General features: G+C 48.0%; 3 protein-coding genes and 1 pseudogene across 4 annotated transcripts; 2 read left to right on the top strand and 2 right to left on the bottom strand.

The window, feature by feature from the left end:
* Positions 1–42,045: 42,045 nt before the first annotated feature.
* On the bottom strand, positions 42,046–45,225 carry Fam43a (family with sequence similarity 43 member A). Its single transcript, XM_032900068.1, has one exon. It carries the CDS (start codon positions 44,310–44,312, stop codon positions 43,011–43,013), a length of 1,302 nt encoding a protein of 433 aa, XP_032755959.1. The 5' UTR covers positions 44,313–45,225; the 3' UTR covers positions 42,046–43,010.
* A 12,442-nt stretch (positions 45,226–57,667) lies between these two features.
* Positions 57,668–80,666, top strand: Lsg1 (large 60S subunit nuclear export GTPase 1). Its single transcript, XM_032900067.1, has 14 exons — positions 57,668–57,815; positions 59,149–59,275; positions 61,545–61,665; positions 62,051–62,137; positions 63,109–63,195; positions 70,087–70,147; positions 71,290–71,466; positions 73,293–73,697; positions 75,239–75,340; positions 75,421–75,564; positions 76,325–76,448; positions 78,600–78,679; positions 79,158–79,331; positions 80,213–80,666. The coding sequence occupies exons 1-14, from the start codon at positions 57,717–57,719 to the stop codon at positions 80,390–80,392; spliced, it is 1,968 nt and encodes a 655-aa protein (XP_032755958.1). The 5' UTR covers positions 57,668–57,716; the 3' UTR covers positions 80,393–80,666.
* On the bottom strand, positions 67,657–68,199 carry LOC116898748 (annotated as a pseudogene).
* Positions 80,667–91,413: 10,747 nt separating the features above from the next.
* On the top strand, positions 91,414–126,687 carry Tmem44 (transmembrane protein 44). Of its 2 annotated transcripts, XM_032900066.1 has the most exons (11): positions 91,414–91,925; positions 94,419–94,545; positions 96,224–96,317; positions 97,209–97,375; positions 97,547–97,633; positions 100,515–100,685; positions 101,985–102,134; positions 104,485–104,589; positions 111,894–112,052; positions 123,162–123,194; positions 125,835–126,687. In XM_032900066.1, the coding sequence occupies exons 1-11, from the start codon at positions 91,789–91,791 to the stop codon at positions 125,940–125,942; spliced, it is 1,338 nt and encodes a 445-aa protein (XP_032755957.1). In that variant the 5' UTR covers positions 91,414–91,788; the 3' UTR covers positions 125,943–126,687. The 2 variants fall into 2 exon arrangements, with proteins under 2 accessions (XP_032755957.1, XP_032755956.1); XM_032900065.1 differs by lacking the exon at positions 123,162–123,194 and having other exon boundaries at positions 91,415–91,925.
* Positions 126,688–142,808: the final 16,121 nt, after the last annotated feature.

The following is a 142,808-nucleotide window of genomic DNA, read 5'->3' as shown; positions in this document are numbered from 1 at the left end:
GAACATAAGCTCTTCTGTCCGGGGAACTAAGTTCTCACTGGGAACTTGTCTTGGTTAGGGTTTGCACTGCTGTGAAGAAACACTGTGACCAAGGCAACTCTCATAAGGACAACATTTAATTGGGGCTGGCTGACAGGTTCAGAGGTTCAGTCCATTATCATCAAGGAAGGGGCATGGTGGCATCCAGACAGGCATGGTGTAGGAAGAACTGAGAGTTCTGCATCATCTGAAGGCCACGAGGAGATTGGCTCCCATATGATTTGGAGAAGGGTCTCATTGCCCACGCCCACCGTTGATACACTTCCTCCAACAAAGCCACTCCTTCTCCAACAAGGCCACACCTCCTAACAGTGCCACACCCTGAGCCAAACATATTCAAACCACAGAACTTGTGGGTGAAGAGGGTTCGCTCCTGTTGAAACCATTAGGTCTCAAAAGTGGGACTAACTGAGGCGCCTATTCACATATTAAAGCTGACCTGGCCACCAGGTTCTCCCAGCATCCCACAGTCCCTGTCTGTTACAGGGTATGGCTGGCACACCCCTCTCCCTCCCCTGAAATCTCCAGCTGCCCTTTCCCCACCAATCTTCCCTATATAACCCAGACACTTTGGCTACACCTTCTCTTGGCCCCTTGGCCTGGGCCACTTCTTGGTGGGTGGCTATTCTCTTGCTCGCTCGCCCTCCTCATGTCTCCTCTCATGGTCTGGTTTAGTGTGATGGCCAGGCTCAGCCTGTTTGCTTTCTTATATTACAATAAAACCTTCTCCACATTTAGGGTAGTTATGTCCTCCTCCTCCTACTTATTCAGAAACTATCTTAGTTGGTGTTTTATTGCTGTGAATAGATACCATGTGGTGGTATAGCCCCAAAGACTCCTGTGTTTAAATGCTTGCCCCATAGGAAGTGGCACTATCAGGAGGTGTGGCCTTGTGGGAGGAAGTGTGTCATTGTGGGGGCGGGCTTTGAGGTCTCCTATACTTAAGTTCAGCCCAGTATTGATCCAGTCCCCTTCTGCTGCCTGCAGATGGAGATGTAGAACTCTCAGCTCTTTCTCCAGCACCATGTCTGCCTCCATGCTGCCCATGCTCCCACCATAATAATAGACCTCTGAACCTGCAAGCCAGCCCCAATTCAATGTTTTTCTTTATAAGAGTTGCCATGGTCACGGTGTCTCTTCACAGCAATAGAACCCTAACTAAGACAGTACCATGACTGTGCCAACCCCTTTTTCATTGTTGTTTGTTTTGTTTTGTTTGTTTGTTGGTATTTTGAGACAGAGGTTCCCTGTGTAGCTCTGGCTCTCCTAGAGCTTGCTCTGTAGACCAGGCTGGCCTTGAACTCAGGGATCCACCTGCCTCTGCCTCCTGAGTTCTGGGATTAAATGTGTGCTCCACCAATGTCCAGAGACCATGGCAACTCTTAAGGAAAACATTCAATTGGGACTGGTGTGCAGTTCAGAGGTTTAGTCCATTATCATGGTTGGAAGCATGATGGTACACAAGCAGACATGTTGCTCAAGGAGCTGAGATCTATGCCTTAATCCAAAGGCAGAAGGAAGAGACGGGGAACCACTAGGTCTGGCTTGAGCTTCTGATCCTCAAAGCCAGCTCCCAGTGATATGCTTTCTCCAACAAAGTCACACCCTCTGGAGTCAGCCCACACCTCCTAGTAGTGCCACTCCCTGGTGAGCCTACGGGGGCCATTTTCTTTCAAACTACCACCACAGAAACTCCAAAGGCCTGGCACACTTCTAGGGACCCCAGACCCCTAAGATGACAATGTTGGGGACTTCTTAGGGGCTCCAAAGCTGGCATTTGTCTTTGCAGTTGAACAACGCATGAAATACCCTTGCAGGGATTTCCTGCAAGGAATGCAAGGATGAGCGGTGACTCTGTGTCCCCCTAGCCTGGACTGTGAGCCCTTCTGGGCAAGACGAAGTGTGGCATTTGCCTGTACCAATCTGCTACAGAGAACCAGCTACCTAGATGGTCCTCAGGCATGTTAAAGTGAGTTCCAGCTAATTAGGCTCTTAAAAGCTCTTCTGACTTAATTAATCTGCTCTGGGTGACTTGTAGGGAAAGCCTGAATACAAAAGAAAATTAAAACATGCCCCAAGGTGGTAGTTGTCTCTGGTGTACTGTCACAAAAATAGTAGCCATTTTAAATTCAATCAGTGGACTGTCTGTGATTCTTAACATCCCCACTGCACACTGGGAAAACTAATAACAGTTCCGCGCGCGCACACACACACACACACACACACCAAAGGGTACAATTGCTATTGCAACATTTTTCCAGGACCAGGGGGATGGGGGAATGAGGATGAATCTATGCTACTGTAACATTTCCTGACCTTTTGACACACACTGAAGAGTTAAGCTGTCCACCACTGACAGGTGAGTACCTCCTGACAGGATGCAAATATCTTTCCCAGGTCTGGAGACTGCAAGAAGACCTTGCTTAGTGGCTGATGGATTCCAAGCCCTCCTCTTGGTTCCTGCAGTGCTGGGACCGTGGCTCTTAGTAACCGGGATACTTCATTCCCGAGTTGATTGATATCAAGGTCCATGGGTTAAATAAGATTTTCAGAAGGAAAAGAGGGAAATAACAATATATTTAAGGAGGAGGAAGGAGGAGGATGAGGAGGAAGAGAAGAAGAAGAAGAAGAAGAAGAAGAAGAAGAAGAAGAAGAAGAAGAAGAAGAAGAAGAAGAAGAAGAGGAAGAAGAAGAAGAAGAAGAAAGAAGAAGAAGAAGAAGAAGAAGAAGAAGAAGAAGAGGAAGAGGAAGAAGAAGAAGAAGAAGAAGAAGAAGAAGAAGAAGAAGAAGAAGAAGAAGAAGAAGAAGAAGAAGAAGAAGAAGAAGAAGAAGAAGAAGAAGAAGAAGAAGAAGTTGTTGTTGTTGAAGAAGAAGAAGTTGTTAGTTAATTCAAGTGTTTATTCCCAGGCTTGTTCTTGACAAACAAGATTTTGGAAACTGTTCATTTTTGTTCTGGATATTGTTTTTAATTTTTGTATCCTTACATTTTATTTCTAAATATTGAGAAAAATCAGAGTTTAAATTTTTTGAATTGTTTTAACCTTTATTTTTTATTTCACGTGGTGTGTTGTTTTGTGTGTGTGTGTGTGTGTGTGTGTGTGTGTGTGTGTGTGTGTGCAGTACCTCTGCACGCCAGAAGAGGGCAGTGGATGGCCTGGGACTGGGGATGACTGTGAGCTGCGTGTGGGTGCTGGGAATTCTATCAGGTCCTGTGTGCTTTGCTTTGGTTGGTTGTTAGGTAGGTGGTTGTTTTTTCAAGACAGGGTTTCTCTGTGTAGGCCTGGCTGTTTGGGAGCTCACTGTGTAGATCAGGCTGGCCTCAAACTCAAGAGATCCACCTGCCTCTGCCTCTCAAGGACTGGCATTAAAGGTGTGTGTCACCACTGCCTTCCACTAAGCTCTTAACAATCTCTCCAGCCTCCAGAGGGGTTTAAAGTTTTTACTTTAGATTCCCTTTAATTAGTATTGTTGGCATCAGGAACGGCAGGTCACCTCTGAATCCAGCGATGATGGTGACGTCACCCATAGGCAACAGGGACCCTCGCATCTGTTGCCTGGCAATTGCCATACGTTCCTACAGTCCACCTGGCCCACCTTCCACCCTCACCCCTTTTTTCCCCTCTTCATCTTTGCCGCTCCCTTTTGTCCCCCCCCCCCAATAAACCTCTCTCCCGAGTGTTGGGGTAGAAACCTCAGCTCGTGCCAGGGCAAAACACAATGGGCCAACATGGTTCCACATAGAAAGGTTTAATGAGAGAAGAAGAGGAGAGGAAAAAAGGTCAGGCGTGAGCACATGGAGGGAAGGAGGGAGGGGAATGGGAAGAGAAGGGACACAGGGAAGAAGGGAAAAGCGAGAGCAAGAGAGTAAGAGCAAGAAGCAAAAGAGCAAAGAGAAAGAGAAGGGGCAAAGGGTGAATCAGGCATACTTGGTTGTTGCCGGGTAACTATGGGGGTGGAGCTTAGACAGAATACCAACACCGGGAACTGTACTGGCTTAGTGTGGTCTGTCTGGATGCGAGGCGTGATTCAAACACATTATTTTATGCATCTGAGCATTTTGCCTACATGTACATATGAAGCACGTATATGTCCAGTACCCTCAGAAGTCAGAAGAGGACATTGGATCCCCTGGGACTGGGTTTAAAGGTGGTTGTGAACCTCTACGTGGGTGCTGGGAAATGAACCAGTAACAATACCAAGTCCTGTTAACCATCCAGCCATCCTGCCAGCCTCCAGAGGTAAATTTTAAAGGCTGGATGTTCTTGACTTCAGCTCCCTTTTCCCCTCACCTCCTTGCTTCTCTCCCCTCCCCTTGGGTGGTCAGAGGGTTAGGAGGTCGGCATTTCTCAACTGCTTCCTAAGAAGTTAAAAAACACTTGCCTTTGCCACCTCAAACCCTAGCTTTCAGTGCTTGCCCAGCTGAGGCTTTGTTAAAGCCTAGGACAGTGGCACAGTTAACAGTCTGAATTCCACGCAGAGGGAGAAGTCTCCTTCTACACCAACTGAGTTTCAAAACCTACAGCAGGAGAGGGAAACCTGACACCTCACCTCTGTTATGGAAAGGAGGAGAGGGAAGGGCAGGAAGGGAAGAATCGTCTCTAAGCAAATCTCTTTGTGTGCCTACCCTGGGCTTAGCCCTGAGGGCCTGACCACCAACCTGAACCAGCCCTCAGTTGGTTCATCTGCTGTGTGACTTTATACAGGAGGCTTCACCTCTCTCCCCTTCCAGAACTTCATCTGTAAAATGGGACAATAATGCCACCTACCTCAAAATGCTGGTGAGAGAACTATATGATGTAGCTTGGCCCATGCTGAGGCATCTCTGGAGAGGGGAGTTGAGAGGGTAGTAAAGGCAGAGAAAGGGAGAGAGAGAGAGAGAGAGAGAGAGAGAGAGAGAGAGAGAGAGAGAGAGAGAGAGAGAGAACAAGCAGCCCCTTTTATAGTGAGTCAGGCATACCTGGCTATTGCCAGGTAACTTGAGGTGAAGCTTAGATAAAATGCTAACAGTGGAGTCCTTACAGGGTCTCTCTGTCTTGGAACTCAATATGTAGACCTTAGACTCCCAGAGAATGGACGGCTCCCAAGTGCTGGGAGTATAAGCATGAACCACCACGCCCGGCCTAATTTATCATTTTATTAGGCTTTTGGGGGGCTATTATAGAAGCATCGAGGAAAGGACATAACATCAACATGACCACACAGGTATGGTGGTACCCCTCTGACCCCAGCTCTCAGGAGGCTGAAGCAGGACAAATTCCATGAGTTCAAGGCCAGCCTAGTCTATACAGTGAGTTTCAGGACAGCCAAGAGAGACCCTGATTCAAAAAACAAACAACAAAAGCCATTGACATACATGTCTTAGCTCCCCAAATTAGGTGCAATCTGTTCTGAATGGCGAACTGTGCTGTCCCCTCAGAGCCTTCTGGGAAATAGAGAAAGCAAGCGTCACAACAGAAAGAGTTGTTACCACAAAGCACATGTAGTCGCTTTGTACACTGGTCCTCAGTGCTCCCAGGTTGAACAGTCTCTTAATCTCATGGAAAATTGGCTTCTCTGTACCAGGAGAGAAAGAGCCATGGGGCCTGAGAGAAAGGAATGTTTATCTGGTTGGTTCCCTAACAACTGTGTGCTCCTGGGGAGCACACGCCTTCCTTAAGCTGTAAATTGAGTTCAGGTCCCAGCTCCTCCACTTCCTGGGGAAACGGGAAACCTTGACCAAAGTATTCATTCTTCCCTCACAACTCATTTTCCTATTTGAAAAACAGGTTTGGAGTGTTACTATCCTGACTAGCTGTAAAATGTAACGTAACGAGTGCCAGGTGAGATGGCACGCGCCTTTAATCTCAGCATTCAAAAGGCAGGCGGATCTCTTGTGAGGTCAGCCTGGTCTATACACAATTCTCTTAGTTAGGGTTTCTATTGCTGTGGTCAAGGCCGTGACCAAAAGCAACTTGGGGGATGCAGCTTACACTTCCCCCATCAGAACCCATCCTCAAAGAAGGTCGGGGCCCAAACTCAAAGCAGAAACTGATACAGAGACCATGGAGGAGTGCTGCCTCCTGGCTTGTTCAGCCTGCTTGCTTACAGCACCCTGGACCACACAGCCCAGGGGCAGCGCAACTCATATCAATCATCAGCCTAGAAAATGTACCACAGGCTTGCCCATAGAAACTATCTCCATTGAGGTTTCCTCTTCCAAAATGACTCTGATTTGTGTCAAGTTTACATAAAACTAGCCACACAGCGAGTTCTGGGGCAGCCAGGGCTACCCAGCAGGACCCTTGTCTTTAAAAGCGACAACAAAAAGTACGTAGACTTATGACAGCACATGTCCAGCATACGCAGATACTTTGCAAACTTTGTCTGGGCTCTGGGCTGGAATGGTGTCAAAGAGGAATTTCCTTAAATGAATCCTACAAGGTATTGGACCAATATTCTTCTTCATTCATATTGCCCCAGAACTTAGGATTCTTAGAGCAAGTACCGGATCTGCCACTTGTTTGCTCTGTGACTTTGCCAACGTCATTTTCCTACCCTGTGGCTCCAAATCTCATCAAAAATTAAGGAGCTCTACATTGTGGAGCCCAGAGCATCTAGTGATGTTGGTCCCAGTGCCTGGAGTTGTCCTACTGGACTGGCTAAGTTACAATAATGTGGTCTGTATGGCCTGGGGAAGCCATTCTCTGGTACACAGTCAGCAGAAAGCCTGCAGGTTTGCAGCCTTGCTTCCCTCAGAGCTGTCTGTAAAAGCCAGCAATTGGAAGCAACCCAAATGCCCGGGGATGGCAACGAATAAGTAGGTCGTGCTGTCATCGTACAATGGACCACACACAGACATGAGAATGGACAAATCGTGTACCACACGGCAAGGTGGATCGAGCGCAGACTCAGTGCGCAAGTGCGAGAAGCTAGGCAAGGGCACACAGTGCAGGATTCCCCGCACACAAAGTTCAGAATCAGACAGAACTAATGCATGATGTTAGTAGCCATCATGGGTAGCGACTGAAGGGGAGATGAGGAGGATTTCTGGGGTGCTAGCAAGGCACTGCTCATTGATGCCATCACTGTGTTTGCTGCCATACACTTACAATGTGTGTACTTGTGTATAGAAAAGAATCTATCCTTCAATAGGAGGTGTCTTAGAATCCTCTTTGGTCTTCAGGGTACCCTGGAGTCATTTCTTTATCTACGTATTGATCTCTGTCCTAAGGGAGAATGGAAAGAGGACGCTGCCAATAGGTACAACCAAGGAGACAAAGCATCTTTTCTCTAGGAGTCCCCAGTGAAGAGTGTGTAGGTAGGTAGGTGAGCAGAAATAATCAAGTGCTAGTCTACAGGTTTGAACAGATTTTTGTAGGAAACTAGAAGAAAAGAGGGGGTGATATTTGAGCAAGATCTTAAGAAAAAAAGATGAGAGCAAAAAATGCATAGACTGGGGGAAACTTCGCTGTGGGGGCGACTCGCTGTAGGGGGACTCAAAAGGGGCGGGGGACTCGCCCGTGGGGGAGACTTCGCTGTGGAGGGAGACTCGCTGTCTTGGGGGGGGGGGGGGAGGAGACTTCGCTGTGGGGAGACTCTCTGTCTTGGGGGGAGACTCGCTGTGCAGGGGTGGGGGGACTCGCTGTGCAAGGGAGACTTCGCTGTGGGGGGGGAGACTTCGCTGTCTTGGGGAGACTCGCTGTGGGGTACTTTATGTCAACTTGACACAAGCTAGAGTCACCTGAGAGGAGGAGAGCCTCAGTTGAGAAAATGCCTCCATGAAATCGGACTATAGACAAGCCTTGGGGCGTTTTCTTAATTAGTGATTTATTTGGGAGGGTCCATCCCATTGTGGGTGATGCCATCCCTGGGCCTGGGTTCTACAAGAAAGCAGACTGAGCAAGCCATGAGAAGCAAGCCAGTACGCAGCACCCCTCCATGGCCTCTGCATCAGCTCCTGCCTCCAGGTTCCTGCCCTCACTGCTTTTGATGATGAACTGCTGTGATGAACTGTGGGTGAAAGGAGCCCTTTCCTCCCTTAGTTGCTTCTGGTGGTGGCGTTTCAACACAGCAGCAATGGTAACCTAACTAGGACACCACTCTGTGGGGATTAAGAAGGGTCCTGGGCTTGCGAGCAGAAGCTGCAGCTTGAGCACAGGGGTTGAGCCTTTAAATTAGCACATCCCAAGGTAACACCCCGGGAGCTGCTGAAGGAAGTTCAGCTGCAGAGACCTCCCAAACGGGGTCCCAGGGCACCAGCCTATGCTTTTGTCCCCCATCTTAAGGATGTAGTGAACCCTCCTGACAAAGGCCACTCCTCCATTCCTCTGCTCCATCTCCCTTACTCAAGATCACAGCCGTAGCCATGCTCCTTCTAACTCCTGTATCAGCTTCCCCCTTCCGATGGCACAAAGATATGCAATTGTTTCTCTGGTCTTCAGAGAAATGCTCTTTATCTCTCTCTCCTGTCTAGCAACCACGTCGTGTCTCTCTTCATAACAAGACTCCTCAAAACATTGGCAACTCTGGCAGCTTCTGTTCTCCTGATCTTTATTGAATGCACTGAGGCTGAGTTCACACCCAAGCAGTGACCCATGCCTTGCTAACCCCGATGGTCACACCTCTCACTGAAAGGCAGATTTTTGTCCTGGCCAATGACTTTGGTGGAAGGGGCTCTTGAGCGGCTTTCCCCTGCCTTGAACCCTGCCTTTTCTTGTATTTGCAGGTCCCTTCTCATCTCTGTGGATCAGTTCTCTATCTAGGCTTACCTTGGTGACCTTATTCAGTGTCAAAATGCAAGATTTCACCCACAAGCTATAGACTCCTAGGTACCTGCTTCTGCTTCATTTTTATCCCCAGTTCCAGGCATACACATCCAGCTGCCTACCACACATCTCCACTTGGACATCTAAGAAACATCCCAAACCACCATGCCCAAAACCATGCCTAAGGCATCCATAAAACTTGCTTGTACTGGACTGCCCATCTCAAGAAGAGGAACCCATCCTTCCAGCTCATCCGGCTTAAAAACTCAACTTTGATTCTAATCTCCTATCTTTCACCTACTTTGCCAATAGACCTTGCTTCATGCCTTGAGAAATCTGACCACCCTTACTACTTCTGGTGTCCGTTTATCCAATCTGCCATTGTCCCCTACATGGATTCCTATAATAACCTTCAGAGCTTTACCTGCCCAACCTTAGCCCTACTTCCAACACAGCAGCGTTGTAAAACAGTTTCCCTGACGGCTGAAGCATTCCACTGTGAATGGAATCTCCTTAAGCAGGAACTTTATTAATGTCTCAAAAGAAGCTTCAGGAAGTTCCTGAAACTGACCAGATTCACTAAAGCTATCTCCCTGCTCAAGTAAACAATAAAAAGCTGAGAATTCCTCTCAGATGATGAGCTGCAAAGAGGACTCTAAAAGGAGAAATACTGTCAAGAACATAAACCAGAGCAGCTGCCTGGAAGAAGCAGAAACCAGCTGAGCTGCCCGGAAGAGGCTTAGACCAGAGTCTCTTGGAAAGGACACTGTCCAACCAGTTGAACTGCCTGCAGGCTGTGCAGTGTGCTCCAGGTTTCAAGCCCTTCCAGCTGTCACCTATACTGGCTGGACTCTGGCGATGCAGCTGCCTTTGAGTCACTTCTGCTCCTGTAAGTGACCCCTCACCCCCACTCCTCTAAGTGACTCTAGGGTGAGTAGATGTGTGTGTTGTATGTCCCCAGGAAAGTTTTGTCACACAAGTAGCTAGAATGATCTCATTAAGCAATAAATCAGACCAAGTTTCCAATAGACTGCCTCCAATCCAGGTCCTCCACAGGCATCCAACACCCTCTAACCTGGCCCACATGCCCTCTTTCCCCTTGGCTTCTGATTGCCCCCTTTCTCTAGACACACCAATCTCCCAGCTCTTAAGCCGGCCAGGCATTCTCTGGGCTTGAGGCGCTAGCACTTGAGGAAAAATCACCCTCAGGAACCAGGCAAGCTTACTTACTGAATTCCTTAAGGCCTGTAATCTCTTCCCAGAGAAGCTTTCAAGGGCTGTTTGAATGAGAATGACCCCCATGGACTCAAATATTTGTGGGCTTAGACCCCAGTTTGAAAAGTTTAGGAGGAGGTGTATCCCTGGGAATGGGCTTGGATCTCTCTCTCTCTCTCTCTCTCTCTCTCTCTCTCTCTCTCTCTCTCTCTCTCTCTCGTCTCCTGCCTGCATATCAGATGTAGCTTTGGGCTATTTCTCCAGCAGCCATGCCTGCCCGTGTACCTTGTTCCCCACTACAATAATAAGGACCAACCCTATGATACTCAAGCAGGCCCCCAACTAAATGCTTTCTTTTATAAGAGTTGCCTTGGTCATGGTATCTCTTCACCACAATCGAACACTACCTAAGAATATAGCCCCGTCCCCCAGCAGAGGTCCCTACTGCCCTGTCTTGCTTTGTTCTCCCCAAGGTGACACAGTGGTACTTCACCAGCAGTCCATTCACTTATCTGCTTTCTCTATCACCACTGCTCCCAGAGGGCATGGATGGTGGCTGCTTCGATCATCCCTGTAGCTTAGGGTTTTACAAGCTTGGTCCAGAATGAATGGGAAAGGTGTGATCAGCACTGTTCTTTGGAACTGCCATTCTGGGCTACATAGCAGACGTGCTCATTACCGGGAAGATTGGTCAGGTTAGAAGTCTTTCATGGTACAGATGAGATACAGCGAGATTTGAATGAGGGAATGAAGGGAGCACTGAGAGGAAAGATTCAGGATACATTGGACAGCTGCAAGTAGGAGTACTAGTGTCAAGGGAGAGGAAGCAGCTAGCATGATTTTTCGTCTAGCTTGGAGGACTACAGTGGTGACTGGGCCATTAACTTGAATCTGGAAGGGAGATGGAGAAGAGGATTAATGGAAAATGTGGTCAAATTTCTCTGTCATCCAGGACAACACCCAGTCACACACACACACACACACACACACACACACAACACACACACACACACACACACGCCTGTGCACACACTAGTTAAAATGTGACCAGTCCTAGAACAGAGCCTTACCTGCCTACAGCTCCTACAGTGCTACAGTGACAGAGCCATGCCACAGACACCTGACTCCAAAACTCCCTCATGCAAAACCTGCCTGTGTGAACCAGAGCTTCATCACAAAGCCACCGCCACTCTCCAGATGGCCAGATCCTTTAGTTATTTTAGATTATAATATCAACTGAACCAAGCCTGGTTCACCCGGGGTCCCGCAGTCTGCCAGACCTTTGTCTTCTGTATAAACAGAGCCTGGGCTTGTGATATTTCCTCGGACCCTCTGAATTACTCCTTTGTCTTCTCAGCTCAAGCAAATGTTTTTCTTCTGTTTCCACATGGACTTTGTGACACCCGGCCTCTCTGAGTTTGGTTCTATGTCATAGGATAGAAATTTCTCTCCCTCAATGTCAGGATGCCTTGGAATACCTAAATACCAAGTCAGGGGTTTGTTATCTTGGGTGCCTTGGCATTCTAATAACAAAGTTACGTAATTGTGTTGACTTCTAAAGGTCCTATAAAAAGTTATTGTATGATGCTGGGAAGATCAGTAAAGGTCTTGTATGCAAGCAACCTTAGATCTGGCGTTGGGGACAGGGGTGGGAGCCGGATGCATCCGTGTGCACCTGAAACCCCCGCTGGGACAGAGGGGGGTGGAAGCAGAAACAGGCGGATCCTAAAGGCTCTCATCAGCCAGTCTAGCCGGATCAGCAATCTTCAGGTTCAGTGAGAGATCCTTTTTCAAAACGAAAGGCAGAGTGCAATTAAGGAAAACATCTAACATTTTCCACTGGTCTTCACACGCATGCTCACCATGTGCATCTGTGCACACATGAGCATGCACAGGAACATGCGCACACGTGAATGCACACAAACGTTATTGTTAAATTATCTGGGGGTGATGCCCACTGGTCATGGATAGAATTGGATCTCTGACATGAATCCAGGACGGCACTGGTAGCTACTCTAATTGTGCGCTTGTATTAGGTTTCCATCACTACGACAAAACGCCGGAGGCAAACAGACGTTAACGAGGAACAATTCATTATGGTGCATGGTTACTGCTCCTTGGCCCTATTGCCTTGGGATTTAGCAAGACAACCCACCACAGTGGGACCACACCACAGAGTTCTGTCTGCCTTCTGCTGGCTGAGTACCAAACAGAAAAGCAAAGAAGTCCTGTGGTCCTAGACTCTTTCAGTGCTATGTCCCAGTGACCTAACATCCTCCCACTATGGTCCCCCTTCCCACTTCCCACAAGCAGCCTGTGCTAGAGCAGCACATGGGCCTTTGGGAGACACTCAGGGTGCAAGGCCTAGCAGCAGGGTTGTGTTAAGGAATAACTGGGAACCAAGAAATCCAGCCAGGCTCTGCCAAAAGCAGTATGCCTGTGGGACCGTAACCTCCCAGACAGTGCCCTGCTTGTGACATAGGCTCGTGCGGACTGCACAGCCTGCTGCCAAACGGTGGGATATATGAGGGCACAGAACCTATCACTTGAAACTTCCCAAGAGACGGTTGGACATAGATCTGAAGGATGGATATTGGCCAATGTTCTTTCAAACACTGCTTTCTTGCCCGAGGCTCCTACACACGTCTCATACATTATAGTCTTTTCTTATGAATGAGTATAGGTAGGAAGGAGCAGGGAGTGGACAGCCGTAGCTAAGAAGGGTTGTACAGGCTTTCAGTTAATCCCAAACCAAATATGTTCCCGCATCAGAGACTCTCTCAGCTGGGCTTTTAACCAAGGGCCAGCCAGCTTTGCATCAACAGTGTGCAAACAGGTAATATATTTATTCTATCAGTTCTGTTCTTCTAAAGAACCCTGACTCGCACGCTAACCAGGGACTCATCTTCCGAAACCAAGACCTAAGATCTCAGAACATACTTTATACTCTTGCTTCCATTTCCGATGTCGTTGTGACCCAGGATAATGGGGCTCAGGCTCCGTACCCTTTCCCTCAGTGTGGACTTGACCTCAGGACCATTTTCAACCCAGTGAGTCAGGCAGCTGCAACCCTTTGAGCTACTGGGTTTGACACACACCGTTAAATGTAACTGACCACCCTTCTAACTAGCCCCCATCCTTGCTTATATATAATCAAACATGCACACTCGGAAATGGGGGGAAAACCAGTCAATATCAGAAATGCTACAACATGGAAGCGAGGCTCAAAATCTACCTGCTTCTTCAAGAGACTGGATGTGTTACCCAATACTCTCCCCTCCCTTAATCTGTGTCCACATAGCCTCTAACAGTTCCTGTAAGGATGGGCTGCTCCCGCCTTGCTACAAGAGTGCATTGCTGAAAAGCTTTTCATATGCGGATGGTTTTCTTACAGCAACGATGGTATAATTAGAGTTCCTGAGAAAGAACGTGGCACCGAATAAACCACGTGGACAGACAACAGAACCCCGGGCAAGCCAGATCGTCAAGCATAACTTCTAAAATTATCCAGAGCCTAGAACTCTGAAGGCCCCCAAACAGGCCTAAACACATGGATTAGTCAGCGTTAATACAATGCCTACACATCACGTGGGAGCAGCCGGCTCCATTTATTCACTGGTTTGAGCCGCGTAAAATGATTACGAGGATTTCTGCAAAGGGTGATTAGCTAATTAAAAAGAATCGGGTTTGCCATGGGAATTAAGAGGGTTTGGGGGATAATGCCATGGCTGAGATTTATTTGAAGAAGGGAAGACAGTTGCCAAACCTATTGTGAAAAGGGTGGTACTGCCTGGTGTTTCTTGAAGCCTGCTGTGTGTTTGTCCTGTGCTGAGAGCTTCAAGTTCCCTCCACCTATCTCTGAGCTGCAGGGATTAGGACCATCGCTTGCAAAGTTTTGGTTTTTTTGGTTTTGTTTTGGTTGGTTTTTTATGTGCTAGAACATTTCAGGGCAGAGATTACTTGGACCGACTGTCACCTTTTTAGTCACCTTTGCCTTTCATACATATTAATGTTTTCATTAATCCGTGTTTTCACCTATTATATGGTCATTCGAGGGTCTCTTGCCAGAGGCCTGAAGTCCTCGTGTTTGTCCACCCTGCTTAACCTTCCTGCCTGTTAACTAGAGTCACTGGGGCAGCTTTTAAACATCCTGATGCCCAGTGGCATTCCGCAAGTTAAATCGGAATCCCCGCTGCTAGACCATGGCATCAGTAGCTTTTAAGTGTCCCCCCACGTGTGTCCACTGTGCCCCAAATGGATGCCACTGCCAAGCTCTGTTTATGAAGTGGAAGCAGGCAGGAGTCCTGCTGGACAGTCCCCACCTGGAAGTAACTTATTAGTGCAGTATACTTGTATAGAATGTCTAGAATAGGCCACCATTTTCTCCAAATAAAAGTAGACCGATGTCTAGTGACCAGTCAATCCTGGGATGTTGCTTCTTCTTGACTTCCAGGTAGTGCCATGATGAGAATAACGTATAGAGAAGAGAAATCCATCCCTTCTATAGATACTTCCCAGCTTGCCGTACAAAGTACCACACACTCGGTGGCTTTAAACAACAGAAAGACATCTTTTCTTCTATCTAGACCCATAGTTCTCAACCTTCCAAATGCTGCATGCGACCCCTTATGACAGTTCCTCATGTTGTGGTGATCCCAAGCCATAAAATCAGTTTCGTTGCTACTTCATAACTGTAATTTTCCCAGTGTTATGAATCATAAGGCAGATATCTGTGTTTTCTGATGGTCTTAGGCAACCCTTGTGAGAGGGTGGTTCAGCCCCACCCCACAGAGGGGTCACGACCCACAAGTTGAGAACCTCGCTTTAGAAGCTGGAAATTCAAAATGAAGGTGTCAATGGGGACCTCATTCCCTCTGGAAGAACTAAGGGAAGATGCTTGCTTCGCTCTTCCAGCTTCCATCGGTGACCTCCTCAGTTTGTAACTCCACCCTTTGTCTCTATTAAGACATGACTTCTGCCTGTCACTGTGTGTCACACTATATTTGAAGCTACCCAGTCACAACTCAGATTTCCCCCAATTTCAACCAATCTCATCTTAATTTGATTCTGTTTTTTAATTTGCAACAAGACCGTGGTGGTCTGAATGTTCAAAGGCCCAAGTCTGAACGTTTAGAAGCACGGGCTTTTGAATACTCGGTTCCCAGTTTGGGAAGGTTCTAGAATTTTAGGTGGAGCAGCCTGGCTGGAGGAAGAACATCGCTGGGGCAGGCTTTGAGGGTTTGGAGGCTGGCCCCACTCTAAGTCACTCTCCACTTCCTGTATGCAGTGAAGCTGTGATTGCTCAGACTTCCGTCTCCAACCTCTGCAGCTGCCGTGCCTCCTCCAGCATTACAGAGCCTCCCTCTGGAACCATGAACACAAATAAACTCTTCCTTCTATAAGCTGCCTTACTCATGATATGTCATCACAGCACGAGAGAAGGATTTAACAGATACTCTTCTCCCAAATGAGATGACGTTCACAGGTTTCAGGAACAAGCATATGCTATTTATGAGTAATTCATTATCATTCATTCTCTCTCTCTCTCTCTCTCTCTCTCTCTCTCTCTCTCTCTCTCCCCCTCCCTTCTTCCCTCCCTCCCTTCCTCTTGTTTTTGTTTTTGTTTTGGTTGGTTGGTTGGTTGTCTGGTCTGTTGGTTTGGTTTGGTTTTGGTTTTTCGATACAAAGTTTCTCTGTGTAGCTGTAGCTGTCCTGGAACTCACTCGGTCGACCATATCTGCCTTGAGCTCAGAGAGATCCACCTGACTCCGCCTCCCGAGGGCAGGGATGAAAGGTGTGTACCACCACCATCCCAGACAATGAGTAATTCTTTTCTGTGCTGCTGAACTGCAGGATATGGAGACAGGTATCCAAGATAACCTACACATCTAGACTTTAAGATCCTTCTGTGGGAATGGTAGAAAGAAAGCCATCTACCCTTAGCTGAAAGGAAATAATGTAGCTAATTAGATTGGCCTATCAGAAAGGTTTAAGATGGAGTTGTTTGGGCTTTTTGTTTGCTTGTTTTGAAGTCAGACTTTGGGTTTGGGGAAGAATGGGGGAGTCTATGCTTTTATTTCGTGTTTCTGGCCACCAAGCTCTGCTTAGAAATAACAACATTTGTTTAGCATATAATTGTTGTTTTGTTTTGTTTTTACTTCTAATGAGGATTGGCAGGATATGTGGTGCACAGCCTTGACTGAAAAGCCTCTGGTTTTCCCAGTTTAACCATGTACCATTAATGGGGGTGGTGCAGGAAATACAGGAAAGTACTGTGGGGAATGCAGACCAATGGTTAGCAATTCCACTCAGAGAAACATTTCACGCCAGCCACTTCCACTTCTCAGACACCTTTGTACAAAATATCAGGCAGGCTTGACTCAGATCTATTGTTTGTACGCTCTTCAGTCCCAGGTGTATTTGCAGAATTAAACCGTGTTAGGCTTTGAGGAATAAGAAGAGGCATTTATAAAATCCTCTAAGTCCCCTAGGCTCCTGGGCTGATCCCAGGTCTTCGCCTGGGAATTCTCTAGCCCCACTTCCATTTCTTCCTATGGTTTCAGCTGTCACCTTGACGATGTCATAGCCCTTCTGTGCTTCCTTCTGTGAAATGAGGCCCATGCTCATTGGCTGTGGAGTGCCAGGGGATCAGCTAGAGCAGCCAAGGGATGCCAAATTACCCTTGCCCTCAAGCCATGCCAGATCTGGGCTAAGAAAAGCAGAGGGCACTGGAGATGGAAAACAGGACACAGAAAAGATTGAAAGCAGACAGCACTCTGCGTTGGACCACCGGGGTCCAAATCATAGATCTCTCTCTGGAGAGCAAGAGTCTGGACTGCTTGAAGGCTGTCTGTTCGTCTACACAGCATAGACTTGACAGCATCTGCCTCACGTAGAAGTAATGTAATAGCACATATGGTAATAGCAAATACGGGACATATAGTAAGAGCTGAGTAGGTGCCTACTCTCATCATCTTGAGTGACAGTGGGTGGTTGTATGGATCTTCAGAAGGCCTACTCAGGCCCACCAAAAATTGATAGACAGATAGATTAGTGATGCCTGCCTTGGAAGTGGAATGGAAGTCAGATTCTTCTGAAGCTGTAAACAGTGACGGCCTTTCCTGTGAGGACAATGTCAGATTCATTTCTCTTCCCCACACCCCTTCCCAAGATTCTCCACATAGGCGGCCCTCATCAAATAACGCGGTTAATAATTAGCTAGGTAGAATCCTTGTGAGTTGACATTAGGCAGCAGGAAGAAGAATGAGCCAGATACAAAATCTCTCTGACCTCCATGAGCTCCATATCACCCTTTCATAGACTAAGCTGTAGCCAGAATTGAATAATCTTACCAGTGGGTAGATGCTTGCGTTGAAATGGAGTGGGCTGATGCACGGTAGGGAATGTAAAACCGCAATCAAATGTATGGTGCTGGAGAACTAGACACATAGTGCCATAGAGGAAACACACACACACACACACACACACACACACACACACACACACACACATCTTTTAAGCCAGTCCTTAGCGGAATAAATACCTGTGGAGACTTACATGACTACCTCACTTAACCATGTGACTACCTCATTTAACCAGAAGACAGACTTCAATGCTGCACATTGGATCAGCTAATGCAGAGGGAAGGAAGTAACCGCAGACACAGCGTTGGAACCCAAGCCTCTAGAGAAGCGGAAACTGACACCAGCAATTCCAAGCATTACCTTCCGAGCACATTTGTTTCTGGACTGCCCGGGTTCAGATCTTAGACCCTTCCTCGGAGGACACTCAACTGCCCCATACCTGTTGACTCTGTGGGTGTTCTTGGTAAGTTACTTCTACTCCGTCAGCAGGAGCCTGTGTCTGGAGCTGGGAGGACCACAGCCCCCAGATTTGCTAGATCGTGCACTGCTGAGGACTCCACCGAGCCCAGTGAAGACAAAGGAGGAAGAGCATGGACAATGTAGAAGGTTCCAGAAGGAACTACAAGCGCATGATGTTTGCGAAGGTGGGCTGGATACCAGAGCACTGTTTTGTGAGCCACCCTCAAGCATGGATTCTTGGATGTGGATAAACAGGAAACATGCCTTATAGACTCTTCCCAGCTGGTTTTGGTTTTGGCTGCCCACTCCAAACCTATGGGAAATGAACCGAGAGCCTCCTTGACGGGCAAAATTGCAACTGGGTCCTACAATCAGGAAAACAGATCTATCAGAACCCTAGAAGGAAACTCTAATCTGCCGTTCAGGACAGCAAGCGAAGGCAGGACTAAAAAGAATTTGTCAGTTAAGAAATGCTTTCCAAGGAAGAACTGGAGAAATGGAATCAAGCCAAACGTGGCGTCTCTCCTCACGGTGTTGTCGATTTGCTTAGTTGGATGTTTTGCTGTTTGGTTGGTGTGGTTTGAGACAAGGTTTCTCTCTGTAGCCCTGGCTGTCCTGGAACCCCATTTGTAGAGCAGACTGGCCTCACAGAGATCTGCCTGCCTCTGTGTCCCAAGTGCTGGGATGTATGTGCAACCATGTATGTGCATGTATGTGCTACCATGTATGTGCATGTATGTGCTACCATGTATGTGCATGTATGTGCTACCATGTATGTGCATGTATGTGCAACCATGCCTGGCTGCCTCTCCTCCTTAGGGAGATGAAAGCAGCCCATGAGGAAGTTGCGTCATGCCAGGAGATCCCTGAAGTGCAGGTGCATTCTCTGGAGGTGAGGCTGGAGCCTAGAAGACAGAGGGTTCTGCTGTCTGTGTTGCTGAGCTGATGTCTTTTAAGCTCTCTGGGCACTCCGAGGTTCTACAAGACTGAGCATTGATGAAAAAGCCTCATCTTGTCTGGAGGTAGGGACCCAGGTTCTGATGTGGAAATCTGGGAGCTCAGGGTAATCTAGAAGATTCATCCCGGCAAGAATGAGGCGCAGAGGAAGAAAGAGGGGGTGGCCAGGAAGGGAGGAAGAAACTAGACCAAGCCCAAGGCTGGAAGCATTCATCACTAAATTGGACCCTAGGAAAGGGTGAACACACGCATTAGCTTGTGCTAGGTAAACCCTGTCATCTAGCCCCTGCACTCGTAAACGTGATAAATGAGGTGTGTGTTCTGCAACCATGATGTCACACCGACCTGAAGAGCAGAGCTGTGGCAGAGGCGTCTCTGTGCCTCAAGCCATTTCTGAGTGCTGGCTGGGGTTCCGAGGCCACACTCCGTATGCCAATGCCAGGAAGGATACCAGGGAGACGAGTCAGTCTAGATTTTCTCAGAATGTTGGTGCCGGCCAGAACCAAGCACGTTTTCCACAAAGATTGGAAAAGATGAGATAGACGGAGTAGAAAATGGAAAATAAAACCAAGGGGACGGAGGCTTCTGTGAGCCGAGCAGCTGGGTAAGCTTGAGAAAGAGCAAATAAAAACTAGGATTTCTAGGCCAGGCGACTCCCTGTCTTTAAGCAAGTGGTAAGCCTGAACCTGTGCTGTCTGACACAAGCCGTGAAACATAAGGACTACAGCCCCCAGGAAGGTGTACGGGAGTGGGCATGAGTGTTCCTGTCCCTACGCAGTCCTGAGCTGTAGCCTTCTGGTCCAGGATGTAGTCCATCATGATCGGGAGGACCTGGAAGCAGGAGCTGCCCACTGAACCAACTGGTCAGATTGCATCATGGGAAGCAGAGAGAGGTGGAGACTAACAAGTACTTGGCCTGCTTCCCTGGCTTATTCAGTCCAGGTTTCAAGCCCACTGAAGGGTATCACTTTCGTTATCTCCTTTCCCTTCCTCTATCCCCAAAGTTCTCAGAAATTCAAAGCTTCTTCTCATGCATAACTGTTTAGACGTACCACCTCTCTACAGAGCCATAAATGACCAATAGTGGTACAGTGCTTTTAACTTAATGGAGTCATCATGTAAGCCTGATAGAAATCCATATCTTAATAAATAAAAATCAGGTATTTATATAAGGAAAGTATGCCCATAAAAATATTATAATAAGTAATATTAATGAAATTAATAGGGTTTGTTTTTTTTTTTTTTGCCTAAGTCTTTTGATCAGGGACATATCCACTCCAATGACAGTTTGGTGTGCATTCCATTTTGTAAAAACGCCAAGATTTATGTGTACATTCTTCTTTGACACATATGTAATTTTTGCAATGTCTTGTCAGTTGTTCACAGTTGTAAATATGATGTCATAATGAGTATTCAGGTGTGCACTGTGTATTCTGGTTCTGTACCCAGGAGCGGAGTTGCTGTGCTCTGGGCACTGTAGCAACGGGCTTCAGCCCAGTGTTAGTGTCTAGCTTGTTCCCTGCTCTAGCAGGTGTTCCTCAGGTGTGGTCATTTCTGGAGCCCAGGGTGTGGTCAGACTTGAGGCCGATAGGTGCAGGCCCTCGGGGAGAAGGAGGCTCTGTGTGCAGATTATCTGCATGGATCCGCCAGATCTGACCCAGATCTCCTGGAGACACATCAATAAATTAAAACGATGTATTTCGTATACTAAAATCGGATGAGTCAAGCTACAAAACTCAGATCCAGCAAACCCAGTCTAAAACATGCCCTCCCTTTTTTTTTTTTTCCTTTTAGGAATGTGTAAATCAGTCCCCTTTACTGTTAAAGTATTATGTGTTCTTCATATACATTTTAGAAATGTTAGGGGCAAAAATGGAGGCTGGGGGTTGAGATACATCCTGGCCTGGAACTTCTGATCCTTCTGCCTCTACTTCCCATGTGCTGGGATTACAGATGTGAGCCACCATGGCTCCAGAGTGTTCCTGCCCCACAGAGGTCTCTGGTCACACTTTAGCCTATTTCTCTAAGTGATTTCCCCTTACTCATGTGCTGTGTTGTACATGGACTTTGTTTGTTTGTTTGTTTTCTTGCAGGTTTTTGGTTGTTTTGTTTTGTTTTCTTGAGGCAGGGTTTCTCTGTGTAGTCCTCACTGTCCTGGAACTCACTCAGATCCAGGACAGAGTTCAGGACAGAGGACCAGAGTTCGGATCTCCGATGCCCACCCCACTGCCAAATGGTCCCACCTTGAATCTTCTTCAGCCTTAGCAGGCATAGATGGGACCCTTGGAGCAAGCTGGGTGACCAGCTCGGCGTATTGGAGAGCTCTGGGTTTAAGAGACCTAAGGTTAGCATAGAAGACAGATGAAGGAAGACACCTCCACAGGTACACACGTATATCCACCCACATGTGAACACACCACACACACACACACACACACACACACACACAAAATATGAGGAGAAAAAACTCCAGCTCCCTTGGGGATCACATGAAAGGGGCTGGGTGCAGTTCTCAGGCATATGGTGTTGGCAGAAATAAGTGGACATGGTAGGCAGATGAGGAAGTGGGTTCCAAATTATTAAATCTGGGGTTTCCTAGATCTGTTTTCCAGCGACTACATAGACTGAAATATGCCCCCACAAGGTTTGTGGGCCTACGAAACCTGGGAACACAGTAGATTTTTATCACACTCAAAAGGTACCTGAAGGTTCATTAGTGTCTAAAAACCTCTGAGAGTCTTGCAATACAGAAACGTGTTTAGCTGTGTTCAATCCAGGGTTTCCCAAGGTCGGTTGCTCACTAAACTTGTTTGAATGCAATGCCAGTAACCCTCCATGGGGTTTGTGTTATAGCACATTTTGGAAAAACCATCCTAAGTAATAGATACTCTCAAAAAAGACCTGAGTCAGATTCCTGAAGAAAGAAAGCAAAACAAACAAGCACGAACAGAAAACAACCTCAGGAACTCTGTATTTATAGAAACTTCTGGGAAGTTGTGTGCAAAAAAGTTGTTTTAGGGTAATTTTGACATCACCCCAGCCATCATTTTCTAGGCTCAGAGTTTTGGGGGCTCAGAATTATGTTACTTACCGTGGGGTGTATCTATGCAGCCCCAAGCCTTCCCTCTGGAACATCCCTTTCTCCGGTGGTCCTAAGAATTTTCATGTAATGTCTGGTACTCCGGTTCCGTCTGGGTGCGATCTATCTGTTCCATTATGTGGTTGGCTACTACAGTTCCCAAAACCCACTTAGTGGCATGGGGACATCTGTGTGCCTGTGTAATAAAAGGCCCCAGAAAGATGAGCAATGCTTTAACAGCATCTCACATCTGGGGAAGCCGGGGCTGGGCCAACATTAATTAGTGTAATGAAGGTCTTCACTTCTCTAATTGAGGGCTTAGGTGGGATTCTAGCTCACATTAGCCAACTGGATTACAGGTGCAGCTAAAGGGCACAGTGAAGTACCTAGGCACTGAAGAACAGGAGAGCGATCCGGGCTGGCCACCGAGTCTCGAAATACAGGCTAAAATATAATGGATGGTTTATTGATATCACACTATGATGCGTGACAATATGATATCTATGCTTCCAGACTTCGTGGCCACGCTGGAGTAAAAGCTGTTATTTACCTCAGGCAGTCGAGTGTCGGCCATGATCAGTGCTCTGCCTACCTAATTGAATCCATAAAGCCCTAAGAACTGGAGGCTGCCATCGTTTCTGTGGGAACAGGCAGGAAACTGAGGCAGGAAAGGGGGCTCAGTATCCAAGCCAAGATCTCTTCTTGGTAAGTAGTAGAACCGAGCTTCCAGTCTCGACGCCTCAGTCTGGAGCCCAGCATGCTCCAGCTGCCTGTTCAGGAGAACTAGGAGTTATAGGGCTTTGCTGACGAGCAAAAAAAAGCACAAATTTTGTAAAACCGCAGACAATGTAATTAGCGTCTGGACAGTCATCCCTCAGTATCTGAGGGGAAGAGTTCTACTCTGCTTCTTTCCGGATACCAAAATCCACGGATGCTCGTCTTCCGCACATGAAATGCCACCATAGTTGCATATAAGCAGAAATGCACCCTCTTGTGTGTGTTAAGCAGTCTCTAGGAAACCTATATATAATAACCTGCTACAATTCCATATAAATAGCTATTGCGTTGTTTACAGAATAATTCGGGAAATTTATGTACATGTTTAACACTGGTGGATACTGAGAATTTTGGTTTCTTCTAAAAACAGAAACATAGTGGAAATACGTTTTTGTCTTAATTGGAACTGTGGGAACGTAGGGCTGGTTCACAGCAGGTGAGTGTGATTTGCCTCATGCTCTAGCAGAGGCGTGGTTTTTGTCAGCTGCAGATAGTTTCTGCGAGCACGTGGTGTTTAGAATTCTGGAGACTTTTCAGAGGATATAGAAATGCTAGACCCCGCCCCCCCAATAGAGGTGGCTGTTAGGCCTGTTGGTGGTCAGATGCTGTTGGCTGTGCTTTGTCAAGTAGCCATGTACAAAGAGACGAAAGGGGAAATTAGACATCCTGCCAGCGAAGATCAAACTTGCTGCAAGGAACTCCATGCCCCCCAGACCACCAGCAGACAGTAGTTTTTCAATGCGTTTTTCCTTTCCCCAATTTTTATTCAAAGGATATCTCTCTCTCTCTCTCTCTCCTCTCTATTTCTCTCTTCATCTTTGTCCCTCTTTGTGTGTTTCTCTCCCCTCCTCTCCCCCTTTCTCTCTCTCTCTCTCTCTCTCTCTCTCTCTCTCTCTCTCTCTCTCTCCTGCTCTTTCTACATAGTGTTAGGGGTTGGAAGGGAAAAGAGAGGTAGAAAAGAGGAAGAAAAAAGAGCCTACAAAGTAGCCGAAAGTCTGAAATCGTACACTGGCACAATTTCTTTCCGATTTGTTCGTCAACCTGTGAATGGTGGTCTTCCTGGATGGGACTGAAGGTATGGAGTGCTGACTACACTGTACTTTACAGTTGACTCCCTCACCACCCACTACAGACAACCAGGCAAGGGCTACAGCTGTCTCATAGATGAAAAAGCTGAGCCTTTCACAGGATCCCGACCTACCAGACAGCAGAGCCACATCCTCTAACCCCAGGACTCACTTGATCTTAACTCATCGCCTATGTGGGGTTGCGCGAGACTGAATACTGAAGACAGTGCCCGATGATCTCTGTCTTTTGTCCTTTTGTACTACTTCTCCTGCACCAACTACGACTACTGTATAATCGTTTCGACACCATGGAAATGCTGATAAACGCCTTCTAAAGCTAGGCTGTGAAAGGCGAAGCTTCCGTCTGTTTTAATCTCTCCTGGATTGTCACTTGCGGGGAGCCAGCAGCCCGGTCATGAGGACACTCCAGTAGCCCAGTGAAGACTTGCTGTCAGCATCCCTCAGTCAGCACTAATTTGCCAACCGGGCAGCCAAGCTCCACTGGAAACAGACTCAGTCAGATGATCACGGACCCAGCCCGACACTGACCGAAAAAGTCCATGAAGATCCCAAATCGTGTCCACCTGGATACGTCATTTCCAAATTTCTGGTTTACATAAATCATAGATAATTTCTTAGCCACTTGAAAGATTGTTTAGCTGTTTTTGTTGTTTGTTTGTTTTCTTTGTGGGAGAAAATTCATTGTCCAGCTACAAATAACTCTGAAGTTCCAGCTTCAACAAATCACCCAGGTCTCTACCAGGGAATGTGATCGTCAGGAAACCCTCAGCACGTTCTCTCACACTCAGTTTGTCCCCCTGTTGAATAGCAATCTGGGTCTGCTCGAGAGTCAGTCTCAAGGTAACTGATGAACCATTGCAACTGTGTTCAGAGAATTCCCTGAATAAGAATGGACTCCTGGTTCGTGGAGGCTCTTTCATGACGGCGTTGGAGTCACACAATCATCCAAGGAGTGATTAATTCATTTACAGATGCAGCCTATCAGGTCATAAGAACCTAGTTTAGGTCCCTGGGAACAACAGCCTGCAAATGGTTGTTGGGTATCAATTATGTACCTGTTCCACATGAAGATACCCCCCAAGAAGATGTGCTTTTGCACACATTGATTACTTCTCTAGTAATGTCTCTCTCCACTCCACCCCATCCTGTCTTCTTCATTCATCCCTCCCTTGTCCCAGGTCCATCTCATGCCTCTGAAGCATCAACACTGCCCTCTAAGCAACCCACGTTGGGAGCAGCTTCAGGTAGCTGGCAGAGGCGCGTTGTTAAAGGCTTATTAACCAGCTCTCTCTGTAAGAGGGCATCCTCGTCAGGGGTCTCATTGTTACATTGTAGACCATGATAAACTTGGGAAGGAAAGGGTTTATTCCAGCTTACAGTTCTACATCATGGTCCATCGCTGAGGGAAATCAAGGCAAGGACTCAGGAACCTGGAGGCAGGAGCTGCTACAGAGGCCATGGAGGGGTGCTGCTCACTGGCTTGCTCTCCATGGCTTGCTCAGTCTGCTCTCTTATAGCACCCAGGACCACCAGCCCAGGGCTAACACCACCCACATCAATCATCAATCACCCCAGGCTTGCCCACAGACCAATCTGGTGGGAGCATTTTCTCAGTTCAGACTGCCTCTTCCAAAATGGCTCTAGCTGTGTCAAGTTGACATAAAATTACCAACACGGGGGGTTGGGGGGGAAACCTTTATTTCTGTGTTGTTACTACTTTCATCGTCAATGATGTAATTAGCTACCACCCTCACCTCCCTGAATACAGACAAGAGAAAGAAGAGTGGTGTGTCCCACATCTCTCTCTTCCTCTTGTCTGCCTGACTGTTCTATCGTAGCCTTGGAATATCTTACCTACAGCATCCATCCTTCAGCCCCAACCTTCCTCATCTTCGCCTGGACTATTACAAGAGGCTCTTCTCTCCAGATCCTCTTCACCCCCATCTTTCTTCCACACTGCCACAAGCACGTACTCTGCCATCATCTCGTGGTTCAGCACCTTCCATTCTGAGAACCATCGATGTCCATGGCAGCCAGGGGAACTATCAAAGTTATTGGATATGCAAGCTCTTGAAAACCTGACCCTCATCTACACACACACACACACACACACACACACACACACACACACACACCCCTCACACATTTAAATTCAACAACCCTGGTGCTATGAGAAAGCAGACTGGTTAAGCTATGAGGAGCAAGCCAGTAAGCAGCATCCCTCCGTGGCCTCTATAGCAGTTCCTGCCTCCAGGTTCCTGAGTTCTTGCCTTGATTTCCCCCAGCAATGAAGCATGGTGTAGAACTATAAGCTACACTTTCTTCCCAAGTCATCAATTCTCTGACCAGCCGTGCTTATGCTCCTATGACATTCTTTTTTTTTTTTTTTGGTTCTTTTTTTCGGAGCTGGGGACCGAACCCAGGGCCTTGCGCTTCCTAGGCAAGGGCTCTACCACTGAGCTAAATCCCCAACTCCTCCTATGACATTCTTATGGCTGGAAATGGATTATTCCCAGTACAGATCTCTCCTCTCTCTGGGGAGTCACCATTATCCTCTTCCCTGCTAAGTGTCACTTCCTCAGTCCCTCTGTCTCCTTGTTCAATGATATGGTATAGAGGCTCAATTTTATTGATGTCTTGCCACAGGGGATTCTGGCTGGTTCTAGATATATCTGATTTTTCTATCCCTTTCCAAAGCTACTGATTCTTCTGGGCAGGGAGGACTCTTTGGTGGGTCTCCTGCTCTTCCACGCCTAGCACCAAGTCCTGGAGACAGAAGAACCTATTTGTATCTAGAGAAGGCAGAGCTGTGTGAGGGGAGGTCAGTGGGGTGGCATCCTGGGTATGAGGTAGTCAAAGTTCTCTACTGCTTAGAAAGGCAGAGAGAGATGCAATGGCTGAGATGGGCATGTGACACTGGGCACTTAGAACAGGAACCCACCTAGGACCCTCTGCCGTGGCCCACACTCCTAGAACCACCTCCCCTCTATCCAGTTTCTCCATGTTTCTCCCCAGAGTGAAGCGCCTACTCTCAGTAGTTAAAATTCCACCCTCGATGTTCTGTGTGTATTTTATATTGCCTTACACTGAATAATTATGGACTCAAAACAGCCTCTTGCTAAAGACTAGTTCAGACCTTAACCCAGAGGGTGGAGGGTAGTCTGTTCTCTCTCCTCGGTAATATCTAAGCTTAAGTCACTGATTAAATGGATCTCAACTATAAGAAAACGCCCTTGGCATGTTAGTTTCTGGTCCACTTACTAAGGACTGGGCAAGCCTTTTCATTCCGACTAGCTTCTCCATCAGAAGGAGAAAAGAAAGTCTGTTACCAGAAGGTCGCTACTACCTCTGATTCTGTGACTCTAAGTCAATAGGCCTTTCTGACCTTTAATTTCCTAATCTATAAATAACAATAATCATCTCTGCCCAAAGCTAGGTGTGGTGGCTCCTGCCTATATTCCTAGTACTAGGCAGCGGCAGAGGGAGAATGATTGCCAAAAATTCAAGTTTACCCTGGCCTTCACAGCAAGTCCTTGTCTTGAAATAACAATAATAATGCTAAACTTAAAAGTTGGTTCCTACCCATTCAAAAGTCTGTTTACAATCGAATGAAATGTAAACATATAAAGATATATAAAAGATGTAAATGGGATAAAAAATACCATGGTAAGCTATAACTGTGCATTAGTTGTTATAAGTAAAATTTATTATATTAAAACTATTGGTAAGTATTCCCAGGTCCTAGGTGATCTGGGTCAATTTTAACATTATAGTAAGTAAATGTTAACTTAAGAGAGAAGCAAGGGGGTTGGGGATTTGGCTCAGCGGTAGAGCGCTTGCCTAGCAACCGCAAGGCCCTGGGTTCGGTCCCCAGCTCCGGAAAAAAAAAAAAAGAGAGAGAGAAGCAAGAATATACCATGTCCTCTAAAGTGGGTACTGCTTCCATGACTGAACCAACTCAGGAATCCAAAGCCAAAGCCGGGTACGCTGGCAGACATCTTCGTGCTAGGGGGTTGAGACTTGAAGACCTAAGGCCTGAGGCACATAGAATCTCTAAGCCAGCCTGGGCTGTATGGTAAGGCCTCGTCTTAAAGCCACAATCAAAACAAGCAGCCTCGTGAGTTAGACACCACAGACAGCACAAGCCAGGCCTGTACCTACAGTTCTAGCTTCTTCTTTCACCCCACCCCCGCTCCCCCCAGTTCTATTCTAAGACTGATCGTTTACATGCAGGCGTGCATATCTAGTCTAAGGCTTGTCCTGAATGCTCAGTCAGCCTGTTAACCAACGTGCTGAGGGGAATTAAAGTAACTCATGCCTGTTTGCCTTTCCCAGGTAGAACGTAACTAGGCCACCACAGTGTTTCAAAGCCTCTTTATCCTTGTTGTTACTCAACGGTTCAAAAGCAAGGTCAGGATTCAGAAGTAAGGCGGCCTCGCTTTGATCTTCAAGATCATGGCCACACTCTGCTCAGAAGCCTTCATCCTGTGTCTCCAAGCACAATAAAAAACATAATTAGGAAACCTTCGTAGTGTCCTTGAGAGTCACTATACCCAGAGTGACTGAAACCAGAGACTATATGACAAAAATCACTGGATAGCTTTAGTCCTAAAAAGATTGCCCACTATCACACTCTGCTGAAACTGTAGAATAAGCCCCTCTTGGTCTTACAAACAGAGAAGCAGAGACCCGGAGACAGACCCATTATCAGGGCAGCTTCCCCCCCCCAGTGACTCTGCAGGTGTCCTTTGATTCTTAGATCAATCCTAAGCAACTCACCTCTCGTTAGCATACAGGTTCTTGATCTCCCCAAGTGGAGATCAAGCAGATACACAGGCAACCAAACACAGGCGACAAATCTATCTTCTAGTGACGTGGAATCCCCTGCCGATGGGAGACCCTGAATAGTAAATCATGGCTGGCTTTTCTCTCCACCTCAGACAGACAGTTAGACAGGGCCACCACCAACCAGCAGTCTAGGAGCCAGGAGCCTCTTGTCTATCTGGAACACAGCCGGCAGGACAATGACATTGAAAGCAAAGCCCACAGACATTCTGTGAACTAAATCACATTAACAATAATAATATTTAACACGAAGCCCTTGATGTTTCTAAATTAATTTACAGATAAAGAAGTGCATTTCTCTTGCCTGGTATCTCCTAGGACAGCCTTTCCAATTAGCATAACATTGAATTATCCCATGTCTGTTAGAAAACAGCCACTAGCCCAATGGTCCCCATGATGTCACCAGGCTGCCACGTCTCCTCCGTGAACACTCTAGCTAAGCCAATGACCTGAGTCAGGCCCCCTATGTGAACCGATGACTGTTTAGACTAGGGGTGTGCACACCCTGCTGGTACCTAATTCATTGCTATTATTGGGATTTTTTTTTTTTTAATACGGAGCCACTCGCATGCAGCCATTAGGGTGCCTGTGGTTTTTGCTGTCCACACTTGGACCACTGGGTTTGGCCTGAGGGGACCCTAGTCCAGGAACATAAGCCTTTAGCTCTGGCGTAGCCACAGGGTAAATTCCCAGAGCCCAGGCAAGCCTTGTATTAACCCTGAAAGTTAAGAGGTAATGTCCTCTGTGACTAGCACTTAGTGTGGCTTCTTTCCCCTCAGCTGTGCCCCGAAGCCCCAGTTAGGTGCCTCTTAAAACCCAGAAATAATAATACCTAACAGCTGTGTGGGGAAGCTCTCAACCTGCTTGTCTATATCCACGTCCCTCAGCTCAGTCCAGCGGAGAGAGATAATGATCTATCCTAGATTTAATTAACATCTGGGCCCTGCCACTGGGAGAGTCCCAAACCTACTTCTCCCTGTAATTGCAAGCCTTTATTTATTTGGGCACTTTGATGACAGTCACATAATAGAGGCGATGGCCCCAACCCCACCCACTCCCTTGTTCTTGCCAACTGCCATCCTCCCCACAATTCTCCTTCCTGACTACCCATCTTCCCCAGTGCCCCTCAGCCATTCCCTCTGCCCAGTGCTATTTGGCCCTTACTGAACACTTAGACTCAGGGGACCTGGACCCCAATTCTGGCTCTGCCATGGTTCACTCTCCTACAATCAGATACTCATGTCTGGAGCCCCTGGGGCTTTGCTGTGTGTAGTTTGTGCTTTCTGATGCTCTCCACTCTTTACTCCCTAGGTCTCTTACCTAAAAGCTGAACTATGGATGCTGCCCTGGCTGTTTGACACACTGGATGGCTATGGACATCAGGTAGAAGTTATCCAAGAGCATTGCTGTCGTAAGGTCCAATGTACCATGCACACGGAAAAGTGACTTCCTCAGGACCGGGGCATGGCAGTGAGGATCTAGCCTTTAATATCACAAGTCCCAAGGAAACACTTTGTCTTGGGACATTGCAGCTGGAGCAGGAATTGAATGAAACAGTTAGAGAAGGCAGCAGCCACCAGAATCCCTCTCTGGCACCTTCCCCTCCCTTCCACCATGCTGAGGATGCAGGCTTAGCCCGGAGTTTCCCGGAGATGTAGCTTCTGTTCATGGTTTCCTTTGAACTGAACAGGGCCACAGTTGGCCCTATTTACAAATGAGGGCTGTAGACCTCAGAATTGTACCATCAAATGCCACCTGGGACTTGCAGAGGCCACAAGCACACTGAACCTGCCTGTGTGCTTCCCTGCTGGGTGGTGCTCACCCAGCTTGTCACCTTGGCTTTCTCTACTCTTCTTCCTGTCTTCTGTTTTTTATTTCTTGATAAAGACACCTTAATTTCAACTACTTGCTGATCCATCACTAAAGTTATCAAAAGATAATAATAGGGGTTGGGGATTTAGCTCAGTGGTAGAGCGCTTGCCTAGCAAGTGCAAGGCCCTGGGTTCGGTCCCCAGCTCCGAAAAAAAGAAAAAGAAAAAAAAGATAATAATAAAAGACTCATCCCCGTTCCGTTTCTCAGATGTCTTTTGGGGAATCCAAAAACGTCTTGGGAAAAAAAAAATGCCTTGTTAAATCGAAGCATTCTTCAGGCATATTGTGTGGCTTAGTTTTAAATTGGTGTATTGTATGCTAATAAACAAGCCCGAAATCCAACCATTACAGCATAGCACAGTCAAAGGCACCAGGTAATGATATTTTGGTCAGTGGTCAGACGCGCGCACAATGGTTTCACTATGGCCAACTGGGTTTGTGTAGGTGTGTTCTGTGATGCTCACACAATGACAAGAACTTCCTAGCACCACCATGAAGTGATGTGATGCATAACTAACCATGCAAAACAAAGGTCCGTGCGCCCTCCAGGCCAGTACGGGGAGTCAACTGGTTAGTAGAGGTGCTTCTGACAAAAGCTGGTGAGCCCCACAGTGCTGGAGACAGAGTGCAGAGTATTCTAAGTAATTTATTCTGACACTGAGTTACAGCCCAGCCTGGTGGTGAGACTTTTCCCAGATATGGCGTGGGGTCATGGTACAGGGTAGAATTCACTTAGAGCAGTGGTTCCCAACATTCCCAATGTCAAGACCCTTTGATACAGTCCCTCACGTTGTGGTGAACCCTAACAATAAAGTCGTTGTCACTGCTACTTCATGGTTGCAATTTTTCTATTATTATGAATTGTAACGCAAGTACTTTTTGGAGAACGGAGTTTGCCAGCAGGGGCAGAGAAACACAGGTTGAGAAACACCGGCTTAGACCATTCTGAGAGCATAGCATGGCTGCTCGCTCATCTGTCTGAGCCGTTCTCACTTAGGAGGCTGAGTCTTCCCTCTCTCTTTGCATCCGGGCTCCACAGTGGGCTTCAAGGTCACAGACAGGGACCTCCTCTACAGGAGAGCTCTAGGAACAACCAGCCAGGCTACCTCTTGCATGGCAAGGGGGGGATCAGAACAACAGGTTGCAGGGAGACAGAGCTCAGCAAAACTTCCCAGGAACCTCAGCTGTCCTTCCGGGAAAAAGAGGTCTGGCAGGGACAGCGGGCACCCAGGGATTCCCCTGGCAGGAGGCACTGCACCTCAAACAGTCGTAGCTTAGAGCTGGTGTTTACAGCGTCTTCTAGAGAAGTTGCTTGGACTCCATGTCCTAAGCTATTCAAAGCAGCCTGTAGGCCAAGTGACTAAAAAAATGGATGGCTTTAGAAACTATAAGAAGTGGATTTCCCGTGTTCTTAGCTCAGAGAAACCTGGGCTAGTGGTCATGAAATGAAGAGACGACAAAAGAACCGATAATGTGGGCCGTGAGATGGGCTAGAAGGGCTTGCTGCCAAGCCTGACGGCATGAGTTCGATCCCTGAGACCCACGTGAAAACTAGTTTGTAATTTTAAGTGAACGGGTGAATAGTGTGTGTGTGTGTGTGTGTGTGTGTGTGTGTGTGTGTGTGTACATACTTGTGCATATGGATGCATGTATGAGAGTGTGCATGTGGAGGCCAGAGATCAATGTCAGGTGTATTCCTGGGTCACTGTCTACCTTTTTTGGAAGACGAGGTCTCACTATGTAGTTTAGGCTGACATGGAATGCAATATCCTGGCTTCAACTCGCAGAGAGCCATCCACCTCTGCCTCCCTAGTGCTGGGATTAAAGCGTGTGCAAACGTGCAGACTCCGCCTCATCTTTGGAGAGAGGGTTATGTCCTGAACCTAGCACTCAGTGATGGCTGCATTGGTGACCAGGGGGCTCCAGAGATCCACCTCTTTCCACTCCTTCACTCTACTACACCCTGACACTGAGCTAGGGTTTCAGCTGTTGAGACACGTCCAGCTTTCTTCGTAGGTGTTAAGGATGATCCGAGAGCAGGTCCTCACACTTGCTTAGCAGACACTTTGCCAAATGAGCCATCTCTCAAGCCCAGGGAAGGGTCATCTTAACATCTGGGCTGGTTAAAGCCAAATCTTTCAAGGTTTAAATAGGCAGCCTATGAACAAACTTGGAATGACCAGCCGTGTCCCTTCTGCATGCTGTAGACGCTGTATGTTCCTTCTCCGAGAGCCTTTCTGTCCTGGTTGAGGTTTTGTTTTGTTTTTTTGTTTTGCTTTGTTTTGTTTTGTCAGCTTGGCTCACACTAGCATCGTCTAAGCACTTCAGTGGAGACAAGCCCTCCCTCAGCTTGCCTATAGACAAGTCTGTGGGGCATTTTCATGATTAGTGGTTGATATGGGAGGGCCCGTAGGTGGTGCCTCTCCTGGACAGACGACCCTGGGCTGTCTAAGGAAGCAGGCTGAGCCAGCCGTGAACAGCAAGCCAGCAAACACACAAATCCCGGAGACCTCTGCTTCCGTTCCTGCCTCCAGGTCCCCGCTTTGAGTTCCCGCCCAGCCTTTCCTTCACGATGAACTGAGTTGTAATACAAGGTAAATTCTTCCATCCCCAAACTGCTGTCGTTAATGATCCTTATCACAGCAGAAGAAATCCAAACCAAGGCACTTTTCCTCTTCTTCCAACGAGCACAGCCTGAATTTCTGAGCTTCCCTTGCACTGATAGGGACAAGGACATCTCTGTTGTGGGTTCAGGCCAAGGAAATGAGGTGGATATGATGTGTGTTCTGCCACACTGGACCTATTAAAGCCTTGCAAAGGGCCTTGAGCACCATAGGACACTGTCCAGATGTAGAGACTAGGCAGACTAGTGTTTAAGAGTAAGAAGTCAGCATCTTTTTATGTAGAGTGTACGGTGACAAATACTTTAGGCTTGTGGGCTCTGTTAGTCTACTTTCTGTCACTATTACAAAAGAAGACCATCTAAGAGAACCAATGGAAAGAACATTTCTGTTATTTTAATTTGGCTCACAATTTGGAGAGTTCAATCCATGACAGACAGACGATCCATCACCCTGGGCCTGCCATGAGGGAGCTCACTGTGGCCAGAGGACAGCAGAGGAAAGCCTCTCACCTCACTAACAGGGAGGCAAAGAGAGGGGACAGGTTTTGGGTGTCACATCCCCTTTGTGGTTCTGTCCTTAAGACCTAAGGACCTTTTATTGTGCCCTATCTCCTGAACACTCTTCCAAAGCTTTACACAGGGACCTTTGGGAGACACTTATCCAAACCATAGCAACAGTGTTTGATGCAACTAGAGTTGGCACTTAGAATCCTAAAGCTTCAGATCTGTAAATTCAACCTGCCATGGGAAAAATTAACATCATTATCATCATGATACAATCATCATCGTTGTCATCATCATCGTCATCATCATTGTCACCATCATCGTCATCATCGTCGTCGTCATCATCATCATGCAACAACAAAAATGCAAATAAAAACAAGAATATATCAACGATTGCAGAATTTGCTTTTTAAATAGCTACCATAATGCAGATATGGCTTAAAGTATACCAGAGGACCTACCTACATTGTACAGCAAGTAAACATCATTTGCACGAAGGATTTAAGCATCCTCAGATTTCGTCATCTATGAGGTAGTGGAAAGGCCGTCCTGGAACCGACTTCCCTTAGATACCAAGGGGCAGACGATGTTAGCCGCCACTGTCACGATGCACAAGCAGAAGTAGGCCACATGCAAATGAGCAGGCGTGACTGCATAACAAACTTACAAGGGAACTCTTCATAGTTGACATCACCCATTGATATATAAATCTTCATGATTCAAGCCAGTAAAAGCATGAGATTTGTTAATGTAACCAGTAGCCTTTACCCTAGTTCATTAGACACCCTATACTCTCTCTTTGTAGAGATGCCAAGTGGGATAAAAAGGCAGACCAGAGCGGAGGGAGAGAAACTGAACACGTTTCTGAAGAAGACCTTACCAAGATCGTGCTAGAGGGTCAGAAACGTAGCATGGTTAGTAGAGAACTTGCCTAGCATGCGTCCCTGTTTGATCCCCTGTACTGTATCGACTTGGCGTGGTGGCCCATACCTGTAATTACAGCACTCAGAAGTGGAGTAAACATGGGGTTTACAGGTTCGGAGACATCCTCAACTACATAGTAAGTTCGGAACAGTGGGCTGATCTGAACTACATGAAACTCTGTTTCAAAAATGTTTTCAATACTTCAGCTAGAGATGTAAATACCTCAGTGCCACTGTGCTCACCAAGCAAGCCCAAAGCCCTAGGTTCGAGCCACAGCCCAACATAAACCATGCGTATAACCCTGACGCTTCAGAGGTGTGGCTAGGAGGAGCAGAAGGTCAAAGTCAACTTCAACTACAGAGGAAGTTTAAGGCCAGTCAGGTATGTAACACTCTGTTTACACAAACAAAAACAAAAACAAAAACAAAAAATCCCCAAACCCTCAGGTATCCAGGCTTGGCAGCAAGTGTCTTTATCCCCAGAGCCAAACCATTTCTGCCTCTCCCCTGAGCGCTCTCCTCGGTTACACCTCTTCTTGTGATGGAGTGATATCATACGCTTAGCATGTTACAAGTGTGCTTTCAGAGAGGGAGAGAGCCGAGAAGAACGGAGCCCTGCACGCATTAAGACGAAAACTGCCTAGGTTGAAGGTGGGCAGTCATATCATTTTGAGAATGGAAAGTGCTTTCCCTATAATTATGTGAGGGCGTCAGGTACACACCAGGGCCGCCAGGAGCAAGCCTAACAATCTAGGGCAAGCCTAACAACCCAACACTTCCCTGGATCATGGTCTCCGGCATTCCCAAAGGGAGCTGATGATCTTGATTAGCTCAGGGACCCCCTCAATACTAAAAACAAACAAGATATTGAGAGCATGATGGAGAAGCAAGGGGGATTGAAGTTTCTCTGGGCAAAAGTCTGGGAGGATGAGCACGGTGTTCTCCCTGCGCTGGCCGTCTCACTGTGCATTTCACACCGAAGCCAACCACAACAGCCAGAGTGTACAGCGCAGCTTGTGTTCTGAGCATTGCCCGTGTCATGCCCACCAACGGGGCATACACACTCATATGGGTACAAGTACACACACATGTGCGGATACACATACACATGCATGTGCACACATACACACAGAGAGAGAGCATGGTGATACACACACACAAATTCTAACAGAGCCTGTGTGTAATCTTTTCCGTATATAATGCCTTCCAGAGAGACCTCAGATCCTCCTCACTTCTAAACAACTGTCTCAAGGAGAGAGAGAGAGAGAGAGAGAGAGAGAGAGAGAGAGAGAGAGAGAGAGAGAGAGAGAGAGAGAAGCATTAATCACACCAGCAGTATTGATCTGGATCAGTAATCAAATGCTGACATAATGCACCCCTTTACATGAAACAAATACAAGTCCATCCAGAGAAGCCAGGGCAGTGACACACTTCCCTACCACAGCTGAAGGGAGAGACTGCTTTGGAGATGGCACAGAACCCCTGTGGACACCTAACATTTTGATGGAAATGTTGTCATAAATTCCCCTTGTGCTGTGTAAATACTTACCTACGGTTTCCTGCTCTTAACCCTTTGTGTCCTCGGTCTACACGTTTGCCCTCCTTGGGCATTGGAACATGTTTCGTGGACACGTGTGGTATGTGGGAGCCCCACAGAGACTCTTGATCCCACTGTTATATCATCTGACTGTCATAGCAGTAACTACTCCATCCTTATATGCAACCTTCACCCATCCACTGGTTAGATTCCGAGCCCGAGAGCAATCCAGAGAGTACTGCTGTGAGACATTAGTGTTTCCAGTCCTCAGAAAGAGCTGCCCCCAAAGGAAAGTCGCCCAGGGCAGGAGAGGCTAGAACAACTTGGAAAAACTCATTTCCGCTTCAGCTGCACCTTACAGCCTTGCCCTCAGAAACACTCCCTACGCCCACTCCAGACTCCCAATCCCATCTCTCATGGCTGACCTTGGACGTTTGCTAGGCTCTGGATCAGAGGAAAGGAATGGAAGATTTGAGCCACATGACTAAGACCTTGTATTCTCATTGGTGGGAATGTGTCTAAAGGGGCGGGCGGACTGGTCTACCAGTTCCTTCGCTGACCAATTGCCTCAGGTGTGAGAAAGCAAGGGCGGGCTCCGCACGACATGGTAATCTCTTCCAGACAAGCAGAAGCTCTTCCAAAAAGAACTGTTCCTGGACTGGAATCAGATGACAGGAGACAGTGATGGGTTTTAGCCGGGATTCAGGACCCCAGGGAAAAGTTGTCCTACAAAGGTCGTTTCCCTTCTGGGAAAGCCTTGGGCGGGGACAACAGCAGCCATGGCTAACTGTGGGTGGTTTTCTAGGTCTGTAGGTGGTTGGTATCTGGGAATCCTTTGCAAGCCCTGATCTAAGAACTCAGAAGTGAGAGTTTGCTGATGCAGGACCAGGTGGCCCTTTCTCCTTGAGCTCACTTGACCTTGCAAATGTTTCACTTTCTCTTTCTCTGGGTAGGAACTCAACTGCAAGATTGATGTCTTTTGAAATGTGGCATCTGGTGTTAAGGAAACGTCTGTAATGTTGAGCCTGCACCAAAACATTTCTTACTACTCACTCTGTTTCCCTATCTGATTCCTGAAATCCCCTATTATTAGAAAAGAATTCGGGACACATACTAAGCTTAAGGAGGCCAAATGGGGTGCTTTAACAGTTGTTGGGGGTGGAGAGAGGGGCTTATCTCTGAATACAAGCAGCTGACACCTGTTCCTAAGGCCGTGGGACTCTGCGTCACCTTCTGCAGGGCTCTAGAAGAGGATTATATGTTGTCTTGGAAAGAGACTGGGGGCAAAATTGTCCCCTGAGTTCTAATCTGGGCTCTGCTACACATGAGCTTCTAGCAACATGTGTTTAAAATCCTCAACCTCAGTTTCCCCACTTATAAAATAAAGGGATTAGAGCCCGAGGTTCTGTGTGGCTCTCAGTCAGAATTAGGAAGGAGAGAGGACTCTGAAAGTGACCCGATGCCCTTGTCGGCCATGATTGACTCATCCTGGAATTCCAACCAGAGAATACATAGTTCTGGGGAAAGAGATGGAAATGGATATGGGTTCTGGAAAGGTAGGGTCTGCTACTGGGGTGAAGCATCTCTGAGACAGTCAGTTCCTGAGTCTTGCCTCAGGTGGGCTTGGGTTCTGTTGTGACAAAGCATCTTGCTATCAGATGCTCTTGATGTCATGCGTAGGCCTTGCTAAGTTTCCTCATACGGAAATTCAGCGGCTAAACAAGCTAATGTTTACGTCACACTCTAAATATGCACTGTCAGTCAGGAGACGAAAATTCTAGTCTAACATACTAAGTGATCTCAGGCAAGGATTTGGACGCTGAAATGAGTAGAAGCACGTTACCAATTATCTTCAAAACCAACTCCACGTGACCCATCCTCCTCTAAGCTAGAATCACCTCTCTCTAGAAGGCTGACGACGGTCCAGCAAAAACTGAAGCAACTTCCCACCTCATCCCACACGGGTCCTCAAATCTGGATTCCTCTGCCTGGGTGGTGACCTGGAAATTTATCAGACTCTACCTCCAGCCTGGAATAGACTGGAATAGGAGTATTTTCTGAGTGCCTATTACATGCAAACTTCAGTGCTCTCCACAGAGTGAATCGGAGACGCCTAAGACACATCCTTAACCTTGAAGAATTCTGCCCAGCCGGAAGGATACAGATGATTAATAACCATGATGCAATGGGAAGAACTCCTCACTGTCAGCTTAGACCTGCTCTTTGAGGGTGGAGTCTGGCTAGACCAGATCTCATGGGTGGAAGAGCGGATCAAGTTGCACTGAGAACTGCCTGCCACCCACCAGCCTCCCACCAACAATATTCTTCCCAGAAAGACACACTCCTGACCTCTCTCACCTACAGCATTGTACATCCCGTTCGTACTGGTTCACAAGCCGTGGTGGGAGATGCTAGCCAGTAACATCTGTAATCGAGTGTCTACCGTGCATGAAGTGTAGGAGTACAAAAGAAGCCGGGAAAATCAGCTTTGACTTAGGACTTGGACCCTGGGGCCTTCCTGTGTGGCTTTGGCCAGGATAAACCCTTTATACTCCAGTTTCTTCCATCTCTTAAATGTGGGGGCAGGGCCAGAGGGAGCCTTGAAATCTCAGGAGTGGGTGGTGACCGATAGCATTAACACTTTCCCTTTAACATCGGGGGTTTTATTTTGCTTCTGGAGTAACTGGCTTTCTGAGCGCATTTGTGGAAAGTTGAGGAATGAAGCCAAGGTACTGGGTGACGATCGCAGCAACAGGAGAAGCTGGGTGCGCAGTGGGAATAGTGTATTAACAGAAGGAAGTGGGGTTGGAGACAGCGATGGAGAGGACAGAAAACGGTGTCCGTTGGAAGGGCCGCTGTCCACAGGAGTCAGAAATAAAGACTTTCATTGGTGCTGCCGAATACCCCAAGGCAGAGGAAGGAACGGCTGCCCCCTTGCTTCTCAAACCATCAAAATGGTGACTACTCATGGCTGCTCCAGTTGGCTCAACTCGATACGGTGGTGCAGAGACCTCTGGGCTGTGAATAGGGGGGAGCTATCAGGAAGAGGGAAAGCTCCAACTCACAATAAAACTAGATACAAATGTGGCTATATACACAGGACCCGGGAGCAGTGAGCACTGCACGCCCTGGCCCCCACCTGCCTGGGGCCGGAGTAGTTTCCCAGGCATCTGATGTGGCGCCGGGCTCCTGCCTGTGGTCCCTGCTCACTGTCTAGCTCTGTCATGCAGCCCCTGCCAGCAGCTGCTGAGACTACTGATGCGTGCCACACAGGAGGAAGAGGCCCGCTGATTAAATTACCAAATCCTGTTAGGAAACAGGGCCAATTCACTCCTAATAGAATTTTTATGTTTCTCGTGATCTTTGACTACTCCTGGGAGATTTCGAAATCTCCAGTGTGGTGCCAAGGGTGGATTCTCCCCAACGGTTCCTCCTTCACCAGCGGAACCCTCAAACACAGCTGTGTCCCCTGGGAAGGAAACCTGCTCAGAGTATAGCAGAGCCTTTCTAATTTGTTTAAGAGCCACTGTGCTTCTGGAGCGGGGGAGGTGGGCGTGTCTGAGAGATGTTTCTTTAAAGAGGCACTGTGTGTGGGGGGGGGAGGGGTGTTCTCTGAAACTATCATAGTCCAGAGACTGACACGCTAAGGTTTATTTTACACCGTCCTACTCCTCCCTCGTTCTCCCTTAGGACACACAACACATTACAGACACAACATGGGATGTCTGTGCTGAGAGAAGTGGACCGATGCCCGCCGCAGAGACTTAGCGACGCGGCTGCACCAGCCCGCCTGCCTCCGGAAGTCACTTGAGTTCCATACGGTCAGTCCTGCACTGTTGGACTTGCAGGGTGAGGCTGCAAAAGGATGGGCAGTGTCTCTTGGGGATTTAGCTCAGTGGTGGAGCGTTTGCCTAGCAAGCGCAAGGCCGTGGGTTCGGTCCCCAGCTAAAAAAAAAAAACAAAAAAAAAAAAAAAAAACAAAAAAAAAACAAAACAAAACAAAAAAACACTGGCGGGTTACATCTATGACGGGAGAAACAGGGACCTCACCTTGCAAGAAGAGGTCCCTGGGATGAGTACACGACATCCATCGGGCCTTTCTGGGGTGTATTTTTCACCCCGCAGCCTGAGCTGGCTGTCGTCACACCAGGCTGTCTAGCACCACTAGGTACCACAAACGAAGTTTTGTTGTGCCTTCATTGGACACATTTCTCCTTTCTCTAGTGATGTCATCCCTGGAAGACGGGCGAGGCGGGTGGCTGCATCATGTTTCCCCTTCGCATCTCTTCTGGAATTACATCAGCCAAGAGCCCCGAGGTGTGGTGACAAACAGCCAAGAAGCCAAGGGGAACGAGAGTGTGGGAAGGACGGGCGGGAGGAAGGACGCTGGCTCCTTTTCCACCAGCATTTCTTTCTCCTACTCCCCGGATACTCACAAATCGAGTAAGACGGGGCTGAGGGGGGCGCTTATCGATGGCATTGGCTTAAACGACTTTGTCGTAGCTACATCGCTCGCTGATGAGAGCCAACCTTGGCTAACGGGGAAGGCCCTGCTCCGAGCTGGAGCCACATCAGCTCCACTGCCTTACACCTTCACAGGTTTTGTTCGGTGGCCGCTGGAGGTGTCGCCATAGAAGGCCGCAGCAGGGTGTGCTGCCCATCTCCCTGTTCTATACCGGACCATTTAAAAGTGTCATTCGACCATGCATTTCTGATGCATTCTGGGAGACAGATGAAGACTCTACCAAAACAAAACAGGATTAAAAGGTGTGGCCTGTGTCCTTAAGAAGACATTATTTTAAAATACTCCCACCCCCCACCCCACTTCTTTTATTTTCTTCTAAAAGGACAGGTTTATCGCTGAGCCACTCCCGTTAATTAGAAGGAAAATCTCACCCTCCCTTCCTCTCTGATTCCAGTGCACTCCAGTCTCCTTAGGATCCTTGGGCCTAGCTGCTCAGAACATATTTTTGAAGAAAACAAAGCAAAAGTGGCCTCAGGACACCTCGAGAGGCCAGGAGTGCGATCCGTTTCTGCCACACAGGAAGAGAAGTCCAAAAGGGCAACAGGAAAATGATTGGCAGAAGGGAGTTTGGGCAGCGTCCTGTTACCACTTCCAGCTGATTGGGTGTAGCCCAACCAGAGACATCTGGTTGGAGTTCACGACGGAAACAAACAGAGAAAGCATGAACACCCTACAGCACACACATGCCCACACCAAGACTACAGCCCCTCCGTCTTGCTCTCGGGATGGTTCCCACTGGGCCAGGCTGGGCTGTCAGGGAAGGAAACTGTTTAAGCTGTCTCCCCCAGCCCCACCTGCGCCATGACTCACTCCCAAGTGTCTGGGGCCTACAACTTTTCTCTTTGCTTTTCTTCCCGGAGAAAAAACAAAGCAGGCCTCACTCCAGAGTCCCCCTTGTCGACTCCGGTTACTAGTTGGTCTCCAAAGCGCCGTGGCAATTTGCAGAGGAAAAGGATTATATATTATGTTTGTACTTGATCACCAGGCCAACCCACAGGAGGTGGTAAAAAAAAAAAAAAAACTCAGCCCATGGCAAGTCACTCAGTAAACAGCCATACACGTCTAAACAGTGTGGGCAGTTGAATTTACACTGACCTCTCCAACATTAACTTGAAGGGGAAAAAAAAATCCGTATGCCAGGCATAATGAATGCCACACATCTCTGATCCCAACACTTGGGGAGCAGAAGTAAGCAGACCAGCCTGGTCTACATTATGGAGTTCCCAGCCAGTTAGTGCTCTGGTCTCAGAAACAAGCAAGTAACACCGCCCACAAGCAATGGGAATGCGGAATAGACAGAAGGCTGGCCACAGGTACAGCACCCGGAGTTGTCTGATCCCAAAACACTCTAGATGGGTAGCATGGTTTCACCTTCTCCTGAGCTCTCCAAGCCGCAGCAGGGCCACACTAAGGCTGGAGGCACAACCCCCCCCACCACCACCACCACCACCTCACCACCAATCATCTGGGGTAGCATTTCCAGAGGCTCGCCTGTTCTGACAGCTTTTCCTCTTTATTCTCACCCCGCTGACATGGGAACAGAACCGAAACAGTGCTGCTCAAAAAAAATAACAAAATGTTTTATACACATTTCTATATATACAACCAAACAACATTTTACAGGTTATCTTTTGCACAGCAAAAGAGATATAAACATTCGGCTCCAAGAACACAGATATATGTACAAAAAAAAAAAAAAAGTCAAAAATACTTCACAACGGTGCAAAAATATTTTACATAGCATCATGGAGTAGGAGCTTTGGGGCACGAGGAAGGTGTGTATTTCTAAAGGAAAATTCCTTTGTGTGTGTGTGTGTGTGTGTGTGTGTCTTAGATATTAGATTTCTTTAACTGTAAACAAAACACAACTTTCATAACCCCGCCCTCCGCCCCGAATAAAAGAGTTATCTGAGAAATTTGGCATACTTTCAAGAGTTTGGGTCTGAGGTAAACAGCCCAAGCTCTCATATCCAAAAGAGCTGGGGGCAGGTAAGCGGCATTAAAGTCTCAACATTATGAAAGTGACTTTGTTAATGAGATATTGAAGACAGAGAGAGGCCTTCCAGTCAGGGGGTCTGGAGAGGAAGTTAACCCCTCCTTCCCAAGCCCCAGCTGCCTCACAAACAGGAAACGGGCTGCTGGGCACCTCCAGCCCGCCCTTGGCCTTTTCCAGCTTCAGCCAGCTTTCCCTCACCCACCCTGGAAAGCCTATCTCTTTCCTTTGTAGTGCTTCTTCCCCGCCCCCCCATCTCCCAGCTCACAACCTGAGCCACCTCAGAGCCCAAAGCGCTGGGCTAACTGGAGAGAGAATAGCTCTCCAGGAAACTCCAAACTCAGGGCTTCAAGTGCATCATTTTCCCTTTCCTGGAGTTTAAGGGGAATAGAACTACTGTTGGGGAACCACTGTGTGTATGTGGAGGGCTGGGGGGAGTGAGCGCACGGAGAAGTCTTCTGGTAGCTTAGCCTGAGTAGGGCTCATCTAGGCTGGTGCTGTCAGCATGGCCGGATGGGTTGCCAGGGCTGGCCCAGGTGGCGTCCAGGCCTCCACCCTCGATGGAGCTCTCGCTGCCTGTGCTCTCGCCCGACAGCAGGCGTGTCACCCTTAAGTCGGACTCCAGGGTGCTCACGTCATTGCCAAAGCTAAGGTCACCCAGGTCACTAATAAGCTGTGACAGTTGGGCCTTCATGTCTGAAGCACAGCCTGACAGAGGAAGTGGTGTCCCGGAGCTGGGGCCCAGAGAGACCCCACCGTCCCCCAACGCCTCCTCGTGGCCATTTTCCAGCGGGTCCAGCAAGTCCTCACATTCCAACTGCATGGCCACCACCAGCGCCCTCTGCGTCTCAGCCTCTTCCTCTGCTGGATCCCCATCCCCCACGCGGTCCTCTTCTTCTTCCTCCTCCTCCTCCTCCTCCTCCTCCTCCTCCAGGCAGCCCTCGAGGTGCTCCTCTTCTTCTTCTTCCTGCAGCTCCTCCTCCTGCTGTTCCCCAAGCAGGTCCTCGGTGATGGAGCCCAGCTTGGGAGCGCTGCGGCTACGCTCCACTGGCGGCTTGTAGCAGCAAGGTCCGTGCAAGAGCAGCTTGCGCAGCGGCACTAAGGGGATGGTGTGTGCGCCCACCAACTCCTGCTGCTGGTGACGTGCATCATCCCGCCGCTTGAGACGTTTAAACTCTGCCAGAGCGTTGGCTGACGTCTGGTAGAGCAGCAGGGCCATGGCCTGAGCCTTCTCCGGCTTGGACACCAGCACCGCGTGGCAGCGTAGCATTACCGCCTTGTGCTTCAGCTCATGCCGGTACACCCAGGCGAAGACTTTGGGCAACCGCGCGTCTGCCACACAGTAGGTGACGCGGTGCAGCAGGTAGAGGTGTCCGGGACGTCGCAGCGCTCGTTCCTCGGCATGCACCATGCGGATGCCTTGCGCACTCACGGTCAGCTTCATCTTAGTCCCTTGACGGCCGGCCTCACTCTTGCTCCAGATCTTGCCCACCGCTAGGTCAGTGCAACCGTCCCCGCGCGCCTGGATGGTGGTGGCATTCCCCAGGTAGAGCACAGTGTAAGTGGGGTCCTCACTGGTGATGTGCAGCTTCTTGCGCTTGGAGCGGAACATGCTGCCCACCCGGCTGAGCGCGCCTTCCGGGCAGGCTCTCGCCAGGGAGCTGAGCGCGGAGTAGTGCAGGCTCACAGCGTAGCCCTTAGGCTTGGACGCCTGCCGCGGCGGCGCCTCGGCCAGCAGCTCGAACTTGTGCTTCTTCCACGGCAGCATCTCCGGAGGACGTCCGGGAGTGGCTGGGCGGCGGTGGCCGAGCGCGGGGTACGAGCCCCGCAGGGCCACCAACCCAGGCGTCGCTTTGCCCGGGCAAGCTCGAAAAATAAAACTCGAGCGGGGAGGACCTCCAGGACAGGAAGATGGAGGCAGGAGAGGCCAGATAGTGCTTGGGAACCCCGCAGGGGCTGGGGTACAATCTTAGAAAGAAAGAAAAAAAATATTCAGCTTCGAGTGTGCAAAAGAGAGGCGTATATACACAAGGGGAGGGGGAGTGAGAGAAAATATTACAGAAGCTTAGATGAGGAAGACTAGGACAAAAGTCTCATACAAGCAACGAAATAAGAGAGCAGAACGGAAAATATGTTAGAAAAAGGCCAAATGAGTGCGTGCAAATAAATAGAGGGGGAGGGCTCGGCCAAAGCAACCGGGATGGTGAGAGAATAAGCTGGAACTCTTCTTCAGCGAACGTGACACACACACAGGTCTTGGGCCAGGGCCAGGAGCCGCGGAAACTACAGCAGTGCGCCCAGGGGCCGGTGCTCCCCACCCCCAGTGGGTGCGGGAGAGGGCGAGCCCCTTGGCTGGGCTGGTCCGGGAATGAGCAGCTTGCCCCAAGTGCGGTCCGAGAGGTCTGGCTGGCCGCGGCGGGCCAAGCACAGCAGTCCCGCAGCTCACTGCATCCTCGCTCCGAGGGGACGCCGGAGACTCGCGCTCGGCCGGCTCGGCCAGGGTAGCGCGGGGTTCCGAGGGCAGGACGCGCACATCGTCCGCTCCGGGGACTGCCGCTACCTCATTGCTTCCCTCCGGGGGTGTCCGGCTCCGCTTCGGGGTTCTCCGCGATCTGCAGCGCGCCCTCTGTGGTCGTGCGCGCGGTAGCCGACTCGCTCGCCTCACATCATTGCCGTCCGAGAGGAAGATCTCGGGTTAATATAGGCCGGCGCGAACCATTCACCGCGCGGACAGGGGAGGAGCACATGAGAGGATCCCTTTAGGGCTGCGACGCTGGACGCAATTCTGGTCTCTTAAAGGGACCAGGTTGCAGGCACTGGTCAAAAGAAGAGAAGACTAGTCCACTTAGGCAACCACGTCCCAAATTTACCAGCATCCCCTTTAGCTATAGAAACCAAAAAGACCCGGAGTTACCCGATAGCAGGAGGAACTTAAACTTTGACACTCCGCCCTAGGCTAAATTGCAACTCGCTGAATAAGTGTATATGTCTAGATCGAAACTACTGGAGGAGGTGGTGGAAGATGAGATTGAAGACTGGGAGAAATTGTATTTTTGTTGTCGTCATCGTCGTCGTTGTTGTAGTTGTGTTCCTTCTGTGACAACTTCAAGAGAATTTGTAGGTTTGTTTACTATTATTCTTCTTCAATAATCATCTATTAAACAAAATACAAAAGAAAGAAAGAAAAGAAAAGAAAAGAAAAAGATAGGAGAGTCAAAGACTTACCTGTTAACTCTCTTGGCGCCATTTCTCCGCCGGTGAACAGCAGGTAGCGAAAAGCTCGTGGTTTAGATGACTGCCTTGAACAATATTGAACACAGTAGTGAATGATCCCTAAGTTACTTGCTTCCAGTTTCCACCCGGTCCCAATAACACTCTCTCCTGCCACAGACCCTCAGACTAAGACGCTTTTTTGAGACATGAGAAGTTTCTAGGTAAGGCTGTGCTGCTGTATGTAGGCCTACCTTCTTGACCAGGGGCCAATCAGTAAAAGCAAAATGACTTCTAGTTGATAGATGAGATATTCGAGTGAACAGAAATATTTTTTTGCTGGGTTAACTTCAGCCAAAAATAAAACGAAATAAAATTTAAAAAGTAAATAAAAAACAAAACCTCAAAGCCCTATGAGAATCTGGGAGAAGAGAGAAGAAAGTTCACTGTGACTAAGAAAATTAAAAAGGATTCAGGGAGCAGGTGATGTTTGACAGATGACTTCTCCGAATAGGAGGAGGATAGGGGGGTTTATGAGAGTAGAAGATGATGAAATTCCAGGGTTAAAATGTAGACACCTGGGCTGGAGAGATGGCTCAGTGGTTAAGAGCCATCTATAATGGGACCCAGTGCCTTCTTCTGGTGTGTCTGAGAGAGGGACAGTGTACTTGTATAAATAAAATAAATAAACCTTTAAAAAAATATATAGACACTCGTCTAAGATGGGACAGAGGAAGTGACAAAAAATAAGAAATATTTCCCCATCAAAAAAGTGTCCTATAATGGATTTAAATCCCTCTCACTCTCTGAAGGAAGGAGTGGTCTTTTCCGTCAGGCTGTAAACTAGGGTCCTAGTGGCCTACTTGCCAGCTGTGTGGGTGGGTTAATTGGGGGCGGGGGGTACCAGGCACCATGATGGAACAAACCAGAGTTACAGTAATCCGTCATGCTAACGCTGATGTTTCTTTTCTGCCAAAGGGACTGCAACGTTGTGCTTATTAGTGTGTGCACACAATATAAATTATGGTGCAATGCCAATAATGACAACTTGCCATCTACAGGACAAAATATTCTCGGGGGAAGCCTACCAGCTCAGCCTCGGCTGAGTCATCCTTTCCCGCTCCATAATCTCAAACTCTAAGTTCTAAATAGATCCCATCATATTCAAGAAGTTAACATGTCTAAGTGGCCAGGATGTCTGAGGGCCCCAAAGGGCTTCGGGGACCAAGAAGAGGCCCAAAGCTGGTCTCACCTCCACTGGAGGCATGACCATGGACTACACCCAGTGACAGAGAAACCAGAGAGAAACAGCGATGAAGAAGCCATCAACCACAGCTCTTCGGTGGCAGCCGGAATACGAGTCTCAGATGTACAGGCTGTGTCACGCCTAACTACCTGTTTAATGAGCTTGTTTCAGTCTCGGAAGAACTGAAAGGTTCTAGGTGAATGGGAACACCCCATATGTGAGTCATGTCCTGGGCTTGTGCTCTAAACCCAGGAAGGAAAACTTGCTATCTCTTCCAGGCCTGGACCTTGGGGTCTATCTACCTTGCCTTCTGGAGAACCTGGCCACCCTTGCTGAACTCTGAGGTCGCAGTTCCTCGTGGGAAGGAGGAGCTGGCGGCGGGCAGTTCAGAGAGAGAACATCTCAGCCGAGTCCATTGAGAAACTGGTTAGACGCTGTGGCTGTACTTTTAATGACACTACTCCATCTACTGGTGGCAGACGAAAGTGCCACTTGGTGAGGTTGTTTCTCAAAAAACTGGACAAGCCAGTGATCGAATCAGTACAAGCCACAGCTGAAAAGAAACACCGCCGGCCCGAATGCCAGCCTCTCACTTGGCACCTGAGAACCAGCCTCCTCGAGGGCTTTTGGACTGGCTTTCTGTCACTGTGTGTTTTGCATAACGCTCCTCCTCCCCTGATGTCCCACTAACTGGACATGGACTTCAAGGTGACAGTGGTGAGCCTGGAACCTTCTAGTCCTTTGGAAAACATTTGTTGAGAGTCTGCTGTGGGGATGACGTGGCTGGAGACTGAGCAGTGTGGCTGGGGGTGTTTGCTTTCCTAGAAGTCATACCCAAGGAATAAAATGCCCGATACCGTGAAGTCCCTGGTGAACAGGAGGCAGTACTAGGAGTGAAAGTGGCGCTTTCAAAGCCGGAAGGTGTTTCTCCGGGATAGCCATGAACACTGAACATCCGAGGGAGCTGGCACTCAAAGAGATGCTTGCCCAGCCAGTAAAGTTGGCGTGCGTGGCTCTGGAGCACCCAGGAGATGGCTGGTTCACGTTGAGGTATACCACAAGCTTGCTTTGGATGACTTGATAAGACAAAGGGGTTGTAATAATTTTATGTAAATGTCATGCTGAATAACAATATTTAGGCCACAGGGAGGTAGATGGAAGGCATTGCATTGAAATTAGTTCCTCCTGTTCCCTCCTTCTTTAATGCGGCTGTAGGATCACCCATGCGGGCAGTGTTGTCCTAAACAAAAGCCACAGCTAGTGCAAAGGCCTTTAGGTTTTGTGATAAGCTAAACGGACTCAGGGACTTTCAACCCTCTTCGTCTGCTCCGTGACTTAACTAGCATCTTACTATCCTAGCCCCTCTGCCCTTGACTCCTGTCTTCAACCTCCTCAGCTTTGCCAGCACCTGCACTAGCATCAGTGAGAAGCCGCGAGGCCCTCAGAGGGGGTTCCCACGGTTTGTGTGGGACTCCAGCTAATTTCCACCAAACAGTATTGCTACGAAAGCTCAAGGCTGGCCGGCAGATCCTTTTCCAGCCTTGTGTCTCAGCACGTGATTTCTCTGTCGCGTGTGGGCTCCCATATACGCCATCTGCCGCGACACGACGCAGCCCAGCCAGTGCTGTGTCGTTTAGATTTTAGACTTCCTAAACTGTAGGCTTGATAGACTGGTTTTCTTGCTAAGTGGCTAGCTTTGTGTGTTTTGTTATGGCGATGGGAAACAGATTGATATAGCCAATCTTCTTGGAAGATGTCCCTGCACCGAGAGTTGTCTCTGTAGTGACAAGCAGAGCTGAACTGACACTTCCCCCAATGAAAGTGAGGCCTTTAGAGAGACCTTGACTTGTGTCCCAACCAAACTCACAGCGAACGGCATGTTCACACACATGCCCACCTCTCCCCCATAGCTCAGAAGGTCTCTCCTTTTGAGCCTGTCTCCCTCAGAGCTACTTTGTATAGTCACCACATCGCAGCCCTGGCCTTGTGCCTCTTCCTAGTCTCAACCCTGAAGTGGCTTCCCACTGACTCCAGGCACAGCCCCTTCAGCCCAGCATTGGCGCATTCTGATGTTGGGCCCCTACCTAGCTGTTCAACCTCCTTGACCTTTCCTGGCAACGTAATCTATGCTAAGCGATGAAGGATGACCTGGCCTTCCCCTTGGGCTGCTAAGACTGCTTCTTCTGTCCCTTTCGTGGATCGTATGGTGCCATCTAATTGAAATGGTCTGTCACTTCCCCTGTCTGGTCCCGAGTTTGTCTTCCACCTCCACTATCACCATCAGCCCCTCCCTCTCCACCACCACCATTACCCCTCCCTCCCCTCACCATCATTGATCCCTCCTCCTCCTCCTCTGTCCCCCTCCCCCCTCCTCCCCTCTTCCTCTTCCCGTCCCTTCTCTTCCTCTTCCTCCTCCTCTTCTTCTTCTATGCTGGGAACTAACCTAAGGGCCCTGCCAGTCAGAGTTTCCGCCCCAGTCCTGATACTCATTCTCTAGAGCCAGCTCAGATGGTGTCTTCTCTAGGAAACATTCTGTTTCCTCCTCAACTTCACTTGTACACTTTGCTATAGCTCTCATCTGCTTAACATTGTCTGGTTGGTTCTCCATTTTCCCCACTAGGCTGTGAGCTCCTTCGGTGTGTTTCATGCACTGAAGTTTCATCAGTCCCTAGCTCAGGCCTGCTGCCAGTGTATGGTCAATGTGTGGCATGTGGAGTGGGCAGTAGCCCTATGGATATTTTTACAGTAACCGTTGTGTCTTAAGTGCACACTGCCAGAACTGGAGACCTCTTCGAGGTAACCCAGTCAAACCCTCTGGTTTTAAAGTCTAAGAAACTGAGGCCCAGAGGGAACATGTGCATGGCCAGAGAGCAGTTTAGTGGTTGAGGCTCCATATGGCTTAAATCTGGATTTCATGCCTCCTCCTTTCTGCTACCTATAAAGCCCAGGCTTTTAAATAAATGTATTGTGTTTATTTAAAAAACCATTTACTACACTTGATGAAAGTCTATGTTTTAGGGCTCTCTGGTTCATTCTATCAACTAGGCTTGAGCATTCCTCACTAGCCAGACGAACTTCTCTCCATTCACTGACTCCTCCATGAAAAATTCACTTTTTAATGGTTCTTACTGCCCTGAAAGAGGTTTGAGCCAAAGCATATCTGTCACCAGACTCTCGTAGCAGGATTTTGGTTTCTGTTGTAGTAAAGATAACACGTAGGCCCTGTCTGTTGGTACACAGAATTAATCCCAGCACCTGGGAGGCAAAGGTTGCAAGATATCTGTGAGGTCAAAGTCTACATAGTGAGTTCATTCCAGGACAGCCAGGGATACAGAGTGAGACCCTGTCTCAAAACAAATGAGCAAACAAAACAAAGAAAAAAAGATCACACTCAGGTTCATGAAAGTGTGCTAACCGCGAAATCCCTTTGTTCTGTGTATTAACTTTGATCTTGTCAGCATTTTAAACTTTAAAAACAACACCTACACAGCTTCACTCCTCAGAAGATATAAAGTAAAATGAGGTTAAATATATAGAGATACTTGAAGATTTTTCAAACTAAGAATAGAAAAGGTTGAGCTGGAGAGATGGCTCAGTGGTTAAGAATACTGACTGTTGGGGTTGGGGATTTAGCTCAGTGGTAGAGCACTTGCCTAGCAAGCGCAAGGCCCTGGGTTCGGGTACCAGCTCCGAAAAAAAGAAAAGGAAAAAAAAAAAAGAATATTGACTGTTTTGTTTTTTTTTTCAGAGATCCTGAGTTCAATTCCCAGCAACCACATGGTGGCTCACAACCATCTGATGCCCTCTTCTGGTGTGTCTGAAGACAGCTACAGTGTATTTATAATAAATAAATAAATAAATAAATAAATAAATAAATAAATAAATAAATCTTTAAAAGAAAGGATAGAAAATGTTACTAAGCAACCTTGTGTTCTCTCTCTCTCTCTCTCTCTCTCGGTGTGTGTGTGTGTGTGTGTGTGTGTGTGTGTGTGTGTGTGTGTGTGTGGAGACAGGGTTTCCCTGTATAGCCCTGGCTGCCCTGGAACTCACTCTGTAGACCAGGTTGGCCTTGAACTCAGAGATCCACCTGCCTCTGCCTCCTGAGTGCGGAGACTAAAGGTGTGCACCACCAATACCTGGCTTTGTCTTTTTTTCTAAACTTCTCTCTTGCATACAGACTTGGCACACCTTTAGCTAGGCAATGCCAAGAACTAACAACACAACAGCTATTCAGTGTAAAGATTTATTCAGCCAGCTGCTGCACGCTGGATACGGAGAGGTTTGATCTGAGGTGATGTAGGAAGAGCACACTAAATACTCTGGGAACTCTGAGGTGAACTTCTAGTAAACATTGAAGAGGTCAGGACCTCTTTCAGGAAGCCTTATCTTGGGGCGGGGGCAGGGTGGGGCACTTCGTGTCCAGCACGGAAGGATGGACAGATTGCTACGGAGACAGGAGGGGGACGTTCAAAGGAGAGAAATGACTCGTGCGGAAGGTGGTTTGTGCCCAGCGCTGAATGACAGGCGGGAGAGCAGAGACCTGGAGTGTGCTGAGCTCCTTTCTGTGTCTGGCTCAGCCAAGTGCTTGAGACCCATCTGAAGGTTTCCTCTCCCTGAGAGGGCTTTGTGGGCCGCACTGCTCCTTTGATTTCACACAGGAGAAGGACTGCGTTTGAAGGAGTTGAGAACCGCTTACCCTAGGAACTGCACTGTTCAGAAATGGTCTCTGAGTACCTGAGCTCTGGCTGTACTCATGCTATTTCCCTTGTTCATGGCCTCTAGTGACTCTCAGATGGGAGAGGCCTCGATCTGCTATTTAATGTCCTCTCGAGGCAAACTCTGGCCCACCTTAAACACAAAAAAGCATCGACTCTGGCCATCTTGGACAAGTCCTATCCCCAGTACGTGTGTGTGTGTGTGTGTGTGTGTGTGTGTGTGTGTGTGTGTGTGTGTGTGTGTGTGTGATCTTACCTGGCAAAGTCTTTTTGCAGATGTAATCACAGGAAATCGATATTAGATTAGCAAAGGTTAGAGAGAGGTCCCGCAGCAAGGACTAAAGTCCTAATGCCCACTACTTGGGAACTTGATCTTAGTATCTTTAGCATCTCTTTTTGAGAAATGCCCTTCAGCTCAAGACAGAGGGTCTTAGAGTTTATATAACCAATGATGGCCGAGTTTGCTGGATAGGAGGGTTCCTAGCAACCCTCTTTGGCAAAAAAGGCAAGACGTGGTCTTTTCAACTTACACAAGAAAAGTACTGCCCTACTGTCTCCCACCCAGAAACTCTCTGAGGTTGCCTGTATGCACCCGCTGTTCCAGATACTAGAGTAAATCACAGGGTGTAATGGAGAAGAAGGATACCTACCATGGGTAAGATACTGCCAAGCACCTCAGAAGCCACTAGCCATAACCCACTCTGGTGCACAGACATGACCAAAACCACCCAGATCCTTGGTTATATAGCCATTGCTTAAATATTTCCTGTGGGAGGGAACACACTACTTCCAAACCTGAACTTGATATCCTTGAGCCCCTGATTGTAAGAAAGTTTGGGCCAGTTTGAATCTCAGACAGTGCCTCTGGTTTCTAGCATGCATGCTGCTTCTGTTGGCCTTGCATCCACTTAGAACAGCCCTCTCTCCTTTCTTTATGAATAGAAGTGACCATGAATAGAACTAACCCCTGCGTGCCTTCAGGGTGCTGTCTTACGGCACAGATCTACACCCCAACATCATCCACCGCACAGTGATAATGTATTTAGGGTAATTTAAGAGGAGAGGTCATAGAGACAAAATGCAAAATGCTGGTCTGTAGGGGGCGCTCTGGATGGTACATTCCATGGCTTCCAGACTGGTTGGGATTATTTGACGCTGGTTGATTGACACTAAAATGTACACTCATTCAGTCAGGAGCTTGCCCAAAGCTGATGGTCCAGAGGACAGTGAGAGCAATGAATTGATGGAGGAAATCAACGACTGAGTGCGATCAACCTGGCACTTTCTATCTGTTCATTTTTGCTTTGTCAATTACTAAACCCACACTCAGGTCCCTTCATTTAACTTTGACTCAAGTTGTCTACAAATTGCTATGACTTAGGTGCAGAAAAACAGTGATGTCCTTTTTTTTTTTTTTTTTTTGAGCTGGGGACCGAACCCAGGGCCTTGCGCTTGTTAGGCAAGCACTCTCCCACTGAGCTAAATCCCCAACCCCGGTGATGCCCTTTCTTACCCAACTCTTGTGAAAGAAAAACTTAATTGTGAAGTCATTTGTGAGTAAGACCATAGATGCATCACACGGAAGAGTTGATTTTTTTAAAACATTCATAGGCTGGGGGTGGGGGGGTAAAGGCTTGCCGCACAAACCTGGTGCCCTGAGTTTCATCCTCAGAGCTTTTGTGAAGGGAAAAGGAAAAAGTCTACTCCACAAAATTGTCCTCTATTTCCTAGAGGAGTGCCAAGACATAAATGTGCATGTGCACGCCCACACACACACACACACACACACACATCCTAAATGTTTCAAATCATTTTTAAATCCATCGGCATAGGCATGCATATATATGTGTATTATATACATTCCTATAGCTGTGGTACATATTTATATTCCTATAGCTGTGAGATATATATATTCCAATAGCTGTGATATATATATGTGTGTGTATTATAGCCTACAGTATAGTAGATATAATCAAAACAAAAAGCCCCTTGATAATTTCCCTTGCGTGAACAACTTACTCAGCCAACCAATGTTTAATTGCAGTGAATCAATCATTAATAATAACCACCAATAAATGCCTGCAAAGTTATTTAAACTCACTGGCAGGTGAGAACCCATCCATCTCCCACAAAGAGAAACGGAAAACAACAGATAATAGAAGGGAGTTCCCCTACCGATTCGCCGACACTCTGCAAAGATGGCCAGACTTTAATTTTCACAACTCTCGGGCTTATGCAAACTGCTTTTGCTGTTCCTGACTAGGGTGTGTAGAAGCAAGAGATGGGAGAATGCGGATGTGTGCCTACCTTGGGAAAATGTCAGCCACTGACACATTTTTTGGGGAAAGGAGTGATAAAGCCAAAATAGAGGCCAATCTGCTTTTCTTCTCCCTCCCCTGACAGACGAGGAGCCCTGGAACTGGATTGATGAAACACGATCCCAAGATTTGTTCCTGGGTGTGGGTATCGGGGCTTGGAACTAGTTGTTTGGACAAGGTAAGTCACCTATTATGCAACACCGTGGATGAGGTGCACTCACTGTGCTGCTCTCTGGAAGGTGGATACAGGCTTCCAACCCCCAAACCAATGCAGCCTTCCCCAAGAATCAGTTTCTCAGGCAATCCTGGTTTCCGTGGAAGAGCTTAGCTCTGGGAACTGGGAGTTTTCAGGTGGAGGTCTGGTGGATGAGCTTTTCTGATGGCATGACAAAGCAATGGTGGGAATTTGGCCGAGCGAGGTTGTTCCCTAAAGTGTGTGGGTGGAATAGCTCCTGCAGTCAGAGGGCAGGGACCTGGCTGATTCATCCATGCATCCCCCTCCTTCTGGCGGCATCCAGCCCTTTATTCCATCCTTCATCACCATGATCCTCACTTGCACTCTACTCTTTCGAATCTGGGTCCTATGCTCTTGCCTCATCAGCACCCTCAATTGCTTACCTCTTTGCTCTTCTCCATGAGCAATTATGTAGCTGGGCTCTCACATCTATTGCTAAGTTGGGGGTGTGCGTATGTGGGGGTGGGGCAGAGGATATGCAGCTGTGCCAAATGGGTATCTCCACGTACTACCAGACAATGATCTTCCAGAACTATTTTGTTTGTTTCATTTGCAGGACAAAAATTATATTGGACATTCCGTTTGCTTTGTTCTGAAACAGGGTCTTATGATGTAGCTCTGGCTGGCCTGGAGTTCTCTATGCAGAGCAGGCTATACTCAAACTCACTAAGACTGGCTTCTGCTTGCCTCCCGAAGGGATTAAAGGCACGCACTACATTAAAGGCATGACCATTACTCTTATTCCTATTAGCCATATAAGAAAACTGAAGACTCACTTCTTTGAGTATTGTGTTGTGAGCAAATCTTAAAATAGTCTGTGCCTAACTTGGCAGCTTGGAATAGTTACTGTTAATTAATCTTACCATGTTGATGCTCTTTTCACACTCCCCAACCAACATCGATTAAATTTTCACTCTGGGCCATGTGGTGGTGGTGCACACCTTGGTCCCAGCATCTGAGGCGAGGCTATCCTGGTCTACAGAGTTCCAGGACAGCTAGGACTACACAGAGAAACCCAGTGTGTGTGTGTGTGTGTGTGTGTGTGTGTGTGTGTAGTGAGTCTGTCTTAAAACAAACAAGCTAACTAACCAACCAACCAAGAGTGTTTTTCAAAGCCTTGGAAAACGGAACTAGGGTGAAGCCTTGAGTTACTGGTTGAAATCTAGTAATCAGATGGCCACTTTCTCTACACTGTCTGTTGTCCTTGCCTTCATTAAAATGCACAACCCTCTTCATTTCTTTGAGTTAGGGTTATCTTTAACAATGCCAGATGCTCTCTCTAATGTTATTTGTGTGCTTCTCTCTATCTTCCTCCTGGAGATTGTGTTCAGAGATTTATACGGTCATGCTTCTAAGTTGGGAAATGGAGAAGTCCTGTTCTCTTACATCCCTTCTCAGTGTTTTGTGAGCACTGTCTCCTCAAAGCCTTTCCAGCTACCACCAACTTTGTTAATCCTTTGGGAGCTCCACAAAATCCACTCCAGTTAAGCAAGAGTCTAGTGGAGGTAAGGCACACAAAAAGGAAGTGGCAAAGATCAGAAATGGGTGAGCACTGTGGTCCTAGTTCTGCCGGCTGCTAACTTGCTATGGCCAACCTCTAGCTAGTCCACTGCAGTATCTTCATCTGCACCAGAAAGGAATGGGCTATTCTTGCTACTTGTTTTGTTACCTGGAAACTTGTTAAACACACACACACACACACACACACACACAGAGAGAGAGAGAGAGAGAGAGAGAGACAGACAGACAGACAGACAGACACATCGCAACCACAACTTATGAATCAGTCTGTTAAGCTTATTCCTAGGATATTTCTGTACATATTAAAGCTAGAAAAGTACCAGACTAGGTGCCTTCCTGATGTTTTTCTTAATTGTTTTAACTGACAAGTAAAAATTGTGTGTATATATGTGTATTTGTGCATACATATGTATATATGTGTATACATATATGTGCATGTGCGTATATCTATTTATGTGCCACCTAGTTATATTTTAGCGTTATACATAGATTAATCAAACAAGTTAGCAACAATGACTTCTAAAATACATGTTGACCGAGTTCTCTCAATAATACGGAAGAGTAACAAGACTCATGTTCCATTCCCGACACTGCCTATCTTTGATCTATAGCTGGTCGATTCCTGACACTGTCTATCTTTGATTTATAGCCAGTCGATTCCTGACATTGCCTATCTTTGACCTATAGCCGGTCGATTCCAGACACTGCCTATCTTTGATTTATAGCCGGTAAAAACTCCTTCCACGGCTGAGCACCATGTTACAGTGGTCTCCCCAGTAATGAGAATGTTATTCAGCACAAACTACTATAAACTTATTTCTTGGGGTTGGGGATTTAGCTCAGTGGTACAGCGCTTGCCTAGGAAGCGCAAGGCCCTGGGTTCGGTCCCCAGCTCTGAAAAAAGAACCAAAAAAAAAAAAAAAAAAAAAAAAAAAAAACCTTATTTCTTTTTTAGACAGGGTCTCACTGTGTAGCCCTGACTGTCCTGGAGCTCTCTTTGTGAAGATTCCGTGTCCCAAGTGCTAGGATTAAAGATGTGTGTCACCATGCCTGGCTTAAACTGACTTTTTATATACACATTACGAGGAAAGCTGACAATCGGTTGGGGGCACTAAATATCTACTAGTGGAGACAGCTCACTATTTTCGCTTTAATTTTAATTATAAAAATGTTGATACAATGCTTAATCTCTCTCTCTCTCTCTCTCCCTCCTCCCTCCTCCTCCCTCCTCCCTCCCTCTCTCTCTCTCTCTCTCTCTCTCTCTCTCTCTCTCTCTCTCTCTGTCTCTGTCTCTGTCTCTGTCTCTGTCTCTGTTTCTTCCCTCCCTCTCTTCCTCCCTCTCTACCTCCCTCCCTTCCCCTAAATGTGCCGGCTTTCGTTCTCAACTTTCAAGTTCTGAAAATGATACCCATTCTAAACTCTCAACCATGTATGACTTTTCTCCCCGCTCCGCAACTACAGAATGCTAGGAAAACAAAAACTGAGCAGAAAAACCAGCATCAGGAAACTTCGGCCACCTAGAGCCACAGAAGCACCCCTTCAACCGAGGGCCCTCCTCCTCCCGACGAAAGTGCTGCGAACGTGAGCGGTCAGATTTTCCAGTTGGCCCAATTTCCCGCCGGACTTTAAACAGTGACGTACAAGTCTGGAATGTACCATTCTGTTAAGTCGGTCAATCTATCTAAAGGGGAACAGTCGAAGGAGTAGCCATAAGGAATCTTCCCGATCGATTTTTACATTTCTTCTCTATAATACTGTCAAACTCTGGCTCTACCAAAATCATCCTGAAGCAAGTCATTCAATACCCTGCAGCTTCACTTCGGAACTGTACTACTTAGACTCGCTCTTACGTCACTTCCTGGTTCACAGCCAGGGAAACCGGAAGCCTCACGCGCTGAGAAGTGGTTCGTGCTGCTGATACGCTGTTATGGGCCGGAGAAGAGCGCCGGGTGGTGGGTCACTGGGTCGGGTACTTATCCGGCATCAGACTCAACGAAGCCGCAGTCACCGTCATACTGACTCCTGGGTAAGAACGTCCGTGCTCTCCATATTCTTCCCGTCTCGTTCTGAGAGCTTCCATGCTACAAAAGTTGTAGCTAGAAGTCACGCCTGAACAGGAATTTGAAGCAGACCCCAACGAGGCGCAGGGCGCAGAGAGGCTTTAAAACAGAGCTAGTGTGTAATAAAGTAGGAGTGAAAACATGAAGACCCTTTTATGTTGGAATGTTTCCCTGTGTTTGGCTTTTGCCCTAGATGCCATAGACGCTCTTGGAAATTTCTATAAAGAAAATTACGTGTTATCGTAAAATTTTGAAACAGAGTGTTCGTATGCAGCCAAGAGTGGCCCAGAATTGCCTTCCTCCTGCCTGTGCCAGGAGAGTCCTGGATTTACAAGCCGTGGCTACCACGCTTGGATCTTTAAACTGCGATTTTAGTTATCCAGAGAATCGATCCAGTGGAAGTGATTGGTTCCATCAGAAGGACAAATAAATCCAACCCCTGCTTTCCCTTGTTTTGCCCCCTTGGAGTTTATCTTAAGGAATTGACATTGTCTCTAGAAGCTTAGGAAAGATCGTAGTAGGAGCCTTAAGAAGTAAATGAAATAGAGAAATTAATTCCAGCAGAGTATTTGAGGGCATTCTGAGTCCTCACTAAGGTCTTGTACTGAAGTTGTTTGTCCCTGGTGTATGTCCATCACACCGTCCCATTTCCAAACAGATATTGTGAGGAATACACGCATGCTTCTCAGTGTTCAAGTCTGGACATTGATGACTAATCCTCTCAGCTGGTTTTGTGGTGACCTATCAATGTACTAACCTTTGGGAAATAGTGGAGAGGTTTAATTTTAATCTAAAGAAATCCTAACTTGTATCCTGATTTTTGTTAATTCTAAGCTTTCAATCCTTAATTTCGTTTTTAAAAAACTATGTTTGACCCATATAAGCATATAACTTAGGGTGGTGTATATCAAACTCTGGGTTTACAACTATAGGCAAATTATTTTACCTATTTAAACCTGTTTTCTTGATAGTAAAATGAGAACACAATAAAATTCGTTTCAAAAGAACCAGAAAATAAAATTACAGGATAAAAGGGAAATGCCCTTGCTGAGATAAGAAAGTGTTCATTTAAATATTTGATCTTGGGTTTTTGTACTGCTGGATATCAACACCATTGACAGCAGCAGGCAAGTATTTTGCTGAGCTGGGCCCCCCTCTTAGCTAGCGTTAGGTATTGGCAGTATACATTTAGAAGAGTCAACCACCTTGAGAACATAGACCAGTAAGAGCAAAGGTAGAGCCTGTGGATGCCAGGAGCAGGAGAGAGCTGCCTCACTCTTTGCTCTGTTTTATTCGTAGCTGCATACAAGTGAACTCAATGATGGTTATGATTGGGGTCGTCTGAATCTTCAGTCAGTGACGGAACAGAGCTCCCTCGAGGACTTTCTTGCAACTGCAGAACTTGCAGGGACGGAGTTTGTGGCTGGTGAGTTGTTTATTACCTGGTGCCTGTGACACTGGCCACACCGCCATCTTGCTCACTTCAAATGAATCCAAAAAGCAGTATAGGGTGGTCCCATGGGTGTAAGGTAAAGTCAACACTGGTTTTTAAATTCACCTCTAAAGAACACTTCAGATGTCAGGCATGGTGGTGCATGCCTTTAATCCCAGCACTCTGGAAGCAGAAGCAGATGGATGGATCCTCTATGAGTTCCAGACCAGCCAAGGTTACATTACATAGTGAGACCCCGGCTCAAACACAGAACAAATACCACTTCAGATTGTAATTCACCATTGAGTTCAAAACATCCTTGCTGCTGTCCGGAACCTTGTGTTTGGTCACTGTTGTAAGTGCGTGCACTCAGTCACTGATAGATACTTTTATGTATTTCTCTTACTATTACAGATGTCGTGCTCCTTAGAAAGTCATTCATTTATTTGTTCCAAATGCCTTTATTTAGAATCAGTTACTCTCATTCATTGTGCTGGCTACTCAGAGAATGTTAAGAGATACATTTTATTCATTTTTTAAAATATTCTTTTATATGTTTTGAAAGAAGTCTAAGAAACAGCAGGCTCCTAGTAGTTTCTGACAAGATTGGGTGATGAGCAGGAGACAGATTGGTGCACACCTATGATCCCAGCACCTGGGCAGCACTTGCCCTAAGTTTGAGGCAAGCCTGGGCTACAAATAATAAATCCCCAGCCTGGGCTACATAACAAAACCCTACCTCCAAACAAAAGACACAGGCAGGCAGAGGCATCCAGACAGGATGTGAAATGGCAATCTACTTTGTTGAGAAAATTGTCACAAGTTTGGTTGTGCTGGCACAGGGGACAGGTGTTAATGAGCACAGACACTGAGGGGGTGGGCAAGGGCCATATTCCCAGGAGGAAGAAAGGGAAGGCTAGGTGTGGTAACCCATGCCTTTCACCACAGAGTGCAGAAGGCAGAGGTAAGTGAATGCCAGGGAGTTTGAGACTAGCCTGGTCTATATAGTGAGGACTTGTCTTTTAAGGGGTTGGGGATAAAGGGTTCCTTATAGGTTTTTAGGCAAGTAATGACAGACATAGTTTCAGATTTCATTTTCTGGTAGGTTTTGTTTGAGGGGAGCTTTTGTTTTGATTTGGGGGTTTGGGAGGGGATAGTCATGCTACCCACCTCCTAGCTTTATGAAGTTATGGTACACGATATGTCTTAATATACACACACAGTGTATGGGAGGTGACTTTCAAGCTGACTGATCCATCACTGCACATGGCTCTCTGATGGTGGCAAGGTTATTCACAGTCCACCTTCTTGGTAAATTTCAAATGGACAGCATCCCTTGTGACGTCACCATGTTGGTCATTAACTGTCTAGAACGCCTTCTCAAGCCTCAGTGAAGCTTTGCACTCTTTGATGGCCTTTACCCTGTTTCTTCCTTGTGACATTCATTCTCTGCTTCTATAGGCTCCACCTTCTCAGTTGTGTATACTAGTGGGGTCACATTAGCCAGTCTCAGCTACTTTGTGGGGTCCTCTTTTTCACACCCTGTAAATCTCTCACCCTGCGGTTTTACCCCCTGTCACTAGATGGGGGAGAAAGAAGGAAAGAGAGGGGAGAGAGATCCTTAAATCTAATTTCTTATCATTTCTTGTAGCTGCTCTGTGCTACTTTAGTGGGTCCTCTTTTTCTCACTCTTTATCCCCACCCACCCCCCATATTACTAAATAAGAGAGAAAGAAGAGAGAGGAGAGAGATCTGAATCTAATTTCTTCTTTTTTCTTCTTTGAGCACAATTACTAACAAACCACAAGCAATCTTCCTGAATGACCAACAACCACCAATCCCTATTAGGGCTCTTGAGTTTACCCTTTGAAAAATTTCCAGGATTCCAAACGTCACACAATCACAGAAACGGATCTGCAGCTGGCAGAATCACGCCTCTGCTAGAACACGAGGCAGATCATAGTCAGCTGCAGGGCCCCAAATCCCCACGCCTGGGATTAAAACCAAACCATTCTTATAATATTTCTGCCTTTTTAAAAGAATCCAAAATTCCAGAATTGTCACTACAGGTCCTGAACTCCTGACCCTCCCGCCTCCATTCCCAAGGGCTGGGATCACAGGTGTGCACCACTGAGCACATTTCTAGACGCTCGGCATAGACTTAAGGCTTTATGCTTGCTGGGCAGACACCATAGCAACTGAGGTACACCCTCGGCCTCTGAATTGCGTTTTGACTAATAGTACTTTTCTTTCCTGTGAACAGAGAAGCTTAATATTAAGTTTGTGCCCCCTGAGGCTAGAACTGGACTGCTGTCTTTTGAGGAGAGCCAGAGAATTAAGAGACTCCATGAAGAAAACAGACAGTTCCTGTGTATACCAAGGAGGTAAGTTGAACAAGAGTTCAGATCATTATAAGACAGAATGAGGCTGAATTAAGAGTGGTTAAGAACACTGGCTGCTCTTCTAGGGAACCAGATCCAGCTCCCAGTACCCACGTGGAATTCACAGTTATCTTGGGCATCCTGAGCTCTTTTCTAGCCTCCTCAGGCACTAGGCATGCACAGAGTGCAGACATACATGGCAGCAAGAACAGTCATCCATATAAATTAATAAATTAATTTTTAAAGAATTAAAGAAGACACGGCCACTGAGGATATTCTTAGTTCGTAATTTTCCTGCTTCCTTCTCCTTTCCAGCTGCCATTTACCTTCAGATTCTCTCATATTTTGGTAGCTTATATATAAAATTTCTTCTCTATGATTGTTTCAGACCAAATTGGGACAGAAAAACTAGCCCTGAAGAACTGAAACAAGCAGAGAAAGATAACTTTCTAAAATGGAGGCGCCAGCTTGTCCGGTGAGTGTTGGACTAGATTTGCCCGGAGGCCCTCGGTTCAGGCATTTTAGCTTGCAGAGAAATCCGGAGACTGGCAGGATAGCGTAGCAGATTGAAGCACTGCGGCCAAGCTGGATGGTCTGAGTTCCAGTCTCAGGACTCAGGTGATGGGAGGACAGATGACTCCTGCATGTTGTCCACTGGCCTCTAAGAATCCACACAAAATAACTAATAAAACTTTAACTGGGGAAGGGTGGTGGTGTTTGCCAACGCATACAGTGTGAGTGTAGACGGCACATCGAGTGCAGCTGTGCACAGCGCTGCTTAGAAGTTACTCTGCCCCATTGCTAGTCTTTTCTCATTTATTTGATGTGTGTGTGTGTGTTGCCTGCGTGTGTGTATGTGCCTGCAGAGTGACCTGCAGCGGTCAGAAGGGCATCCAATCCCCTGGCTCTAGAGTTACCTGTGCTGAAAGCTGCCATGAGCTACTCCTGCAGAGTAGCCAGTTGCTCTTAACTACCGAGCCATCTCTCTGCCCCTAGTCTTTTCTACGTTACTTCCCTTCTGTGAGCCAGCATTCATCCAGTGAGGGTTGTGGGAGAGAAACTCCAAGGGCTTAAGATAAAATTTGAATTTGGTGGACTATGCTATGAGTAAGTTTTTCTTGAGTTGACTCAACAAGAGGTGTAGTGAAGTAATCGGGTGGGGCCTGGTCTGATGGTGCAGGGATGTAATTGAAGCCACTCGGAAGGCTAAGTTCTCAAGGCCTTCCTAGACTACAAAAAATTAAAAACAGGGCTGGGATGTGGTTGAGGGGAAGAGCTCTTGCCTGACTTGTATAAAACCTTAGGTGTAACCCCCAGTATCATAAATAATAATAATTTACAGTATTCGTAAATGTGTCTTTTTTTAATGTAATAAATGTGCGTATTTATAATTCTTTAAAACTATTATGATCAGGCAGAGATGTAACCTTCTCATTCTAAAGCCAGGCTAGAAGAAGAACAGAAGTTGATATTGACTCCCTTTGAACGGAATTTGGACTTCTGGCGCCAGCTCTGGAGGGTCATTGAGAGAAGGTAAGGAACGTTTTCTTTGTTTGATGAAGACATTGCAGGGTTGTTGCTGGACCTAATGTCGATGTATCTCCAACCGCTGGATCCAACAGGAGGGAGACTAAATTACACAGTGAGCTATTGAGAATTATGCAAAACAGAAAGTAGCCCTGACTATAAACAGATCACAAAACTAAACCAAAAGTCTGACTCTGGCTGAGGAACTGACTGTAAGCTGTTGGGTAGGGGAGGATGTTAATAGTGCTGGATGGAGCTGAGAGGGAGACGGGGAGGGACAGAGAATGTAATCAGAATATTTTATGTGTGTGGATGAATTTTTCAGATAGCAGGATTAATTTTTTAAAAAACTAAGAAATATAGGACTAGAGAGATGATGCATAGGTAAGAACTCTTGCTGCTCTCGAAAAGGACCCAAGTTTGGTTCCCAGCACTCAGCATTAGATAGCTCACAACCACTTGTAACTGCCCTCCATTGCCACCTGTATACACTCACATAGACACATGCACATAATTAGACATGCACACACGCACACAGACATCTTTAAACCTAAAAGCCCTGCTCTACAGAGTGAGGTTCAGGACAGCCAAGGCTACACAGAGAAACCCTGTGCGGAGGGGGAAAAAGAGACCTGAAAGTATACTGTATTCCATTGAAATTGTAGTGGGTTTTGTTCTTTAGGTCTAGGGAGGTGGTTCAGTTGTAGAACACTTACCCAGAATGTTTGAGATCTTAAGTTCGTTCTTCAGTACCAGAGGATGGAAGGGTGTGTGTGTGCGTATGTTAGTGTGCGTGTGTGGTGCGTGTGTTAGATGCGTACATTTGACAAGTATGTAGGATGGGGCTGGAAAGATGTCTAAGCAGTTAAGCATGGTTGTTACTCTTACAGAAGACCTGGGTTCAGCTCCCAGTTCCAATGGAGCCTGTACCCTCTCCTGGGCTCCAAGGCAGGGGAGATATGGCAGATGCTTGTGCACACACACGTTTACCAAAACACTTGTATGCAAACATAAGTTTTTAAAAAGCAGAGTAAATGTTTGTATAGGGTAAATTCTGGAGCACCTGTCGTTATTTCAGCACATGTTCATTAAGTTCGTCCTGGTAATGTGGAAAACAAGCACAGAAAAGCCCAGCTTCTGAGGTGTGTGCTGTACGGGAGGCTGCTAACTCCAAGGACACATGGAGGAGTGAGACAAAGTCTTTGAGTTCAGAGTACAAAGTGCCTAGTCAAGGACAGGGCAGTGCGGTTGCAGATAGCCAGGCCATGGGCATTGTAGCAGAGAAGAGAGGACTGGTGAAGATTAGGACAACCCGGGTTGGTTGGTTGGTTGGATTTTGGAGAGAGGGTTTCTCTGTGTAGTCCTGGCTCTCCTGGAGCTGGCTCTATAGAGCATGCTGACCTGGGACCCGGAGATCCGCCTGCCTCTGCTCCTCAGGTGCTGGGATTAAAGCCATCAGCCACCATGCCCAGCCCAGATCACTTTTTCAATTGGTCTTTTTGCTGAGTTTTCAGTGGAAGACTTTGGTTCTTTCCCATCTGCCACCAAAGAGACTTTCTGAATCTTTGTTCTCTGTTTCTTCTCTTTTGCATGGTTAGAAAGCCGTGCTTTCCTCAGAGTTTCTGAATAGCTTTCAAGGATTTAGCAAATAAACTTTATCCATGAAATGATAGTTTTAAGTAAGAGACGTTAGGGTTGTGTTCATTTGAAATCCATAAAATGTACCTCAGAAGAACAGTCAGAAACAGGTTTGTTTACGTGGGGCTTGAATTTAACTTGTAAAAGAAAACACATTTCTTTTTATGGTATTGAAAACATTCAAGAGTTAGTGCTGGTGGCAGACCTTTGTGAATATTTTCACCACAAGAAGGGATTAGTACACATCCGCTTTTTAAAGCCATCTCCCTCCAGCAGGTGGAAGGCTGTTGGGATGTGGGAGGTCGGAGGAGGCTCTGAAAGACGTTCTGCTGGCAGAGGCAGGTTCTGCATAGGCATCCCTTAAGTCTCTGCTCTGCTGGAGCCTGGAGAGCCTGCGCTCTACCCCTGGGGAACTTGAGTGGAGCAAGCGGGCTCATGTCTCCTTCAGAGCTTCAGTAGCATTCGAGGGTGTGCGCTGCTTACTTCCAAAGTGGTCACAGACTGCAGCACCACACCTTGATGGATGACACCACCCACGCCTTCCTACAGTTCTTGTTTAGTTTCAAACCGTCTTTCCTCTGTTCCATTTTCTGCTCATCCTGTCTTCTGCTGTTTCCGTAGGAAACTTCCTTAAATGACTTACACTTTTGTCCATTCATATTTGAGAATGAAGCACTGCAAAGCTGATTGACAGCCCTGCATGTCTGGATGTAGTTTATACAGGGAGGCTGAACAGGGGTCGGTTGTGTTTGTTTGGAATACTCTCTGTCTTAGCGCCTGTCAGAGTAGTTTGTTTGTTTGTTTACATTTATTTTGTACATGTGTGTCACATGTATGTGTGGTCAGAGATCAATTTTAGGGAGTTGGTTCTCTCCTTCCATCATGTGACGTCTAGAGAATTGAACTTGTGCACTCAGGTTTGCCGGCAAGCCGAGCCTTTACTCCCTGAGCCACTTCACCAGGCCTCCTCTGTCTGTCTCTTAACGTTAGAAAGAAGAGGCTGGACGGTAGTGACCCATACCTTTAATCCCAGCATTTGGGAAACAGAGGCATGTGGGTCTCCAAGTTCACAGCCAGCCTTGTCTACACAGAGAGTTCCAGGTCAACCAGAGCTACAAAGGGAGACCCTGTCTCTGAATGAATGAATGAATGAATGAATGAATGAATGAATGAATGAGAGAGAAAACCTGAACGGGGGCCTGAGGCTATAACTCAGTTGGTAGGAGTGCTTGCTGTCGTGCACAAGGTCTTGGGTTTGACCCACAGCATCACATAGAACTGACCACGTGTCTTAGCCAGTATTCTGTTGCTATGAGGAGACATCATGAGCATGGCAACTCTTATAAAAGAAAGCATTTAATTGGGGCTGACTTACAGGTTCAGAGATCTAGTCCGATCTCGTCATGGTGGGAGGCATGGCAGCACCCAGGCAGACATGGTGCTATAGAGGGAGCTGAGAGAGACACTGGGGCTGTCTTGGGCTTTTGAAAAGCCCGCCCCAGTGACACTTATTCCAGTAAGGCTACACCTCCTAACCCCGCTCGAGTAGTTCACTCCCCTATGACCAAGCATTCAAATGTGCGAGTCTATGGGGCCATTCGACTACCACAGCGCAGTAATGCCTGCCTGTAACCTTGGCACTCAGAAAGTAGAGGTGGGAGGAAAAGTTACCTACGACCTTCATGTGTGTGCTGTGGCGTGCACACACTCAATAAACACACACAAGATGCATAACTTAAAAGTCCGTCTCTCTCCGTATCCCTAGATGGTCTGGAACTCAACTCTAGGCCAGCCTGAACTTGAAGTCACAGAGGTTTGCCTGCTTCAGTCTCCCAAGTCCTGGGACTAAAGACCTGTGACAACACGGATAGCCTTATTTTTTTTTTCCAAAAGGATTCAGGTTCATCCTGGCTACATAGCACCTTCAAGTCCTGCCTAGAAAAAAAAAATCTCAAATAACTTAAAGGTACACCTCACAGTGCTGGAAAGAACAAACCAAACCCCGAATCAGTAGATGGAAAGACATAATTAATATTAGGGCCAAAATTAATGAAAAGGAAACAGGAAAAAAATCAACTAAACAAAGTTGAGTACTCTAAGAATGATAAAGGTGGGCAAAGTCTTGTCTGAACAAAGAGAGAGACGCCTTATTAATCAGATTAGAGGAAAGGGGGGAGCCATAATGACAGATAATGACAGAATGTAGAAAATTCTTAGAACACGCCTTGAATCAGCCACAACAAATAGGAAAAATCTAAAACCAAGAATTTTCAGAATGGTGTGACAGGAAGGAGCCAGGCATCCTCACAGGTTGGTTTATGTTTAATCTCCACCGTATATGCAACACCTCCCTTGCCCGTCTTGTCCCAGGCCAGCGTCTCAGTTGAGCCCCGGTCAGGTTCATTTTAGCTATAGTAAACCCCAGCCCTCTGCTGCCAGGGCCGAGGGATGCTGCCGGGCTAAGTTGGAACAGCAAAGGCAGCCTGGGAACTTCCTGTTCAGACATGTTACAGTTCTGCCCTCAACTGCCTGGGACATAAGCAGTCTAACTTCACTGACTGGGTGTTTCTGGTGCCTGTCATTCTTGCTCTGTATGAGGATTTTACTTACTTCTGTTCTTGTGGATTGTTAGAGGGGGCAGAAGTAACCATATATGTTCAGTCCTCCGTGACTGACAGTGGCACTGTCTTTACTCTGTATGCCCCTAGGATCCCCAAAGGGAGCCTGTACACCTTAGAGATTGCAGGTCGGTTGGAGCACAGTTATGACTTGCTGAGCTGTTGTTAAAGTGTTTTATTATATATATATATATATATATATATATTTTTTTTTTTTTTTTTTATCTTTCTTTTTCTTCTGTGCAACCTCCTCTTCTGGCTTTGGAGCATTCTGTTCCTTCTCAGTGAGGATCATCTCGATGTGGCAGGGGGAGCTCATGTATGGGTTAATCCGGCCATGAGCTCTGTACATTCATCTGCACATCTTAGGTGCTGTGTTCACCTGGATGTGTTCAATGACCAGAGAATCTACATCCAAACCCTTCAGTTCAGCATTACTCTCTGCATTTTTAAGCATGTGCAGCAAAAATTCAGCACTCTTTTTTGGCCACTGTCCCTGTGTCCAGCCCCACTGTTTGGTCTGGGTGCACCTACCCACTCCACCATTACACTGCCGGAATGGCACAAACTGCTTCTTTAAAGTGACATCCTTCAGATGCTTGGTGGCTTTGCGGATATGCATACCCTTGATGACCTGGGCAGTTTCCCGGGTGTTCTTAAAGTGAACACGAAGGTTTGAGCCTCTTGATTTGCATGATTTTGTGGGGTTTTCTGGGTCAAGGGAGTAGCGAACCATCTTCACAGGTCACCTCTGGCCACTTACCGTGTTTTATTATATTTAATTATTTTTTGAATATATACATGACGGGGACAGATATGTCTGTGTCATCATGTATACTTGTGGAAATCAGAAAATGACTTGTGAGAGTTGGTTCTGTCCTTCACCATGTGGGTCCCAGGGTCTAACTCAGGTTATCAGACTTGACAGCAAGAGCCTTTACTGGCTGACTCGTTTTGCCAACCATTCCTTAATACAACAGTATGTGTTAATCACACAGTATGGTTTGTGTCACATAGGAAGAGACCTGAGTTAGCCAGAAATATTAGTGAAGTGACTATTGCCACATCTTTAATAGGAAATATTTTATTGATGCCTTCCTTGTGACAGATGTCCCTGTTTGCTGACAGGCTGACTAAGCCATCTGTCTCTTTAATTCAACAGTAGTTATCAAAAATGATTTGCCATATAAAATCGCAGGAAAGTGCTGAGGCGTGAGACTAACACCACTCTGTCTGAGCAAGGCCACTGTCGTCTACACCTCCAGCAGGCTGGCCTGCAGCGTCTTCTTCCTGCTGCATTGGTAGACAGAGCTAATGTTTGTCTTTTTTTTTTTTTTTAAGATTTATTTATTTATTATATATAAGTACACTGTAGCTGTCTTCAGACACACCAGAAGAGGGCATCCAATCTCATTACAGGTGGTTGTGAACCATCATGTGGTTACTGGGATTTGAACTCAGGACCTCTGGAAGAGCAGTCAGTGCTCTTAACCGCTGAGCCATCTCTCCAGCCCGCTAATGTTTGTCTTAGGCTGTCAGGTTTTGCAGTCACTTAGCTTAGTTTGACTTGAAAGTGACTATGAAAAAGGAAATTCTGAAACTAACTTAGAAAAGTTTAAAAGTTTGTTAAAGATGAGCAGATGTAAGCCAGGCATGCCCTTAATCCCAGCACTTGGAGCAGAGTGAGTTCCATGACTATCTAGGGTTTGGAGAGAACACGGCAGCCATGTTGCCTCCTCAGTGAATCTCTGCAGTGGTAGCCACGTGGCACTTGTCATCTCCCTAGCCACAAAGGCTGAAGGAAGGAAGGAAGGGGGTCTCTGAAAGAAGGAAGTAGGTATTCTATGGAGGAAAGTGCCCCCAGTGTTCAGTGCCATGCAGACCTGCATGCCTCGTCTCCATTTTGCTGGATTGGAGGGGCTTGCTGTCTGCTACAGAAAGATACCTTATTGTCACATCGTCCATGTGACTCGACATCTGACTTGACATTCATGCTTCACTGAGGCACCACAAGCTGACTCTTAGTCCTGTTTTTCTTGTTTCAATGCATTCTTGGAACTCATAGGTGACTGTTGGCTAGTTGTAAGCTCTCCTCTTTGGCAGTCTTGGGTTTAAGTGCTTTTGTAATAGAGCTGCCTACGTGTGGTCAGTGTGGAGACCCTAATAGGATTCTTGAGACCAGGGCTGAATACTTGCTAAACCTCACTAACTAAAGAATTGCATACACAAATCTTCATAACCCACTGGGTCCAGTTTTCATTTCCTATTTGTTCATGGGTGTGGGGACCGCCACTGAAGCAGGCTAGATGGACTGGGGGCCATACCATAAAGAAAACTGACTCTCTGGAAGCCTTCAGGTGTCAGTAGCCCCTTGACTAGGGGAAGAGTTCATGAGCCCCCTTCCCACTCCGGGCTGGATGGTGATGGCTTGATCCTCTTTAGGTCTTGTATAGGCAGCTGTAGCTGTGAGCTCAAGGGTCTCTGGACACTGAGGAAAGGAAGTGGGGTACGCACTGTTTGTGGCTGACCAAGCGCTCTTATTCTCTGAACATTAGATAGTTGTGAGCTTCGTGCTAACCACTGTGCCAGCAGTGGTCCCCTTTACGCTACAGTAACTGCGTTGTCTCACTTTCCCCCCCAGTGATATTGTGGTCCAGATAGTAGATGCTCGGAACCCACTCCTGTTCAGATGTGAGGATTTGGTAAGTGAAGTTTGCCTTGTCTCCTTGGCAGCCTTCTTCAGACAGGTTTATGCCAACAGTTGTTCCCATCTGTAGAGAGCATACATTGCTGCCATGTTCTAGCTGCTGGGTTAGAAAGCACTTTATTGCTAGCCATTTGCTGGTTTCTTGTTTTCAGGAGACAAGTCAAAATGGCATTTGCTTTTTTTTTTTTCTCTTAAGATTATTTTATGTATGAGTACAGTGTTGCTGTCTTCAGACACAGCAGAAGAGGGCATCACATCTCATTACAGATGGTTGTGAGCCACCACTGTGGTTGCTGGGAATTGAACTCAGGACCTCTGGAAGAGCAGTCAGTGCTCTTAACCGCTGAGCCATCTCTCCAGCCCCATAGCATTTGCTTTCACTCAGGATATTCCAGTCCATGCCAGAGTTCTCTCTTCACACCTTATTACACCTGAGCTATTTTACAAATGAGCTAAGCTCATAAAATATTCAGTAGTCCTGAGGTGTAAGGATTACTGAAAATGGCATAGTCCAGCTGAACTCATGAAACATGATGCCTGTGTGTGATGTACACAGTCCCATTTGAAGACCATCTTAATTTCTCTGAACGCATGAACACCAAAAATATTAGTGGTAGAAGTTCTTTTCAGAGCTCACAGAAAGGATCAATTAGTAGAGTGCATCAAAAGTTCTAATGTTTGAGTTAGAAAGTGATTTAAGGGCCTCCTCGGAGATGGCTCAGCAGGTTAAAGGAACTTGCTGCACAAGCCCAGTGACCTGTTTGACCTCTTGAGCCCCCTGCAAAGGTTGACCAAGAGAACTGAATCCTCAGAGACCTCCTTTGACCTCTACATTCATGATGTGGCATGCACACAGCTCATGTTCACACGCAGTACTTTGTTTAAGAAAGTGGTTTAAGCCTAGTAATGGTGTCGCTTGCCTTTAATCCCAGCACTCAGATAGATCTGAGTTCAAGGTCACCCTGGTCTACAGAGTGTTTCAGGACAGCCAAGGCTATACAGAGAGACCCTGTCTCAATAAAACAAAAAGAAAAAGAAAATGATTTGAGGTGGGGGGTGCGATAACAACTTTGGGAATCTGTGGTGATGATGGACCCAGCTGTTGCTTGAGGAGATCGGCAATGCCTGTCGTTACAGGAATGTTACGTGAAGGAGATAGATGCTGCCAAGGAGAATGTGATTCTGATAAACAAGGCAGACTTGTTGACTGCTGAGCAGAGGGTTGCCTGGGCTGTGCACTTTGAGAAAGAAGGTGTGAAGGTTATTTTCTGGTCAGCTTTGGCAGAAACCGTTCACCTAAATGGTGACCCTAAGGTAATGGGCTGGGTTTCTCAAGGTGGGTTTCGGGGTTACTTTGATTTTTGATTAATGTGCTTTGTTTGTATTGGTGATTTGTGAGGATTAATTTTGTTTGGAGATTCCCCTCCCCACAGTGCAGTGGTTATAAACTAGTATCTTTAATCAGATCACACAGGTACTTTGATTTCATGTACTCTAACATGCCTCATGTCACATCTGGGACCTTGACTGTTTTACCTTTGGAAAGTCGTCTAAGAAGTTTCTTAAGGTTTTGTATTTGCTTTTGAGAAACTTCACAGTACACAGGGTACAACTGAAGGATGTTGTAATTGTCTAAGTCTGAATTTGTTTTTAAAACAAACTAAACTTGAATTAAGACACATTATGCTATTTCTTTTATCTTTAACCGAAATTGTACTAAAACTTGAAGTCTATTAAAAAATTAGTCGTGGCATCTTTGATATTTAGAGTACACTTAGAGGTAATATTTTCTCCTCCTCTTTTATTCTTATCTTTTGGCTATTTGATGGGTGTTAATATAGGTGGCATGCAGGCTGGGCATGGTGGAGAACACCTTTAATTCAGCAGAGGCAGGAGGATCTCTATGAGTTCCAGGCCAACCTGATCTACATTGGGAGTTCCATGGCAGATACAGCTACAAAGGAGAACCCAGCTCAAAAAGTGGCTTCTGTGACTACAGCGCCCTCTCCTGGACGAGCTCATTATTTACTGAGCTCTAAGTCCCAACTGAAAGGAAGTCCTTCTCCCATCTCCCTGTTAAATGGTCACGTTATCTGTCGCTGACTAGTTAGTGCTGAGGATATGACAGTGGTACAGTGTTTACCAAGCATGCACAAGGTCTGTCTCCAGCAATGACACCAGGCAGCTCATTCCTTCTTAATCTCTTAATTCAGAAAATTCTTCCCTTCGATAAAGCTTGGTTAGCTCCTAATCTTTGGTTTGAGGATTTATTCTTTGTCTCCTTGGTTCCTGTACCGTTGTTCATCTTTTGCCTTCAGATATTTCATAGACACTGTTTTGGGGGATCTCGGCTTGGTGCTTATCTATTTCTGTTGGGATTATCACTAAAATTATGGAATCTAATGGAATATATTATTTATTCCACTGATGTCTTCTGCTAAGGTACATAAGGAAGATTCCAATTTGTAGAGCTGGAAGCATAACTAGAAACTTAACTCAGTGAGTTAAAGTGCTTGCCTTCAAGCATGACGACTCAAATAAGTGCTGTTCTCGGCCAGCCAAGTGTTTTGGTGCTTGCCTTTAATCCCAGCACTCACAAGGCAGAAACAGGCAGATGTCTGAGTTCAAGGACAACCTGGTCTACAGAGTGAGTCTGTCGTCATCATCATCATCACGTCCAATCTAGAATGAAATTTTGCAACCTCTGAATTTTACACACGGGTCTGTGCTCTTTTTTTTTTTTTTTTTTTTTTTTTTTTCCGGAGCTGGGACTGAACCCAGGGCCTTGCGCTTCCTAGGTAAGCGCTCTACCACTGAGTTAAACGTCCCCAGCCCCGGTCTGTGTTCTTTTTTTACTTAAGGTCAGAGAGCCTTTGACGTTTTGACTTATTTAGAGCAGTTATAAAATTAAAGCAGGGTTGGTAGTGGTGTGCTGCTTGCCCCGTATGCAAAGCCCTGGGCTCAGTCTTAGCACTGCACAAACAGCAACAAAAGTGAAGGTCTGCCCTGCCTAGGGCAGTCTGCTCATATCCACCTGTGTGCTTGCTCCGCCATATGCTTGTCCCCAGCATGGTATTCCTCGTTCTCCTCCCATTACTAGTCTGCTGTCTGAAGTTTTGTGCTTTCTGTTACTGCCCCAGGATGAAGTAGACAGTGTTGCTGGAGAAGCCAACAGATCGGAGTCTGAAGACTCCAGTTTGGACGGGAATGAAATTCCACACAGAGACTTGTTCTTGCTTAGTGAGGGGTCCGAAAGTGACGATGACGACAGTGAGTATGAGGACTGTCAGGAGGACGAGGAGGAAGATTGGCAGACGTGTTCGGAAGACGATAGCAACCCTGAGGAGGGGCAGGAGGAGGGGGGCTGTGATCGGGACCAGAAGGAACACGGTCCTGAGGATTCTGAGGCTCAGAGCAGAGCATCACCAGAAAATTCACAGATGAGCGACAAGAGCCGTCTGGTCTCGAAGCAGGAGTTACTAGAGCTCTTCAAGAGACTGCACACTGGGAAGAAGGTGAAAGACGGACAGCTGACTGTCGGGCTGGTAAGATGCAGGACACTGAAGCTAGCACCTGAGAGAGCCTGCAGTCCCCGTCCTGCTATAACTACGGGTGGACCCACACAGTCAGGCGTCTGCACCCTAGGGAACACATTCCTCCTCCTTGTTGCCCCTGACATCATGGGATGAGGTAGTGGAGGGGCAGGGTCCGGCTCAAAGGAAATATCTCAGAGTTACATTGTCGCCACACATGTTATACTAAGTGCTTTCTAAAGTCTTCCAGTTCAGACCTTTGTCACATCCCTTACTGAGAGATGAGAATGAGGCAGGTTTTGATATTGCCAGACTTCAGTGTGGTGTTCTGTAGACATCCTGGGATCCTTGCCAGCTTATGCTGTTTCAGATGCCATTAGGGAGAATCCCAGTCTTGGCCAGACAAGCTATGACAGATACTTTTATTGTGTAAACATAACAAAAATGGGAAGAGGTAGCTCCCATCCCAGCCACATGACCTAACTGTAAAGGATACAGCATGGCTCTACATGGCCCAGCCTTAGCTAAGTAAGGACATGGAAGGTGTAGCATAAGAAAGACCTTTCCAGGGAAGCAAACCAGGGTGGAGAGAGAGAGGTGGCAGCAGTGCGAGTCTCTCAGCTCTTTGGTTAGGGTTAGGTGTGGGTTCATCATTGTGTTTAGCTCTTTCTCTCCTGCATCTGTCCACCACCTCAGCAACAGAAGGCGGTTTAAAATGTAGGGTCTAAAGGGTGACTTGGCAATCGAGAGTGCCGGCTACTTTCACAGAGGACCTGCATTTGGCTCCCAGCACCTGTGTGGCAGCAGCTCACAGGGATCTGACACCCTCTTCAGGCCTCCATGAGCACTACCTGCAGGTGCTGCACACGTAAATGAACGCACAGCACCTTCCCCATAGTCAGAACATTTTTTAAAAGTGCTGAAGTAAAGTGGCATTTCACTGTAGTGTACTGACTGAAGGTCTGTCTCCGGGGTTAGACTAGTGTAATTCTTAATCCCACAATCAACTAGCCTGAACATGGAAGGTTTTTTAATTTCTCTGAGATTTAAGGCTATAGTCTCTATTCCAAAAATTACTTTCCATATGTATTGGGAAGCCTGGTTTCTCTACCTGTGTCTTTGATTTATAAAAATAAAGTGGCCTCCCTTGCTTTCTGAAGTCTTAACTCTGTACATCTAGAGAAGCTTAAGTGTTCTACAGAAATTACCTGCCACATTCCACTGAGCCCTGACTGAAAAGCACTGCCGCTTTTTAGATGCTCGGAAATTAGGGTTGTTTGTCTCGTGCTTGGCTTCACCCCCTTGTTGACGATGCAGTGGAAACAGTGAAGTGTTTCATGGGGAGGTGCTGGGCATAAGGGTGAGGTTTGCTATGGGGCTAACAGCCGAGCCTGCAGAAATAAGATATAAACCACGTGTCAGATATAAGGCTAAATGTATGAAACCAAGAAATCAAAGACAGACAGACAGAGCATCTGTTAAATAATCTCTCAGAGCAACCAGGCACTTACATAGCATCTCTACCACTCGAGTGACTTGTGGTCCTCTTCTAGGTGGGCTACCCTAATGTTGGTAAGAGCTCAACCATCAACACCATCATGGGCAACAAGAAAGTATCGGTGTCTGCCACGCCAGGCCACACCAAGCATTTCCAGGTATGTCCCTGTTCTTTGTCCTGTGCTCCTTCTCTTCTCTGCTTGCCATGTGCTGTCATAACCTGGCTTGTGACTTTCAGACCCTGTACGTGGAGCCAGGCCTCTGTCTGTGTGACTGCCCCGGCCTGGTGATGCCATCTTTTGTGTCTACCAAAGCGGAGATGATTTGCAGTGGGATCCTCCCTATCGACCAGATGAGAGATCACGTTCCGCCTGTATCACTAATATCCTTTCTGTTTCAGCTTTGCTCTGGGTGTTAATGTCTGTGAGGGCTTTGGGGATTTTCAGGGCACTATAGTGGTAGGCATTAGGAACAAGGCATGGTCCTTGGTATCTCCCTTAGGATTGTCTCAAAGTTAAGAGTTTGTTTATAATATTGTTCCTTAAGGTAACCTTGTTTAGATTGTTTTGGATAAATTCTTTCTTTTAGATTTATTGATTTTTTGTTTAATGTGTGTGTTCCCTGCATGTATATCTGTATACTACATACATGCCTGTTGCCCTTAAAGGTCAGAAGAGAGCATTGGATCCCCTGAACTGGAGTTACAGGCAGTTGTGAATTGTTTTGTAGGTGCTAGGAATTGAACCCTGGTCCTGAAAGAGAAGCAAGTGTTCTTAACTGGTGAACCATCTTTCTGACCCCCAGATTGTTTTATGTATGTTTAGAGACTGGACCTTACTATGTTGCTCAGGCTAGCCCAGAACACTCTGTGTTACCCAGACTAGCCTTAGACTCCTCAACCTTCTAGTGCTGAAATTACAGGTATAACTTACCATGCCTGGCTTGGTTTTTGGTTGGTTTGGTTCAGGGGTTTTTTATTTGTTGTTTTGGGGAGGGAGTGTTGGGAGGGGCTGGGCGGTTGGAGGAGCTGTGCAAAGGTCAGGACAGTTTTTCAAGACTATTTGAGGTCAGCAGTGAAGCAGTATGTCTTAGACACGTGGGAGTGTAGGAGTCAGTTCAGGACAATTCCTTAACAAGTCTACGTTTGCCAGAATATCCCGAGGCGAGTTTTAGAAGCTACCTATGGCATTAACATTATAAAGCCTGGAGAAGATGAGGACCCCTGCCGACCTCCAACCTCAGAAGAACTGTTGACAGCTTATGGATGTGAGTTGTCTCTCGTAATCCCCAGCAAAATGGTTCATAGCAATTCAGGGAGGGTTGCTCAGCATCAAACCCAGGACAAGCATGAGATGCATCCCCAGCTGTTTGATTTTAACAGCATAAGTGCTGATTCTCATCAACTGCTTCCTACCGAGTGGGCTCAGACTGCTGACGAGACTGTGGATAAAGCCTCTGGCCACAGGCTTTAAGGGCACTGTCACGTCACTCTAAGACATCAGTTTGTGTAGTTTAAGTTGTGTTTTGCATGGTTATGACATGAGTGCTCCTGCCCACAGCAGTAGAGGCACCAGATCTCCTGAGCTGGAGTTACCTGTGGTTGTGAGCCCTGTGTGGGTGCGGGCAGTGTACTTGGACGCCTGAGTCCTCTGCATAGCCGCGTGCTCTCTACTGCTGAGCCCTTTCCCCGAGCATTCTTTGGTTTCGTTTAAGGTGGTCACTGTGTGGCCCTGGCTTGCCTGGAGTCTGCAGGGAGCAGAGATTGCCTTCCTGCTCCCAAACGTTGTGTTTATTTTTCTCTTTTTCTGTATGACTGTGTGTCCCACATGTGTGTCTATGTCTATGCATTATGCATTGTGTGTGTCTGGTGCTTGAGGAAGCAGTGGGTGCTCAGTTAGACATTTGTGGGCAGCCCAGCCTGTGTACCTGTGTACGCTATTAACTGCTGATGCAAATGCCGGTGAAGAAGTGGGAACATCATTATCCCCTGCCGCCCCCTTTGTTTGTTCTTTTAATATTTATTTATTGTGTGTAATACTTATGTGTGTACATCACACAGATTTCTTCCTGCATGTATGCCTGCACACCAGATGGTTGTGAGCCACCATGTGGTTGCTGGGAATTGAACTCAGGACCTCTGGAAGAGCAGCCAGTGCTCGTAACCACTGAGCCAGCTCTCCAGCCCCTCCCCTCCCCACCCCACCCTCTTCTCTCGTTTTTTTGGTGGTGGTGATGGTTGGTTGGTTTCTCCTGTGCATTGTTTCTTAAATCTTCTTAATTTGTAAAGCTTTTGTTGTTATTCTGAGTGTAGTTTCTTTGTCACCCTCCCCACTCCCTAACCCCCACCTTCACCCCGCTTCTGTTTGATTTCTTGAGCACTGTAAAAGTTACCAGTTACACGGCAGTGTTTTCCTTTGGGGCTAGCCTAGGTTTGATCTTTTATGTGTGGAGCCTTTCTTGTTCCCAGAGTGCAGTTCTATAATATTTACTTTAACATCTGGGTTTGTTTGTTTTTTAAGATTTTATTTTTAGTTGTGTGTGCGTGTGGGGATACACGTGTCCCTGTAGGGGTTGTGCTCATGACTGCAGTGTTCTCAGAGGTCAGGAGGGGTGGCTTCCCTGGGTCTGGAATTACAGACAGCTGTGGGGCACTGGACCTGGGTCCTAGCAAGAGCAGTGCGTGCTCTTGCCCAGTGAGCATCTCTCCAGACCAACACTTAGGGTGTTACTAGATCGAAGTTTATTTTGTGTGTGTGATAGGAATTAGGATTTTGCATATTTTCCTCTAAAGTGAAAAGGCCGACATAACTAGTATTTACAGGAGCTGAGTTTTAAACCCAGCATTCCTGCCGAGACAGCCGTGCTCTCCCATTGCTCCTGATGGAGAATTGGAGCAGTCGTCTTGGAATGTTTGGGAAGCTGAGAACAGGTGTGATTATTAAATTAGGATGTTCTCTGTGTGGCCATTTGTTTTGTAGAAAATATTCTCCTGCAAGACGCCTCTGAGCGAATGCCTGAGACGGGGATACAGATAACCAGGAAGCTGGAGCCTGGCACCTGCTGGGCGGTGCTCAGGTATCAGAGAGGCTGTGAGCAGTAGCAGCGCGTGCCTGTGGTCATGTGGGAGGCAGAGGCAGGCAGACCTCTGAGTTCACGGCCAGCCTGGTCTACAGAAAGAGTTCAGGACGGCCAGGGCTACACAGAGAAACCTGGTTTCAAAAACCAAGCAAACAAAGAATTAGGTAAATCTTTATGGTCTGCTCTGCATTAGGAAATGTTGATGATGATAAAATAGGTTTTATGAGAAAGGAAATTAATTTTTTGTAGCGCTGTGGGAAGAGCCAAACGCATCTCACCCCGTGCTCCCTGTCGTGCCCACCCCTTCTGAGCGTTCCTTCACACTGTTTCCTCTCATAGGCATGCGGGGATTCATGACAGCACACGGGCAGCCAGACCAGCCTCGGTCTGCACGATACATCCTGAAGGACTACGTCAGAGTGAGTGAGCCAGACCCTGACTGAATGAGCAAGGTTGCCTTTCCCTGCGCTGTGTTCTCAGTAATGTCAGCCTGTTAAAGATGGCTTCCACTGAGATAGACTGGTGCCCAGGTAGGACTGACCTGTGGGCCCTACCCAAGCTGACAGGTTCTCTACCACTGAGCCCCAGCCCCAACTCTCAAAAACGATCTTGATTTCAGAGTAACCTAGTATTCCCGGATTTAGTGTGTCCGACATAAAAGAATACTGAAGAGTACTTAGTAGGAATGAAGTACAGTGAAAAGGAAGGCCACAGAAGGAAGGTTGAACGTAAGCTCTGGGCCCCGGACGGCCTAGTGTGTTAGACTGGGATTCTGCAGTTACCGAGGCTCCTTACCACAGGGAGCTGCTTCAGCCTGCACCTGCTTGACATATCATCTTGAGGACCTTTGCCCCCTGGGGTAACACAGGCACAGTGTCATTCCTGCTCTCTCTGCAGGGTAAACTACTGTACTGTCACCCTCCTCCTGGAAAAGACCCTGTGGCGTTCCAGTATCAACACCAACAACTCCTAGAGAACAAAATAAAAGGTGAAGAACTGAGGCTTCAGCCGGGCAAAACCCAAAAAGCCAAACAGATTGAAAATGTAGTCGACAAGACTTTTTTCCACCAGGTAAGATTTAAGAGTCTGCATTTAACTTCTCATGGAATACATTTAAGAATATTTACTACATAAACATCGAGTAGACTGGAGCCGTGGCTCAGTGGTTAAAGCACCTGCTGCTCTTCCACAGGGCCTGAGTTTCATTCCCACATCACGAGGCTCACAGTCTCACCTGTGACTCAAGGTCTAGGGGACCTAACATCCCCTTCTGGGCACTGATGCAACATAGGTCACACACACACACACGCACACACACACACGCACACACACAATTGCAAAACAAACTTCATGAGTTCCCACAGCACACTCTTACCTGTGTATGGTTACTTTGCCTGTATCGTGTGTTCCTGTGGAAGTCGTTGAGGGTGTCCAGTCTCCTGCAGCTGTGGTTACTGATGGTTGTGAGCCGCCAAGTGGGGGCTGAGATTAAACCCCAGGTCCTCTGCAACAGCTTCCCCGCTGAGCCATCTCCCTAGCTCCATGTGATACACGTCTGCCATCCTGTCACTCAGGAGGCCGAGAGTCATGAATTCAAAATTCGCTTGGGCTGCAAAGACAGACCCTGACCCCCGTCCCGCCCTCACACACACCCCCCCAAAAAAAAAGAAAAAAAAAAAGAGAAAAAAAAGAAAAACTAGAACTTTCTAGGAAATACTGTGCGTTCTTAGTGATTTTAGACATTGGAAACTACTGAAGTGTAGACAAAAGGGCTGGGAAAGACAGACTCTAAGAGTACAGCGAAGCCTAGCATGAGCCCGTAGGAGTGAGACAGCCAGAGGAGGCCGTGTGCTTGAGGGATTTGCTCCTGTTCCTCAGAAGCCATGCACCAGCGGCACCGTGCACGTGCCCTAAAGGAGAGAGTGTGTTCATGTCTCGTGTCCTCTCTCCAGGAGAATGTCAGAGCATTGACCAAAGGGGTCCAGGCTGTCATGGGTTACAAGCCCGGGAGTGGCCTGGTGACTGCAGCCGCTGCGAGTGCTGAGAACGTATCTGGGAAGCCCTGGAAAAAACACGGTAACAGAAACAAAAAAGAGAAAAGCCGCAGGCTCTACAGGCACCTGGATGTGTGAGCTTGGCTGAAGAGAAATGGCAGCTGCACTGTGCGGGTGGACAAGGACTGAGGCCACCGCTGCCTGTGCTGCACCCCAGACAACAGCGCTGTGGACTGGACCCTGCTCTTGTGGAGCAGTCGCCCCCAGAAGTCACCTTCGGAAGCACCTGCGGTGGCTACAGTAGTCACGAGGTGCCCCAGAAGTCTCCTGCAGGAGGATGATGGATGTGTGTATAAACATACAGATGCATATTAACTTTGAGGTTTTGTTATTAAAATTAATTTGCCACTAATTGATATTTTATTGGCTTAACTGGATAAGCTGCCATTCATACATTCCATGTTGACTCTAGGGAGGGTCTGGAGGTGGCCCTGGTTGTCCTTCCAGATGACCCAGGTGTGGTTCCTAGCACGCACATGGCAGCTGACAACCATTGGTGACTCCAGTGGTAGGGGATCCAGTGACTTCTTCTGGCTGTGATGGGTACCACACACACGTGGTACACAGACATTCATGCAGCAAAACACCCATACACATAAAGCTTTAAAACAAATATGACGGGCTGGAGAGATGGCTCAGCGGTTAAGAGCACAGACTGCTCTCCCAGAGGTCCTGAGTTCAATTCCCAGCAACCACATGGTGGCTCACAGCCATCTGTAATGGGATCTGATGACCTCTTCTGGTGTGTCTGAAGACAGCTACAGGGTACTCATATGCATAAAATAAATAAATTAGAAAAAATAAATATGACTAGGATTTGAATTAACTTCCAGACACATATCTAACACATCCTGATATGGCAGAGGGCTAACAGGGGTGGGGTGGTTTGGTAAGAGCTCCTGGGCTGGGCTGGTGAGACCGTTCACTGAGTAAAAGGTGTTGTCACACAGCTGCTAACCTTGGTTTGAGCTCGAACCTGTACTAAGGTGGGAGGGCCTCTGACCACGCAGCCACACACTACAGAATGAGAAGTCGGGAAAGCTCACCTCCCACACTGCCATCACCCCATGGGGAGCATTTGCTCAAAGCTCACCTACTGAGCAGACCCACAGCAGCAGCACGAGGCCATCAGCTGCCAGACTCTATTTCAGACATGAATTTCTGAGAATGTTTTAGGGGTTTGGAGGGAACGTGCTACAGACAAATAAGCATTCCTGCAAAGACAGTTTCATGAACTAAAATTCATTAACGCCTTTTCCTCAGCCATGAAGTCACAGTTTAGGCTGTTCTCTAACTGGCCACATTAACCCCAGTAATGTTTAACTCAGCCACAGATGAGCCTATGAGACACCCTCTATTGATAGCTCAACCATCTGAAGTTCACAAGAAGACAGAACCAACTCGGAGTGCGTTTCATGTCTCTAAAGCAGCGGATAGCTTACCTCAGCACAGTGGTGCCAACAGAAAGCATCTGCGAGGGCTGAGGCAGAAGGAGTTTGAGGCCAGTCTGAGCCAGAAGTCAGGGCTGTAATAGCAAGACTCTGCCTCAAAAGAAAAATAAAATCCCATACCCAGTAAAAATGTTATTTTATGAGGGGAAAAAAAATTTACTTTTTGAGACAAGTTGTCTTAGTTACTGTGAAGGACGCCATAACCAAGGCAATTTATAGAAGGAAGAAATTAGTGGGCTTACAGTTTGAGAGGGTGAGTTTATGACCATCATGTCTGGGAGCATGGCAGCAGGCAGGTAGGCGTGGCCCTGGAACAGTAAGCTGAGGGTTCACATTGAGAGGACAACCACGAGGTTGGGGATTTAGCTCAGTGGTAGAGCGCTTGCCTAGGAAGCGCAAGGCCCTGGGTTCGGTTCCCAGCTCCGCAAAAAAATGTTAAAAAGAGAGGACAACCACGAAGCAGACAGCACTAACCGGCATTAGGGCGGGCTTCAGAGCCCACCCCCAGTGACACACCTCCAACAAGGCCACACCCAGGTAATTCCTCCCAAAGTTCTACCAGCTGGTGGGGGGGGGCGTGGTGAGGCCATGTGTACAAATATATAAGCCCAGTGCGGGCCATTCTCATTCAAACCACTACTCAAGGTCACCTCTAGGGAGCGGAGGAAGCCTAGGGTGATTGGAATCCTGAGTAAATGTGTGCTGTTTATGTGCGCACAGCCAAGGACCTCAAAGCCTTTCCCCAACCCCTGGGGAAACGGCAAAGATTTCCCTCCTGGTCCTGTGGAGCTGTTGATAGCAATGCAGAAAATGTCCATAGTAGCTTTCTCCCTGGACACTTTACAGTCCGAGGCTGCTCCCTTACAGAGACCGCCTTACCGACCTGTTTTCTAGCTCCAGTCCTGTGCCATAAGCCCCGCCTCCTCACTCAGCTGAGTGTCACACCCCTGCCTCCGTTTAACTCCATACAGCAAACAGGATGTATTGTGGTTCCTCCATCAGAGAGCTCCATCCACCCGGCTCCCAGCTTTTCTGTGTGTCCATGTATCTGTCCTTTCTTCATTCCCTCACTGCCTCGGTCAAGGGCCAGGACATACCTTCATACTCGGCCAGTCCTCACCTCAGTCTCCCAAGAGCTGAGTGTACAGATGGAAGTCACCACGCCCAGCAAGAAACTACATTTAGCAAATATTTATCAATCAGCCACCGGTAGCAGGGAAACAATCCGTAAAGAAAACAGAGTTGGAAGGCCCGGTAAATGGGAGCTAGCACTATTCCGGAAGCTAAAATAAGATAGTGTTACGTAAGTGAGCAGTGAAGTACAGTCTTCATTTAAACAGTGAAGGGCTGAGCAGAGTAGGTCATGCCTGTAATCTACACACAGAACAGGGAAGCAGGAGAACCAGAAGTTCAAGGTATCTCAGCTACTCAGAAATTAAAATATGTATGTTCTAATCCTGGATTCAGAAGGCTGAGATGGGGGGGGGGTGGATGATGAACTTTAGGTAACAAGACCCCATCTCAAAGAAAGCAGTAAAAGTTAATTCCTTTCAAAGTTGAAGTAGACTTAAGCCCAAACCAATGCTGTGGTATCCATCTCCTGGAAGGAACATGCCTCTTGAGAGTCTCCATACTTCAGGCTTTGAGCTCACTGTGTAGAGCTCAGGCTGGCCTCGAACTCATGGCTATTTTCCTGCCTCAGCCTCCTGAGTGCTGGGATTAAGTCATAAGCTGCCACACCCATTTGTTGTTTAGAAGGGGAACAAGAGTCATCCTGAGCCATCTGCTGAAGGACGAATAGAGAGTGACAGTGATGGGCAAGCCTGTAGTGTGGAGTAAGTTCTACACCATGCAGTTCACTGGTAAAACAACATTCGGACTTAGCACATTTAGAGCTGTGCAGCTATAATAAGACTTAGAACGTGTACCCTCCCACCCCCTATACAGAGCCCAAACCAAGCAGCCATCAGTCTTCAACACTTGTGCTGGCTAGTGGCAACTTGACCAACCAGCCAAAGTCGTTTGGGAAGAGGGAACCTCAATTGAGAAGATGTCCCCACAAGCTTAGGCAACTTTGTGGTACGTTTTCTTGATTGATGTAGAGGGGACCAGGTTACTGTGGGCCATGGCACCCTTGGGCTGTGGTCCTAGAAAGCAGGCAGGACAAAGCAATAAGAGGCTGTCCTCCATGGCCTCTGCTTTGGTGCCTGCCTCTGGGACCCACCCTCACTTCTTGTGAGGGTGGGCCATGATGTGGAAGTGAAAGCAAAAGAAATCCTCTCCTCATGTTGCTTTTGGTCATGCTGTTACCACAGCAACAGAAACTCTAAGACGCTACTTGTCCCAGCTCCCTCCTCTTGGCCATAGCAACCATTTGCCTATTTCATCGATGTTGTATGTAGGTTTTCTGTTCTGAGCACTGTTAAGGTTTGGTCTCGTTGTCTATTGGAATGCTAAGTGCAGGCCCCCGAGAGCCTATGTGACCCTGGCCCCAAGTTATTTCTGATTGGTAATAAAGATGCCAACAGTCAGTAACTGGGCAGAAGAGACATAGGTGGGGTTGAGAGTTCCTGGTTTTGGGGTTCAGAGGAGAAGCACCAGAGAAAGAACAAAGTGGAGGGGGAGAAAAAGCTGCCATGAGTTAGGGAATGTGGCCCTGAGGGCTGACCAGTTGGAGTTAAGAGCAGCCCAGGTGAAACATCGTAAATGATAACTCTGAGTTATCAATACGAAGGTAGATTCTAATAACAGAGGGTAGATATCTGCCCGGCTCTTGTGCAATTTGAGGCTTATTGTAAATATAAAGGCTGCGTGTGTCTTTTATCTGGGAACTAAACGGTCAAAGGTGGGGTACTTCACATAAACGAGACTTAGCAGGGTAAGTTCACTGTTTGTTCTTCAAAGGATGCTAATGGAAGTGAGCGAGTTGGCCCGAAAGCTGGAGGCAGCTCATTATCAACCCTGCAAGGCTTGTCTCCTTCCTCATCTCCACGCTCCTCTCCTCTGCTCTACAGTAAAGAACCCGAGCCTACGTCCTTGCTTGGGGTCTGGGGATCCTGAGCGAGGGCCATCCTGATACTGGGATTCCCCTTTCGACCTCTGCCGGATGCTCTGATGCCCGTCCATGTCCGTCCATGTGGAGGTTTATGGTCTAGCTTTATGAATCACTCGTCGTCGTCGTTATCACTTCCCAACGTTTTATGAATGGGAACCTGCTTTGCATCTGTCATCTGTTTACCTTCAGGAAATTAGGAGGAAGTTGAGGTTCTTCCCGAGAAGCCAGTAGTCACATATGGGGAAAACTGTCAACAAGCCAGAGGTCTGCTAAAGGACACATTGCTTTAACAGCTTTGCTTCTTGTTTGGTTTGGAGTGAGGAAAACCATTCAAAGAGTTCAGTTAGTAGCCACTTGCCATGTGCTGTGTTCAGCATGTTGAGGATGGAAGACGCGTGAAGCGGGGGTTTGCCTTCCATCCACTACCTCGATAAAAGGAGAACAATTTTCCACACGCAATATGCAAATGACAATATCCGTGTAAAGTGTGTCCCATTGCAGACTGGATATTTTTAATTATTTTGAGATTTATTTTTATTTTTATGTGTGTATTTTGCCTGGAAACATGCCTATGTACCACTTGCCATGCCTTGTGCCACTGGAGGCCAGAAGAGGGCATTTTATGTCCTAGAACTGGAGTTACAGGTGGGTGAACTGCCATATAGACGCTGGGAATTGAACCCTGGTCCTCTAGAAGAGCAGTCAGTGCTTTTAACCTCTCTCTAGTCACTAGACTTCATTTTTTTTTAAAGATTTATTTATTATATAGAAGTACACTGTAGCTGTCTTCAGACACACCAGAAGAGGGCATCAGATCCCATTACAGATGGTTGTGAGCCACCATGTGGTTGCTGGGAATTGAACTCAGGACCTCTGGAAGAGTAGTCAGTGCTCTTAACTGCTGAGTTATCTCTCCAGCCCTTAGACTTCATTCTTACATTTTAAAAATGTTTTTCTGTGTAACTCTGGCTATCCTGGAACTTGCTCTTTAGACCAGGCTGGCCTCAAACTCAAGAGGTCTGCTTGCCTTGAGTGCATGGATTAAAGGTAATGCGTGGCCACTACCTGGCCAACTGGATTTTTAATGTTTTACTGAAGTACAGTGTCTACAGAAAGTACACAAGCCACAGTGTACAGACAAAGAGCATCCTGATCATGGTGCCAAGACTGACCCACATCCCAGGTTCCCCCTTTATGCTTCATTTTAGCTGCTACTTCCCAAGGTAGCAGCTTTCCTCTTCTGACCTTTCCCCTGCTTTATATTGTAGAGAAAAAGAATCTATAGTACATGCCCTTAGGAGTCTGAGTTCTTGGATTCTATAATCCTACATTGAGGGAGCCATCCATAGTACATGTTGCCAAGACCCAGCCTTAGTTTGGAGAGAGTTTCTGAGAGAACAAATGACTCAAAGTCAAATCATGGGTTACAAGTTGATGGCCTATGTTCTGCTTGAGACAGCTTTCCAGAAAGCTCTCTTTGTGTTCTGCTTGGGACAGCTTTCTCTTGCTATTCTAAAAACTCGTGAGGTAGCTTGTTCCTTGCAGATCAAAAACCCAATCTTTTACTTACATATCACTTCAGTCATTACCCCAGGTCCCCCTTTGATTATCCCATGATCAACATCCCATGACCCCAGCCCCCTGATTCTTAGAAACAGCATGCATTTTTTTTTAACATTGTAAAAGAATTCAGAGATCTGCCTACCTTTGTTAAGCACAGACAATAAACTAGCTGGGTGGGATCCTGTCCTGAAATTACCATTTCTACCATGCCTGGGCCTGAACCTAAACTCCCTCTGTCACAGACTGACCCTGAACTCAGAAATCTGCCTGCCTTTGTAAGCACAAACAAAAACTTAGCTGGGTAGGATCTTGCCCTACAATCACCACTCCTAAATCTCTTTATCTCCCTCCTTAGTAGCTTTCTGACAAGCTGGGTCACACTGTCTCTTACATGGCTAAGTCAGACTTTGCAACAGTGATGACCGTTAGTTTTCATTACTCTGGAGCAGTGGTTCTCAACCTTCTTAATGCTGTGACTCTTTAATACAATTCCTCATGTGGTGACCCCTAACTTAGTTACTGATAGGAATTGTGATGTGGATATCCGATATGTGACCCCTGTGAAAAGGTCGTTCAACGTGTTCTCTACTGATAGAGAACTGATATAGCAGTGGCTGATAACCACTGCTCGATAGTATTGTACATGTTCAGGCTCAGGATTTCAATGCCACAGGTATTGGAGTACAGGAACAGTAATTTCAGGGCAGGATCCCACCCAGTTAGCTTATTGTCTGTTTGAACTCCCTGCTGTAACGGAAATGTTCTATGACCTGTGTTGGCCAACATTACTAGAGTAATTGTGACTATTCAGCACTTTAAAGTATGACCAGTGTGGCTGAGGAGCTGAATTTTTGTTTGTACTTAAGTATCTTCAGGATAAATAGCCCCACAGGGCACTGGCTGCCAATTGTCCAGTGTCTTAGTTACTTTTCTATTGCTGTAACAAAACAGCAAGGCCGAGGCAACTTATAAAAGAAAGGATTTAACTAGGCTTATAGTTTCGAGGGTTAGAGTCCATGACAGTGGAGCAAAGGCATGGCTGCAGGAACAGAGGAGAACTCACATTTTTATCTGCAAAAACAAGACGGAGAGTGTACTGGGAATGATATGAGTCTTTTGAAACCACAAAGCCCATCCCCCAGTGACATGCCTCTTCCAACAAGGCCACACTTCCTAATCCTTTCCAAACAGTTCCACCAACTGGGGACAAGTATTCAAAGATATGAGCCTATGGGGCCATTTTCATTGAATCCACCACATCCAGCATAGTCCTCATACCTGACTTGAAGGAAATACTCTGCATTTTTGTGGGGTGTGATCAGAAGCCTCGGTTTGGAGAGGGGTACTGAAAGAAGGATGTCTAGGAGCGGCAAAACAAATGACTCAAAGTCATATCACAGGTTACAAGCTAATAGCCTATATCCTGCTGGAGACAGCATTCAGACAGCTCTTTCTGTGTGTTCTGCTTTTTCTCGCTATTCTAAAATCTTTCTGGATCACTCATCATTTGCAGATCAAAAGCCCAGTTTTTATTTACATATCAATTCAATCATTACCCTAGATTCTTTTTGATTATTCCATGTATCAGCTTCCCATGACCTCAGTCCCTTCCTTGATTGTTAGAAAGAGACAGCACGCTCCAGTACAAATAATAAGATAGCTGAGTGGGACTGTGCCCTGAAATTACCATTCCTACCATGCCTGGGCCTGAACCTAAACTCCCTCTGTCACAGGCTGACCCTGAACTCAGAAATCCCTCTGCCTCTGTATCTTTCTGACAAGCTGGCTCACAGCACAGGTGCCTCTATTTTTCTAGGTTTGCAAAGCCCCTCATATAATTAATTCATATTGAGTCCTTATATTTTACATAGTTGAGACATTATCTTTTTTGAACTCATATTTCCGGCGTTCTTGCCCACAGCCTTGAGGGCTGTCCTGAAGGTTACAGCATTCTACCATTTTTCTGAGATATTAAGACACATCCTCACCTCCCAGACTCATGGTTTCTCTGATTATCATGGAAATCATTAACCTTGGCAGAGAGGATAGTCCTCAAAGGAGGATCATGAAAATATGTACATTATTATACAAACAAGCCTTATGCCCACAGCAACCATCAACACTAATGAGGCCCATGCCTTGCTGGCTCTGCTCCAGGAGTGGGAACCATGTTATTCCATCCCTTACTTGGCTGAGTAGAACTCCACTCAGGATGGTCTCTTGCCTCAACCTCCCACATGGTGGAACTACAGGTGCTTGTACTGAACTTTTAAAAGAGGAGTCTTGAACTCATAGAATATTCAAAATGGGGTTTGAAAAAAGGGGGTGTCTTTGCAGACACACACTGCCAAGCTTGAGCTGAAGTGTCATGATAGCAGCAATCGAGGGGGAGGGGAGGGAGAGAGAGAGAGAGAGAGAGAGAGAGAGAGAGAGAGAGAGAGAGAATGTAAAAGAATATAATAAACTACCAGAAGAACTTGGGAGCCATCTTTAAAACTAGAACCTCTGGCATGCTGGTACACATCTGAAATCCCAGCACTTGGGAGATTGAGGCAGGAAGATCACAAGTTCAAGTCTGTGTCTCTGAAAAGTGGCAACATAGAACAAAAGACTGGAAATGTATAGCTTCCAAAGGTTTCTCTCAGAGTCAGGTTCTCTCAAGCAGGGAACAGACTGGTGTGGGGTGTTTTATTTTTGCCCTGAGTGTTCACAAAAGGCTGTTTGCAGCCACAGCCCTTCCTCTCCCTGGCTGTACTTTGTGAGAGGCTGTCAGAATCCGTGTGCCACTGCACTGGGCCCTCGCCCAAAGGAAAGCTCAGGCAGAAGGCCCAGGGCCCAGGCCGGGGCTCAGGCCGGGGCTCAGCCCTTCCTTCTTAGCAGGACAATGCCTGAGACTGCACTGCCACTGCCAGCAGGAAATGCCTGGGAGAAGCCCTGTGGCCCAATGCCCAGGGGGACAAGAGCTGCAGGGCTCTTGGTAGGTTTTCTTTACTGCAGAGTCTGAATCATGGCCAAAAGGCAGGGTCTAAGCTCCTGGACTGCTGCTGGGCTCTGAGTGGCCTGGAAAAGGAAGCTCTGAGAGGCGCTTCCAGGGAGGGACGGTGGTATAATTCTACTACTGTTGGTCTAAACACTCAGAGGTGTTCTCCTCGGGCCAATCTGACAGCTCCTGGCTGCAGGTGTAAGTTTTTACCCTCAGCTGACACCAAGTGCTGGATTTTGGGAAGGAAAACCAAGAGTCCCGCTTTTGACCAATTCAATTAGACACAAGCGGAAGTAGCAAGTAGCCAGCTGAGCAAATGAGTCTAAAGAATGAGAGACGGATAAGAGGAAAGAGACAAGCTAGACAATGCAACCTGCTAAGGTTGAATCAGGAAGAAACAGAACCCCCGGGTAACAAAGAGATTGATGAGCAGCAGTTACAAACCCACTCTGAGTCCTACCACAGGCGAGAGTCAGGCCAGCCTGGGCTACATGGTAACACCTTGCCTAAAACAAGCAAAGAGTAAGCTGGGGTGTGGTGGAGCACATCTTTGAATGTTTGTATGTTTGGGGGGTTTCTTGTTTTGTTTTTTGAGACAAGGTTTCCCCTCTACTCCTCTCTATCAGAATCCCGCTACATAGCCCAGACTAATCTGGGACCTTTGATCCTCCTCCTGCCTCAGCCTCCTGAGTACTAGGATTAGTTTTATGCAACCACGCACCTTAGGGTGACATTCCTACTTATACCTATGTGTGCACACACACAATTACTAAATTAAAACAATTTTTAATTTGGTCTAGCCTTTGGGGGGGGTGTATGCTAAGCCTGAGGGAAAGTTGTAATACAGGGGAAATCAGATTGAGAGCTGATGTGTTGCTGCAGGCAGGCCTGTTAGCCCAGCACTTGGGAGGTGAAGTCGGAAAGATCAAAAGTTCAAGGTTCTTCCCAGCCATTTAACAAACTGCCACTAACCCGTCCTATGTGTGATCCTGTCTCCACAGCAGAAACGAAACCAACAGTGGTGGGTAAGGATATGGAACCGAGAGCACAAGGCCTACCTCAATGCCTGGTGTGATGGTTGACATGAGGAGGGGGGTCCCAGCTCTGGAAGACAGTGAGTGGAGGATGTGTGGCTTCCCCCAGAGACTCTGAGGGTGGAGCACCGGCATCCAGGAAGTCAGGTGAAAGTAACTGTTTTATGTACATTTGGTTGCTTGGTTGGCTAGTTGGTTTTCGGGGGACACAGGTGTAGCCGAGGCTAGCCCATAACTCTTAGCTTATAAAGTAGGCAATTTTGTTTCTCACACGGAAGTCCAAGATCAAGGCAACTAACAACTGTGGTGTCTGGTTAAGAGCCTGCTCCCTGGGTCATGAATGATACTGCCTTGATGTGTCCTCCATGGTCATAACCATAACCCCTCCTAAAGATTCCCTGGTGATCCCACCAAGTTGGTGGTTATGTTTCTTTCCTCCTCTCCGGACCCCTCACACCCCGCGTGCGCCTGGGGTTTCTCTGTGTAGCCTTGTCTGTCCTGGAATTCACTCTGTAGACCAGGCTGGCCTTGAACCTGGAGATTCTCTTGCCTCTCTGTCTAGTGCCATGATCAAAGTGCCACCACGCCCGGCTTTGTGATTAAGTTTCGGTATACGGAACTGGAGTGCTCATGAACATTTAGACCACAGCGTTTCTTAGACCACAGCGTTTCTTTGCAGGAGTCATCGCTGTGGATGGCTGTGGCACACTCCCAATACCTGGGAGGCTGAAGCCGGAAGTCTGAGAAGAGGAGGCCCACCTGGGCTACACAGTGGGTTCCAAGTTAGCCTGGACCACTTGGCTGAACCCTGCCTCAAAGTTAAAAAATAAATAAAACAAAAAAACAAACAGGGAAGTCACAGTCATGCGATGCTTTAAACAAACTTACTGAAATCGAAGACGATTTGGATATACTCTAATGGTTTGCTTTAGTGAAAAACAGCCTGAATTGTGTGGCACTGCGTTTGGATGGGGGCGGCACATTTCAAAATTAACCCCTTTCTGGCTGGGTCTACGGAGCTGCGATGGCGCAAGGCGTGCTCTTGACAGCTTCAGCGGAGGGAATGGAGGAAGCAGAGGCGATGTGTGCCCCCTCCGTCCCCAACCCCACACTTCTGTGCTGCACCTTTTCATCCAGGGACAGCGCGCCTCGGGGTTCCCTCCGTCCCCCTACGAGCGCTTGGCCGCGCCAGAGTATTGTCTGGCTTGGGAACCGGGGCGAACTCGAAAAGGGACCGGGTGCTGGCAGGGCCCTCCTTTGTGCGGCGGCCGAGCGCGGCTCTACCGCTAGGGGGCGGCCTGCTCCACGCAGAGCCCGACAATAGGCCAGGCTGGGGAGCCGCGCGGTCCCGGAACTTTCCCCGGGGTCGGCGGAGGCTCGGCCGGGCCATGGAGGAGGGGGCTAGCACCGCGCCCCCGCTCTGGAACTGGGACTACCTGGAGCGCTGCTTCGCCCGCCGCCGCGTCTGCATCTCCTTCGGCCTGTGGATCTGCGCCGCCTGCTGCTGGATCGCTGCCCACACGCTGTAATGGGGACGGGACCCGCGCGAGGGGTGGCGGGCCACCCGCGGGGGAGACGGGGCGCCACTCGCCTCGGCTCCTCCAGGAAGCCTAGAGGGGAAGGGGCGCAAAGGGGGCGACCTGCAGGTAGCTCGAGTCCGGGTTCGGATCTGACATTGCTCTGTGGACTGGGGTCCTTTCTGGATTCCGCACATCAGGGAAGCTGGGCTGTGAGCGGGCAGCAGGAGGCTGGGTGGTGCAGTGGATGCGCCTTGGATTAGCTTCTTTTGTCAGCCTTTTCCTGGTTGCTGGCGGTGTGAGGGGAGCAAGTGTAAGCCTTTGGGTCTCCTGTGAATGAAGATATGCCTCATAAAATGAATATGAGGATTAAATAAGGCATGACAGGCGAAGGACTTAATAAGTGCTCATTAAACACCATTACCGCTCTAGCTCTGCGACTCACCCTTAGGGACCCTACCAAGTCCCTCGATGTTTTCTACATTTAATTTATCCAAAGCTGACAATAGGTGTGGCAGTGGTGATCCGACTCTGGCCACAGTTTTTGCTTTTGTCTGTCTCGCAGGGGTCTGGCCAGGTAATCCCTGTAGCCCTGGTTCTGTGAGAATGTAGCTTCCAGGTCTTCAGCAACCCTGTCCCCTCGCACAGAAATCCAGAGGCAGTTTCCGTTGTGGTGCCACCCAAGTATACCCAGGCGGAAGAGAGTGTACAACATCCCTCTATCCCCACTCGCTGCAACGGGCTCACCTTAGCGCTCAGTGGACAACCCCTTCAGGCTATCCATAGTGGTTCAGAGAGTCTGTAGTCCACTGCCTAGAGACTGGAGTCCAGTAAAGACACTCGGGGCCTGAGTGGCATTTTTCATGCTCTTGCTCCCTGCGTGCCCCAGTTCCTAAGGTAGATTCTGTTATCGATGCTTCCTGAGAGAATAATAATCCTGCCTGTCACACAGGCAGGCTTCAGGGGTTGAGCTCTCTGAGGCAGAGGGTGAGGAGTAAGAAGGCCCCGCATGCATGGTCTCCTTTGTTCCATAGCCTCCCTATGCAGCCAACACTGGTAGGCATGCTTGCCCCTGGAACAAGGCTTACAGAGGTTAAGCTGTGCACTGAGAATGCCTGACTTCACAAGCTTGAAGACTTCTGTCCTTTGCCGTGCCTGAGGCTAGACACGCCCCTCTGTTCAGGACCCCACCACTCCTGAACCCTCTCATGTCTGTCTGCAAAGAATGGGTCTTCCATGGTGTGTGTTGGGGCGGGCATGGGGGGCCTAGGTTAAGGTCAGTCCGGGAGTCCTGGCCAGTGAGAGCTTAGAGGGCATGTCTGAGAGCGCAGGGCATAGGGCAAAGCCCCCAGCATGAAGCCAGAGTCCTGTCACAGGCTCACATCACCCCAGGCTGCAGGGTCTCCTCTCTCAAATGCAAAGGTTGAAATAAAGTGTTGCTAATTTGGTTGCCAAATGTCTTAGCCAACAGAGTCCTCACTCCTTGAGCTTGCATTGGTTTTAACAGCCCAGAGTTTAGGTTTATGACTGATGGGTGACACCCTGAGCTTCAGGCTTGGGGCTGGCAGAGCCATAAATGTGCACAGTGTTGGGTGACAGCCACCCTTCTGTGACAATGGTCCTTGGGACTGATGCTCAGAGCCTAATCTACGGAGTCAGAACCAACCATTTCTGCCTGAGCGGTGAAGCTGAATCCGCTCTCAGCCCATTTCTCTGTGAAGTCCAGCGGGGTTGCTAAGACTCAGTGTGGTGGCGACGCCATTGGTGATACTGCCAGAGAGGCCTTCTCTCTGTATGACCCAAGTGCTGAAGGTAGGGAGAAGGTCTGTAGGAGAAAAGCCCAGCGTACTGGAGACCGGGGGGGGGGGGAGCCCAGAGCACTGTGCTGTTATTCAGTTTGGCTTCCCCTGCTTTATGAATATGCTCAAAATCGCTCAGCAGGAAGAGGCTGCCACCCACTGCACAGATGGGTTAGACGGATCCGACGCTCATGTCAAAGAAACAAATCGCCTTTTAAATTTAAAGTTGCCACTGTAGTTAGCTGTGGTGCTAGAACCTGCTTCCCTTTCAGAAGATAAAACCTGACTGGCGGCCAGCTTGTAAGGAGGAGAGGGATTGTTGACCCGGCCCGGTTTGGAAGAGGAAAAGGATGAGCCCCAAATCTTTCCTTAAAGTTAATACTATGTAGTGAGAGCTGGCCTCGAACTCAGAAACGGCCTGTATTAAAGTGTTTCAAAACATGCTGAGGCTTGTAAGAATCCGAGGTACAGACCCTTGCCCAGCTGTCTCTGTCTCCCCCTTTTGTAGAAGGGGACGGCATCTCTGCAAGGAGATCTTCGGTTTCCGGCAGAGCCTTACCCCATTAACCAAACCCAGAAACATGTGCTACACCTGGGAGGGGCTATGTTCTGTAGAACAGAGGTGGCAGCCGCCTTTTCCAGGTGCCTTTTCTTGCCTGGCCTCACAGCCCCTGTGTTCTGTTCACGCCCCTGTCACCTCAGGATTCTCTACCTGAGATGCACAAAGAAGTGTGGCCAAGACCAGTCGTCACTGTGTGCTGCGTTCTGCCTCCTGACGAGTCTGTGTGACACTGTGGGGGCGATTCTGGCCAGACAGCTCACGATCCAGGTATGTCCCACACAAGCCTGGCTTGTTTCTCTGCTGCAGTCTCGGGCGCCTCTGTCTTTTCCCTCAGCCTGCAGAGCAGTTTTCTCTCAGAACCTGTACCTTGGCCTTTCTGCTTCTGAAGGGCTTTTTCTCTCAGTGTCTACGTGGCTCAATGTCATCACCTCCTTCAAACACGTGTTCAAAGTCACCTTCTAAAACAAGGGTTCTGGGGCTTAGAGCGATCCCAATGGGTAAGAGCGCACACCTTTCTTCCAGAGGACTGAAGTTTGGTTTACAGTACATATGTCAGGTAACATAACCATGTGAACTCCAACTCCAGGGGATCCCTTGGCTTCTCCGAGTATACCTATACATATGTGGCATACACACACATGTAAAAAAAACTAAAGTAACCCTCCCCTGTGTGAAGTTGTAACCCATCTCTTCCAGAGGTGCTCCAAGCTCCCGTCTCCTGCTGTTTTTTTCCTAGCTTACCACATGGCTTAGTTAATTTTCAATTGCTGTGATAAAACACCACAGCCGAGAGCTCACATCTTGGTCAGCAAATAGGAGGCAGAAAGAGAGGCTGGGAAGGGCATCAGTCTTTTGAAATATCAAGACCCACCTCCCCACACGGTGACACACCTCCTCCAACAAGGCCACACCTTCCAATCCTTCCCAAACAGTTCCACCAACTGGGGACCAAGATGAGCCCACGGGAGGCCATTCTCACTCAAGCCGCCACCACCACAGTGAATTACTCTCATCAGAAGATGAGTCAGAAGAACGCGGGCTCACTGCTGGACTGTCAACTTCACACAGCTCAGAGTAGATGCTCGACAAACAGTCATTATCATGGTCGAGACACAAGTCTAGAGTTTTGGACCTGCTTAGAACAGTGCTGTGCTGTCTCTGAAACAGACACCCTTCCCCTCTGGCTTGTGGGTTAGAAGGAAGAGGCTCTGTTTATGTCCTACAGCAATGGCTGGCTGGAGTTCAGTTAAATATTTAACTGCATCCTTGGCACTAAGGCCCCCCTGTGTATTAACTCATTTGCTCCTGAATCTCTCCTATGATATGGGCCCTGTCATCGTCCATCTGCTACAGATATGGAAACTGAGGCCCAGAGAAGCTTCTGTAAGGTCACTCTAATGAGTACTGGGGATTCCAAAGTCACAATGCACACTCTTGCCATTGATGTGCTTTTGACTTTGATACTAAAGTTAACTCTCTCCAGGTCCTGGTCCAGACACTTGCCATGAACCGTCTCTAGAAATCTACATGCCAGTCTTTGAGAGACCTTGTTGTGTGCCAGTTTTACAGATGGGGAAACTGAGGTTCAGGGAGTGTCAGTGTCTGGGATATGGCTCCACAGAGAAGGCTGCCTGTGCCATAGAAAGAATGTAGAATCAGAAACACAGGGATGGGTTCTCAACCCATCTCTACGGCCTAGCGGCTGTGCAACCAGGCATTTGGGAACCTGCCTCCTGACCCATCCAAAGATCCTTCTCTGGGTTGGTGGAAGGCACTGCTGAGCTCGTGATATAGATGGACATGGTGCCTCCGTGTAGCCCTCGTAGTAGAGGGGATCCTAGATCAGCAGTGCTGTGGTTACTCTGTGTGTGTGTGTGTGTGTGTGTGTGTGTGTGTGTGTGTGTGTGTGTGTGTGTGTGCTTGATCTGTCTCCATTTGCTTCCAGGTGTTCACTGGGGCCTACCTAGCAGTTGTCGACTTCATGAACTTCATCTTCATTCTCTTTCCTGTCTGTGGATCCAAATCCAAGTCGAAGTCCGGTAAGTGTGCGTACGTGGCCATCCCTTTTGCCTTCATTCTTTCATCCAGCCAAATGCTCGGTGCCCATTCTGGAACCAGATCTCTCAGGACACAGCAAAAGAATGAGGCGCCTGCCCTCAGCCACATGAGAAAGATGGGGCCTTAAACAGTTACTCGAAGGGAGAGATGAGCTTAAAAGATAAGAAAGTTTGCGACACCAGGCCTGGTGACACAGACGAGCAGACAAGAATGGGGCAAGGCCAGGAAAAGTGATGGCTTCGGGGCACGGTGTGCAAGTCTGGGTGACCAAGCCAAGCTCCATAATTTCTGGAAACGAACGGCAGAAGCAGACAGGATCACCTCTGTAGGAGCCGGGCTGGAGGGACTGAGACAGGGTGAACGGCCCTGAGTGCATAGCAATGGGGGTTCCTGAGGGAAAAGAAAAGCAGTGTTCTTAGACTCTTGTCCAAAAGCAGGATGGTGACATCAGTGGGTCATGTAACATGTCCTCAACCTGGTCCATGTAGTTCGGAAGAGAAATGTTTTTTAAAATGCTCAGAAGGCTGTGTTTTAAGGAAGCCTGCAAGGATGTCCTCTCTCGTCGCTGTTTCTCCCACTTACAGAGTAGGTGGCTTGACACACAGTCACTTATCTGTGTCAGGGACAGAGATGACTGGAATGCGGTCGGTCACTGGAAAAGTGAGTCTAGGAGAGGTACAGTGGTTTACCTACCAGCGTTGAAAGATGAGCAGCACCCACCCTCTGTGGGTGGGAGGAGAGTTCTGGAAGAGGAACTTGACCACGGGGATTTGAAGGGAGTCCGGATCTGCTATAGCAAGACTGGCGAGCAGAGGCTCCAGTACACCAGTTCCTCTCTCGGGAGCTTCATGGGGGTCTGGTGTTTCCTGCAGGTCAGGGCAGCAGGGAGAGAAGGAGAAGGAGGCACCTTAGAGCCAGTGTGTTTGCCCTGGCTCTGCCTCTGAGCCTGGGTCCAGGCTGGGCTGTCTGGACTGCTATCCCCAAGGCTTCAGCCCCAGTCCGAGGGCCGCAACGGAGGCTGCTGGGAAGCCTTCTGCAGGTAAGGCTGGATATACGAAGATAGGGGGTGGTACAGGTCACTTCCCTCCTTGTATGTGTACTCGGAGCCCTGGGAGAGGGTGAGGGTTCTTGCCATTGGAAGGAGGAACCTTCTGCATCAGGCCCCATGCTCCTTGGGACATGCGCACAGTCTCTGCATCCATTCCTGCAGGAGAACCCGGAAGTCTTCGGCTGCCTGCTGGGTACCGTCGCCGCCTTTGGCTCCTGGGCATCCCGGATCCCTCCATTCTCCAATATCGTGAGACTGGGTTGGGGCTGGGGCTGTAGAGCATCTTGAGGCATCGGGAGATCCTGGAGGTGTGATGTCCCTGTGTGGGGCACACGTGTTTACCCTTTTTTCTGAGGAGCCAGTGTATGACAGAATGAGGAGTGTAAGTGCATGTGTCCGTGTGCGTGTGTGTGCATGGTGTAGTGTGTGTGTGTGTGTGTATGTGGGTGTGTGTGTGTGTGCATGGTGTGGTGTGTGTGTGTGTGCATGGTGTGGTGTGTGTGTGTGTGTGTGTGTGTGCGTGTGTATGTGCATGGTGTGGTGTGGTGTGTGTGCATGGTGTGGTGTGTGTGTGTGTGCATGTGTGTGTGCATGGTGTGGTGTGGTGTGTGTGCATGGTGTGGTGTGTGTGTGTGGTATATGTGTGATATGGTGTGGTGTGTGTGTGTGTGTGTGTGTGCATGTGTGTGTGCATGGTGTGGTGTGGTGTGTGTGCATGGTGTGGTGTGGTGTGTGTGTGTGCATGGTGTGGTGTGTGTGTGTGCATGGTGTGGGGTGTGTGTGTGTGTGTGTGTGTGTGTGTGTGTGTGTGTGTATGAAGGGCCATGGCTAGAACAGTAGAGTCCGGAGACTTACAGTAACCTTCCAGGAAGGCTGGGTGTTTCTCCTTACAGGAAAAGGTCACGGGGTGGAACAAGCTAGAGGCTCACGAGAGAACAAGAAGGGCACGGGAAATCCACCACGGTTAGCTACCCAAGGTCTTATTGGCAGATATTTCCGAATATCTGGGCTGAGGGAAGGCCTACCAGCCAGGCCTGATGATGTCTAATGGGACCTGTCCCTGGGAGTTCTCAGTCCCCTGGAAGACGCAGATGGTATAGTGGGAGTTTTCCTCGCTCTCCGAATAGTGGAAGCAAGTGTTCGGGGTGGGAAGCAGGAGAGAAGACCCTGTGTTGTGAGGGAGTGAGGGCAGACACCATTCCAGTGCCAGGCTGCAGGCGGCCTCCCATTGTGCTTCAGAGGGTGAGTGGGACCAGTGGAGACAGCAGCTAAGGAAGGGCTGTCTGTACACAGGGGAGGGCATGGAGAAGCCGCCATACAGGACAGTGCCTGAGTACGTTCTGGGGTTGGTAAAGAAACTGCCCTGCCAGGTTTTCTCCATAGAAGACTCTACTGTAATGCCCCTGCCTCGGTGACAGGACCAGCACCATCCCTGACACTAGACAGTGAAATAGGCCTGTCATTTAGCCCCAAGAGAAGTACTTTCCCAGGAGCACCATGCTTCAGTAGCAGGTTCAGAAGAACAAGGGCTGGGAGGCAGGCGGCTTGTGACTGTGTGCATGAAGAGCTAGGCTATGCTTTGAGGCCTGAGCCTTGAAGTCCTCAGTCCTGTCTCCAGACTAAAGGAGGGGACAGAGAGTCCTGGCCTGGCTGCAGCAGCCTCTGGGTCAGCCTCTGGGAGGAGCTGGAGCACCACATGGTGGGGAGACCTTCCATGCAACAAGGGCAGAGTCCTGACTGCCTGCTCCAACTCCCTAGGGTCTGCAGTGGGAGGGTCAGGCTTGGGAACTCATAGGTCCTTAATGGCACTGAGAAGCTTCCCGAGTTCCGTGGGAACCATGCTAAGGGGCACCATTACCCTCAGCCTCTGGGGCCAGGGACCAAACCCACACTCACATCCAGTACTCCACAGTTAGGTACTTTACTGGGTCCCTCTATTCCCAGGCCTTCAGCAGATCGAGGCCCACGGCTGGGAAAAACTAACCGAGATACAGGGAAAATGTAACATCCCGACAGTGTCTTGTTTGCTTGTTCTGTGCCGAGCATTTAACCCCAGACCTCACATGCACTAGGCAGTCAGCCTCCCACAGAGCTGCATTCCTATTTCATCTGACTATTCCTTGGGGATTTAAAACACAAGTGAGAGAAAACCAGCCAAAATATACTTTTCTCCCGAAATTTTTCCCATTCCTTAGCCAACACCTAAATAGTTCTAAATACCACCACTTAGCAAGCAAAATTTAAAAACCACATTATACATGTTTTCTACTTGCATAGATATATGTGTGTGTGTGTGTACTTAAATATATATCATGCAGTTTAGTACATAGTCTTGTGTGTGCACATATAAACTTATATATAAAATAACTTTTAAATATTAATTTATACTTATTAATTTATTAATGTGTACTTATGGATTTATTGTTGGGGACATGGCACATGTGTACCATGACCTGGGTTTTGTGACCACAGGACAACTTTCAGGGGTCCTTTCTTTCTTTCTGCCATGTGGGCTCCAGCATCGAACCTTAATTGTCAACAGCAGGTGTCAACCTGCTGGGCCATCGCACCGGCCCTAAAGTGACCTCATGCCTACAGACAACTGCTGGCATAAACATTGCATATGTCCCTTTTGTGAGTCAACCTCTCCATTGCTTGTCCTCTCAACGTGTCCCCTTGGCTTCGCAGTTTCATAGTGTCACCTCTCCCTTGATCTCCCCATGTAGCATGGTTCCACAGGGGAATAGTTGGTCAGTGCGGCTCATTGCCACTCGTTCTCCCTCACCTTCCCCTGCTAGCATTTCCAAGTTTCTACCCTGTCAGAAGGAAGGGTCCCAGGTCTGCTCCAAATGCAGAAAGAGTCTCACGAGTCCCTCCGGGTCACGGGAGGTGCCGGGTGTTACAGGGTCTAGAAGAGAATCAGTACTCCATAGGCCAGAAACAGTAAGAAAAGGTTTCCCATGTTAAGATTAAGCCGGGTTCTGGGGAGTTTGCCAGGCTAAAGTAGCAGCTTGAAGAACTGCTCGATGCCTAGTGGGAGGAGCACCCTTTCTAAGCGACCGCTTATAGAGGGTTTGTCATACACCATATGCATTCGTCCTCCTGACCTGCACTTCCTCTCTCTGCACAGTGTCGGGGGAAGTCGCTCTCCTATATCCACCTGTGGACCCGTTTCCTGTCAGCTCTGGCTGGTCTCCTCTATGCCTCGGCCATTGTGGCCCATGACCGGCAGCCTGAATACCTCCTTCAGGCCACACCCTGGTTCCTGATTTCACTGGGCCGAGCTGCACTGGACCTTGCTGTATCCTCCCAGGCCCAGTGGCCGGGCAGGCTGGGTTGCATGCAGCCAGGGGCTCTGTCCTGCCTCCTACTTGGCATGTCCTCCTTTGGTCTTGCTGGGCTGTATGCTGGTCCAGCAGTCCAGTCATTAGAGACCTGGGACAAGCAGACACCACTGCAGTGATCTGTAGTTCAGTGCTTTCCCAAAAGAAAATTCTCTGGCCCAGAGCTCTTTGAAATAGCAAGGGAAGTGGGGAGTCTCTAAGCCTTGGGGGTCAGTGGGTCTAGCTCCAGGCTCCATTCTGTATCCCACCAGGCTTCTCTGGATGGAGCATGCCTGCCTGGAGAAGAGGCCCATGCCTCCTTTCCTGCCTGGCTTTCTGAGAGGACGCTGCAGGCTGGCCTGCCACCTAGGCCCATTCAGTCCTCTGCTCTGGTTCTCTTTGGCTGGTGTAGAGATCAGAGCTGACAGTTGGTGACAGAGCTGACAGAGGTGACAATTCGATGCCTGCAGTTGGTGTCTGCTGAGCCTAATTGACTCCTGGGGCCCCAGAGGTGCTTCCTGATATGCTGTCACCCAAGTGACCTTGCACAAGTGTTTCAAAGCTGAGCTGGTGGCTGGGGGAGACTGTCGGAGGTGCTGACAGCCTCTGAATGTGACCCTGCTACTGTGGTGGGGGAGTTTAAATTACCCAGAAGTCCAAGCAGTCTTAAAGGCTCTGCCTGAGAAGCTGCCCTCCTCTCTTCTGATCACCTATGACTTCCAAAATTCTCTAGCTGTGGCTTTATATTGTTTTTTTTTTTTTCTTTTTTCTTTTTCGAGGCAAGTTTTTTACTACATAACTAAGGCTGGCCTCGAACTTCCAGATGCCTCAGCCTTGGAAGTTCTGGGATGGCAGGTGTGTACTCTCACTTCCGGTACTGCCTCATAACGGCAGCGTGTGCTGGTCTTCGATACCTTGCTCCTTTAGTGCATCTCTGTATGTCTTCCTGGCACCGCACGTATGGCTCACCTTAGTAACAATCCCCTTAGGCTGTCCTTTCAAATAAGGTCACAATCTATGTTTTCTCGCACTCTCCTCCCCACCGCGTGCGCTACCACTGTAAGTCATGTTTCCTAATTGTTTCCATCTCACAAGCATTTAGCAGGGAATGAAAACAGAGAGAAAAATTGATCAGGCTCTGTTTTCAAGACAGTCTCCGTCTGCCTGGGACAGGGGCACCAGGGGAGGCGGCTCAGGAGGCAAGAGCGTGAAGGGCGCCCCCTGGAGGCTGAAACTCTCCACTTCCACTTCCGTGTACCTTAACCCCCACACCTCAGATCATCATTCTGTCCTGTGTGATAAAGAGCAGAATGAGACGGGCCTTTGGATTTGCTACCATGGAAGCCAGAGAGAGTGCCGACACACAAGCCCTTTTGACCTGTGCAGAGAAGGAAGAAGAAAACCAGGAGGCCCGGACTGAGGACAAGGTCTCTCTGGGTAGAAAATGTCTGGTGGGCTGGCAGGGTGCGCAGAGACGGAAGTACTGGGGACAGGGGCTCCTAGAAGTCTTTCTTGGCCTCTTAAAAACTACTTTTTATGTCCAAAGCTCACGCGACCCCGAGTACAACGGGACCCTCCTTTTCCCCACTTGGCTTGGTGTTGTTTTGTTTCCTTTACTGAAGCCATTCTTGCCTCTGTCAAGTAGTCTTGTTCAAGTAACTCACTCACAGACCTACATACTGCCGAAGTGAGCATCTGAATTTTAAAACAGTGTGCGTTTTCCAAGCTTCATTCGTAAAGTGTCTTTACGTGTCTCTGATGTCATCACCACGCCCTGACAATTCCAGAGTATTGGCACGCGGAATGTTCATCCCTGCCTTTGCACATCCGCGTGACACTGTCTCTGGAAAATTGTCCCAGGTCCTAAGGACCGATTCGTATTCGAGACCACGACCGTTTAACTATTGCTGCTTGGAAGCTGGTCTTGCTAACGTCTGAGGAAGCTTTGCTTGTGATTGTGTCCAACATTAACAGCTCTAATTCACCACTAGTGAGAATCCACAGGTCTGAGGGGAGTGTCTGCCACCCTGGTTTCTCAGTGTTGGGGTCTGCGCTGTACTTGAGCCTTTTGTCCCTTAATGCTTGATCCAAACCGATGACTTCTAAGACACCACATCTTACCCTAACTGGGGCAATGCATCTTCATCAGAAGTCCAGCATTCCAAATCATTATGGAAACTCGTAGGAATTTTAAGACAAGCACCTCCCCTTTTACTAATTTGGGGGGGCTAAAGGGGTGTCACCTGCTCCTGGGCCCCTCAGCACTTCAGGCCCCTCTTACAGATCGAGGACACAAAGGAGGCTGGGATTCCTTTACTTATAGGACTTGAAAAGGAGAAAGGGCGTGTGTGTGTGTGTGTGTGTGTGTGTGTGTGTGTGTGTGTAAACAAATAAAAAGTAAGACCACTCCCTAGAACATTCCAGGCCCAACAACGTAGCCTCAGCAGATAAAATAGAAGGGGTTGGTGTGTACTTAACAAAAAAAGAGGTTGGGTTATTTAGGCTCCCAGGTCTGAGTTTGCAGTAAAGCCCCCCCCCACCCCTGGAGTAGAGAATGGGACACTTATTTCCCCGTTCTAGCAACTGGGGTAAAATTGTGCCTTACCAGAGAGCTTGCAGTACAGAGTCTAGGTGACTCTGGGCAGGCACCAAGAAGCCTTTGAGTATCTGCCATGACCCTTGTAGGTGTGTCCAACATTTTGACATTGTCTCCCCCTGTTGTCATCCACAAAGTTCACACTTGAGAATCATGCAATTAAATTACAAACAAAACAAAACAACAAAACCCACACACAAAATAAACCTAGCAGTGTTTAAGTAAGGTCTAGATCCTGTGGTGTATGTCCTGTGGTGTATCCTGTGGTGTATGTCCTGTGGTGTATGTCCTGTGGTGTATGTCCTGTGGTGTATGTCCTGTGGTGTATGTCCTGTGGTGTATCCTGTGGTGTATGTCCTGCGGTGTATGTCCTGTGGTGTATCCTGTGGTGTATGTCCTGTGGTGTATGTCCTGTGGTGTATGTCCTGTGGTGTATGTCCTGTGGTGTATGTCCTGTGGTGTATGTCCTGTGGTGTATCCAGTGGTGTATCCTGTGGTGTATGTCCTGTTGTGTACCCTGTGGCATATGTCCTGTGGTGTATCCTGTGGTGTATGTCCTGTGATGTATCCTGTGGGTATGTCCTGTGGTGTATGTCCTGTGGTGTATCCTGTGGTGTACCCTGTGGTGTATGTCCTGTTGTGTACCCTGTGGCATATGTCCTGTGGTGTATCCTGTGGTGCATGTCCTGTGATGTATCCTTTGGTCTATGCCCATTTCCAGTTACTATTGATTGTGCCTGGCTGGTAAGCTATGGACAGAACACAGCTGCTGATAGCAAAAGTTCTAAAAGTGTGTGCCCTGGACCGGATGGCCCTCCTCTAAAACCAACGGTGGCTTCTAGCAAGCTGTTCCCAAGCTAATACTCAAGTTAGAACCACTGCCTTGAATCAGACTCTACTCTGCACCTGCTGGAGTGGCTCCCAAATTCTGAGCATGCAAATCTCTGGGAAGCAGCTTTTTTTTGAGGCAGGGCCTCACTAGCTGGCCTAGAACTCATTGTGTAGATCAGGCTGGCCTCGAACTCTCAGAGACCCACCTGCCTCTGCCTTTTTGAGTTCAGGACTAAAGGCGTGTGTCACCAGGTCCGGTGTAATGGTTCTTTTGAATTTGAGACCTTCCCTTTAGAAGGTGCCTTGGGCTTTACAATTTCTCCCCTTGCCCCTCTGTTTCCTTTTCAAAGAACTCAGATTGGGTGCCTCTGACCAGCTTGTCACACTGCAAGCCCCTGAAGACAATGACAGCAGTCAGTCGCTACTTGGAGCTGACCGTTGAGCCTGCACAGCGGGTGAGTGCCTCTGGGTCGCAACTGGGTATCCAGCATGGTGAGAAGCAAGCCCGGAAGGCTTCCTGAAAGAGGCGGCACTTCAGCTGCTGGGACCCATTTGGGGTTCCCCCAGAGTTGCAGTGGAGGGGCGCTGATTGGAGGGAAAAGAACTTTTCCCTGCACTCTCTCAGGTACCATAGTTGAGGACTATGACTCAAGAGGGTGAAAGAGAAAGAAACCTTGCCGTTACCCAGACATGGGAGCTTACGAGGAAAAATGTGGTTCAAGGAAGCGAGGATTCTAAACCACTGCAGGCTCAGGAAAAATGCCCAGGCCTTGTGAAGTTGGGGGAAAGTTAGAAAACAAGAGAGGAGAGAGAGAGAGAGAGAGAGAGAGAGAGAGAGAGAGAGAGAGAGAGAGAGAGAGAGAGAGAGAGACATGTGGCAGTTCAGGGTTGTCCTCTCATGCAGTGAGAACCTCCAGTGACAGCTGCGCCCGTGAGGGAAAACCAGGAGTTTCCTCCACAAACGTGGATTACTACACAGAAGGGGAAATGTAAACCGGTTTTGGTTTTGCCAGGCGGCTTTAGTCCCAGCACTCGGGAGGCAGAGGCAGGCCATCTCTGGGTTCGAGGCCAGCCTGGTCTACAGAGTGAATTCCAGGACAGCCAGGGCTACACGGGGAAACCCTGTCTTGAAAAACAAAGCGGGATTTTAGTTTTTCCTTATTTAAATGTTTTCCATTGTATCTATTCCTCACAGATGCTACCTTACCACCTAAAGGTATTTTCATACCGGTGTGTGCTGTGTCTGTATTGTATGTTCTCCATTCCGTGTATAGGACTTGATGCACTGCTGAGACAAAAATAAACAACTTCAGGTAGGTAGGGTTTACCTGGGCTCAGAGTTCGAGGATACGGTCCATCATGGAGAGTTTGAGGCAACTGGTCACTTGCGTCCTCAGCCCGGAAGCAGGGAGAGATGGATGCTCGCGCCCAGCTCCCTCTCTCAGTTCAGGACTCACCCCAGGAATAGCGCTGACCACTCTCAGGGTGGGTCTTCCCACTGACCTACCCTTCACATGCCTGCCCATGGGACTTGTTTTCTAGGTCCTGTCACCTAGCTGACAGTCGATATTAGCTATCCCATGGTCCCCTGCTCCCTGACCCCCTTCCTTCTTCCCCCTCCCCTCCCCCATGCCCTTGAGTCCACTTTGTTTCCTTGGGCAGTTTTACTTCTACGGGACAGTTTTATCGATATGCTCCTGTCACACATACACACACACACACACACACACACTCACTCACTCACACACACACTCACTCACACACACACCACACACACACAACCTCACGTGTCTTTATAAAGTCAAGGAACCTCATAGAGAGGAAGAGTGTAACAATTTACCTTTTTGAGACTGATCTTAATTCTCTTAAATTCTCCAGTTGCCTCTGCTTTCCTGCAGATGACCCGAGACCCCACAGTGTCTGTTTATGCCCATTCTGCTAGGCTGACTCCATAGCTTAGCTCCTGGGCATAGTGCTAAGCTGCGGCAAACACTGATGTGCGGGTGTCTCCGTGACTCGTTGACCAGAAGTCTTTCAAGACTTAATAAGCACCAAGAGTGTTTTAGTTGGATATGTGCTAGATCTGTTTTTAGTTTCCTGAGACTGATTTCCTGGTGGCTAGACTAGTTTATATCACCACCAGCAAATGTATACAGGTTCTCTTTTGTCTATGACTTTGTTAGAATTTCTTTTTCATTTTGCTTCTCTTTCTCTGTCTCTGTCTCTTTCTCTCTCTCTCTCTCTCTCTCTCTCTCTCTCTCTCTCTCTCTGTGTGTGTTCATGTGTGTGTGTGTGTGTGTGTATTTCTGTCTGTTTCTCCCCATCCCTTGTGTGTGTGTGTGTGTTTCTGTCTGTTTCTCCCCATCCCTCGTGTGTGTGTGTGTGTATTTCTGTCTGTTTCTCCCCATCCCTCGTGTGTGTGTGTGCACGCGCGCACTGGAAGCCAGAAAAAGGCACTGTGTTATAATCACTTGTGAGCCGTGTGATGTGGGTGCTTTAGATCTGAACTTAGGTCCTCTAAAGAGCAGCAAGCGTCCTTAGCCACCGCGCCATCTCCCCTTCCCGGACCTGCTGTTTGTTTTCCTAATGACTGACATTCTGACTGGGGTGAGATCGACTGACTTTCAATGTAGTTTTTAATTAAGATTTCTCTGAGGTTGAGCACTTCATATCTATCAATCACTTATATTTCGTCTTTCGTGGGCCGCACATTTCATTAGAATATTTATTGACCGAGTGGATTGATTTCTTATTGTTTAGTTTTTTTCAGATCTTTGTCTATTTTATGTGTTAATGTCAGATGTATAGACTTGTTAATATCCTCATGATATATTCCAGATAGTAACGTCAACTAGCAAAGATGTTTCTTCTCCTCAGTAGGCTGTTTCTTTTCTTGGTTAACTATCTCCTTTGCGGTTCAAAAGCCTTTTAACTTCATGAGGTTCCCTTTATCAACCCCTGAAAAGAACATTCAGGAGTCCTGTTCAGAAAATTCATGCCTGTGCTGTATTTTAAAGTACTTCACCTACAATTCCTCTAATAATTCCAGTTTCAGATCTTACCGCAAGGCTTTTTGTCCATTTGAAGGCATCGTTCTTCATCCTGCCGTTTGGTTTTCATGTTTTTCCCCCTTTGGGGTGTGGGGTCCTGCTGTGTAGCTGCTGTAGCTGGCCTGAGACTTGTTAGGTAGACCAGACGACCTGGAACTCACAGAGCTCCCCCGAATCCACACCATTCTACACGAGGGACTTGAGCGCCCTAGGCTTCTGTATCCATGGGAGTCCCAGAAGGAGTCCCCTCAGCTCTGAGGAGCGACTATAATTTGCAGCAGTTACAAGATGGCAAAAGGTTTGCCCTGTTTCTGTTGGCTTTTACTTGTCTTTAATTTAAAATAATCTACATACAAGAGAGACATGGTTTGGTCCCTCCCAGCATGCAGTGCGTGTGAAAGATGAAGGCGAAGGCGAGACAAGGATAGGACCATCAGCTGTAGGATCTAGCTGTCAGTCTAAGGGTAGAGACCGCTGGGGTGGCTTCGGGGCTAAGCTCAAGGTCACCCGTGCTTGTGTGAAGCCTCGCTAGGCAGCACACAGGCAGGGAGAAGGCACTAGAAGCAAGGTGGTCTTGAGAAGAGGTGGCGAGACTTTGGGCTGAAGCTGAGGCGCAAGCAGAGCTGGGGAAGAGACTGTGGGGCTCCTTCAGGATCCTCGAGGGGAAGAGGGTTGGGAAGGAGATTACAGAAAGTTCACCCCCTTATCCCACTAGTCTAAGATGTCTTAGCCAGGTCACCAGTGACTTCCAAGGAGCTTCCAAGTGACTTCCAACCTGACCCCCCACACACACCTGATTCTGAGGCCCCAACACTGTTTTCTGCCACTTCTCACTAAGGGCGAGCTTCAATGGTAACTTGCCCTTAGAGTGGGATTGCCTCAACCCTGATGGGGGAGTGCTCCCTCCTCTTTGGTGTGCTCCTGCAGACCCCAGTTCCACTGCCCAGTTCTCCCTCACACTGGCTCTCAGGAGGGTTCTGGTCCTCTCCCCTTACTTCCAGTCCCAGACGCCCAGATGCACCACATGGTGTCTCACACTTACCACATCCACACAGCGCTCAGGCTTTGCCTGCCTAGATAGGCGCCCACTGTACCACAGGAAGTGCTGTCCCCACAGGAAGTGCTGTCCCTATCAATGTAGTGATTCAAGCCCCAGATTCCCCTTTCTTTCTTTTTTTTTCATTGGCCAGGAATCGAACCCAGGCCCACGTGGGCCTCCCAAGTGGCAGGAGAGAACTCTACCAGTGAGCCATCATCAATGCAGACCAGATCCCCTTTCTTTTCCCCTTGCACCATCCTCTTCCCACCCAGGCCATTTGTTGGTCCTGCAAATGCTTCTTTTAAAATAGCCAATGAGGGACCTGGAGAGGTGGCTCAGTGGCTAAGAGCAGTGACTGTTCTTCCAGAGCAACTCTGGGCATCTACGTGGTGGCTCGTAATGGTCTGTGATCCCTACTTAAGGAGATCCGATGCCCTCTTCTGGCCTCCAGGCACACAAGCAGTGCACAGACATGAATGCGGACAACATACTTGTACCTATGAAATAATAAAATATATTTAAAAAATAGTTAATGAAACCTGTACTGGAGAGGTGAGGCAGAAGATTGCTCCATAGTCAGCCTGGGCTACACAGTGAGTCCAACTCCAGGGACAGGTGAAACCCTGCAGCCAACAGAACAAAAATAATGCCTGTGCTGTCTATCAGCAACCCGGGCTGCACACGCACTGTCTCAAAAGGGAGGAGGGCGTGTTCTTCCGGCAAACAGATGTCCCCTGGCTGCGATTTACCACCACTCCCGGTCCAGCCTGCTGTCTACACCAGCAAACCGAGGGCTTTTTGGTTTCGCTTTGATTTGCTTTTGAGGTATTTTGTTGTTGTCGGTTTGGTTTGGTTGTTGTTGTTGTTTGTGTATTTGAGGGAGGTGGGTGTCTGTAGGCTAAGCTGTCCTCAGATCTACCTCAGACATTGGGGTTACAGGTGTGCACCCTCCCGCTAGGCAGGAGCGCTCTTTTACAAATATAACTTACATTTTTCAAAAAGGTTCTTCATTACTTTATGTGTGTGTGTGTGTGTGTGTGTGTGTGTGTGTGTGTGTGTGTGTGTGTGTGCATCTGAGGTATGTTTGTGCACCACACGTGAGCAGGAGCCCGTGAGGTCAGAAGAGGGTGTCAGACCTCCTGGAGCTAAAGTTCTGAGGTAGTTGTGAGCCCTCAGTTCAGCTGCACTTTGATCAGTGTTGCGGCGGCCCCTGCTCCCACTTAAGACTGATGATTTTAAATCACAGCACTTATGAGACAAAAAACCTGGGCTGTGATTGGCTTATTGCTTGCTTAGCATGCACCTGAAGCCCTGGTTCCACTCACCCGCCCCAGAGCACACACATGCTCTCGCATATGCACACACACACACACACACACACACACACACACACACACGCACACAGGCGTGTACCTCCCTCATTCTCCCCTACAGACGCCCACCCACCAGCGAGTTTCGCCCAGCCTCTTCCACCTGTGTCCACCAGAGGGCGAGAGGCCCTGCTGAGGCCCTGGCTGTGCAGCCGGCTTGACTGACCTTAACTGAAGGAACAGCACAACCAGCATTTACCTATTCCCTTTAGCCCTTGCCATTAAGGTCAGTGCCGACATCTTACAGCCTGGGAAACACGAGGCAGGGGTGGAGGTGGGGGAGCAGGGGGATGGACTTCAGTAACTGATCAAGGTCACATGGCTTGCCAGTGGTTAGAGCCAGGACTCAGGAGGTTCAGGACAGCCTGGAGATGGGCAGAGGGGCCATGGCCATGGAAGACCAACAGCTTCACCCTCAACAGGGACGTTGGAAAACACTTGTTCATCTGTCGATTAGGGTGTAATCCACGCTGGGGGGGTTATAGGATTTATTTCATTGCCTAGGAACCACCTGCCTCCCCATTCTACCCACAGGTTCTATTTCAGCTCCCTTCCTCTGAGGGCAGCAGGGTGCTCCTGACCTATGTTCCAAGGCTGCATCCAGAGCCCTGCTTTTGTTTCTCTGTGGACTTTCTCCACCTGCCCCACTGACTCACGTGGCATCTGGTGCAAGCAGTCAGCCTACCTAGGGCTGAACCCTCAGTATTTGGGGTCAGGGCACTTACATCGTGATCCTTTTCCATTACTGTGCTCACCAGCCTCTTTGATTGGCTGGGACCGAAACTGAGACCCAAAGCGGACAAGTCTCCTACGGAGATGCGACACAGTCAGCATAAGATGGCCTTTCAGAAAGCTTTGGTGTAGGCTGTGTGCGTTGGGGTCATTGTCATTCACATGACATAAAGGACATGTTCTGTCCTTTGACCACGTGGGTTCTGGGAGATCCAACCCAGGTCGTCAGGCTTGGTGGCAAGCACCTCTTGATCCATGTTGCCAGACCCTAAGTATAGCACAGGCTGGCCTTGAACTCATAATCCTCTCACCGTTTCTTCTTTAGTGTATCCTACCAGTGCACCACCTCAACCCTTTGCTTTTTGTTATGGTTGTTGTTACTCAAAGGGTCTCTTGTAACCAGTCTGTCCTGTCATTCCCTACGCAGCTGAGTTTGACCTGAAACTCCTGGTCCTCCTGCCTCTACCTCCCAAGCGCTGGGATTGAGGGCGTTCTCCCAACTCTGGCCAAAGCCCAGAACGTTGCATGGCTGTGAAAGTCCAGTAGATGGCACTTTCCTGATCTCTGAGGAGTCTCCAGAACCCTATTCTGGAAGGATAGGTTAAGTAGGTTAAAGATAGATAACAGATCCAGTCACAAACACCCTCCTCCTGTGTCTCCCAGTTCCCCCACCACTCTATCGAATGCCGCCCTGGTGTGAGTTGATAAAGCCTCAGGGACAATAGCTGTCAAGGTGACAAATGGACTGCCCCCCTTTAATCCAGAACGTCCTAGCAATTCTATGTGTACCCTGAAATTTCAGATGTCCCGCTGTGTTTGTTACTTCTCTACTGCTGCGAGAAAACACCATGACCAATGCAAGGTAGAGAAGGATGGTGGATTTAGGCTTCCAGATTCATAATGGTGAGGACAGACTCTACAACTGGATCTGGCCAGACCTGCAAACCCAAGGTAGAGGGGAAGAAAGTAACAGTAGGAGGAATCTTAAACCCTCAAAGCTCACCCCCACCGAGGTACTTCCTCTAACAATTCCACCCCTCCTAAACTGCCCGGGGTCAACGACTAGGAACTGAGTATTCAAAAGCCTGAGACTGAGAAACATCTCATTCAAACCACTCCCCTGGTATGACCTACCCAGGTCAGCGTAGACTGGAAAAAGGAGATTTCAAACCCCTGAGTACCCTTCGGTAAGGGACAGGCTAAATGGATTGTGAGCATCTGTAATGCTACTCTTAACAACCCCTGATAGCTTATCATATAGAACCACATCTAAGGCATATATTGTTAAGTGAAAATAAAACCCGTAAGAGACGATAGCATGCGTGCTACTGTTTGTGGAAGTAGGGGGACACACATATGTGTGCATTAGAGTGTGTCCGTGTGGAACATCTGGAAGGACACAGGGACCATGAGTGCTACCACCTCTGGATGCTGAGGAATAAGGGGTCCAGGGGACACTGCACAGTCACATTTGTGCCTGTGGAATGCTGTGCGTGTACGAACGCTTTGTATGCTAAGAAGTGAAGTAAACCAAGTACCACAGCCTCTCTTTCCTTCTCTCCCTGCAGGCAGGCTGCAGCGCCACCAGGCTACCCGGTGATGGACAGACAAGCACTGGAGATGCCTCCTTGCAGGAGCCTCCCTCGTACCCTCCCATTCAGGTCATCCAGGCCAGAGTGTCTTCCAGCAGCTCCTCCGAGGTCTCCTCCATTAACTCCGACCTGGAGGTACAGGGCCTGCCTTCCGGGTGGGTGCATGGGTGTGTCACCTACCAATACTTGCTGGGGCCTCCTTGAGAATGAGCTGCTTTGTAACCCTGCCTTATTAACCTCGAGACTGCTAATCATAAATGAAGCTCTCTGCATGGCCCCCACAGTCTGTGGAGGAGCTTCTCAAACTGGGGCAGGACTCAGTTTCATGGCTGGGCTGGTCAAGGGAACGCTGAATATTGGGGTCCAGTTCTCACAGACGGCTTGCACAGTCAGGTCCTTCCTACAGAAAAAACAGAAAGCATGAGTAATAGATCTCTCAAAAAGCCTCGTGTTATAGTTTATGACTAATGGTTTAGGCTGTAACACCAGGACTCGTGTGGCTGAGTCATGAGGATCATGAGTTCAAATCCAGCCTGGGCTATATAATAATGTGTTGGAAGGGAAGGAGAGAGGGAGGGAGGAAGGGAGAAAGGAAGGCAGGAAGCTTGGTATCAGTGTTCCCCAGCCCATTTGACCATAAAAAAACAGAGACCTGTAACACAGTGCTGACCCACACAGGCAGGACCTTACAGCCCCTCTCAACCCCATTCAGCAAGGGAGTTTCCATTTGTCTGAAGACAGAGGAGATGAAGGGTAACACAGGTTCACACACACGTTGGAGAAGGATGCTGTCTGGTGTTTTTTGGTGAAGGAACTGCTGAGTTTTATGTCCCGGCCTTTTGCATTGAAATCCCATCTGTGGAAGGATGTTAGTAAGCATTACGTAATGCTGATCTGTGGTTTGGGTTTGGCTTGATTTTTTTAATGCCCTTATTTGGCAGAATTATCATTATGTACCCAGAGTCTGAAAATTAGTCAGACTTATACAGGACTCAAAAATTCCAAACCTCAGAACTTCTGACTGAGGCGGGATGGGTAAACCAGGTTCCTTGTGTGATTTCCAGGCGTTTCCAGCCAGTGCATTCTGCTATCTCTGGTTATGTCTACCATTCTGTCCTGGCCATTTCCTGTCCTAGGCATCTGGACCTTCCTTCCTGGGGTCCCCTTTGGCCCCATTTCCATGGGTCAGAATTCTATCCAGAGGCGGGCTGCTGTGACCCTCCCTCTCCTCAGGACCAGCGGCTCCTTCCCCCTGTGGCCCATTTTCCTGCCCACCTGCCACAGGTGGCTGTGGCCTGGTGAGGGCAGGTGTCTCACCTGGTGTCCCTCACGCCCTAAAAGCTGATGGTTGAGAGCTGCATTGGAGCTAGGGCTTGTCCACCTGTTGAGGCTCTGTTCCTAAACAGAGTCTGAGAATGTGTGAGACACCAAGAAGCCTGGAGCCAGCCGTCTCCACTGAGGCCTGTGGCTAAGGGGACTGCAGAGCGAGGTCAGGGCAGAGCAGTGACTGGAGGGCCGGGGGGGGGGGGTGTAAGGGAATATTCACTCTCTGGAAATGGAGGCGTCTTGCTTGTCCATAAGCACGAGGTGGCGGTGGCAGTGCGGCGGTGGCGGTCTCCAGCATCGCCAGAGCCCGCCCTTGCAGCCGATCCTGGCTGTTCCTCTGCTCTGCGATTTTCATTCTTCCCCTCATTTATAGTCTCACCTTTTAAAAGAAATCCATTATTGAAAAACATGTACATCCAGGGGCTGGAGAGATGGCTCAGCAGTTAAGAGAACTGGATGTTCCTCCACAGGTCCTGAGTTCGATTCCCAGCAACCACATGGTGGCTCACAGCCCTCTGTAATGGGATCTGATGCCCTCTTCTGGTAGACAGCGACAGTGCACTCATACAATAAATGAAATCTTTTTAAAAATATATGTACATCCAGCCGGGCCGTGGTGGCCCAACCACTTTAATCTTAGCACTTGGGTGACAGAGGCAGGTGGGTCTCTGTGAGTTCGAGGCCAGCCTGGTCTACACAGAGAAACAAACACACAAATCAAAAATACACACATCCCTGCCGGCTTGGTGTCTCATACCTGTCATCCCAGCACTCAGGAAACTAAAGCTGGAGGCTCACTGAAGGTTCAAGACTGGCCTGGGCTAGTAAGACACAGTAAGACCCTGTCTCAAAACAAAACAAAAGCTTAATAATGTATAAATGTCACGAGTCCAAACTAAGCAAGTGGCTCTGGCTGCTTCTGCCCATCTACGGGATTAAGGTATAGATGCCCCAGCTCAGGATTCCTATCCCCACTTACACACACACAATGGCACAACTTCCAGGTCCTATACAGAGATAGTGAACGTGGGACTAACCCCACTCTCAGGGCTGGGAGCTCCCATAGCAGTGAACACATAGGGGTCACGACTGTCTCGTGAGTGGTGCATTAGGCTTACTGGCCGCTTACACTGTGCTTTCTTTGAGACAGGCACTCACAGTATAGTCTTGCATGGCCCCAGCACTTGATAGTTATGGGACTTGAACTTGAGGCAACTCTCCTGCCTCTGCCCCCCAAGTGCTGGGATTATAGGTGTGTACCACCGTGCCTGGCTTACATTTCTAGTTTTTTAAAAGTAGTTTAAAAAAAATGGGTCTGGTGGCTCAAGCCTAAAATCTCAGCATTCAGGAGGCTGAGACAGGAGGATTACAATGAGTTCAAGGCCAGTTGGGGCTATATTGTGAGTTTCAGGTTAGCCTGGGCTACTGTGAGACCTTGCCTCAAAAAAAACAAAACAAAAAAAAACCAAACAAACAAAAACAAAAAACAAACAAACAAACAAAAAACCCAAAAAAACAAAAAACAAAAAACAAGCAAAACTTATTTATGTTTGCAGTCCCAACTAACTACCTTGGAAATTGAAGTGGGAGAATTGGAACCCGGGATTGAGACGGGCCTGGGAAACATAGCAAGAACTCACCTTTAAAGGTTAAATAAACGAATAAGCGTAACGCACTAAATGTTATGCATTTTGCGGAGCAGAAAATTTGGAAAGCACGAAGAGGGTAAAGAGGAAAATTCAGATCAAGCACCAGGCCCACTAACTGGTGCTCCCCTCCTCAGAGCCGTTGGTTTCGAGGGCCACGAGCCTTGAATTTCTTGGTTTGTTGGCTACTAAGTGAGATCAGGAGGTGTCTGTCGACAGATGGTGTAACTGTATATACCTCCCCTCGGCAGCCGCTCAGTCATTCAGCAAACATTTTCTGAGCGTGGGCATTTGAAGGGAAAATACACGAGGACAGAGGGACAGGCCTGAGCCTGTAGTGCCCTCCTGGCCATGGTGACTCAGATCTTCTGCACACACCTTTGGAACTCTCGCCTGAAAGATGGAGAGAGAGAGAGAGAGAGAGAGAGAGAGAGAGAGAGAGAGAGAGAGAGAGAGAGAGGGCCTCAGAGATCATATCCTGCCTTTTAACCTCTCTTGTCACTAAGGGGCATCATTTGCATACTTGAACTGGGTGTACTTCCCTGATCCCTGTGGCCTGAATCTGTCACTGACCACATGTGCTTCTGATGAACCCCTTAGATGAGACAGTGGATGCTTCTACCCTCCCACTGTCCAGGCCTGTGAGCCAAGGAGATACTCAGTTCCTGTCACCTTTATCAATTTCCTCCCTCCCTCCCTCCCTCCCTCCCTTCCTTTCTTCCCTCCTTCCTTCCCTCCTTCCTTCCTTCCTTCCTTGTGTTTTTGTTTTTGTATTTATTTGTTTGTTTGAGACGGGGTTTCTCTGTGTAGCCCTGGCTGTCCTGGAACTCACTCTGTAGATCAGGCTGGCCTCAAACTAAATGAGATCTGCCTGCCTTTGCCTCCCGAGTGCTGGGATTAAAGGCGTGTGCCACCACTGCCTGGCATTTCCTTAACTTTCATAGAGCGGTTTTAGATTCTTGGGGTGTGTGTGTCTACTATTATGAACACTGACTTCCCATCATGCACTTGGGGAAGTTAAATGAGGGATGCTTCAATCACATGTTGAGTCCACAGTATTCCAGCTCACCGAGTATTTCTGTACCCTATCCATCAGAAAGACAGCTTGCTGATTGTGACTGTGCGTGTGTCCTGTGCAAGGCCCTGGCAGGGTCTAATAAATACTTCCTAAGCTCTATTGATCTTAAATAGCCCCAAAGGCAGATGCCTGAGGCCAGATGAGTTTCGTTAGCTTGAAGAAACCAGGGATAGTGTCTCCCGACTGGAGCTCCAGCCATTGCCCGATAACCTGTGCAGTGATAGCAGGAATAAGAAAGAAGAGGAAGAGGAGGCTAAGCCAGGATTCGAACCTAGAGCCTGAAGCCTGCTTTGCTCACCACTGTGCTGGCAGAGATGGCCCCTAACAGCACTGGCAGGACCAAGGCTGTTCAGCCTCTGCTCTTGCATAGATGGTAAAACTGACTTCCGTCCCAGTCTTTCTACTCATGTGTACTCTGCCACTGTCCTCACATGGTGTCTTGTCCAGCTCAGGATGAAACATTGGGATCTACATGAGTCCCACTGATGGCAGAAGGCATGAGGCCAACAAGACCACATGTGCCATGGACACTCCCCCGGGAAAACCATAGTGCTTAGTCACTTTCCTATGGCCGTGATGAAACACCATGACCAAAAGCAACTTGGGGAGGAAAGGGTTGATTCGGCTTACATATCCTGAATCATAATCCACCGAGAGAAGTCAAGTCAGGAACTCAAACAGAGCAGGAACCTGGAGGCAGGAGCTGATGCAGAGGCCATGGAGGAGTGCTGCTTCCTGGCTTGCTCCTCGTGGCTTTCTCAGCCTGCTTTCTTATAGAACTACTAGCCCAGGACCACCAGCCCAGGGTGATACCACCAACAATAGGCTGGGCCCTCTCCCATCAACCATTAATTAGAAAGTGCCCTACAAACTTGCCCATAGCCTGATCTTATAGAAATATCTCAATTGAGGTTCCCTCCTCTTGGATGACTCTAGATTCTGTTAAGTTGATATAAAACTAGCCAGGATGTGTAGAAACTCCTATTTGCCAGTTCTTCGTGCAGCACTCGGGGGAGCAGATGACCAATTTTCAAACGTTGATATGACTGATGGCCGTACAGAAAGGGCATTTGCATGGTCTATGTTGACTTTCAGAATTTCCAGGGGAAGGCGCACTCCACAGACTGCGAATCCACACGTTACTCATGGAGCCCATTGAGTATAAGGTACAAGGGCGGCGACACACGATAGCACCATCTGAAAGCACTGGGCCAGCCCTAAGATCAGAAATAATGGGACGGCAAAAAGTCCAGCCAGAGTTGAACAGGACGGAGTCTTGATGCTGTAGGGCACTCTTGCGCCTCCGCCACGCCCTCCTCACAATGGAGACTCCAGATATAAAGGTGTATAGCTGGAAGAGAACGTTGTGTATAGCTGTAGAGGTGTACGGCTGGACGAGGTGGCGAAGACTGTTTACTCTAGGCCATTGTGGTATTGTTTGTTTGTTTGTTTGTTTTTAATGAAAATGTCCCCCATAGGCTCAAAGAGAGTGACCATAGGCTCATTAGAAGGTGTGGCCTTGTTGGAGTGGGTGTGGCCTTGTTGGAGTGGGTGTGGCCTTGTTGGAGTAGGTGTGGCCTTGTTGGAGTGGGTGTGGCCTTGTTGGAGTGGGTGTGGCCTTGTTGGAGTAGGTGTGGCCTTGTTGGAGTGGGTGTGACCTTGTTGGAGTGGGTGTGGCCTTGTTGAAGGAACTAAGGGAGAAGCTTTGAGGTCTCAGATGCTCAGGCCAGGCCCAGTGTTTCTCTTTTCCTGCTGCCTGCAGATCTAGATATAGAATGTTTGACTCCTCCTCCAATGCTATGTCTGCCCAAGTGCTGCCATGCTTCCTGGAGCCATGATGACAATGAACTAAACCTCTAAACTATATACGTCAGCTCCAATTCCAATTAAATGTTTTCCTTTATAAGAGTTGCTGTGGTCATGGGATCTTTTCACAGCAATAAAACCCTAACTAAGACAGCCAGTTTCCCAAACTAGAAAGACTTCCCTCGGGAAAGCTTAGGGGGCAAGTCACCAGCCAAGAGGGTCGGTGTCCTTGGTAATTGCTGTGTCAGTGGCAGCCTAGACATGTGCTCTCTCTCTCTCTCTCTTGCATGCACACATGCACACATGCACACAGACATACACACACACCACTATGCACACACACACACATACACACACACCACTATGCACACACACACACACACACACACACACACACACACACACCTGCTCTAGAACATTTCCATTCCTGTAGCTCAAACCCCAGAAGCTGTAGGTTGACCGTGACCAGAGGAGCATTTGAACAGCAGCACTGCCTGCAAATTCTCGTGAGCATGTCCTTGTGTACCATGTCCCTCCCTTTGCTCCAAGGTATCTGTGTATCAGTACGACTTGAGTCTAGAGACGTAGGATTCTACACATCATTTGCACACACAGTAACCCCCTCCAGACGGCCCTTTCCTTCCAACCTTAGCCTGTTTCTGAAGAAGCTGTGTCACACTCACAAAGGAAGCCCATCCACTGTGGGCTGAGGTTTGCTCTCTCTGATCCGGCCCACTGGGCCTGTCCAGTCCTGTTGGAGATGTCTGCCAGTCAGACCACCCAGAGCAGTCAGGCCTCGCTGGAACGCCTTACCCTTCTGTACAGCACTTCATGTCCTATGGACTGTTCCAGGCTGCAGATCCTTTTTCCCTCCGTCACAGCCCAGGAAGGCAGGGCAGGGCAGGGAGTGTGAGGCAGTCAGAGAAGAGGGACTGTAATGTCAGCTGCTTGGGGTAAGTGTTATACAACTGGCTATTTTTTTTTTGTCATCTTTGTCTCTTTTCTATTGCTGTAATGAGACACATGGCAGCAGGCAGGCAGGCATGTGCTGGAGCAGCAGCTGAGAGCTCACATCTTGAGGCACAAGCACGAGGCAGAGTGAGACAGAAGCCCAATCCCAGTGCCACATCTCCTCCAATGAGGCCACACCTCCTCCAATGAGGCAACACCTCCTCCAATGAGGCCACACCTCCTAATCCTTTCCAAACAGTTCCATCAACTGGGAACCAAGTATTCAAATGTCTGAACCAAATAGGGACCATTCTCATGGAAACCACCATAGTTAAGAATACTGTGTGAGTTTTAAACAGACATAGATCTGATGTGGCTTTTGTAGGCTGGTCAGGACCTCAGGTTCAGTCCCCAGCAATGAACATAACAACATGGAAACAGAAAGAATGAGAGTTTGGGGAAATATGGTGTAGGATTTTAAGGTTTGCAAGAGGCAAAAAGGGAAATCCATTTAATCCAATCTAGAGGAGATGAACCTATCTTATCTCTCTATGGACAGTCTGAAAATGTGACCCCTGCCAAGTCCAGTATCATCTTACCTCCCCGGTCTTGGGAACAGTCACTTCTCCCTACATAGAAGAGGAAGTCGCTGGGCAGACGGTCCTGACGCACAGTCTGTCTTGAGCTTAGAATACTATCTTATTTCCTCAATGCTTAGCCACCTCCACTTCCCCAGGAATAAAAGAAATATTGCCACATGCTGTGTACAGAGGAAAACTGGTGCTTGCTTCTTGATTTCAGAAGCATGGGAAAGCATGCTGTAGGAAGCCCATGAGTGGAAACTCTGTGCTATGGCTCACAGAGGTGACACAGTCGTGGCCTGGAAAAGAACTCAAGAATGCACAGAGGCAGGTGTGGTGGCAACACCTGGAGTCCAGTCCTCGGGAGCTGGAGGCTGGCTTGAATGACAGACATGTCAAGTGCCCGTCCCAAAGGATAAAGACTGTGGAGATGTTTGTTGAGTGTAAAAGGGAAAAGGCATTTGCACAATTTGATCTTAGTGCAGTGTAAGTGTGTGCATATGTCATCATTATAGGTACCACATGACAATGACAACTGTTCTCAGAAGGCTATTCAGTTCTCTCCCAAGGACGATAAAACATTGTGTGTGTGTGTGTGTGTGTGTGTGTGTGTATGTGTGTGTGTGTGTGTGTGTGAGAGAGAGAGAGAGAGAGAGAGAGAGAGAGACAGACAGAGTGCGTGTGTTTGAGTATGTATGAGTGTGTGTGAGAGAGTGTGTGTGAGTGTGCGTGAGAGAGTGTGTATGTGTGAGAGTGAGAGTGTGCATGAGAGAGTGTGTGAGTGTGTTTGAGTGTGTGTGTGTGAGAGTTTATGTATGAGTGTGTTTGAGTGAGTATGTATGAGAGTGTGAGAGAGTATGTGTGATAGTTGTGTGAATGTGTTTGAGTGTGTATATATAAGAGTGTGTGTGAGAGTGTGTATGTGTGAGAGTGTGTGTGAGTGTGTGTGTGAGAGTGTATGTGAGAGTGTGTGTGAGTGTGTGAGTGTGTGTGTGTGTACTTTATTTTTACTGTATGTGTACGAGTGTTTCCTGCATACATATCTGTGTACCTCATGCATGCAGTGCCTGAGGAAGCCAGAAAAGGCCTCTGTATCCCCTAGAACTGGAGTTATTTTCCAGTTGGTTGTGAACCATTATGTGATGCTGGGAATTGAACCTGAGACCTCTAGAAGAGAAGCCAGTGCTCTTAACTGCTGAGCCATCTCTCCAGTCCCAGGTGTGTGTATGAGAGTGTGTGTGAGAGTGTGTGTGAGAGAGAGTGTGTGTGTGAGAGTGTATGTGAGAGTGTGTGAGAGTGTGTGTGTATGTTTGTGGGACAGAGCCATAAGTAGCCCAGGCTAGCTTCAAATCTACATGTAGATGAGAGTGACCTTGAAAACTTCAGAGCCTCCTGCTCTCCGCCTCCCTAACACCAGCTGGGATGCTTTTTTTTTTTTTTTTTTTGAAATTATTTCTGAGAAACAAACAAACAAACAAACAAACACGTTTGTTTGTTTCTGTTTTGTTCTTGAAACAGAGAAAGACCTAAAACATTTTATTTACTGTTAGTCTTTTGGGAGGAGAGGGCTCTACTACAAAGATTTGAATTAAGTGAGCTTCTTAGGATGCTGTCATCAGTGGTTTAAAATGAGAACTTAAAAGCCAGATGGTGCTTCCCTGGAATCCCAGCACCGCAGGAACAAGGTAGAGAGGAGGGGTGCTGGTTTGAGGTTAGTCTGATCTACCGAGACTCTTAAATTAACAACAAACCTTAATTACTCCTTCCAGCAGAGGGCGCTCTCCTTCACTCTCAAGCTGTCCCTGGCGTTGGCAGCTCGGAAAGCCTGTTTATAAAGTTTCACTTCAACTCAGCCTGGGAGACTCAAGCATACTTATTGGTTTGCTTGGCTTGAAATAAACTGTACATTTTGGAATAATTTTGGATGTACAGAATTTTTTCAAAATTAGTACCGATTTTCCGTTTGCCCTTTGCCCAGCTGCTCTATTCACGTCTTATATAATGTGCTACATTTAGCAAAGCTGAGAAATGAATTCAGTACGTTTCTACCAGCTGGACTCCAGCTCTGTTTGGATCTCAGCAGTTCTCCACCAGCTGGAGCCGGTCCAGGATAGCGCACTGCACTCCGAAACATTCCTTAAAGAAACAAGTGCATCCTAACGAACGGGGCAAATTGCCACTTACATTTTGCACGAATACCTGTATTTTCTAAGGAAAAACAAAGTGCTTTGGAATTTAACTTCTCTTCTTATTTCCGCCACAATTTAAAGTTATAAGGTATTCTTGGCCCCTACTTTACATTAGTTTAATAATTTGTACCCCTTCTTATGAACATTTTCCACATTTGCTTCCCCAGAAGAATGCCATAAAAAGACCGATGTGGCTGAATGCTTTCTTCCTGGGAGCCACTGCCCGGCTGTAGCTATCTGTGCTGTCACTTTGCTTCTGAATAATGCTTCCTCTCCTCTTAGGAAAAAGAAAAGGTGAGCAGGGAGGAGACAGGGGAGGATAGGAAGGGACAAGTAGAAGCAACGATTTTATATATATACATATATATATACACACATATATACATACATATATACATATATGTGTATATATAAAATTTACATATCTCATATATAAATAAATTATATCACAAATTATATTATATAATTATATTTATATATTTTATAAACATATATGATATATATATTTCAGCTTAAAAAAGAAGGGTGGTACATGCCCATAATCCCAGCACTGGGGAGGCTGATGCAGAAGGATCACATTTCATGCCAGCTTCTGCTACATACTGAGAGCCTGTTACACAAAATTGATTGATCAATTGATTGAGAAAAAAAAATGGCAGTTTAGGGTTAGGCTCTGGTAGAACCAGTAATGTTTGGGCCAGGTTTGGTGTCTCACACTTAAAGATCACAGCTCTTGGGGCTGCAGCATATTCAAGGCCAGCCTGAGCTATAGCAAAAACTGTAACAGGTCCAAGGCCCTGGGTTTCATGGCAAGTACCCCTCCCTGCAGAGTGAAAAGGAGGTTAAGGATTCTGCAGAGGTCGGCTGGGGCTGCTTGGAGATAGTATTAGGTTTAGTCATGACGTCACAGTTAGGACTTATGTACGGAAACTTTCTAAAGTATGTGAACGGTAGAAACTTTGCTTTCATGTGCCAATAGCCTTAAACCCATTAGTTTCACAGACACCCACAGTAGCCTATCAGTCTAGGTTTCAGCTCTTGTGTCAGACATGTCTCCCAGGCACCGAATGAAGGAAGAGCCAGAGGCATGGGGCAGCCTGCGCTTGCCCCTCAGGTTCTTGAGTCGGCCATACTGGAGGCTTGTAGTGGAACCAGCCATGCAGTAAACACTGAGTGAACCCAAGCTGCTTGGCAGGCCCGTACCTTAAGGATGAGATTTTATGAGCACCTCTTTCTTCATTTTATGGGTTTGCTTTGGATCACCTCAGCTATGCCCTTAATGAATAGAAGAATTACTGTTATTACTACTATTATTAGAACCGCTTGCACCCATCATTTCTAATCATAGTAATTATTATGTCTCTGTAAATCATTTCTCCCAGAACCCACAATCCTGCCTAGCAATCATGGTATTTGTTTTGTGTTTTGTTGTTGTTGTTGTTGCTCATTTAACTAACTTACTAAATTAACTACTCTGCTAATAGCGACCGCCTTCCCGCTTGCTGGAGTGCTGGAGTGTTGTGTTCTCCCACCTCCCCCCGCACCCCCACCCCCCGGGCCATCCAAGGCTCTGACTCTCGGCTCACCAAGGAGCTGAGGTTGCACTCTGCTCGGTGGCAGGGGCGCCATCTATCCAACCTGTTGTCTGTCTCTTTTTTATCCCACAGCAGAAGTATTGGGAAGCCCTAAACTCGGAGCAGGTACGAACGAGTGTTTGGTCTCTTTCGGGAGGGACTTTCACAGCTTCCTTTTCCCATTTCTGTTTTTGTTAGACTTCTGTGGATGGAGGGCATGACAATTCTTTTGGTTTAAAATTTGAAAAGGGGGGGGTGGCTGGAGAGATGGCTCAGCGGTTAAGAACACTGACTGCTCTTCCAGAGGTCCTGAGTTCAATTCCCAGCAACCACATGGTGGCTCACAACCATCTGTAATGAGATCTGATGCCCTCTTCCGGTGTGTCTGAAGACAGCTACAGTGTACTTATATTCAATAAATAAATAAAATAAATAAAAATAAAAATTGAAAAGGGAATGCATTCTGGAGATAAGGCTCAGAAGTGTAAGACAGCTGTAAGCCCAGGACAGCTAAGTCCCAGTACTGCAAATAAATAAATAAATAAATAAATAAATAAATAAATAAATAAATAAATAAATATCAGGAGGCACACAAATGGGGGACCTGTGGGGCATTAGGGTGCTCTCTTTCAAAGTCTTTGCCGTACCAGGGAGTCTTCAGAGTAGACTGGCACAACCAGGGAGGAGCTCAGAGGAGATGTGTAACCCAGTGAAGAGACACGGTTGGGGCGGGTCTGTGAGCTGTGGAAGAGCTGCAGGTTACAAGTGGTCTGTGGGGGTGTGGCTGCGGCCAGGCGGCGATTATGAGAAACAGCCACGCACTCTGCCGTTTTTCTGCGTCCTCAAGCAGCTGGCAGTCTCCTCACTTGCAATACCAGATGAGCAGATTTCCCGACAGCCACCTGTGCCTGTCGTCCCTCAGGAGTGTTTGTGACACAAGAGTACATCGTCACTCACCAGAATTAATTTGTGCCTTATTTCTAATCATGTTTTTTTTTAACTGCTCAGAGCATCTCACCATGTTACCCTACAGATTCCGACGTCCGAGACTTCAAACGCCTTCTAAGATTCAATCCTCGTTAAAGGGTTCACCTGCTCGGGGTCGGGCTGTTTCTGTTTGTGGGCAGGTGAATTCATCAGGGTTAGCACTGATAACGTAAGAGGCCTTTGAGGAGTCGGAACAGTGGCTTTCAAACATCAGAGCATCTAAGAAGTTTGGTTATAACTTGTTAGGATGACAAACTGTCTGTCTCATGCCACCGCCAGTGTCCACAGAGCCTCTAACATCAGCCCAATGCCTGGTAGCGTGGTGCTTTTGACATTGTTGATCCAGAGAACATTCTGAGATCGCTGATCTAGGACTCGGGTCTGTGCTATGTTCATAAAAGATGTCCAGGCCATCCTCAGAGGACGGAACAGGTCCCTGCTTCTGCCACTGAGCACATGGCTCTGAGGCTAAGGGCTGCTGAGTTATTTTACGGAGAATCTTTGATGTGTGGAAAGAGTTTGGTTAGAGGCGCCAAGTCTGCAAACTATGCAGAAAGTTTGCAGAACCCCAGACAGGTATCCAGAGAGCCAAGTTATGTCAGTGCCAGGTTTGCAGGGTCTCTCCTCTCTCTCTCTCTCTCTCTTTTTGCACACGTGTGTGTACACATGTGTATGCATGCATGTGTGTGTATGTGCACATGCATATGTGTGCACATGTGTGTGTGCATATGTGTGTGTGCACATGCACGCATGGGTGTGTGTGCATGTGTTTGCACATGTGTGTGCATACACCTGTGTATGCATGCATGCGTGAATGTGTGTGTACATGTAAGGTTGTGCAGAACATCATGCACTCATACAGGCCAAAGGAGCATGTCCTCCTTTACCGCTCTCCGCCTTATTCTTTTGAGTCACAGTCTCTCCACTAACCTCGTGTTTTTCAGTTAGCTTGCAGGCAGCAGATCCCAGCAATCCTCCTGTCTCTGCCCCTGACATCACTGGGATCACAAGGTTCCAGACTCAAGGCCTTGTGGTTGTGGAGAAAAAAACTCTTGACACACTTGAGCCATCCAGCCAGCCCATGGTGGGGTTTTTAACCACCAAGAAGTAGATCTTGGCGCAGTTGTATCTGGGCGAATCATTAATTGAATTAGGCTCTTCATTCAGAACAAAGCCAACATTTGTGTTTTAGAGCTAGGGGCATTACATGAGAGCCTTGAAGGTGTTCTGCAGAACTTCTCAGAAGTGACCTGTGACAGCAGTCTTTTCTCTGAGTGCATATGCATGTCTGGGTCTAGGATCCTGCCCAAAGAGGTCTTACAGCCCAAGCCGATGTAGTCCACGGCCGCTGCTCTTTTTCATGAGCGTTATTCATTGAGGAGATTTCAGGACAGGGATTGTTGAGGGAAGAAGTGGGGGAGATGGAAAGGGAGGCGGAGTTGCTCCGTTCATGGTTGCTGTTCTGTCAGTCCCTGACTGAAAGCTCCACTGTGTGGGGGGCGAAACCAGCGTGAGGGCAGGAGATTTAACTGAGTGGTACAACATTCGCCTCACATGCTCGGGCCCTGGGATCCTTCCCCAGCACCAGTGATGCTAATAAAGCTATATTATCTCTCTAGACCCTAGAACGCAGGCCTGGCTGGCTTGTCCCTACTGACTTTCCCTTGTCTTTGCTGTGGTCACAAGACCCAGGATTTGGGGTGCTACTTGGGATGGTTGGGCTATAAAAGTTGGAAAGGATCTGTTATAGCAAGAAACCTTTTCTGTCTTTCCCCACAGTGGGACCCTGAAGACGTCAACCTGGAAAGGAGAAAGGACACGGAGTTCCTTAGATCCCAGGCGCACAGGGCCTCTTTGAGCCCAGTGGACTTGACCTCTGATGACTAACATCTTCAGGAGCTAGGTCATCAGTTCGGAACTCAAAGTCAGGCATCTCTCATGGACTAGATGGACGACGACACCACCCACGTCAGGAACGGAAGCTGCTCCAGAAGCTTCCCAGGGAGTGAGGCGCCCTGAGCCGTCACTTAGCTTGGCTAACCCACACCACAGCTCAGAATGGAGCTGTGGACCCTGTGGACAGATCTGCACATGCCCAGTTCACAGGCGGATCCTGTTTGTAAGGCTTTCTTCCAAACGACGTGGGATCTACTCCCACGAGATTTCGAGCGTAAATATTGTTTGCTTAATAACAGGATCGAACTCACCAAGAGCTACTATTTGGATCTCAGCAGAACGCATCTTCAAGACTCAGCTGAGCTCAGGTGAAAGACTGGGTCCACCAGCTAGGAGACCTGGGCATATGTATAGGAACTGGCTTCTGCCCTCCAGCCAACCCATCACGGGCAGGACAAAGGCAACCGCTACCTGCTCTGGTGTAGCGGGACTCCCTCCAGCCTGGGAAAGTGTACGAGGGGGGCTGGGTGACGGGGTCTCACATGCTTTAGCAGGTAGCAGAACTCACGCTCTGCATAAGGGCACAATGAATGTGACGTGCACTTCCAAGCCTGGCCTGGCTACTGGAGGATGATTTTAATAACATGACCATGAGCGAAGGGAAGAGTAAAGCGAGTGGCCTGGCTGGGGCGAGCACTGGGGGGTGAATAAATTTAAAATGTCTCACTTTGGAGAAGAGGAGTCAGTCTGCATCCCAGCACAAAGGGCGGACACGAGGGGACCTGAGGAAAATGCCAAGGAGCACAGCTGTGCCTCCAGCTGGCCTGTGAGCCGTCCGTGACTCAGCCTCAGCTGCCCAGCTTCTCCTGAGAGCCAGTGCAAGTCCCAGCAGTGTGACGAATGGGGTGCCCGTGGAGACTGGTTGGTCGTCCAGGTTTCTGCATAGTTTCTAATTCCCTGGGTGACCTCTAAACTAGAATTCAAAGCCACTTTATCTGCTCTGGGTCCTCAGCTCTCTCGTGAGGTGGCTTGCTGAAGTCAGCTTTGCTTTGTAATCTTTTATTATTATTATTATTATTATTATTATTATTATTATTATTATTATTATTATATAGGTACACTGTAGCTCTCTTCAGACACACCAGAAGAGGGCATTGGATCCCATTATAGACGGTTAGGAGCCACCATGTGGTTGCTGGGATTTGAACTCAGCATCTCTGGAAGAGCAGTCAGTGCTCTTAACCACTGAGCCATCTCTCCAGCCCCTGCTTTGTAATCTTTAATCAGTGAAACCACTGCGAGGAGCGGATGGACCACGGAGGATGTGGTGAAGTGGAACATTCCAGTCTGGAAGATTCCAGCCTGGAACATTCAAAATGAGAGGCAGGGAAGGGTGGAAATCTAGTCAAGGAAGGAGAAACCTGACGTGGCCTGAATGGCTGATGTGACGTAGTTCTGAAAGGAGAGAGCTGGCAAAGACCAGGCTGTGTGGAGGAGATTAGGGAGTTAGTGCTGAATTCTGTAGCCAGGCAAGACACCAAAGCAGGAAGGTGACTGACTTGCTCAAGCAGACCACAACTAGTGAGTTTCTCATCCCTGGTTTTTCGTGAAGTAGAAATGAAGTTAAGGGCATGGAATAAACGTGAGACACGTGCTTAAAGAATGCTCCTTAAAAAAGAAAAAAGAAAAAAACCAGGGACCGTAAAAGGCCAAGATAACCTCAACAACATGCCCTTCCTACCTCTCAGCTTTGCAAGTGCTGGGATTACAGGCCCCAGCAACCATGCCCAGTCTTTCACTTTACAGATGAGGAAACATGTTTAAATACAGTAGCACAAGAAGTAGCGATAATACATGGTAATGAAGGCCCTGCTTAAACTCCTACAGTTTGAGGTATGTTACCCACCCAAGAAGTCTGTATGATTTAAGGAGAGCTCTCATTACCAAGTTCTCTTAAAAGGTTGCCTGGAGGGCTATGGCTTAGCGGGGTGAATGTTTTCCTAACGTGTACAAGGCCCTGGCTTCTCGTACAGCATAAGGGGGGAGGGGGTAGAAGACACCTGGAATCTGGGAAATGGAAACAGTAGGAGAAGTTCACGGTCATCTCTTTTTAGCTCCGTAGCAAAGGTTGGCGTGATATATATGAGTCCCTGGGATGGGAAGAGAGAACAACTGTACAGACCCTGAAGAACTAATCCCCTTAAATCCATCCAGTCACTCCAGAAAGAGGTCATGAGGACCATCTGATGATATATGCACGGCTCTTACACTAAGGAATGAGTTACTTGTCTAAGAAGACTCTGGGTACAGGAAGGAGCATGGCCTGTCTCCTGTGCCAGGTCTGAATAAGTGTATTGTCCTTCCCCTGTCCAAGTCACAGTCTATAACAAGAAAGGCCAAGCCTGGTGGCTCACCCTTGGGAAGCTGGTACAGGAGGACTTCCACAAGTTCAAGGTCAGCCTGTCTACTGAGACCCAGTCTCAAAAAAAGACCAGCAAACCAGGCTAGGTGTGGTGGTTCATTCCTTTAATACCAGCATCCGGGAGACAAAGGCAGAAGGATCTCTGTGAGTTCAAGGCCTGCCTGGTGTACAGAGTGAGTTCCAGGACAGTCAGGGCAACATAGTGAAATCCTATGTCAAACAAAACAAGAAACAACCAGTACTGAGCTGGGGCTATAACTACAGTACAATGGTAGGGCACTTGCCTAGCATGCATGAACCCTTGGGTTCTATCCACGACATGAAAATAGTTAGACTTCCTTTTTTCTCTCATGACTATGCCAGTCAGCAGTCCACACATAAGACTGGCATCTTTATAAATACCCGGAAAGACGTGCTATATGAAGGCGAATTTCATAAACACCTTGAAAAACTGTTTCAACTTATTTATTTTTAATTGGTTGGTTTCCTGAGACAGGGTTTCTCTGTGTAGCCCTGCCTGTCCTGGCTGTCGGTCTGTATGGCCTCCAATACAGAGGTCCGTTAAAGCCACCGGCTTATTTTTGTTGTTTGTTTTTAACAACTTGCATATGCTGCACCTGCACCACGGAGCATATACAGAGGTCAATGTGACAATTTGCATGTGTCAGTTCTCTTTTTCCACCATGTGGGTTCTGGGAAAGCAAGTGGTTTTACCAGCTTACCTCACCCCCACCCCACTCTCCCTGCCCCCAATCTTCTTAAATTTGATTACCTGTTTGAGATAAATACTCTAAAGGTAAAATATAGCTAGGTGGATTAGTGAATACTGAATCCCGGGTTCAAATTCTAGTATTGAAAAAGGGTCAAAACCTTCATGACACTTTCCAAGTTCCATCGAAAAAGGGTCAAAACCTTCATGACACTTTCCAAGTTCCCTACACGTTCCGTCCCTGCTCCTCCACATTTTGCCTATGTAGACACTTACCAGCTCTCTTCCACCCTTCTCACCTTTTTCTGAAATTAAAAGACTATGCACGGGTAGAGGGGGCTCTGCTTACAACAAACCCAGATGCCCCACAGTGTTCAAAGCTCTTTAATTAGTGAGAGATGATCTCTGACAAGTTCAAGACTGGTTCAAGAGAAACCTAATAAGGAGTAGGGACTGGTAGCGCTGGCCTGTAATACCAGTTACTCCAGACCAAGACAGGAGGCTGGCTGGCAAGATCCTCAAGCTCCAGAGTAGCCTGGGTAATTTTTGCAAAAACCCGGTCTCGAAGGTGGAATTTTTTTTTTTTTTTTTAAACCAAGTGGATGGAGCTATTCTCAGAGACAAAGCGCGAGCCTAAGTCATGCTCTGGTTTCAATCTCCAGAGCCGAAGAATGTCTAAGAACGTCTGCTTTCTGTTTGCCTAAACCTGACAGCCAGAACGGCGCCGAACTACGGCTTCTGAGCAGGGCACGGCATTAAACTCCTGGGTTCCTGCTCCAGTCGCACCAGAACCGGGCAATGGCCGCCGTTGGAGGCGGAGACCGGGGCATTTCTTCCTACTCCGCAGGGCCTGGCTGAAGGGCTCTTCTCTCCCCTGTGGGTCGCTGCGTGTCTTCTGACTCCGAGGCTCAACCTCGACAGACCTCAGGGGACAGCAAGTTGTGTCCTCCAGCAGCAGGGCCGCACAAATCCAGACCGAGCCTGGATAACTCCAATTGGGACCATAGCTCTACCGCGGGGCACTTCCGGGAAGGGAATGGAAGGGAAATGCCGCCGCCGCCGCCTGTCCGTGCAGCGCAGGCTCCTCCCATTGGACTTCTAGCTCCGAAGCTCCTGGCCCTCTCAGCCAGGGCACCGCTGACTTAAGTGTCTCCCCGCTGGGGGGCAGGAGATGTTAAAAGATAGTCAAGGCTATTCTGTATATGTGAGACTTATATATACATAGTATAAGGCTATTTCTGTGTGTTTGCGACTGACCAATAACGCGAAGTTGTACCGCGTTCAACTCTTTTTAAAAACAAAAATGCAAGTGTATGACTTAACAAAAGAAAATCAGATCGTGCCAAAGTTTATAAGGAAAACAAAGGCGCTCTACCCACACATCCCGAAGAACTCCACTTTAAGTTTCCTTTGGGTATTTTGTTTTGCCTCCAGCGACAGATACTCGTGTCTTGGCACAAGGTCAAAACGTATTAACAGTAAATTCAAAAGCTACTTGGAAGTCTAGATTTCCCTTGGTAGCGGACAATCGGCAAACCCAAGTTCTTTTATCTGGATCTTAGTTGCTAATACTAACTCTCAGACCACACACCCACACCACCATGTAATTGTATGTATATTGTATGTGTGGGTTTTACACAACAGCTACAGCGTGTGCGGGGACGGAGGGAGTCAGAGGTTTTACTGGAGGCAGAGATCGAGTACAGCAGTTATAGCAGGTGGTAGATAAATGCTAAGAAACACAATCTGAACATTAGGCTAGAGACAGAGAGCCGAGCCATAGGGTCACAGGGTCCAGCCTCACTGCAGAGGCTCAGCTCAGAACTGTGGAGGTGAGGTGAAAGGCCTGATTTGGACAGATGAACAGGTGGGCTGACAATGGCGATTCTAGCAGTGGAGACTAAGCTGAGCTGAAACCCTGGGGACGGCAGAAACTTGGGTGGTGGTGCATCATCCTTTAACTCGGGAGGAAGAAGCAGGTAGATGAGTTAGTTCCTGGACAGCCAGGACCACATAGAGGAATCCTGCAGTGAGGAGTGGGGGGCCAGAAGAGGAGTCATTCCCCCATTGGGTGTCCTTTTTCTGTAATGGGGGTGGTGGTGGTGAGAGTGGTGCATATTTCATTGGTCTATTGTGTTTCAAAAGTTATTGGGCCTGGATTTCCAGATAAGGATTTAATCACACCCAAGCGATCCTATGTTCCTAACCTACGTTGAACATTTTTTTTATTTATTATATATGCGTACACTGTAGCTGTCTTCAGACACACCAGAAGAGGGCATCAGATCTCATTACAGATGGTTGTGAGCCACCATGTGGTTGCTGGGATTTGAACTCAGGACCTCTGGAAGAGCAGTCGGGGCTCTTAACCACTGAGCCACCTCTCCAGCCCCACGTTGAACATTTTGTAAGTGTAAGTTCTTGATTAAGTCTGTGCCTCATGGGTGTTGCTGGACTAAGCTGGTGTTCTCAGGTCGCCCTGCGTCTGTGCATGCAGTCAGAATGGAGCCAGTGATGCTTGGTAAGTGGAGTTCCATACAGCAAGGCACAGCCTGGAGGCCACTGTCTCTCGCACTGTTGAGTGACCTAGAGCAGGGCACACAGCATGATCTCCACTCATGCACCTGATAGGCAAGCACAATGCTACTTAGCTTCGTCCCCAGATGAAGGTTCGTCAACCTGCTTTCCAGCAACAAGGCTGCCAAGGCTGTAAGTTTCTTAGCTAGATTAGCTTCCATTAAGCACAGGTTAAGGAGTCCCAGCAGTTAGACAGGGACGTTGGAGGATGGAAAAAGTACAATCGACCTGTTACACATTCAGGCGCGCAGTGGAGGCTTCCTACCAGGACCCGCCGGTAATTCCTTAGCTAGACCCCAGCTTCTGAGTTCTCAGGACCTGAGCCCCCTCTGACCATCGTCCGCCTGGCAGATGCTGCTCTGCCCTGACCTTGATGGTTTCCTCCATCCTTCTCATCCTGCAAGCGCCCAGTACATGGAGCCTTTTACGCAAGCCAGGGGATCCTCTAATGCCACAACCAAAACAAAAGCTCACAGGCACTCGTTCCCACCCTGCGTCCCAGGATGCCAGGCTGCATATGACAAGAGCAGGGTCTGGAGGTCCTGACTAGCTAGCACTGCTCATTGAATGTGTATTCTCTAAAGTCCTGACATTCAGATACAGGCTCTTAACCTCCTCCCTGATGATTTCCTAGGTCTGGACAGGGCTGTGTGATTCTAGCTGCACACATGATTTCCCTATAGGCAACCCAGGGACACTGAGAGACATTGTATTCTCAGGACATTTCCCTTGTTTGTTTGTGCCACAGGATCTTGCAAAATAGCTTAGCCTGTGGCTTTCTATGTCAGCCAGGCTGGATTGGAAGTCAATCCTTCTGTCCCAATCGCTGGAGTTTTTTGATTATAGGAGTGATCATACTTCACCAGATAAACACGTTTAAACGATTCAGAATGAAGCCCGGGTTCAATCCTTAGCACTCTGGGGTAGGACACAAAGTTACCTATTAGGGACAATTAACGATCAAACTTAATGAAGACATGATATTTTGCATTAACCTTAAAAAAGTCATAAAGTACGGCGGGTATGTTGGCACAGGCCTTTAGTTCTAACTCTCAGGAGGCAGAGGCAGGTGGGTCTCTGAGAGCGCGGGGCCAGTCTGGCACGCATGGTGAGTTCTAGGCCAGCCAGAGCTATATAGTGAGAGCACATCTCAAAACGAAAGAAAGAAAACTGTAACTGAAGAGCACACTTAGATTACCTTGAAATCATTCGGGCTTTGTACCTGAGTGGATTGTCTCTTCTCATAACACGAATCTCTAAGTTTAATTTTACTAGTTGAATTCCTCATTCTCACATGGCTTAAAGAAACACACACACAAAACACCACCACCTCCACCACCTCCACCACCATCACCACCACCACCACCTCCTCCACCACCATCACCACCACCACCACCTCCACCACCACCATCACCACCACCACCACCACCACCACCACCACCACCACCACCACCATCACCACCCTCCATCACCACCACCACCTCCATCACCACCATCACCATCACCACCATCACCTCCATCACCACCACCACCACCTCCATCACCACCATCTTCACCATCACCACCAACCATCACCACCTCCACCACCACCTCCATCGCCACCACCACCTCCATCGCCACCACCACCACCTCCATCACCACCACCACCTCCACTACCACCACCACCACCTCAATCACCATCACCAGCAGCAGCAGCAGCAGCAGTAGCAGCAGCAGCAGCAGCAGCAGTAGCAGCAGCAGCAGCAGCAGCAGCAGCAGCAGCAGCAGCAGCAGCAGCAGCAGAGCTGGAGAGGTGGCTCAGCGTTTACGGGTACTGCCTGCTCTTGCAGAGGACCCAAGTTCAATTTCCAGCATGCGTGTGGCCACTCACAGGTGTGCACACCACACCCGCTCACCCGGCTCTTCCTATAGACGGACTCTTTTCCAAGGAAGCTGTGGAGAAAGTAAAGACTTAACAGAGGGCTTTCAGTGCCCGCCCTATTGAGAAGGCTCTCTGGGACACCCATCACACTTGCCAGCGAGGCCCTAAAGTCCTCAGGTTCCTCGAAGGAAAGAGTGAGCGAGGTGACCAGGGGCCACTTTTTAGCGGCTTCCCATGTGTGGCTGGGTGCCAAGCAAAGCAATATCGCCTGGCCCGGACGGGTTCCAGATCCCAGTTTGCTGGGGACCCGAGAAAACACCAGGCCCTGTGATTCAGATGAGTGCCTGATGAGAGCCGCATAAAGATTCCTCTGTGGCTGTGAGTGATGAGGAGAGACTGTTCTAGGAAAGCAGGACAAACGGAAAGCCTGGAGCGTCCAGACACGGAAATTCTCTCCCTGAATTGCCTTTTCCTATTGAGATAAGATAATATACAATAAAACACAGGGCTATGGAAGGGCAGCTTCTAACCCCAGTAGAGCAGCCTGACGCAGGCCTGGCTGAGGCAAAATACTGTCCGGTGGGTGAGGACCTAGTGGGGCTCCAGCTGGACCCAGAGGGAAAGTCTTGTGGGACCCTGATTTCCTTTGGTTCTCGCTTGCTTGCTCGCTCTCCTCCCGCTCCCTCACCTCTCCCTCCTCTCCCTCCCTTCCTCCTCCTCCTCCTCCTCCTCCTCCTCCTCCTCCTCCTCCTCCTCCTCCTTCTTCTCTCTCTCTCTCTCTCTCTCTCTCTCTCTCTCTCTCTCTCTCTCTCTCTGTTTTTGAGACAGACTCTTACTATGTCCTGGCTGACCTCAGACTCACTATGTAGCCCAGGCTGCTCTCGAATCTCCTGTCTTTGTCTCCTCATTACTGACATTTTAAGTGTGAGCTACTGGGCGTGGCTGTCATTACTGACCTCATGTATGTCTACTTCTTCTGCCTGCTAGGATATGCAAAGACTCCTAAGAAGCAATGAAAGAACCCCTTAAACCCCCCAAATGCCACAAATCGAAGTCCGCCGTCACTGTCCCGCAGCACAAAGCCTTTCCTTCGATCAGGTTTTCCCATTTTCAGGGCCAGTTCCGCTTCTCCTTGAAACTCACCGGGCTGCTGTCTTTTAGTGCTGGAGTGCATTTTTAATACCCAGCCGTATGTACAATTAAAACTGTGAGCACACATGGTTGAGGAGACCCTGAGATGTGGGGGCAGAGCTACACGGTGTGTTACCCCAGTCACAGAGCAGCCTTAGGCAGGAAATCCTTCTCTGCCGTCAATCTAGTGACTCGCCTACGGTCCCAAGTGAGCTAGTGTCCCGAGGGAGCCCTCGCTGGCCTGTCAGAGAAGATGGAAGGCGGGGGCTAGGCCTGGACTAGATCAGTTACTTTTCTTGTCGCTATGACCAAGTATCCACCCAGAAGCAACTTGAGGAAGAGTTTTTTTGGGGGGCTCACAGTTTGAAGGGATGCAGTTCCTCATTGTAGGGGGTGGCGCACGGCAGCAGGACAACTGCTCCCCTTGTAGTCAGGGGGCCCAGAGAAGGAAATGCTGAGCTCAGCTCCATTTCTTCTTATTTAGTGCAGGACTCCAGCCCACGGGGATGGAGCCAACCACACTCAGGGCAGGTCTGCCCTCCTTGGTTAAGCCTTGCTAGAAACACCCTCACAGATTCTCCCTGAGGTGTGTTGCACTTCTAAATCCAGTCAAGCTGATGAAGAAGAACCATCAGTCTGAGACATTGGCCTTAATGACTGAATCAGAGAGGCAGAACCAATCTCACTGAGCAGAACGGGAACCGGTGTTTGGGAAGCTTGGTAAGTGCCCTACCCTGAGCTACACTGCTTGTTACCTTCCTCTGTTCCTGGGCTGTAAAATGAGATCGTTAATATCTTCCTGTCACACGGGGTTGTGAGACAAGGAATGTTGCTTAGTAAAACTGTAATTTCACCTCTCCCTGTACTCAGTTACTGGGACGCAGGCCAGTGCTCCAACAGGCTGACACAGTGCAGAACAAAGGTCGAATTCTCTCAAGGGGCCAACATTAAATTAGGCTTCTCTGGCTAGCTAGGAATGGTGTCACATTTCGGCCCTTTTGCTTTTCTTATCCCTTCATATTCTTTGGTTTCTCCCCTTTCTTTATATCCATTCAACTAATGCTTTTAAAGTTTTATTTATTTTTATATACATTGATGTTTTTGTCTACATGTATGTGTGTGTGAAGGTGCCAGGTCCTCTGGAACTGGAGTTACAGACAGTTGTGAACGACCATGTGGGTACTGGGATTTGAACCAGGACCTCTGGAAGAGCAACCAGTGCTCCTAACCTCTGAGCCAGCTCTCCAGCCATCGACTAACACTTTCTGAGGCGTTAATGTGTCCAGGCCACCCTGCTGGGGCTGAAAGGAGTATAAATAACACCCAGTGCTGGGCTGTGTTGTCTGGATGTGAGAGTATAGTGCCCTGAGGAGAGGTGGGGCAGTTGAAAACCAGAGCACATGGGTGCATACATATCTCTCATACATGGGTGCATACATGTCTCACACATGGGTGCATACATATCTCTCATACATGGGTGCATACATGTCTCACACATGGGTACATGCATGTCTCACACATGGGTGCATACATGTCTCACACATGGGTGCATGCATGTCTCACACATGGGTGCATACATGTCTCACACATGGGTGCATGCATGTCTCATACATGGGTGCATACATGTCTCATACATGGGTGCATACATGTCTCATACATGGATGCATGCATGTCTCACACATGGGTGCATACATGTCTCACACATGGGTGCATACATATCTCACACATGGGTGCATGCATGTCCCACACATGGGTGCATACATGTCTCATACATGGGTACATGCATGTCTCACACATGGGTGCATACATGTCTCATACATGGGTGCATGCATGTCTCACACATGGGTACATGCATGTCTCACACATGGGTGCATGCATGTCTCTCATAATGGGTGCATACATGTCTCACACATGGGTGCATACATGTCTCACACATGTATGAGCACAATTCCCCACCCCTTTATAACAGAAAGGCAGTTTCAGCCACACTCTGCCAGAAGCTTCTAAGCAACCTAGCCATTCCTGGAAATGGGACTGCCTGTTTGTCATGGGTTGTGACTGAATTAAAGCAATCGTCCTCCACCCTGGCCCTGCACCAGAATTACCTGTGGCTTGTTCTTGGTTTAGATTTCATTCACGTTTCCTGGCCCAACCCTTCATGTAGTCTGATTTAGGGACTGGGTTTGGGACCCCATAACTGCGTTCACCTTTTTGCAAACTCTAAGGGTAGAAATATCTTTTCATATTTGTTTTTCTAGTTTCACAGTAGAGCCTGGACGTTTGCCAGTGTGGTAGTGCATGACCACAACCCATAGCCCCAGCACACTGGAGGTGGAGGCAGGAGGATCAGAGGTTCAAGGCCAGACTGCTGCATAGCAAGTCTGCACACAAATATTTCTAGGAAATGACTACATAAGCCATATAAAGTATGTCTGTTGACAAGCATATGCATCCAAACACAATGAGTCAATAAATAAAAACGGACAACAGAAAGGCACGTAGAACACAGCGGGACATAGGAAGCAGGAATAGTAGGAGGCCAGTGATGGCTAAGTAAAAACCAACGAACATTAGCGGTCGTTACCTCTGCTGTGACTGCTGGCTGCCTCACGGTGTCACTGTTGGACACTGGTCCTACTGTGTCTTCAGCTGGTCCCCCAGGCTGTCAGGGCAGCTTTGGCCTTTGCAGGCCTTGGCTAAGGGAACTCACACTTGAGTGACACAGTAGTTCACCTGCAGAGGCTCCTCTCTGTCTACCAGCTGCTTCCAAACGCGTCACCCAGCCAAACCTCCTCACTCCAGGCTTTCCCCTCCACAGAGCCCTGAGGCGGCTGCTACTTTTCTTTGACTACCTTGGATCCTTAGGGTGAAAACACATCCGGATTCTCAGACAGTGAGATTGTTCTTTTAAAGAAAATGTCCTCTGAGTCCTGACTTCGGCTCAGAAGGCTGTATTTAGTGGTTCCTATCAAGCCTCTAAACCATTGGTTTTCAACCTTCCTAAAGCTGTGACCCTTTAATACAGTTCCTCATGCTGTGGTGATCCCAAGCATAAAATTATTTCCCTTGTTACTTCGTAACTGTAATTTTGCTACTGTTATGAATTATGCTTTCCAATAGTCTTAGGTGATCCCTGTGAAAGGGTTGTTAGACCCCCGACCTCCCTCCAGAAGTCAAGACCCACCCGTTGAGAACCCCTTCAAGACTAGCAACACCTGAGGAAGCAGATACCTGGGACTCCAAGGCAGGTGTTTGCTTCTGTAAGGGAGGAGAAAATCTCCCACACGCCTAACCTCTGCTTGGAAACCTTGTGGTGGGTGGTTGTTCAAAACCCAGCAAAAACCTCTATGCAGCCAGGAAAAGGGATCGGCGTGTCACGAGGATTGAGCCTTATTGGTTATTGAAGGTCGCCTGCAGCGAGGGGAGGCGATATACTTATTCTTTTGTGCCTGCACACTTCTACTCTGCGGTCCACAGTGGAACTAATCAAAGACTGGCGCTAAGTCAGTTCTCAGATCAGCTGCTCACACACCCCACCCCCACCCTCCCCCCACCTCCATCCCCGCACTCCCCCCACCCTACCCCCTGCACTTCCCGTTGCAGTTTCTGAGGGTATCATGGTCACAGCCGATTCGCAGGTCTAGGCTTCCCACCAGTAATACTGATTCAGTGATATCGGGAGTGGAGGAATGGGGAGAAACCCCAAATCCTAGTTAGACGTCACAGGACGGTGGAGAGGGCTTGGGCAGGGCGGGTGGAGGGCTGCCTACCCGGTCCCGCCTAGCTCAGGGGTTATGTCGCAGGAATAGCTCTCAGATAGGGTCCAATACATCCGAGCTGTCAGCAAAGCTGAAAACAAGCTGTAGTTTTCAGATAACTCTCAAATCTCGTGACAAATAATATATTGCCTGTCTGGCTGTCCGGTCATAGTTTGAGATGGAAGAAAAAGTGTAGTACCGAATCGGGAATCCCAGCAAGTGTGGGAGCGGAGGTACAGCCCCTGGGAATCCAAGCCAGGAAGACAATTGAGAGGCTCGTGGTCGGCCAGGGAAGCCTGGTGCTCCGATGACCTCATGGCTCTTTTCTGGACACTCCCTTCCCTCCTGCCCACCTCCACCCACAGGCATATCAGACAGATGACCGAATGAGCACGAGGAAAAAGTGTTCCCCGTCGATAACGCTCGTTCTCACGTGTTGCTGCCCATCCCCAGCCTTGTCCCCCGATGGCGAGCTAAGCCGGCTGAGTGAGGTCAGCGGGAACTCACGCTCGCGCTAGCTCGCTCATTCTCGGCAGACCCAGGAGTGTTTGAAGGTTGCATAAGGGCAAACGCCTGGTCATGCCTTGAATTCTTTGTGTGAAACATTCAGCTCTGACAGTTCAGCTCACAGTTTGTTCCCTGGCTCACGGCACGTGATTTTGCCTTCTGAGCAGTTTCTGCCGTGAGAATAGTTTCATATCTCCTCAGAAGGGGTCAGCAAGGGACCCCAGCCGATGTTGAGACACACACTTGGCTTTAATGCTCCAGCCTCCAGAGCCCACACCTCAGACAGAACTGCCCTCCCCAAGAACAGAATGCCCCTAACAGCCTGTCTGCCACCACTGTGTTTCCAGTCCTTCAAAGCTACTGATGTACAAGTCCCAGAGCCAGAGCCTCCCTGTTGTCACCACTGACAGGAAAAAAAAAGCAAAGGGGTTCATCCACATGGTTGTGCTTTAGTCCCCATTGCTCCCCAGCTCCTAGGCCTCCTGCTTGACTAAATTATTTGGGAATTGACACAATAGCTTTATTAAAGCTGGGGTGGGCATTATGTGGTGGGAAGTCATGTGATTGTCCAAATTGAACCAATTTGTCAAAGACCATTTCCCTCGTGCCCATCCCCCTACCCCCTGCCACCGCCACACCCCATGATAAGATAGGGTCCCCAGAGCACAATAATCCTTTCCTGAGATACAATTTAGAGGCTCCTGAGAAAAAGAAACAACAGAGAGGCTAATTTTGGCTTTTCTGAAACTAAAGAAAAACATACAGGCAGGCCCTGTTCTGCCCAAGGAAGCCAGGGTGGGCCCCGTTTTGTCTCTCCAGGGTATCTGCTCAGATCACCAGAGGTTTGGGAGAACAATGCTGAGGGGGTGAGGGGACTATGGGAACAGAGTCTGCCCCCCTCACAGTGAGGCCACGGCGGAGCCTTGCCTGAGCTCTGTACAGACACCTAAAACAACAGCCTGTATTTAAGGCTTAAATTTTTCTTGAACAGCCAACCCCTTACCATCCCTCCCTCATCTAAACTGCTAATAAATCAAGAGTTGGGGATTCCTTCAGACCCGGCCCTGTGAAGAGAAGACCTTGATGTTTCTCTGTAGATCCGCTCCAAGTGGTACTATGACCACTGGATGGTACACATATGCATCCCCCCCCCCCGCTGCCACATTTGACTTTCCTCAGATTCTTAGAAGGATCCGTGATTAGAAACAAATGACAGGTCCAGGTTTTAAAGCACTTATGGAGAGAGAGAGTCTCCTGCCTTTTTACAGGAGTCAGGGTGAGGCTCTCTCTCTCTCTCTCTCTCTCTCTCTCTCTCTCTCTCACACACACACACACACACACACACACACACACACACACACACACGTCTGTGTTTCTGACACGCCCAGGGTGTCACTCAGGCTGCAGTTGTGCAGACCACACTAGCGCAGCAAAGCTCAGAGGCAAGTGGTCCTTCCGTTACCCATGAGCCTGTGCCTCAGACACAGTCTAACTGCTCTCCAGCCCTCCTGTCCAACCCCAGTCCACCCTGTTGTCAGCAGAGGGATCTCGTAGCATCACGCCGACGCCATGTTCCTGCTTTCCTAAAAACTTCAGGGATGGGGCTGGAGAAAGGGTTCAGCCATTGAGAGCATACATTGCTCTTCCAGAGGACCCAAGTTCAATTCCCAGCACTCACATCTGGCAGCTCGTAACCACCTATAACTTCAGCTCCGAAAAAATCTGATTCCTCTGGCCTCTGAGGTCACCTGCACTCACATGTACGATACCTGCATATACACATACACATGATCAAGAATAAAATAATCCTACCGGTGGTGGCACAGGCATTTAATCCTAGCACTCGGGAGGCAGAGGCAGGCAGATCTCTGAGTTCAAGACTAGCCTGGTCTACACAGGAAGTTCTAGGACAGCCAGGACTACACAGAGAAATCCTGTCTCAAACAAATGAACAAACAAACAAACAAACAAAAACCAAAGCACAACAACAACAAAAGAATAAAATATTTTTTTAAAAGTCTGTGTGTTCCACCTATGTAATAAATATTGATACTTCCAAACGTGTTATAGCTCGCCCACCCTGTTCTCCACGGTGCCACTTATAAGCAGGGAGTTTGTTTTATCCTGAACAGTGTAAGCACAAGGATTTAGGCGACAGATCAGTGTATGGTCCCTGTTCCTGCTCTGGGCTAACTTTGGGCCATCCGCCCTCCAGTCTCTGCACATATACTAACTGGAATCATCACACTGTCCACAAGAGGCAGTTGAGCCAAGGTCATGGCTGTAAACCTTTCAGCATCCACTTTCCCGCGCTCAGGAAGCAGGACAAGTGTGACTAATCCTGACGTGTTTACCATCCCCTGCTTGAACCATATTCTCCCAGGACGCTTGGCTCTCTCTGTGGAGAGCAGATTTTTGTTACCCATTTCCCGACCGTTGTCCCCCAGTTGTCAGCAAAGCTGTATTTAGCTGAGAATTAAGAGTCCTCTGTCCTAGCCAGGCTTGGTGCTGGCCTTTAATCCCAGCAGGTGGGTCTCTGTGAGTCTGAATCCAGCCTGGTCTACATAGTGAGTTCTGGAACAGCTAGAGCTGCAGAGTGAAACCTTGTCTGGAAAAGAAGATAGATAGATAGATAGATAGATAGATAGATAGATAGATAGATAGATAAAATTCTCTGTTCAAAATAACCATGGCAGACAAAGAAACAACTTTCTGTCTCACTTGACATTTCCTTCTCTGATTATTAGGACTGCCCAAGAGAAGGTGGTCCTCACAGGACACAAGTGGCACACATCTTTAATTCTGCACTCATGAGGCAGAAGCAAGCAAATTTCTATGAATTCATGGCTAGCCTGGTCTGCATAATGAGTTCCAGGACAGTCAGGACTACATAGGGAGTCCCTATCTTTAAAAAAAAAAAAAAAAAAAAAAGTGCTGGCTGGAGAGATGCCTCAGTGGTTAAGAGCACTGTCTGCTCTTCCAGGGGTCCTGAGTTCAATTCCCAGCAACCACATGGTGGCTCACAACCATCTGTAACGGGATCCGATGGCCTCTTCTGGTGTGTCTGAAGACAGCTGCAGTGTACTTATATATAATAAATAAATCTTTTTTTTAAACATGGTGATTATTGGGAAATAAGGGTCAGTGTGTGGTCCTGATACCCTGCTCCTTTAAGAAGCTGATAATCAATTATTAAAATTCATAGCAATTTTGTTTGTTTGTTGAGACATGGATTCACTATGTAGACTAGACTGGCCTTGAACTCATAGAGTTCTGTCTACCTCTGCCTCCCGATTGCTGGGATCACAGGCATATACCCATCATACTTTTAAGTTATGTCTGTGTGTATGAGGCTGTGTGAGTTTGTATGTACCACATGTAAGCAGGTCCCCGTGGAGGCCAGAGGGTGCTGACACCCTGGAACTGGAGTTACAAGTTGGTTGTGAGCCATGTGGCCCGGGTGCTGGGAATCAAACCTGGGTCCTCTTCGAGAGCAGCGAATACTGCTGCGCCATCTCTCCAGCCCCTTAGCAAACTTTAAAGACATAATTTCAGGAGCTACCAAATTAGTATATATGGCTACGGTAAAGGCCCTGAACTGGGATGATCCTGGGAAGTGCATATCCATGCTCTTGGGTATCCATCTCCTTCTTTCCCTGAACACCGTTCTGTTAATCCCATTAATTAAGATAAAATTCTCTTTCTGGCTAGGTATGGTAGTGCGTGTCCTTAATCCTAGCATTGGAGAGGCAGAGATGGGCAGATTACTGAGTTCTAGGCCAGCTTGGTCTACAGAGCAAGTTCCAGGATTGACAGAGCTATATAGACAAAGCCTGCCTTGAAAAAAAAGAAGAAAAGAAAGAAACTCTTTCTGGAGCTGGGGCTGTGGATC

The sequence above is a fragment of the Rattus rattus genome, chromosome 4 (assembly GCF_011064425.1).
Source record: "Rattus rattus isolate New Zealand chromosome 4, Rrattus_CSIRO_v1, whole genome shotgun sequence".
NCBI classification, from domain to species: Eukaryota; Metazoa; Chordata; class Mammalia; order Rodentia; family Muridae; genus Rattus; species Rattus rattus.
This window is presented reverse-complemented; position numbering and strand designations above follow the sequence as displayed.

Bases quoted from the DNA above. Each gene is read 5' to 3' on its own strand.
- Fam43a (XM_032900068.1), bottom strand. From the start codon at position 44,312: ATGCTGCCGTGGAAGAAGCACAAGTTCGAGCTGCTGGCCGAGGCGCCG.
- Lsg1 (XM_032900067.1), top strand. From the start codon at position 57,717: ATGGGCCGGAGAAGAGCGCCGGGTGGTGGGTCACTGGGTCGGGTACTT. The intron at 57,816-59,148 runs GTAAGAACGTCC...TTTTATTCGTAG, and splicing joins ACCGTCATACTGACTCCTGG to CTGCATACAAGTGAACTCAA. The intron at 70,148-71,289 runs GTAAGTGAAGTT...CTGTCGTTACAG, and splicing joins TGTTCAGATGTGAGGATTTG to GAATGTTACGTGAAGGAGAT.
- Tmem44 (XM_032900066.1), top strand. From the start codon at position 91,789: ATGGAGGAGGGGGCTAGCACCGCGCCCCCGCTCTGGAACTGGGACTAC. The intron at 96,318-97,208 runs GTAAGTGTGCGT...TGTTTCCTGCAG, and splicing joins CAAATCCAAGTCGAAGTCCG to GTCAGGGCAGCAGGGAGAGA. The intron at 102,135-104,484 runs GTCTCTCTGGGT...TCCTTTTCAAAG, and splicing joins AGGCCCGGACTGAGGACAAG to AACTCAGATTGGGTGCCTCT.